Here is a 144179-nt window from a genome sequence, read left to right on the forward strand (position 1 = left end):
TGTCCACTTGGTCAATTCCAAATTATATTCCTCCATGAGGATAATTTCTGGAACCATCCTTTCCACCCCGGTTCCATGGCTGCCAGTCCTTAGCAACATCGCCCCGCCAGATATTCGTCAGGATACGGCATCATCTAAGTTTATTTCCCACGTCTACGCTCGACCGGACCTGCCAATATACGCAGATATCTTCGCCCACCCTGTCCAACGCTTGACGTCTCGTCACCCAAAATGGTCCCCTACATCTACACTGAACTTCTCTGTTCCAGACTCTTGGAAACAGAGTTGGCAGTCAGCTGAGGTAAAGAACAAACACCTCATCACAGACCCTTGCAAGCGTCAACCCGGCTTTGACCTAGCACGTTATGATTGGGCCCTCCTCAATCGCTATCGAACAGGCCATGGCCGGTGTGCCGATATGTTACATCGCTGGGGAGCCAGAGTCAACCCGAACTGCCCCTGCGGCTACAGACAGACTATGACCCACATAGTCAATGACTGCCACCTCTCCAGATTCAAAGGAGGTCTTGAAACTTTACATCAGGCTCAACCTGATGCTGTTGACTGGCTACGGAAGAAGGGCAAACGCTAGAAGAAGAAGTGAGGACTTCTGATGGTATATATATTTTTTCCCTGTTGTTCAGTTACTACTGTATACTCAACTCCCTGACTAATAACTCCTATCTGGATATACATATAATACATTTTACTAACAACAAATTCAGATCAGAATTATTGATTTCTGCATGGACCCATATAACTACTAATTCTTTCCTCAGAGTCACTTATTTCTATAATTACTATCAGTATTCATTAAGTTGCTAATGTACAAAACCATGTAGTCATCATTTATTTCTACTCTGGCCTTAGACTCTGTGTTCAAACCTTTGTCAAATTGATTGAATCTTCACAATATATTTGGAGCTTGGCCACCTATTACAAATTCTACTTTTGACTCCCCTAGTCGAGTTACCTTCAATTTTTGCCTGGAAGATCACAATGATCACAGGGTGGAGCCAGGATGGAGGCTTGGAGACAACACCTAGTGTGAGTTCCACAAACAAACTGCTTTCAACCTGGGAATCCTCAGGTGAGGGAAAGATTTTTGGGCTAGTTGGGGAGGAGGAAAGCATGGGGTAATCAGGGTGGCACCAAAGAAGAGTCTTATAATTCACTCTTGGGCTGGCAAATAGAAGCCTAAAAGGACCAAGGATACAGGTATTTGGCCAGGGGTTTTGGCTTGGCTATTTCTTTCTGTACTCCCTCACCTCTCCCCTAAGACCAACCCCTAAACTAGCCATTCCTGGCAGGCTTACTGTGGAGCTAATTTCTTTATCAAGTTTCCTGGCTCAGCAGGGGTGTCAAAGGAAGGGAGATAGCTCCTCAAACAAAGTCTCTCTCTCTCTCTCTCTCTCTTTCTCCTCTCTCTCTCTCTCTGAAGGGGCCTGAAGCTCTGAGTGAAAGAACACCTGACTAATCAGGGGTCGGCTTTGCCTGGGTTAGATTACCTTTATTTCTTGTACCTCTTGACTTTGTTTGATAGTTGCTCCTTATAATTGTTTCTTTTTGATTGGTTTAGGAAGGGGCTGAGACTGTGTGTTGCCAATCTGGAGTGGTCTAATCTGTAGACTGACTATTAGGGATTTTTATTTTATTTTACTACTACTACTACTACTACTATTATTATTATTATTATTATTATTTGTGTTTGTCTTTTTTCCCTCCTCTTCAGGTTGACCAAAATTAACTGTTGTTGCTTTTTCCATTGATAGGTGACTGGGTATAACAAGGAGGAACTTTCCTTTCTCTTTCTCCTTTCTTCACTTTTCTTTTTCTTTCCTCCTAGCTGATCAAAAAAAAATCTCTTTCCTTTCACTGTTTTCTTTTTTCCCCATTTCTTTCTGTGTTCAGTGGCACTCATTTGTGAATTATCTTGTGGAAGAAGTCTGACTCAGAATGGAATCTCTCACCCTCTCCTCTCTCTCTCTCTCTCTCTCTCTGTCTCTCTCTGTATGTGTGTCTATTACTTTCTCTTTCCACTATCTCTACAACTTATACCTAACAGTTGATTTGTGTAATTTCTTTGTCTTTTTCCTTTATTTTCCTTTCCTTTCATTTCCTTTCCTTTTCCCTTTCCTTTCTTTTCTTTTCTTCTGATGTTTGTTTTTCTTTTGGAGTGGAGGTGTTGCTTGGCTAACTGGTTTTGGTTGAGCAGTATTAATCTTCCGTTACTATTGTTGTACATTCTGAGGTTTGTGACTTAATTTGTAAAAATACTTTAGTTTAATGTGGCATGTACTCACACAATAAAACAACTGAAGAACACGACAAGACAGAAAAATACAAACCGCATTAGTAAGAAAGGTTAAATTGAGAGCAAATAAAACTGCTACCACAGTGAATGAGTACAGGATCCCAGAATAAACTCAAAATAAGTCAGAAGCAACTATAAATTATATATATACAATAATTGACCCAAAGACACTAAGATACATCATAGTTATAATGAAAAGAAGGATAAAGAAAGGAGCCTAAAGGTTTCAAGAGAAAAACAAAAACAAAAAGGCACATAAAAGGGAAAAACCCATAAGACTATCAGCAGACTTCTCCATTCAAATTCTAAAAGCCAGAAGAGAATGAATGACAAGATTATCACTCAATGAAAAAGGGCTTCAACTAAGGATAACATTTTGGGATATTGTACAAATGGGGTTGAGTTAGGCAGGACCCACAAACCACTATATTTCCATGCAAGTATTATTTACAGATCCCCACCACATTATCCCCTCAAGGTATTGCTAATTCAGTTAAAACCATTGCAACAGTTGCTAAGGATGCTTCCACCTTCCCAGCATGCCTTTTGCCTCTCTCCACCCCCTTTCCTAGCCAATTCCTTCCCGACTTGCCACTTCCAGAATTCTCCTATAAAAGTCACTCCTTTTTCTGCTCTCCCTCTCTTTCTCTTCTGTCCCAACCTGGAGAAGACCTGGAGAAGGGCTGGAATACATAGTGGGAGGCAGCCATTTTGCTAGCTCCACATGGTGGCCTAAACCCACCATGCTCACCCCGAACTCTGGAACATCCAAATCAATAAAGAATTGTATTACCATGAAGACAGAAGTTCCTGGTCTCTTCTCACTCCTGTGATACAACCCTGACAATAATATATCTTGCTAGACTTTCATTCAGACCAGACGGAGGGATCAAAACCTTCCCTGACAGGCAACAGTTAAAGGAAGCAACCATCACCAAGCCTGCCCTGAAAGAGGTTCTAAAAGACCTCCTATAAACAAGAACATCACCAAAATACATACCATATATCAGAGAAAATAAAAAAATGTTGAATAATGGCACTGCAATACCTTAAGTCCATAATATAAATAAATGTAAGTGGCTTAAATTCACCATTAAAAGGCACAGAATAGGAGGATGGATCAAAAAACACAACCCAACCATATACTGCTTGCAAGAAAACCACCTGACCCAACAAGACAAACACAGACTTAAAGTGAAAGGATGGAAAACTATCATACAGGCTAATAGACCACAAAAAAGGGCAGGAACAGACTTTCTCATCTCTGACACAATAGACTTTAAATTAAATAAAGTAATAAAAGCTAGGCAAGGTCATTACATATACTCCTTCCACCTTCTATGAAGCCAACATCTCCCTGATACCAAAAGAAGATAGGGACACAACAACAAAAACATAACAATAACGACAACAAAATAAAACTACAGACCAATATCTCTGTTGGACATAAGTGCTAAAATATTGAACAAGATCCTAGCCATCCAGATAGAGCAGTATATCAGTAAGATTTTTCATTACAGTAAAGTGGAATTTATCCCAGGATTTCAAGGCTGGTTTATATATATGTCAATCAATGTCATTCACCATATCAATAAAAGCAAAACAAAAACCACATGATTATCTCAGTAGATGTTTAAAAAGCCTTTGACAAAATCTATCACCCATTCATGTTCAAAACACTACAAATAATGGGAATAGATGGAAAATTCCTCAAGTTGGTAGAGTTTATATACAGCAAACCTACAGACATCATCATACTCTACAGACAAAGATGAAAGTATTACTCCTCAAATCAGGGATTACACAGAGCTGTCCTCTATCACTATTACTCTTCAACATAGTATTGGAAGGTCTCACCATAGCAATCAGACAAGAGAAAAGAATCAAATGAATACATATTAAAAGAAAATAAGTCATTGCTGGATGGTGCACTTCTTAACAAAACCTCAAAACCTAGGTATAGACCAGAGTCATGGGATAGAGCATATGTACATGCATCCACAAGTTAGGGGAAAATGAAGCCAAGTTCCCCACTGCACTGAGGAAAATGTCTCTGCTATGGTGGCTCTCCGTCTCTTCCTGTCTCTATATATATATGAATTGGTAGAATCAGAGCAGTGAATCCATTCAAAGGAAGAAAGAAGGAAGGAGAAAGAAAGAAAGGAAGGGAGGAAGAGAGAAAGAGGGGAAAGAAAGAGGAGGAAGAAGAGAAGGAAAAAGGAAAAGAAATAAAAAAGAAAAGTGTCTTAAGTGTGTGTGTGTGTGGTTTAAAGATGGCAGATTGTTGCTTGTGAGCAAATATGGAGTAGTGGGGTACAACTGACTACATTAAACATACATACAGGCATTGAGCAATAAATAAGCCATATAGCTATAATGCATTGTATAAGTAAATAGGCAATATTACTGTGTCATAATTATATAATATAATAAATGTTGCTATAACAATATATGTATATATGCATACATATATAACACACTGTACAGTTTATATTTGTATGCATTCAATATAAATTATTTTCAAATAAAGATGACTAGTTGAATTGAATGTGACTGGAAATTATAACAAGGCATGCTTACATAAATGATTCATTCTAATTTTTAACCCAATCACAAGTGAGAGTAAAGTACAAAGTATTTTCCAAACTTAACAGATAGTTATAACTCTTGAAGGATTTTCAGGATTGCTGTGTAAAATTTGCTGCCCTTGAAAACAGTCATGATGTAACTGAGGTAGCTATGTTTATAATTATATTCAGTGAGAAATCTTAGTAGTAAAATTTTCAGTTAAAAAATGCTAGCAGTTAATATTGCAGTACCATTAAATGGAATAATTTAAGCTCCACCATATGGTGTAAATGACTTTAACCATCAACACCTGAAACTGAAAGCATAAACAAATTACACAAACTTGCTTTTCCTAAGACAATGATCCAGCATTTCTTTTCCATTTATAGACACTGAAAACACATTCAGTTTTATAATTTTAATAGGATATATTATGTGATTTCTGTCATATGAAGGAAAGATGAAATGCTCATATTACAAGCATTATAAATCATCTCTCATGGGGGAAAATCCTCACCTCATATTATATTAAACAATAATCTGTAAATGACTCTAGAAGAATTACTTTCCGCTGTCAGATAATAGATTTCTTTTTATGAGTATATTTATATTTTAAATTTGTGGTAGTCCATCTTAGTGTAGCAGTAAACAAATAATTCAGAACTATATGCTGATGAAAATCATATATATTATCTTTCTCTTAGGCATTATTACATGCTACCCCTTCTTCTACCTCAGCTCGGTTTACTTGGTTAGCATGAACAGAAATATAAAAAATTTGTTTAATATTCTATTTTTCTAATATTGAAGATAGTTACTGACAGAGTCAGGATTTAACTCATTCTTTTCGGACCTAAATATTAACATTTTTTGTACCAACATAGATCTTTTCAAAAGCATTATATATCATGCAGTGACATTAGTGCTAGTGCTGAGAGAGAGAGCTTACTTTTATAAAATGTTGTGGTGGCTGTAATTTAATGCATAGTTTTTTGGTCTTTTATTTTTTGTATTGATTAAAGAAAAAAATCTAGAAGTTTAATCAAAACATAAAAATATACAGAACACATCAGAAAGGCACACTAACACTAAATTTTCTAAGGCAGATTAAGTCACCATCTTAAACATTCTCAACTAAGACAAAGGAGGTCCCCAGTGAGGCAAGGGAAGTCAATTATAGGAGATTCCAGGGGAGAAACAGTAAGTAACGGTACGACCACTGTACTTATCTAGTTCTGTCTTTGCTATTGAAAAGAGAAGACTAGATTTTCCTAAGAGGATTTTCAGTGAGAAATTTCACTTCATATTTATAAGTAATTTTGAAAGGCTTTCTTCAGTCAGATATTCAGTATCTTTTTCATATATTAAACTTATTATATATATATGTATTAATATTTATTATTTTTGCCAAAGCACTGCTCCCTTCTGGTTTATGATGGCAAAAGATACTGAATTTTGGAACTGGCAGCCTTAGGCATGAAAGTCTATTTGCATAACTATTATGGTATCTTCTCCACTCTAAGATTTTTCTAAATAAGAAACATATGAGTCACTGCAGACTATTGTGCACTTTTACTTTAAGATACACATTTTTTATTTATAAAAAGGAAACATTGACAAAACCATAGGATAAGAGAGGTTCAACTCCACACAGTTCCCACCATTAGACTCCATATCCCATCCCCTCCTGATAGTTTTCCTATTCTTTATTCCTCTGGAAGTATGGACCCAGGGTCATTATGGGAGTGAAAAAGGTGGAAGGTCTGGCTTCTGTAATTGCTTCCCCACTGAACATGGTGTTGACAGGTCATCCATACTCCCAGCCCGTCTCTCTCTTTCCCTAGTGGGGCTAGGCTCTGGGGAAGTGGGGCTCCAGGACACATTGTTGGGGTTGTCTGTCCAGGGAAGTCCAGTCGGCATCCTGCTAGCATCTGGAACCTGGTGGCTGAATAAAGAATTAACATATAAAGCCAAACAAGCTGTTGACTAATCATGAACCTAAAGGCTTGAATAGCGCAGATGAAGAGTTGGGGGCTCTCTGTTTTGTACATTGCTACGAGTCTCTTGCCTTTATTCAGCTTTTGTGGTCCTTGCTTTGATAACCTAATCAACACAGTGAGTACCACCTCATCACGTTTCACTTCAGACTGTGTCCAGAGACATCAGGAGTGGAATGTCAACCCCTCAGCCTCATTACACAGGTGAGACCTTTCCTTTCATAGGATTCTCTAATTCCATTCCAGGTGGTTCACTTCCTATCAGAATCCCAAAACCTAGATATAGACCAGGTCCCATGAGATAGGGAATATGTTCACATGCATCCATAAATTAGGGCAAAATATATACCTGAAAGCAAAAGTACACAATAGTCTGCAGTAAGATATACATTTTCCCCTAACTTATGGATGGATATATGTGCAATGCACATATGCCCTATCTTATGGGCCCTGGTCTGTATCTAGGTTCTGTAACTTTGTTAGGAGGTGTGCCACCTGAAATGGAACTAAGGAATCCTATCAGTTAGAAAAGGGCTCACCTGAGTATTGGAGCTGGAGAGTTGACATCCCAGGCCTGGTGTATCTGGACATAGCCAGAAGTGAAACATGGTGAGGAGGCACTGGTTGCATTGATTTGGTTGAGGTCAGCAGATTCAGTATCATGTGGTAGGGATCAAGAAAAGCAAGAAGAAAAACAAGTGAAGTCCCAGAGTCTCCAAGACTGGGAGAAATACAGATTTCAAAGAGAATAAGGAAGGTTCCTTGCTGTCTAAGAATTTAAGCAGGCAACAGATAATTATTATTATATCAAAGTTATATGGGACCTTGGTTTAATTTGAAAATATGGTTGGAATTTACTGTAGCATACAAGGCTTACCATAAATTATTTCATTTAATGGTATTTACAAACTAGTATATTTTATATATAATGACAAGTCCGGTTGATTCTGAAACCCCTGGTCTAAGATTATATATGTTCTACTTACACATAGTTACCTTACTCACCTACTTCCTATTTCACTTCCCTCAGTCACTCAGTTTAACCCTGTCAGACAAAGTAAGAACTACAAAAGCTGGATAAAGGTAAGAGACCAGCACACTTTAATGATGGCCCTTTCGGTCACTACCAGGCCACCCTATTATCTGGAGCACTGCTCAGGGAATCCTGTGATTCCCACATAAATATGATGGGCCTAGACCTCTAACAGATCCCTTTTTTCTAGTATCACTGGTCATCTTTGACAGGAACAACATTATAAACCCTTTTGCAGGCCCCTATAGGACCTTGTCTTCAATGTAGAACAATGGAAGAAACTGCCCCACTTTCTGAAGGGAGGCTGGATCAACATATTCTGCCACTTGAGGAAGACTAGTCCTGAAATGAATATAGCCTATAATATTCCTAGCTATGACCATGGACTGTGAGCTTATAATGACAGGGATGCAGAGGTTATATGCTAAATATGAATAGACATGGGCCCTAAGTCTGATTGATAGCATTTACAATTAATGGTATTCATATTCTTTCACCATATTTGGGAGCTACTCTCTACCATGAACCAACTTTCTAGTCTTTTTTTTTTTGTTCTACTCTGACATCGTCTCCACAGACAGTACTTTCAACACACCTGCATATTAGTTGTCAGGCTCAGGCAAAAATTAACAGAGTCATGGGCTCCTTGGAGTATACCTAAAATAGACTTGCTAGTTCCTTCTAACATAAAGACCCCATATTTTATCTGCTCTATTCTTACGTTTAGGTTCCTGATTATTAAACACTTTGTTCTGCTTTATATCATAATGCTATTCAGCCACCAAGTTGCATATGCTACCATGACACCAGCATGACCTCCCTGGGCAGATGATCCTATAAATGTGTCCTCAGACCCCACTTGCCCAGAGCCCTACCCCACTAGGGAAAGACAGATTCAAGCTGGGGTTTTCAATTGACCTGTCAATGCCCATGTCCAGCAGAGAAGCAATTACAGAAGTCATACCTTCCACCTTCCATACCCCATAAAGATCTTTGGTTCATACTCCCAAAAGGATAAAACAAATAAGAAACCTTCCAATGGAGGGGATGAAATACAGAACTCTGGTGGTGTGAATTATGTGGAGTTGTACCCCTCTTAACCTACAATCTTGATAATCATTATAAAATAACTAATTTTTTTAAAAAAGAAACATTAGGGGATAGCAGAGTTTTTTTTTAACTCCTTCAGTCATACCTTTCAAATTTCTCAGTGTTTCAAAATTCAAAAGGTGAGTGATAATTAACACATATTTTGTAAAGACAGTTTGACAGTAAAATTTAAATTAATATATACACACCCTTGATTCAATTTAAGTATTTATCTTTTGATTCCCCAGATATATATATATATATATATATATATATATATATATATATATATTCATGATCCTTAAAAGAAATTCTAATTCAACTGTAATTTTAAACTCTAGGTTTTTAATTGAACTTTAAAAAAAAATGGGTGTAAATTTTGCCTGATTTGTCATTTTTTTAATTTTAAAAAATATTTATTTATTTTTCCTTTTGTTGCCATTATTGTTTTTATTGTTGTTGTAGTTATTATTGTTGTTATTGATGTCATCTTTGTTGTCAAATAGGACAGAGAGAAATGGAAAGAGGAGGGGACGCCAGAGAAGGGGAGAAAAAGAGACACCTGCAGACCTGCTTCAGCGCTTGTGAAGAGACTCCCCTGCAGGTGGGGATCCAGGGGCTCAAACCAGGATCCTTACAGTGGTCCCCACACTTCGATTCCCACCATGTGCGCTTAACCATCTACGCTACAACCTGATTCCCTGGTTTGTCATTTTACTTAATAATTAGCAAAATTAAAAAAACTATAGCGATTAAATACTTAAATACAAGTCATATAGCTAATAGATAATAGTAGTAGAAGTACAATTCCAATGATGCAGGTTTCTATCCACAGAAAATGTGTTATTTGCAAAGTTCATCAGACTTTACTTCTGTTAGTCTGTAGACACTATTCATGGCATCTTGCAAATGTTTTGTTACTCATGGAAAATAATCATGCAATTTGGACCCAGTTTAAGAAATTTGTAATTATCTCAGAACTCTAGCTACTCAAAATACACAAAAGCCAAATTATTACATTGTAATGAACAACAACAACAACAAAAATAGGGCAAAGAATTTGTCTCAGGCAGCTAAAGAGTTGAAATGGGAATTTATTTTAGAGTCATTCAAAAAATATAATAAATAAGTAACCTTCATTTAACTTATAAAAACTTAGATAACTACATCATAGATTACCAGAATCAAAATTCATAATTAATGTGTTATGATATTTTTGAAAATTATGGGGGGATTTTTTGCTATAATTTTATTGTAGAAAGGATCCCAAAGTTAAAACTGCCCATAAGCTCCCTCATCAGTACCATGACACAGCTCAGAGAGCACAATTCAAGTTTACATGGCAGCCTCTTAGATAAACCACAAATCTATTTCTTCCCTTTGATTTTACATCAATGAAACTGAAAACTACTTTGATAGTGTTGAACATCTTAGAAAGAAGCCGCTGTCTGTGGGGTGAAGGAGGCTTCCCAGTGTTGAATGTTTCATGGAAAAGCTGAGCTTTATGGCAAGAAGGGAAGAGAGACCTCATGAGAGGTGAGATATGCAGACCTGGAACTTCTCTCCATTCCCCACAATCTAGAAGAAAATAAATAATAAATAAATAAGTAAATAAATAAACTATGCAAGCCAGGAGACAAATAAAGGGTAGAATGATTTTACAGACAAGACAAAAACAGGGGCCAGACAGTTGTGCACCTGGTTAAGTGCACACATTACAATGTGAAAGGTTGCAGGTTCAAGTCCCCAGTCCCCACCTACAGGAGGAAAGCTTCATGAGTAGTAGATCAGGGCTATAAGTGTCTCTCCATTTTCCTCTCTCTCTCTCTCTGTCAACCCTTCTCTCTCAATTTCTCTCTTTCTCTAATCAATAATAAATAAATAAGAACATTAAAAAAAGACAAAACCAAAGAAAAACAGAGTCATAGTGTTCAGTGTTATAAAATAAAGCTTTTTTCAGTTTGCTCTGAAGATGGACCTGCAGAGTTCTGAGGCATAAGGATATGGGTGAAGGAGTTTCTACCTCTATCTAAAAAAAAAAAGTGTTTAGAAAAGTTATCATTATTTGAAAAATATATACCTAACTTTTGTTTTTAAGTGTAGAAGAATATTCTGTAAAATGTTCCACAGTAATGGATATTGCTATCACAAATTTTCTTATGTAAAATTATGCAGGGGAGTGACTTTAAACTAATAAGTTTGTAATCTCATGTTGATATCTAAGATAGACAGAACTTTAATTAGCATGTCAAGTGGTATGTATCCTTGATATTTTTTAGTGAAATCACCCCAAAGAGCTACACCATCTTAAAGACTATGAACGGAATGGATGCCTCTTCATAATCTTTCCAATTATCATTTTGTTTTAAATTTGACATATCTCAACATTATAGAGTAAGAATAATTTAATTTATATTTTTTAATATTTTAAAATATTTTTTATTTATTTTGGACAGAGACAAAGAAAAATTGAGATGGAAGGGGGAAATAGAGAGGGAGAGAGACAGATAACTGTATGTTTCAGCATCTGTGAAGATGTTCTTGCAAATGGAGGACAGGAATTTGAAACTTGATCTTTCATTACACATAGTAACTTGTGTTCTCTAAGAGGTGTGCCACTACTCAGCCCCTTTAATTTTAATGTTAGTTACTATTAGAAATATTGAATAACTATAATGTGCTTATTTAATTTAGGGGGTGTTTCTTTTACCCGATTAGGCCTAGAATTAATAGTAATTCATAACATTTGCTCCTTTTCAAACAGCTTTGAAGATCTTCTCTTCTTAATGCTCTAAATATACACTCTCATACTTTTCTAAACAAACATTGTTTTTGATACTTAAAATATATTTTCATATGGTCAATTTCATATTTTTCTTTTAGATTGATTTATATTTGAGTATATGTATGTTCATATACATATCCTCTATTTCAAAGATCACTCACATGTTTTGTGTGTGTGTGTGTGTGTGTGTGTGTGTAAACATAGATAAGGGGCCAGACATTAGCACACCTGGTTAAAAGCACACATTACAATGCACAAGGACCTGAGTTCAAGCCCCTTATCCCTACCTTTAGGAGGAAAGATTCACAAGTTGTGAAGCAGGGCTGCAAAAGTCTCTGTCTCTTTCCCTATCTCCCCTTCCTTGTCAATTTTCCTCTGTCTCTATGTGATAAATAAAAAAACAAATCACAATATTCATGATTTCAATATTGTTCAAACATAGTCATTTATATATATATGTGTATATATGAAAACATATATACAGACATAAGAAATTTCTATTTATTCTATCTCTAAGCTTATTTCATTATGCAAATGGACACTATAATAAATAGACACACACACACAAGAAAAAGCCTGCCTATATGTATAGCCCTCTTCCTACCAATTTAGATTAGTAATGCTGATAGTGGGCATCCCTGTCTAGTACCTGATCTGAGGGGAAATGCTTCCAGTTTTTCACCATTGAGTATGATGTTGGCTGTAGTTGCTATATAGAGACTCCACTATCTTCAGGAATTATACATCTATTATCATTTTTGTAGTGTTTTGTTCATAAAGGGATGTTGTGAAAAATAGCAGGAAGATGGCGGACTGAGAAACTGCTAGTGGCTTGAGCTCCGACAACATCTACTGGAAACGGTAGGATTTTTTTTTGCCTTTAGCAGGACAGTCAATAAGGGGTCCTAGCGGTAACACCAGGGAGGTGACTATAACTCAATTTGGGTTAGAAAATAGAGTAAAAAGAAAGGAAAAAAAATTTTAATTATTATTCCCGAAGAGCACCCCGACCCCTTGCCCCCCATAACCAGTCCCTAGGGGCCAGAGATCTGCTCCTAGCAGGCTCCCCAGCTGAGTTTCTTTCTTTACCAAGATTCCTGTCCCACCAGGGGATGTCATTCCAACTCCAATTCTATTCCTTTCTGAAACCCTTGGCCTTTCTTCTTTCTAAGTGGCCAATTCCAGCTAAAAATATTCCACCAAGCAGAGTCTTACTCAGGGAAAGACCTCCAGAAGTTTTTTTGTTTGCTTGCTTTATTTTCTCAACAATTAGCTGCCTTTGTTCAGGGGGCCTGAGGCAATCTGGAGCCATCCAAGATGAAGACAGGACAGATTTTTTACTCTGTTCTATTTTATTATAAATACTAGATAATTGTGTATCCCTTTACCCCTCTCCTTCAGGTTGACCAGAATTAATTCTTAGTGTATTTTCCATTGCTAGGGGACTGGGTATCTTATCCACTGCTAAAGTAACATATTTCAATCTTCCTATATCCTCTACCCACCCCCCCACCTAATTAAATAATAATAAATAAGTAAATAACCCTTTTCTTTCACTTCTCTTTTATTACTGTTCTTTTCCTTCTTTTTTCTTTTCTCTCTCTCTCTCTCTCTCTTTTTTTCTTCTTTTTCTCATTCTTGTCATCCTAAGTCCTTCAGCTTTCTGTATTCACTGATACACGTTTGGTAATTATTTTGGGGAAGAAATCTAACTCAGAGTGGACTCTCTCTGAGTGTATCTCTGCTCTACTTCCCTTTCTCCTCTAGCTACCCCTAGAATATACAGTGGATAGTAGATTTGCATAACTATATATTCTTTCTATTCTTGTCTATTCCTGAGGTGTTTTTGTTTGTTTGTTTGTTTTACTTTCTTAATGATCAGCTGCCTCTGCTCAGGAGGCCTGAGGCAATCTGGAACAAGTTTTTTACCCTGCTCTATTTTATTATTAATATTAGATAAAGGTGTATCTCTTTCTCCCCTCCTTTAGGTTGATCAGAATTAGTTCTTAGGGTACCTTTCATTGCTAAGGGACTGGACATCTTATCCATTGTGAGAGGAACTTGCTTCACTACTCCTACCTCCTCTACCCACTCTCCCGTTCTCCCTCCTCCTAGATAATTAAAAAAATAAAATAAAATAAAAAATGAATTAATCAATTAAAAACTTTCCTTTCACTGCTCTTTTATTACAGCTCTTTTTATTATCTTTTTTTCTTTTTCTCTCTCTGGTTCCTCTTTTTTTATCTTGTCTTCCTTTCTTCCTTCCTTCTTTGGCTTTCTGAATTCACTGATATTCATTTTTGAATTATTTTGGGGAAGAAATCTGACTCAAAGTGGATATTATGTGTGTATCTCTGCTCTACTTCCCTTTCTCCTCTTGCTACCCCTAGAATATACAGTGGATAGTAGATTTGCAATATTGTCGATTATTGCAATCCATTTTTTCCTTTCTCTTCCTTCTTCACTTGCACTTGGTTGCTATTTTTTCATGCACTGGAGACATTGTTTGGCTAAATGGTAGTGGTTAAACTGCTTCAATCCTTTCTTCAGTTGCTATTGTAATTTCTGAGGTTGGTGATTGCATTTGTCATAAAGGTATTTAGTACAGTGTCACTTGTACTCAAAACACAAAAACTGAGGAACAACAGAACATAAAAATAAGAAACACATAAATCAAAAAAATGGGTAGATCAAGAGAAAATAAAACATCTGCTACAATGAATGAAGACAAGAGCCCAGAATAAACTACAAATAAGCCAGAAGTAACCATAGATAAGAAAAGTATGCAAGCAATAATAAACTTATTAATCACAGAAATGAAAACAACTTTGGAGGAAAGGAATGGCAGTATTAGGGAAAAAACACTTGAGAACCCCAAGAAAAATACTGATTTTCTTGAGGCAATTAGAGAACTGAAAGCTGAAATAGCTGAACTGAGGAAAGAAGCTAAGGGAAAGAAAATCAGACTAACAGAAGCAGAAAAGAGAATTAGTCAGACAGAAGATGAGTTAGATAAAACTAAGGAAGAGGAGAAGAGCTCAAAAAGAGATTAAGAGACACTGAAAACAACCAGAGAGATATATGGGATGATCTCAAAAGAAGTAACATTCTTATAATTGGCCTGCCTGACAAAGAAAGGGAGGAAGGGGAAGCAAACATTCTAGAGGAAATTATAGAAGAAAACATCTCAGACATGAATAACAGAAAGATCATTAAGATTCAAGAGGCCCAGAGAGTTCCAAGCAGAATCAACCCGGATCTGAAGAAACCAAGACACATCATAGTCACAATGAGAAGAAGTCAGGATAAAGAAAGGATCCTAAAGGCTGCAAGAGAAAAACAAAAAAGTCACATACAGGGGAAAACCCATAAGACTATCAGCAGACTTCTCCACTCAAAAGCTAAAAGCCAGAAGAGAATGGCAAGATATCTATTAAGCCCTGAATGAAAAAGTGTTTCAACCAAGGATTATATATCCTTCTAGACTTTCATTCAAACTAGATGGAGAGATCAAAACCTTCTTAGACAAACAACAGTTAAAGGAGGCAACCATAACCAAACCGGCAATGAAAGAGGTTCTAAAAGACCTCTTATAGACAAGAACATCACTATAATACTTGCAATATATCAGAGAAAATAAAAATTTGTTGAACAATGGCACTACAATACATTAAATCTATAATATCAATAAATGTCAATGGTCATAAAAAGCTACAGAGTGGGAGGATGGATCAGAAAACATAACCCAACCATATGCTGCTTGCAAGAATCCCATCTGACACAACAAGATAAACATGGACTTAATGTGAAAGGATAGAAAACTATCAGAGTCTAACAGACCACAAAAAAGGCAGGAACAGCCATTCTCATCTCAGACACAATAGATTTTAATTTAAATAAAGTAATAAAAGATAGGCAAGGACAATACATAATTATTAGAGGATCAATCAGGCAAGAAGACTTAACAATCATTAACATCTATGCACCCAATGAGAGCATCTCAATAAATCAAGCACCTACTGAAAGAACTTCAAAAATACATCAATAGTAATACAATAATAGTGGGAGACTTTAACACCCCACTCTCACACTTTTGACTGGGGACTAGACAGAGCTGTCCACAGTCACCATTATTCTTCAACATAGTGTTGGAAGTTCTTGCCATAGCAATCAGGCAAGAGAAAGAAATCAAAGGAATACAGATTGGAAAGGAAGAAGTCAAGCTCTCACTATTTGCAGATGATATGATAGTATACATAGAAAAACCTAAAGAATCCATCAGAAAACTACTGGAAGTTATAGGCAATATAGCAAGGTGTCAGGCTACCAAATCAATGTACAAAAATCAGTGACATTTATTTATGCAAACACTAAATCTGAAGAAGAAGACATCCAGAAATCACTTCCATTCACTGTTGGAGCAAAATCAATAAAATACCTAGGAATAAAGTTGACCAAAGTAGTGAAAAACTTGTATACTGAAAACTATGAGTCGCTACTCAAGGAAATAGAAACTGATACCAAGAAATGGAAAGATATCCCATGCTCATGGATTGGAAGAATAAATATCATCAAAATGAATATTCTCCCCAGAGCCATATACAAATTTAATGCAATACCCATCAAAGTTCCACCAATCTTCTTTAAGAGAATAGAACAAACACTAAATTCATTTATCTGGACCCTGAAAACACCTAGAATTGCCAAAACCATCTTGAAGAAAATAAACAGAAATGGAGGCATCACACTCTCAGACCTCAAACTATATTATAAAGCCGTCATCATTAAAAAAGCATGGTACCAGAACAAAAATAGGCACACAGACCAGTGGAACAGAATTGAAAGCCAAGAAATAAATCCCCACACCTATGGACATCTAATCTTTGATAAGGGGCCAAGAGTATTAAATGGAAGAAGGAGGCTTTCTTCAATACCTGGTGATGGGAAAACTGGGTTGTAACATGCAGAAGAATGAAATTGAACCACTTTATCTCGCCAGAAATAAAAATCAACTCCAAATTGATCAAAGACCTGGATGTTAGACCAGAAGCAATCAAATACTTAGAGGTAAACATTGGTAAAACACTTTCCCACCTACACTTCAAGGACATCTTTGATGAAATAAACCCAATTGCCAGGAAGACTAAAGGAAAAACAAACCAATGGGACTACATCAAATTGAAAAGCTTCTGCACATCCAAAGAAACTATTAAACAAACAAAGAGACCCCTCAGAGAATGGGAGTAGATCTTCACATGCCATACATCAGACAAGAAACTAATCACAAATATACAAAGTGCAACACATCAGACAAGAAACTAATCATAAAATATACAAAGAGCTCAGCAAACTTAGCTCCAAAAAAGCAAATGACCCCATCCAAAAATGGGCAGAGGATATGAACAAAACATTCACCTCAGAGAGATCCAAAAGGCTAACACACATTTGAAAAACATCTCCAGGTCACTGATTGTCAGAGAAATGCAAATTAAGACAACATTGGGATACCACCTCACTCCTGTAAGAATGGCATACATCAAAAAGGACAGCAGCAACAAATGCTGGAGAGGCTGTGGGGACAGAGGAACTCTTCTGCATTGATGGTGGGAATGTAAATTGGTCTAGCCTTTGTGGAGTGCAGTCTGGACAATTCTCACAAGGCTAGACATGGACCTTCCATATGATCCAGTAATTCCTCTCCTGGGGTTATACCCCAAGGACTATATAACACACAACCAAAAAGAGGTGTGTTCTCCTATGTTCATAGCAGCACAATTCATAATAGCTAAAACCTGGAAGCAACCCAAGTGCCCAACAACAGATGAGTGGTTGAGAACGCTGTGGTATATATATACACAATGGAATACTATACAGCTATCAAGAACAATGAACCCACCTTCTCTGACCCATCTTGGACAGAGCTAGAAGGAATTGTGTTAAGCGAGCTAAGTCAGAAAGATAAAGATGAGTATGGGATGATCCCACTCATCAACAGAAGTTGAGAAAGAAGATCTGAGAGGGAAACTAAAAGCAGGATCTGACTAAATTGAAAGTAGGGCACCAAAGTAAAAATCCTGTGGTGATGGGTAGACATGTGGCTTCCTGGGCCTGTGGGGGGTGAGGTTGGGGGTGGGTTGGTGGAATGGGACACAGTCTTTTGGTGGTGGGAATGGTGTTTATGTAGACTCCTAGTAAAGTGCAGTCATATAAATCACTAGTTAATTAATATGAGAAGGGGAAAATTAATTGGATGTTTCTAAGTTTTTAAAACACAGACTGTGTCTTTATAATATATAGGCTGTGTATTTGATATGCAAACTCTCTCAAAAGCCTAGACCAAGTAGATCAGAAGCAACCAGTGGCATAGCTATATACAAGATAATGGGTACTATACAGCAAACCCTAATAAAAGGACTTTTCAAACTTAACCCAATTACCAAATAATGTGATGATAACAATAACTATCCATTATCTTTTTGAACCCTAAGACAGCAGGAACCTCACACCTCTACTATGGAGCCTATATTTCCCCCAGTCCTGGAACCTTAGGATAAGGCCCACTTTCCCGCATGCCTCTTCCAATCCATATCAAATAATATTGCATCTGCTGATCGCAAGCCAGTCAACGAAACAATTGCTGTCTCAACATGCTTCAGCTCAGACTGTATCCAGAGACTTCAGGTGTGGAATGACAACCCTTCAGCTTCATTATTCGGGTGAGACCTTTCCTTTCATTGTATTCTCCAATTCCATCCCAGGTGGTTTACTTTCTAACAAAGTCCCAAAACCTAGATATAGACCAGGTTCTGTGAGAGAGAGCATATCTTCACGTGTATCCATAAACACGTGCAAAATATATACCTGAAAGCAGAAGTACACTAGAGTATGCAGTGAGTACTCCCCCAACACTTCATCTCCACTATTCCAAGCTTTGGGTCCATGATTGCTCAACAATTTGTTTGGCTTTGTATGTTAACTCTCTTTTCAGTCACCAGGTTCCAGGTGCCATCAAGATGCCGACCAGACTTCCCTGGACTGAAGACCCCACCAATGTGTCCTGGAGCTCTGCTTCCCTATAGACCCACCCTACTAGGGAAATAGAGAGGCAGACTGGGAGTATGGACTGACCAGTCAATGTCCATGTTCAGTGGGGAAGCAATTCAAAAACCAGACCTTCTACCTTCTGCAACCCACAATGACCCTGGGTCCATGCTCCCAGAGGGATAGAGAATGGGAAAGCTATCAGGGGAGGGGGTGGGATAAGGAGATTGGGTGGTGGGAATTGTGTGGATTTTTACCCCTCCTATCCTATGGTTTTGTTAATTTATCCTTTCTTAAATAAAAAATAAAAAATAAATAAAGGGATGTTGTATTTTATCAAAGGGTATCTCTGCATCTATTGATATGACCATGTGGTTTTTGGTCTTGCTTTTATTGATGTGGTGGATCATGTTGATTTATTTACTTATATTAAACTAACATTGTATACCTTGGACAAACCCCACCTGTTCATATTGAACAATCTTTTTAATATACTGCTTTATCCGGATGGCTAGAATTTTTTTCAATAATTTAGCATCTATGTTCATCAGAGAGATTGGACTATGGACTTCTTTTTTGGTGTGTTCCAGTCTGCTTTTAGTATCAGAGTGATGTTGACTTCATAGAAGCTGGAAGGGAGTATTCCAGTGTCTTCAGTCTTCTATTAGACTTATAAAAGTAGAGGCATTAACTCTTCATTGAAGGTTTTGTAGAATTCATTTGTAAAACCATCTGGTCCAGGACTTTTACTCTTGGGAAGGTTTTTGATAACAGTTTCAATTTTTTTAGCTGTGATGGGCCTGTTCATATTATCTAGTTTCTCTTTATTTAATTTTGGAAGTTCATAGGTATTTAGGAAATAGTTCATTTCTTCCAGGTTCTCTAGCTTGGTAGCATATAGTTGTTCATTGAAGCCATGAATGATATGTTGAATTTCTGCGATGTCTGTGTGATATCTCCTCCTTAATTTATAATTCAAACATAAATAAATAAATTGCTTATGATTTTGAATAGATATTGTACTTCTTATTGGGTATACATATCAATTATTTCAAAACTTTAGAAAATCTTTCACTCTTGCTTTTTGTTTTTTTTATTCCCTTTTATTGCCCTTGTTGTTTTACTGTTGGAGTTACCATTGTTGTTATTGATGAGAGAAATGTAGAGAGGAAGGGAAGACAGAGAGGGGAAGAGAAATATAGATACCTGCAGACCTGCTTCACTGCTTGTGAAGTGACTCCTCTGCAGGTGAGGAGCTGGGGGCTCAAACATTGTTGTGTTTTTTTCTACCACTTTAATATTCTGATTTAATATAGTAAAAATTATTGATGAATAATTCTATTAATCTTTGGGATACTTTATTTATAAGAATAGTATTAAAGTTATCTGTCACATTACTCAAACATTAAAACATCTGCTTTAATAGAGTTGAAAATTTCTGTTTGAGGGATATTAATTAAAACGTCTCTCTGGGGAGGTGGAGGAAGATGGCAGACTGAGAAGTCGCTAACAGCGAGCGCTCTGACCACATCGTCGGCAACGGTAGGATTTTCTGCCTTTAGCAGGCCAGTCAATAAGGGGTGACACCAAAAGTGATTACAATTTAATTTGGGTTAAGAATTAGAGTAAAGGTGACACAGACTAGCGGGACTCCAGAATTCCCAGGGCGCCGGGCAAGGCAAGTGCGCCGGGCATTGTCCTCCGCCCGCCCAGGAAGGCGGCTCCTCCGCCGGTTGCAGAGCGCGGCGGGCAGAGGACCCAGAGAGAGCACTTTAGCTCGGGGGCTTTCACTTGGGAGTCTCCAGGGTCCACCGCGACCCTGAGGGCGGATCCAAAGACTTCTTGAATATAGCTCTCATTGGATCAAAGGACTTGGAGCCAGTTTTCATTTTTGAGAAATCCTTTAAAAAAGTCTGGAGGGGGGGGTTTCCCAGAAGATGGTGGACTGAGAAGAGGCTAGCCTTTGAGCTCCGGACACATCTCGTGTAAACAATAGGATTTTCTGCCTTTAGCAGGCCAGCCAATAAGGGGCCATAGCGGTGACACCAAGGAGGTGTTTATAACTTAATTTGGGTTAAGAATTAGAATAGGGGAAAAAAAAATTCTTTTTTCTTCCTTTTAATTTTCAAGCATACATCCTTCCCGCCGCCCCCCTACCCCCCATAAGCAGTGCCTGGGACCAGCTACTAGCAGGATACCCCATACCACCAAACAGGGTTTTTTTTTTTTTTTTTTTTTTTTTTTAAATTCACTGATACACATTTGGGAAGTTCCTCGCACTGCTCTTTAATTACAACCCTTCTTCTTATCTTCTCCCTTTTCTCTCTCTTATCTCTCTCTATCTCTCTTTTTTTTTTATCTTGTCATACACTTCTTTCTTCTTTGCCCTTCTGAATTTGTGAATTACTTTGGGGAAGAAATCTGACCCAGAGTGGACTCTCTATGTGTGTATCTCTGCTCTAGTTCCCTTTACACTCTTGTTACCCCTAGAATATACACTGGATAGTAGATTTGCATAACTGTCTATTCTTGCTATCCTCTCTTTCTTTTCTCTTTCTTCACTGGGATTTGGTTACTATTTTTTCACGGACTAGAGAAATTGTTTGGCTAACTGGCAACGATTAAACTCCTTCAATACTTACTTCAGTTGCTACTGTAATTCTGGAGGTTGGTGAGTGCAATTGTCATAAAGGTATTTAGTACAGTGTTACTTGTGCTCAAAACACAACAACTGAGGAACAACAGAGCATAAAAAAAGAGAGAAACACATAAATAAAAAAATGGGTAGATTAAAAACAAATAAAACTGCTACCCCAATGAATGAAGACAAGAGCCCAGAAGAAAGCACAAATCAGTCAGAAGTAACCATAGATAAGAAAAGTATGCAAGCAGTAATAAACTTATTAATCACAGAAATGAAAACAACATTGGAGGAAAGGAATGGCAGTATTAGGGAAACAACAGTTGAGACCCCCAAGGAAAATACTGATTATCTTGAGACAATTAGAGAACTGAAAACTGAAATAGCTGTAATGAAGAAAGAAGCTGAGGCAAGGGAAAGCAGACTAACAGAAGCAGAAAAGAGAATTAGTCAGACAGAGGATGAGTTAGAGAAAACGAAGAAAGAGGTGAAAGAGCTTAAAAAGAGATTGAGAGACACTGAAAACAACAACAGAGACATATGGGATGAGCTCAAAAGAAGTAAAATTCTTATAATTGGCCTGCCAGAGGAAGAAAGAGAGGAAGGGGAAGAAAACATTCTAGAGGAAATAATAAAAGAAAACTTCCCAGACCTGAATAACAGAAAGGATATCAAGGTGCAAGAGGCCCAGAGAGTACCAAACAGAATCAACCCAGACCTGAAAACACCAAGACACATCATAGTCACAATGAGAAGAAGTAAGGATAAAGAAAGGATCCTAAAGGCTGCAAGAGAGAAACAAAAAGTCACATACAGGGGAAAACCCATAAGACTTTCTGCAGATTTCTCAACTCAAACTCTAAAAGCCAGAGGGGAGTGGCAAGATATCTATCAAGCCCTGAATGAAAAAGGGTTTCAACCAAGGATAATATATCCTGCTAGACTTTCATTCAAGCTAGATGGAGGGATCAAAACCTTCTTAGACAAACAACAGTTAAAGGAGGCAACCATCACCAAGCCGGCCCTGAAAGAGGTACTAAAAGACCTCTTATAAACAAGAACATCACTATAATACTTATAATATATCAGAGTAAACAAATTGTTTTATAGAACAATGGCACTACAATGCATTAAATCCATAATATCAATAAATGTCAATGGCTTAAACTCACCCATCAAAAGGCACAGGGTGGGGGGATGGATCAGAAAACATAACCCAACCACATGCTGCTTGCAAGAATCCCATCTGTCACAACAAGATAAACACAGACTTAAAGTGAAAGGATGGAAAACTATCATACAGGCTAACGGTCCACAAAAAAGGGCAGGAACAGCCATTCTCATCTCAGACACGATAGATTTTAAATTAAATAAAGTAATAAAAGATAGGCAAGGACATTACATAATGATTAGAGGATCAATAAGCCAAGAAGACTTAACAATTATTAACATCTATGCACCCAACGAGGGACCATCTAAATACATTAAGCATCTACTGAAAGAATTTCAAAAATACATCAGTAGTAATACAATAATAGTGGTAGACTTCAATACCCCACTCTCACACTTAGACAGATCAACAAAGCGAGGAACCAATAAAGATACAAGAGAATTGAATGAAGAGATTGACAGACTAGACCTCTTGGACATTTTCAGACTCCTCCACCCCAAAAAACTGGAATACACCTTCTTTTCAAATCCACATAACACATACTCAAGGATAGACCACATGTTAGGCCACAAAGACAGCATCAATAAATTCAAGAGCATTGAAATCATCCCAAGTATCTTCTCAGACCACAGTGGAGTAAAACTAACTTTTAACAACAAATGGAAAATTATTAAAAGATATAGAATTTGGAAACTAAACAACATGCTCCTTAAGAACCACTGGGTCAGAGACTCACTCAAACAGGAAATTCAAATGTTCCTGGAAACTAATGAAAATGAAGACACAACCTATCAAAATATTTGGGACACAGCGAAAGCAGCACTGAGAGGGAAACTTATAGCCATACAATCACATATTAAACACCAAGAAGAAGCCCAAATGAACGACCTTACTGCACACCTCAAGGACTTAGAGGAAGAGGAACAAAGGAACCCTAAAGCAACCAGAAGGACAGAAATCACTAAAGTTAGGGCAGAAATAAACAACATCGAAAATAAAAGAACCATACAAAAGATCAATGAAGCCAAATGTTGGTTCTTTGAAAGATTAAACAAAATTGACAAACCCCTAGCCAGACTCACCAAACAAAAAAGAGAGAAGACTCAAATTAATAGAATTGTAAACGATGCAGGAGATATCACAACTGACACCACAGAAATCCAGAGAATTCTGCGAAACTTCTATAAAGAACTATATGCCACCAAGCTAGAGAATCTGGAAGAAATGGAACAATTCCTAGAAGCATATGCACTTCCAAAACTGAACCAAGAAGAACTACAAAATCTAAATGCACCAATCACAGACAAAGAATTTGAAACCGTTATTAAGAATCTCCCCAACAACAAAAGTCCTGGACCAGATGGCTTCACAAATGAATTCTACAAAACTTTCAGGAAACAGTTAATACCCATACTTCTTAAGCTATTCCATAAGATTGAAGAAACAGGAATACTCCCTTCCACCTTTTATGAAGCCAACATCACCCTGATACCAAAAGCTGATAGGGACAGAACAAAAAAGGAAAACTACAGACCAATATCTCTGATGAACATAGATGCCAAAAGTTTACCAGTTGAGGCACCACCTCCACTCTGTTTTACCAAAAAGAGTGCTGAAGGGAGGAGAGAACTCTCCTAAGTCTCACCAAATGCAACTGTGAGTCACCATTGCTACTGCCCTCAGAGGCTGGAGCAAACGGGGAGGTCCTGTGTTGACATCTGGGAACAGAAAACTAACCAGGAAACTCAGGAGAAGAGCTACACCTCTGTGGCCTAGTAGTGGGGCCGTATAGTGAAAGCCTTTCCACATTATTATCCTGATGAGAAGATGGTGAATAATTGACTCACAACCAACAGACTATAAATGGGACCTGTATACTAAGCCACAGGGCCCAGCAGTGCTGCCTGGCTTGGCAGAGAAGGTGAGTTGAGCCCGGAGCATTGGATCCTTGGGGTGTGATAGTTTCTTTGCATATCCACTGTGCTATCTCTCCCCCACCCTGCTTTATTTCTTGGTCAGGAGTGAGGGATTAAACTAAGAAGCCTACTTATAGTTTAAAAGTCCTTAGGCTCCCATAGCCTACAGGGAAGAAAAAGAACAAAAGAGGCTTTTAACAGCCTCTATGCTCCAAATCAGGGATTGAAATAATATTGAAACTACTGTTAATTTCCACAACTGTGAACTCTTTGAGTACCTTTCTTAGATACAAGTCAATCTAGGAAAGAGTGATCACTAACTTGAAAAGCACTGAGAGAGGGACCTCAGAACATACTATATAGTATGGTTAAACCAATGAGATGAGATATTGGAGAAATGAACCTGGACAAGAGTCCAGCTAAAAGTCCCCCAAAGGTTGAACCACAAAATAATGAGGTCAACATCCAAACACTTGTTAAGGATATAGTCACAGAAGTGAATACAGTTTGAAAGAATTGTCATCAGAAATGCAGAAACAACAAATGAGACTCTGGAAGAAAGCTCTAATTATCTCAAGGTTATTAAAAAGCTGAAAGCTGAAATAGCTGTTATTAAAACAGCTAAGAACACAACTAGCTGAAGAAGGTAAAACAGTATCAAAACAGGGTAACAAAACAGATAAACTATAGGAAACAGTAGAGGGAGAGAATAGAATAAATGAGGCTGAAGACAAAATTATCAAGATCGAGGAAGAATAGAGACAACTAAAAAAGAAGAGATCTCAAAAAGAGATTAAGAGATACTGAAAACAACAACAGAGACCTATGGGATGACTTTGAAAGAAATAATATATGCTCTATGGGCTTACCAGGTCCCAGATATAAACCTGGTGGGGGAAAAAAGAACCTTAAAATGTGTAAGTGACAGGGAGGTGGCATAACCACAGAGTGCATGACTTTCTGGTATAATGTCATAGTTTAATCAGGCCCCAGCACTGCATATGCTAGAGTGATGGTCTCTCATCTCTCCCTCTCTCTATTTCTTACCTCTCTCTCCAGATAAGTTAAAAACATTTAATATTTAATAAGTAGGGAGAAGAGAGAAAATAAATTTGCACATAAAGTGTGCATGGTATGTGGTATCAAGGCAAGAAAATCTGGGGAAGGAAGGAGGAGAGAGATATGGAAGAGAACTTTGGAGACCAGGTGCTTAATGAAAGTATACTGAGGTGACAATGACTGAATCCTAAAACATTAACCTCCCTTAATCAAAAAAAGTTTAATATATTTTATATGAATTTATTTCTTAATATCACAATAAATATTAGAATTCAAATAAAATACTTATTTATATTAAATCTCACTCTTGCTTTCTTGCTTGTTGGGGTGCCCTATGTGGGGCCTCAGATGCTGGGGATTCCTCAGGGAGAACAAGGCAGGAGCAAGTTTGCTAAAGGGGTCTTCCAGCATATCGTGGTAGCAGACGATACTCAAACCTCTTTAGGGTCCTGTTGCAGGGAACTGAACATCTTTATGTATTATAAAAGGGTAGCTGTAGCTGTGTAGGGGAAGTAACCAGCTGACCAATGGAGCCAATATCTCCTTATAAGGGAAAAGAGAGCAAGGCAATGCTGGAATTCCCCCGTGTACTCTTGCCACATCTCACTCAACCACAAGGCTGGCATGCCAAGGGGAGACTGATAAACAGACTTCCAGGGGTTGGGGTCAGTCAGCCATCCATGCTCAAGCACACCTCAGACCCACACTTGCTTTTTTTTTTTTTTAATCATTTCAAGGATCAGCTCTGGTTTTTGGTAGTACCCGGGATTGAACTTGACACCTCCAACTTTCAGGCATGAAATCGTTTGTATAATCACTATACTTTCTCAACAATAGAAGCATAATTTTTTACTTTGACATGAAATGAACAAGCACATAGCTGAAATTTGCTTTAGCAAAAATGTTGCCATAAGCATCCCCTACCAACAAATTTGTGCTCACGAATGCATTTTCAAGGTATTAAATAATGAACCCAACATTAATATATTTGGCTGACTTCTCTATTCAATGATTTTTTAAGCATTAAAAAACCACAGCTGAAATTGTAATATTTAGATCTGGATGTGTACAATTCAGGAAATATTTATGGCTTTAAAAATCCCAGTGCATCTCTTCAAACACTGCTGGCTCATGGTTCACATGTGAATCAGAGATAAAGAGGGAATTTATAAAGGCACCATTGAGTGCTGCTGGCAGCCACAAACACATGACTAAAAAGAGCATTAGGAACCATTCTGTTTACAGCAATTAACTGGACTCAAAGTCCTGTCAGCAGTTCCAATGGTGTGGTCTCTCTTTGTGTGTGTCCTTTAGTATTCAAAATTTGCCTAAATATTATGAAAAATCAAATACATCCTTGTGCTGCAACTGATATATATAATAAACTCAAAGGGTAAAGCTAGGATGATGCATCTTAATGCATCCAGAAGTTATCATCAAATGGAACTTAAGGCAGAAAGTAGTAGCTTTCTGGAGATCTGGACCTAGCAGATTTATTTGTCTGGGTTGAAACACAGATATTTTAATAAAAATGTTCAAGTCAGCAACTCACTGGCAGTCCAGCTGGCAGCATTTAACAGAGCTGAATTCATTTTCTTACTAACATACAGAACACTGGTTTAAAGCTTTGACATTAAGTAGCCATATGACAATATATTTTAATTTTTAAGAGTAGATGACAATATAAGGGAGCAAGGCAGATATTAAATATGGGCCACATTATTGGCAAAGCTTTCTACTACTGCTTCTGGGTTGTATAAATTAATAGATGTTCTTTATTTAAAAGAAAAATGTTCATAAAGTTATCTACTTTACATGAGTAAATTTTTTTCTGTTCTCTGCATGCTAAAATAACCACCTAAAATTCACAAGAGGTTAAGTGGGTCCCCCTACTCATCTTGTACCATTACTATAGTTTTTCTCTATATTATTTTAGATCTTTATTTAATAGTCTGCCAGATTATTACTAAGTGTTTACTGTTACATCATTACCCAAAATTGTTATTTTTATTAGTTATGAATCACAGCAAAAATATTAACAGTTGTGCTAGCATATCACTAAGAAGAAGAGGAGGAGGAGGAAGAGAAGAGGTAGAGGGCATAGGAGGGAAGGGGAAGTAATAAAGCACTATGTAAAAGTATTATTATTATTATTATTATTATTAGTTTAATGGTTTACAGTATAGCTGTTGGCACTTAGGTACAATTTTCCCTCTTGCCACAAAAGATTTCTGTGAAACACTCTCATCCCCAAATTAGATCATCAGCATCATTTCATCATCATGTACCAAAACCTAAAAGCCCCCTCATCTTCCCATCTCCCTATCCTCCTTCTCCAGAGTCATTATTTGGAGCAATTACATACAACCACTCCAAATTTTTCTATATGTTTTCCCCTGCTATTTTTCTTCCCATGAGTGAGATCATCCCATATTTATTCTTCTCTTTCTGGCTTATCTATTTTAACATGATTCCTTCTAGCTCCATGCATGTTGAGCTGAAAAATGTAACTTTAGAATATTCACAAACAAAAGATTCAAAGGGCCAATTAGGGATATGAAAAAAAATGCTCAAAGACACTGATTAACAGAAATGCAAATAGAGACAATAATAAGATACAACTTCACTCTCATGAGAATGTCATGCATCAGAAAGGACAATAACAACAAATGCTGGAGAAGTTGTGAAGGTAAAAGAACTCTTTTGCATTCCTATTGGGTTTGTAAATTTGTCCAACCTTTTTGGAGATCTGTCTGGAGAACTCTCAGAAGGATAGAAATGGGCCTATCTTAATACTCACCTTTTAGTAATAGATCTAATAACCTTGATCTCTTATCACAGATTATGAAATTGAGTTATTTTTAAACAATATTTTTATTAACTTATTACTGGATAGAGACATAGAAATTGAAGGAAAGGAATAGAGAGGGAAAGAGGAAGAGAAAGATGCCTACAGCCCTGTTCACCACTTGTGAAGTTTTCCCCCTCAGAGGGTTACCAGGGGCTTAAACCTAAATCCTGGTCTACTGTAATGTGTGCACTTAACCAGGTGCACCACTGCATGGCCCCTTGTAGTTGAGTTCTTATACAGCCCTTAACTTCTTTCATTTTTGGAAATGTACAGTTCACTGACATTTACAAAGGTGTGCAGCTTATTTTCTTTTTCAGTGCAGTGCTGGAGCTCTGTGCATTTGTGTTTGCTCTGCTCCAAGGTTAAGTTTATGATAATTACTTTTATTTCAGGTAGAGAAGAAGGAACAGGTGAGACAGAGTAAGAAGGAAAAATAATAGAACATAGGACTTAGCTCCCCTATCCATGGAGCTACCAGCTTTTGATGTCTAAGGTGCTCCCAGGTGTTGGAACTTAAACCTAGGTAGGTCTCTGTGCATGGTGATGCACTCTATTGAGTGAACTATCATCTGGTTCCTGTACACACACACACACACACACACACACACACACACACACACACACACACACACACACACACTCTGTATCTATTGTATCTATTAATAGCCACTTGTTATTACCTCCTCTCGTAGGTCTGGCAGACACTAATATTTCTATCTCTATATAATTATACAAGTGGACATTTTAGCTGAAGGAAATCATGCAGTGTTAACTTTAAAAACAAAACAAAAAAAAAACTAGATTGTGGTCCAGGAGGTGGCACAGTGGTAAAGCCTTGTACTCTCAAGTATGAGGTTCAGAGTTTGATTCCCTGCAGCACATGTGCCAGAGTGATGTCTGGTTCTTTCTCTCTCCTCCTAGCTTTCTCATAAATAAATAAAATCTTAAAAAAAAATAGATTATTTATAGGAGAGTTATTTATATATTAAGACAAACTTATTGGCCCCATAGATAAAGAAATTGAGCTGGAAAAATAAAGATATGCATATTTTTAAAATAATGTTATAATTTTAAGTTCTACATTTTTATTATCTATTATGTTAATTATGTCATATAATGAATAAATTATATACTATCAATGAAAATGATACTATTGATAAAATAGTTTATATTACATCACATTTTATTATGTATTTTATGACTTGGGGTGCAAACATCTACAAAAATGAACACTCACCACCTAGCATAAACGTAATCAAATGGATAAAATAAAAAGAACTAATTTCTTGATGAGCCATTATGGGAGGTTTTTTTTAAGATTTAAAAAAATATATTTTATTTATTTATGTTCCCTTTTGTTGCCCTTATTGTCTTATTGTTGTAGTTATTGTTATTGTTGTCATTATTGATGTCATCATTGTTGGATAGAACAGAGAGAAATGGAAAGAGATGGGGAAAACAGAGAGGGGGAGAACGCTTAACCCGCTGCGTTACTGCCTGGCTCCCTGTGGGAGTTTTAAAACTATATATTCATTCTCTAAAATTTCAGTAAAAGCTTAATTTGCTGGAAAAAAAGAAAAAAATTGCTAATTTTGAAAAAAAAATAGCAATACTAAACCAACTAAACAAAACAGCAAGAATGAAACATCTTGATGAAGATTCTATAGGAGTTGCACTCAAGAACAACCAAGTTGTTGCCATGGTTAGAAAATTATATTTATTGAGATAATTAACATGTAATCATATTAAACACTATGAATCTCTGTGTAAGTGGTATTTATTAGTTGCACTAGCAACAGATGAATTAAGTGGAAAAGAGAAGGAGGTAGTTCATTTTAAGAAGATAGTAGAGCAACTGAAGTAATACATAGATGGTCTAAATATTAATGTGTAAGGAGGTGTTTTCTTTTGAAGTAAAAAATACATGATTTTAGTTTTATACTTTATGAAATGAATTTCAACTTTAAATCTAATAAACATTATTTGCCTATATCTTTAAAATAGTATTTAATTTGAATACTTTGAGTAGTAAGTTATTTGAAAAAAAACATTCAATATCAAATTATTATTGTAACCATGTTATTAGGGAATATGGTTTACTTTGAAAATCCCATGGTTAGGATTTGCTGAACTACATAAGATTTTACCATGATTTATGCTATTTATTGCTATTTACTTATAGCTGTATCTTATATAGTGACATAAGCATTTGCTTCTGGTCTCCCTGGTTTAAGACGATAGATGATTTAATACAGTCCTTATTAGAAATGTATTAAACATTTGAGCCCACTATTATAATTCAATCAGGTTACCTATTTGAAACCTTAAGTGTTTAGAACGAAGGAACATATACTCTATGCTGGCTATGTATAAAAAAGTTTGAGAGTTTCAATCTATTTTTCCCCTCACAAATTGATTGAATAATACTTATGAGATTATAGATTAGTAGGAGTGTATATTAATTAGCACTGCTCCCACCACCAAAGTTCTGTGTCCTCACCGTTTCCCCCCTATAGTGAAGCTAAAACTCCACCCTTTCCCCCCAGTCCAAATTTTTTACTTTCATGGTAATTTTCTTTTGTCATGTACAAACATTTTAGTTTCATGGAAACCCATTCACTTACTCTTGTTTTCACTTCCCATGCCCATGGGTTTGAATCTTCAAATTTGCGTTTGGTGTGATGGCCCTGCAAAATTTCCCTGACACTTTCTTATATAAATTTAGAGTTTTTTGTCTAATTTGTAGATCTTTAATACCTTTTGATTTGGACTTGGTGTAAGATTTTAGGTGGTGTTCTAGTTCCCTTTTTCTATATGTCACTGTCCAATTTTCCTGACACCATTTATTGAAATCTTTTTTTATCCCCGTTGAATGATTTTAGCCTCTTTGTCTTATATTAAATGGCTGTGTATGTGTGGACTCAATCAAAAGCTTTGATTCTGCTTCATTGATTCACAAGTCAATTTTTACCCTACTACCATGCTGTTTTGTTTAACATTGACTTGAAGTATAGACAGAATTTGGGTAACTTGATGCCTCCATATTCATATTTTTTGTCATAAATGTTTTGTCAGCTGTTTTTTTTTTTTTGTGGCTCCACACAAATATTTGGACAAGTTGTTCTATTTATTTAAAAAAAAATGGCATTAGGGTTTTGATAGGAAATTAAACTGAAATTAAATATTACTTTTGGTAGAATGGATATTTTTTATTATTTATTTTTCCTTTTTTTTCCCTTGTTGTTTTATTGCTTTTTTTTTTTAATAACCCCTCCAGGGTTATTGCTGGGCTCAGTACCTGCACCATGAATCCACCGCTCCTGGAGGCCATTTTTCCCCCTTTTGTTGCCCTTGTTGTTGTAGCCTCGTTGTGGTTATTATTATTGCCATTGTTGATGTTGTTTGTTGTTGGATAGGACAGAGAGAAATGGAGAGAGGAGGGGAAGACAGAGAGGGGGAGAGAAAGATAGACACCTGCAGACCTGCTTCACCGCCTGTGAAGCTGCGCTTTGCGCCACATGCGCTTAACCCACTGCGCCACCGCCCGACCCCCGTTTTATTGTTTTTGTAGTTATTATTGTTGTTGATATCATCTTTGTTGGATAGGACAGAGAGAAAAGGAGAGAGAAGGGGAAGACAGAGAGGAGGAGAGGAAGATAGACACCTGCAGACCTGCTTCACCGCCTGTGAAGTGACTCCTCTGCAGGTGGGGAGCCGGGCCAAACCAGGAGCCCGAATTAGGATCCTTACAAAAGTCCTTGCACTTAACCCTCTGCACTATAGCCCGACCCCCTAGAATGACCATTTTAATAATGATTATTCTTCCATTCCAAAAACAAGGACTGTTTTTCTGCTTCAGGGTGTCCTTTATTTCTTTTACAAATGTCTTGCAGTTTTCATTGTAACAGTCCTTACCTCCTTTCTGAGATTCATCCAATGTACTTAATCTTTTTGGGTCCTATTTCTTTTCTTCTGGATCCTTGTTTGTACAAAGAAATGCAACAGATTTATGTGTATTGACTTTGTTTCCAGGTACTTTACAGAATTTACTATTATTTGTGGTTTTTTTGATGAAATCTTAACACTTCTCTAGGCATAATATTATGTCATCAGCTAATAGTGAAAGCTTGATTTCTACCTTTCCAATCTGTATACCTTTGATATTTCTTTCTTTTCTGATCACAGTGGTGAGGACCTTGAGAACTGTCTTGAATAACAGCGGAGATAGTGGACATGATTGTCTAGTTCCTGACATTAGTGGGAAAGCTTTCAGCTTTTCCTCATTGACAATAAGGCTAACTGTAGGTTTGTCACATATGGTCTTTATTATGTTGAAAAATTGTCCTAATATTTTCAGTTTCTTGAGGTTGGATAAAAGCAATCTATAATTTTTATAATATTTATTTATTTTCTCTTTTGTTGCCCTTGTTGTTTTTCATTGTTGTAGTTATTATTGTTGTTGTTATTGATGCCGTCGTTGTTAGGACAGAGAGAAATGGAGAGAGGAGGGGAAGACAGAGAGGGGGAGAGAAAAATAGACACCTCCAGACCTGCTTCACCGCTTGTGAAGCGACTCCCCTGCAGGTGGGGAGCCGGGGGCTCCAACCCGCATGCTTACTCTGATCCTTGCTTTGCACCATGTGTTCTTAACAGGCTGCACTACCACCCGACTCCCATAATCTATAATTTTATCTATGAATTTCAAAGATTAAATAAAATAGGAAATACACTTTCTTTGTTTCTTATATTTTACTTAAGGAGACAGGCTCTTATCTTTCCTCAGCTTCTTATATGAACGATATGGTAACTTGAATTTCATTTGCTTTTTCTTAATCCCTATCCTAAATATTAGCAATTACCTAATGAACTTGGTGTTTCCAGAAAAGTTTTCCTTTCTCTCTCTAACTCTGTCTCTGGCTGCTTCAGTCTTTCTCTAGCACTCTCTTCTGGTTCTACTATTGGGTTGCCAGAAAGGTCATGATGCATTTTTACGTAGAAAAACAGGAAAAACTGCATCATGACTTTTGGTAACCCAATATTTCATATACACAAACATTTATTTTAAATTGACAAAGCCCCTTTACTTACCCCCTAAGGCTAGTTGATTATTTTTAAGCTATATTTTTATTTTTCACTTTTTGGCTTGGTAATGATTAGTTTTTTTGATCCCTTAGCCTCAATATGATAGTGATTATTCAATTATTTATCTTAGATACCAAGAGTACAAATCTAAGTAGCTAGGTTAAGACTTTTCAAGAGCGCAGTGAAAATCACAGCTAGCATGTGCTCATGATGGGAGTGCTGGCTATTTTAGTGTAAAGATACTAAGTCAAGATGTTTCACATCTGTGGGAAAAGGAAACCATGTTTCTTTTCAAAAAAATCTTTTGTTATAAAATAAAACAATCACCCATACAAAACAAGAATCTCCAAAAGATTGCTGAAGGTGTGGGCATGGAGTACTATCAGGCTCATATAGATCCCTTTATCTTCTAGTTAAAACAATGAAAAATCATCTGAAAAGTCCCCATATTACAACTGGAGTTTCTCTTTTTAAATTTCTTAGGAGTTTCTTTTTAAATTTTTATTATTTTTTAATTTTTTATTTATAAAAAGGAAACACTGACAAAAGCATAAGATAAGAGGGGTATAACTCCACACAATTCCTACCACCAGAACTCCATATCTTATACCCTTCCCTGACAGCTTTCCTATTCTTTAACCCTCTGAGAGTATGGACCCAGGGTCATTATGGGGTGCAGAAGGTGGGAGGTTTGGCTTCTGAAATTGCTTCCCTGCTGAACATGGGTGTTGATCAGTGGATCCATACTCCCAACCTGTCTCTCTCTTTCCATAGTGGGGCAGGGTTCTGGGGAAGTGCAATTGGACTTTGTTAAGAAACTCATTTAGGTGCAAAGAGCAAGGACCTGCATAAGGATTTTGGTTTGGGTCCCTTTCTCCCCACCTGCAGGGGAGTTGCTTCACTGGCAGTGAAGCAGATCTGTAGGTGTCTCTCTTTTTCTTGCCCTCTCTGTCTTCTCCTCCTCTCTCTTTCTCTCTGTCCTATCTAACAATGATGACATCATCAACCTCAACAATAAAAAAAAAGGCAGCAAACGGGAATTATGAAGGAATTATGTTAAGTGAGCTAAGTCAGAAAGATAAAGATGAGTATGGGATGATCCCACTCATCAACAGAAGTTGACTAAGAAGATCTGAAAGGGAAACTAAAAGCAGGACCTGACCAAATTGTAAGTAGGGCGCCAAAGTAAAAACCCTGTGGTGAGGGGTAGACATGCAGCTTCCTGGGACAGTGGGAGGTGGGAGTGGGTGGGACGGATGGGTCACAGTCTTTTGGTGGTGGGAATGGTGTTTATGTACACTCCTAGTAAAATGTAGTCATATAAATCACTAGTTAATTAATACGAGAGGGGGAAAATTAATTGTATGTCTCGAAGTTTTTCAAAACACAAAGTGAATCTTTTCAATATATAGGCTGTGTAATTGATATGCAGACTCTCTCAAAAGCCTAGACCAAGTAGATCAGAAGCAACCAATAGCACAGCTATATACAAGATACTGGGTACTGTACAGCAAACCCTAACAAAAGGACTTTTCAAAGTTAACTCAATTACCAAATAATGTGATGATAACATTAACTATCGATTGTCTTTTTGAACCCTAAGACAGCAGGAACCTCACATCTCCACTATAGAGCCTCTACTTCCCCCAGTCCTGGAACCATTAGATAGGGCCCACTTTCCCTTATGCCTCTCCCAATCCATATCAAATAATATTGCATCCACCGATCACAACCTAACCAACACAACGATTGCCACCTCAACATGCTTCACTTCAGACTGTGTCCAGAGACTTCACGTGTGGAATGACAACCCTTCAGCTTCATTACTCAGGTGAGACCTTTCCTTTCATAGTATACTCTAATTCCATCTCAGGTGGTTCACTTTCTAACAAAGTCCCATAACCTAGATATAGACCAGGTTCTGTGAGAGAGAGCATATGTTCACATGTATCCGTAAACTACTGCAAAATATATACCTGAAAGCAGAAGTACACTAAAGTTTGCAGTGAGTACCTCCCAACACTTCATCTCCACTATTCCAAGCTTTGGGTTCATGATTGCTCAACAAATTGTTTGGCTTCGTATGTTAACTCTCTTTTCAGTCACCAGGTTCCAGATGTCATCAGGATGCCGGCCAGGCTTCCCTGGACTGAAGACCCCACCAATGTGTCCTGGAGCTCCGCTTCCCCAGAGACCCATCCTACTAGGGAAAGAGAGAGGCAGACTGGGAGTATGGACTGACCAGTCAATGCCCATGTTCAGCGGGGAAGCATTTACAGAAGCCAGACCTTCTACCTTCTACAACCCACAAAGACCCTGAGTCCATGCTCCCAGAGGGATAGAGAATGGGAAAGCTATCAGGGGAGGGGGTGGGGTATGGAGATTGGGTGGTGGGAATTGTGTGGAATATTACCCCTCCTACCCTATGGTTTTGTTAATTAATCCTTTCTTAAATTAAAAAAAATATTAAAAAAAAGAAAAACAGATACAGGTTGACTATTAAAAAACAGAAACTCATTTAGCTGTAGATATGTACACTTGATTAGTGGATAGAAAATGGGTGAGAAAGAAATTCTTGCAACATAAGTAGTCAAGGTTAGTGGCAGTGCTATTTTGGTAGTTACAGGGGTAGATAGCATAATAGTTATGCAAAGAGACTCTCAAGCCTGAGGCTCCAAAGTCCAGGTTTAATCCCCCACACCACCATAGACCAGAGGTGATCATTGCTCCAGTTAAAAAATAAATAAATAAATAAATAAATAAGTTCAAAATAATTGAATACTACATTGTCAGTGCCAAGAAGGTAGAAATTTACAGGATGATTCACCAGTGAACTCAGATTTAAAAGGATATTGAACTGCCAACTAGGACTTATATGTGCTTAAGGGAAGATCTAACCAAGAAATAAAGCCCTATGGTCTTGGCTTAGATCTTTTTAAAAAATATTTGTTTATTCCCTTTTGTTGCCCTTTGTTGTTTTACTTTTATAATTATTACTGTTGTTGTTGTTGGATAGGACAGGGAGAAATGGAGAAAGAAAGGAAGAGAGAAAGGGATAGAGAAAGATAGAAACCTGCAGACCTACTTCAGCACCTGTGAAGCGACTCCCTTGCAAGTGGGGAGCTAGGGCTCCAACTGGGATTCTTATGCTGGTCCTTGTGTTTTGCACCACATGCCCTTAACCTGCTTTGCTACCTCCTGACTCCGTTGACTTTGATCTTATAAGTTGACTAGGAAAATAAGTAAAGTTAAAATTTTTTCCCAAAAATCAGGAGCCACGCAAGGGTGTTCACTATCACAACTACCATTCAATATAGTGTTTGAGGTCCTAGCCATTGATTTAGTGGTACTGAGGGGTCATTAGGTAATTGTTATTTGTTTAAGGACTTTCTATACAGTCTTCCCAATGTTCTGTACCAGTTTGCATTCCCACCAGCAGTGCAGCAGAACCTCTAGATGTCCATCAGCAGATGACTGGCAAAAGAAGTTATGGGCTGGGTGGCTGAGTACACTTGGTCTTTGTTGAGTACACTATTATGTGCAAGAACCCAGGTTCAAGCTTTGAGTCCCCACCCACAGAAGGAAAGCTTCACAAACAGTGAAGCAATGCTGCAGTTGTCTGTCTCACTCTTTACCTCCCCCACAACCTCAATTTCTCATATTCTCTAATAAATAAATAAAATAATTATTAAAAAGAAGTTTTAGCCTGTTACTCCTAGGAATACTATCACACAATTATAAAAGATGACATTGTATCCTGTGGGACAAAATAGAATGGAACTAGAGGTGATATGCTTGGTCAAACGAGTAGAGATGAAAGACAGCTATAAGATGGTTTCACTCATATGTGAAATCAAAATAACTGATACATAAGAACTTGCAAACAACAAAACTAGCAGAAGCCAACTGTTTCTAAAACTTTGTGAGAAATATTGTAGATATCGTTGGGACAAAGTGGGGTGGCGGGTACAACTTTCATGGTGGGTGTAATGTGGAAAAAGATCAAAGCTGAGGGTATTTTGCAGACATCTGTCACAGTGACATGGGAAATTGTATCCATTTGCCAACAACTGTATTATAAAATATTATTCTCCCACCACAAAAATTATGATAACAAAAATGTTAATGGTATGTTATAATAAAATACAGGCATTCATTATCCTTTTCATGGACATTTGGGCTATTTTCAATGCTCATATTGGTGCTGATAGATATATTAATGAAAATATTTGTGGGGAAAGTTTTGCATGTAGTCAAAAAGATGGAAATTACCTATAAGTATTGATACACCCACCTGACTCCAGGAAATAACTAATCTCTTTTCCTCATCATAAAGAGGGGAAAAAAATTCTCTCTGAGGTCAAAAGTCATGTAGTATGAGTAGTGGGTAAGTCTCCCTTTGGTGTTCTAATTATCTTGCTAACTGCTCCATGGCCTTCTCTCTTTGCTGTTTTAGAAACAGGGCTATTATTTTGAGAAAACTCATTTGATGTGTATTTTGTGTAAGACTACAGTTTTATCAGCTGTTAGCAGAATTTTATTCATTTTATATAAAGAAATTTTATAAATGTCCTTCTGATTGAATAACATTCTTCTAAGAGTTCAGTAATGCCATGGACTTAGTTTGTTTCAGTAACCATTTATTAGGTAGTCAAAGAAGTAAATAACTTGACTCTTATGGTCCCTTTGAAGTTGAATTATGAAATTTAACAAGTGAGTGAAGAAACAATGAAAGGAAACCTACAATATCAGCATTAATACCCGTGATAATGTATATTATTTTGAACTTCTAAGTAATTCATGAATTTAGATCTAAAGTGCTCACTGAATTGAAGTAAACATTAGTGTTAAAATTTACTTACATAGAACATCCAGAATATGGTCTGTGGTTGAATGGCTTAGCATTTATTTCACCTTATCCTAGTGTCCATCTGCACAGAAAACAGAAGCCAGCTAGAAATGGGGTTTTCTTTTTTTTTTTTTTAATTTTTATTCATAAAAAGGAAATGCTGACAAAATCATAGGATAAGGAGTATAATTCTACACAGTTCCCACCATGGGAACTCTGTATCCCATCCCCTCCCATGATAACTTTCCTATTCTTTATCCTTCTGGGAGTATGGAGCCAGGGTCATTATGGGATGCAGAAGGTGGAAGGTCTGGATTCTGTAATTTTGTCCCCACTGAACATGGGTGTTGGTAGGTTGATCCATACTCCCAGCTTGTCTCTCTCTTTCCCTAGTGAGGCAGGGCTCTGGGGAAACAGGAATCCAGAATACATTGGTGGGGTCCTCTGCCCAGGGAAGTCTGTTTGGCATCATAATAGTATCTGGAAACTGGTGGCTGAAAAAAAGAGTTAAGATATAAAGCAGAGCAAATTGTTAACTAATCATCAACCTAAAAAGGCTGGAATATTGCACATGAATATTTGGGGGTCTCTGTTTTGCAGATAGGTATTAGGCCTATTTTAGTTACATTTATCCTAGTGTCCACCTGCACAGAAAACAGAAGTCAGCCAGAAATAGGGTTTTCTAGACTGTCTTAGAAAGCAAAATTTACTTCTTCTGCCTTAAATAAATGGGATTGACATGTTGTACAATGAGGAAGTAGGCTGATGGCACATAACTGTAGGAGACAAAATAATAAAAAGCAATAATAATCCTTCTCTTGTGATACTTTATTGGCATCTATTTATTCTGTTTTCTGGTATTTGTCATATTAGTCACAGTGATCCTGAATTTGATGCCTTCCCAATCTAGCAGAAAGATACACCCAGCATATTAAAAATAAATAAATAAATAAACAGTAGTTAGTAGTAAAGTAAAGGAGCATGAACCTTGCTGTGACTTAATTCATACAAGTCAATAATTTTTGAAATACACTTTACTAAGGTGTTTAACACATTTATCATCTTAATTATCTCCATTAATTTTGAAGAAGTGCTAAGAATGTACTTATATTTAATAGCTAGATGTATTTATTTATTTATTTATTGTCATTGCTAGTTCTCAACTGTTCTTTCTCAGATAGAAATGCAGCAAATATTCATTGAGATTTTTCCTAATCACTCTATAAAAATCTTAGCTAAATTGGTGGACATTGCTTTGTCATCCATCAATTCATAAAATTGAAAATAGATAGTATTTGTGAATTAAAATTATACTTTTTAATTTTTAATATTTATTTATTTATTCCCTTTTGTTGCCTTGTTTTATTTTTTTATTGTGTAGTTATTACTGTTGTCGTAGTCGTTGGTCGTTGGACAGAACAGAGAGAAATTGAGAGAGGAGGGGAAGACAGAGAGGATGAGAGAAAGATAGACATCCGCAGAACTCCTTCACCGCTTGTGAAGGGACTGCCCTGGAGGTGGCAAGCCATCTCAAACTGGGTCCCTTACTCAGGTCCTTGCATTTGCACCATGTGAGCTTAACCCGCTGTGCTACCGCCTGACTCCCAGAATTATACTCTTATTTATCATTTCTCGGTAGCCACCCATTGTTAGGACTTTAGTTTACTGTAGATATGAAGTACTTGAAATCTCCACTGACTCAAATGTGCTTACAACTAACTTTAAATGAAAGTGTCATTTCCAGTCTTGACAATTAACCCAGTTAACCTGCTGTGTGGAAAAAGTTAACTTTAGCCTTAACTTCATGTACTGAACTGTTTTTCATCATGTCAGATCTGCGTTTGATTTCTGATAAAGTCATACTTTTGTTCCTTATGTGAGCTGATTTATAATTAATTGTACAATGTGGAGAAACTGTAAGCAATTCAATTACAAAGTATTTTAACATGTGACCCTGTGAAATCTATAATGCAAAATGTAATAATACATCTATAGCAAATCACAGTGTCCCCTAACTGTAAAAGCTGCAGTAACTCCTGACATTGAAATGCAAAAGTCATTGAATTCTTTATATAACAGTGAGATTTTTTTTGTGTGTGTTTGTATCTTATCTCGTCTTTAAAAAGTCAAAATTAATTTCCTGTTCTAGGAGGCCTTCCTGCACATATAAGAAATGTAACACTATTGGAATTTTTATCCCATCTCTATAAGAGAGGTAAGGAGGCTTTTTTTTTGTTTGCAAATGACCACCTTGCTAACTTCATGTCCTTTTTTGTTATACCAAACTTTAAAAATCTTGGCCATTATAATTGTTGTTAGGTCTTATCTTCCCTGTGAACATTATGTGAAGCTTGACAGCCTTATTTCTGAAAACTTACATACTCAGAAACACATTACTTTGCTTTAGCTTTAGTACTCAGTCCACACCTTTTTTCATTTTTTAAAAAATTATCTTTATTGGATAGATACAGCCAGAAATTGAGAGGGAAGGGGGGATAGAGAGGAAGAGAGACAGAGAGACACCTGCAACATTGCTTCACCACTCGTGAAGTTTTCCCCTGCAGGTGGGGACAGGGGATTTAAACCTGGGTCCTTGTGCATTGAAAAATGTGTGCTCAACCAGATGCACCACCACCCGGCCCCCCTCAGTTCACATCTTTAAAGATAACTGATTCTTACAGTTCCCATACATGTTATATGGGCATCTAGCCCAGATGCAGATTTTGAATCAGTGGGTCTGGCTTAAGGGGTCAAGAAAACTACATTTCTAAAAGATTACAGGTGACTCTGACGTTCCCTAATGGATTATGCTATTAAGAATCAATAGATTATATATGTTTAATTGCCTGCAACTGAAAAAGAGCTCCCATTTTAGGAAGAGTTATCAAATTCAGGCAGAAACATACAAATATTTAAAAAAACATTATTTCAGATAATTTAAATATGCTTTTCAGTATCACTTTCTTAGCTGCCATTGATCAGCTTGGCTAACAGGAGTACATCATTTGTGGCTGCTGTTGTGCCTATATATCTGCTGAAAACACTCAGCTTCTTTCTCTCTCAGCAGGTATGGTCTCATTAGCACCTGTGATTTAAAAAGCCTGAGTTTCTCCCAGCAAGAAGCAATTTTATTAATATGTGTTATATGTATATATCTCTCATTTTATGATGTTATTATGTGCATCCAAATGCATAGTTATTGCTTCTGGACCTGTTTACTTCATAAATATTGACTCCTCAAGGTGTGAATCTTACCAGGACTTTTGCATAACTTTATAAAAGTAAATATTAAATAAAAGCAACTCTGGAATAAATAAAAACGACTTGGCTTAAATGGCAAGTAAGATGACAAGAGTAACAAAATAAGAGATATGGAACGAATACATTTGCAAGCTGCTATTAAATACGAATGTAGATATTTTTGAAGAAATAAGGATATGGACACTAAAATTACTTAGTCTATCTGTGTGTGTGCAGAGAGTGGAGGGGTTAGGTGGTAAGAGGAGGTGAATGACATAAAGTCAAATACAATTTTAATATTATCATATTTTTCTGACTATAAAGATCCACAGTGAACCAGCAACTTAAGCAAATCATAATAATTGTAAAGAAGTGGAATAATAATATTCTAGACCGGTTCTTATTCATTCTCCTATGTAGTAACTTTCTCCAGTTTTCATCCTCTTTCTTCCTTCTTTTCTTTCTTTCTTTCTTTCTTTCTTTCTTTCTTTCTTTCTTTCTTTTTCTTTCCCTTCCTTCCTTCCTTCCTTCCTTCCTTCCTTCCTTCCTTCCTTCCTTCCTTCCTTCCCTCCCTCCCTCCCTCCCTCCCTCCCTCCCTCCCTCCCTCCTTTCTTTCTTTCTTTCTTTCTTTCTTTCTTTCTTTCTTTCTTTCTTTCTTTCTTTCTTTCTTTCATGCCTCCAGGGTTATTGCTAGGGCTCAGTGCCTGCACTATGAATCCACTGCTCCTGACATTTTTTTTTTTCATCTTATTGGATAGGATATAGTTTGAGAGCAGATGAAGAGACAGAGAGGGAGAGAGAAAGAGAGACACTTGCATACCTGCTTTGTCTCTTGTGAAGCATCCCCCCTAAGGTGGGGAACCAGAAGTTCGAACCCAGGTCCTTGTGCTTAGCATTATATATGTTTAATTGGGTTTGCCACTGCCCAGTCCCTCCTTTTCTTTACTAGACCTCTATTTATCATCTGTTTTATTTTGCTATTTTTTACTTTATTGTGGGATTAATGTATTACAGTACAATTTTTGCCACATGGGTACAATTTCTCATCACCCTGTGATAGGTGTCTGTATAACATTTTACTCTTAATTTAGGTTCTAATTCACCATCATGAATCATAACTTTAAAGTCCCACTGCCTCCACTCTCCCCCTCCTTCTGGAATCTTTTGCTTTGATACATTACACCACATCCAGTCCAACTTTTCATTTGTTTTCCTTTTCTGTCCCTGTTTCGGCTGTAAATGAGATCATCTGGTATGTATCTTTTGCTGTGAAGATAATCTCACTTAATCTGATTCCTTCAAGCTCCATCCAAAATGAGGCAGAAAGTATAATTTAGGTAATTTCCTCTTCCCCTCAAATGTGAAATGAATTTATTGGCTTGATTCTAAAGCAGGATTTTACTTCACAATTAGATTTTTTAAGAGTAGTTTTCTAACTTGGGTATACTATTTCATAGATTTTTCCTAGAATAGTTCACTTGGGGGAATTCAGCTTCCATCATACGAAGTAGGGTTGTGGAGCAGTCCACAAGGTAATGGTGTCAAAATTCTAAAAAACAAACAAATAAACAACAACAACAACAACCTCAAAGGTGAACTTGAAGTCCATTCTGTCATCTGCTTGAGCCACTAGCTCCAGATTGTAGTTTGACTTAATTTCAGGAGAAAGATGGCTCAAGTAGTGTACACTTAGATTCCTTACTCATAGACTCTATGAGCTATATGATGTTTATTGTTTAAGTAGGCTATAACTATAATTATAAAACCCCGTTTCCTTTTTTTTTTTTTAATCTCTAGCATTGTTTTTGCTTAGACTTAACCTCTGGTGCATTTCTTTTCTGTATCTCTTCTGAGGCCACTTCTTACATGCACAGCTTCCTGCACTGCTGACATCATTCTACCTTTAGAGGGTATTGCAACTGAACATTTTGTTGTCTAATCTCAAACATGTTTTGCCTTTTCCAAACAAACTGAGTCTCCTTTCTTTATTCAAATCCTCCACATGGTGCAGAGAAGAGATTGCATAATATTTATGCAAGTAAAGTCTTTACTTTAGCTTGAGGCTAACCACCTCTGACTGCACCTCACCCCCATAGGTGGAGTTGAACAGTGCTCTGGTATCTACCTTCCTCTCATTCTCTCTCTCTCTTTCCATCTGTATCTCTCTCATTTAAAAAAATTAAAAAAAAAAAAACAAAACACTTCCACATTTTTTTTTTTTTTGCTTCAGAACACATTACATGATCTCAGTGTGAACTGAGAGTTCACAAAAGACTTCTATATTTCCCCTTTTCATTTTCAAATCTCCTGTAGCAACTTAGGGGGAAGAATTGTAACATATTGCACTGGTTGAAAAAAGATAAACTGCATATACACAAAAATTAATAATTTTATATATTTTTCTTATACTAAACTCACTGAATTATTTTCTTTTTAAGCAAAGTACGATCTCCTTAAAAGAAAATGAAGTGGCATTTCTACTCAAAACTGCCTCTGATTAAGACTGAATTTAACAATCTGTTATTTAAAGGTCTCAGTGTTGTGATTTCCCTTTTAAAGGATTTATGATCTACCTCCAGGTAAGTGAATTTTTTTCATTGTAATTGTTGATATAATTTATTGTAGTTTTGATTCATTATCCAGAATAATACAGATATTCCATTCTTTTCTCTGGTTGTCATGTCTGAGAAAAAATTTAGTACCTTTACACTTGAATCACAATATAACAAAAATCTGATACTTTGATCATATGATCAAATGTATCTTTTTCTTTAAAACTCCATTGTCTTAAAGACTTTGGTATTTTAAAAGTGATGTTTGAGGTGAACTGTTTAAACTTTCTTTTGTACTTGACACTTTCTTTTTTCTACAAAGCTTTCTCCATGCTTTTCCTCATCTATGAAAAATCCATTTGTGTGTAAATATGCAACTGTGTGAGATAATTTTTATTTATTTCAAAATCACTTTTTTTATCTCTCAGACTCACATTAATCCTTTCTCATGCTTATGGCTAGTCAATACAAAGGGAATGTGAATTATAATGGAACTTGTGTTTTTGCTTCAATTCTGGTCCTACAGACTTGTATTTATATTAATTCCATTTTAGGAAAGATGAGGTTATATAATGTTTTTATAATTTCTAGTATTTACATAGAGATTACAAAAAAAGAGTACTACTCAGTTTTTGTGTATGGCATTAGAATCTTTTGCATAATTATTATGCTATCTCCCCCAACCTCAGCATTTTCATAGTCTATTCAGTATTCTATAAAATAATACCATTGACAATGGTATTAGAAGTAATCAAAACTTATTTCTTACAGTTCTGTATACTGGAAAATTAAAGACCAATGTAATATCAGACTCATTTTCTTTTTCTTTTTTTTATTTACTTTCCCTTTTGTTGCCCTTGTCGTTATTGTTGTTATAGTTACTATTGTTGTTGTTATTGATGTCATCTTTGTTAGATAGGACAGAGAGAAATGGAGAGAGGTGGGGAAGACAGAGATGGGGAGAGAAAGATAAGACACCTGCAGACCTGCTTCACCACTTGTGAAGCAACTCCCCTGCAGGATGGGAGCCAAGGGCTCGAACTGGGATCCTTCCGCCAGTCAGTTAAATTTTAGATAGAGATTTTCACTAAGATAATAACAGAAAATTTAAAGTCCCTCAATAATTCAATTCGTCATTTTAATCTTTAAGATCACCAAATGGGGAAAGAATGCTCAAAATGTACCTAGCATCTAAGCTGCTAAAGACTTTCTTGAAGGTTGGGTAGGTAGATGATGGTTGAGATTGTTGTTTGAGATTAACAATGAATAGGTTTACTGAGATTAATCTCACTGTAGTAGGGTTTTACTAATGCAACTACTTGGTAACTTTCATTAACATAGACTAAGAAAAAAGTACTGCTTCATCACTTGAAAACAGAAGATAATTTGATCAAATTAATCACAAGAAAATTAAAAAAACAGTAAAACAAAACATTTAAGATTATAAAAAAATTCTGAGACTGTTGTCATAAAAATCTCATATATAAGTTATTATTAGTCAACCTTCAACATGTGTTTAATGACATATAATTGTATGTATGTATGTATGATGATTAATTATATATAATGACCATCTGTACATAAGTATAGTCACAAGGTGATATATAGAACTCCACAGGGCTTAAAAGCTAAATGATAGGTAGTGTTATGTTTGTTTATGCTATATGACAAAAAAAAAACTTACATCTATAACACTTGAAAGTAATTCAGGACTCAAAATTTATGACTAAATTGAAAACCTTTCAAAGGGTTAGGTGGTGCTGCACCGAGTTTAGTGTGCTTGTTACCATGCATAAAGGAACAGATTCAAGCCACTGGCCCTACCTGCGATAGGGCAGTTTCGTGTGGTGAAGTGGTACTGCAGGTGTTTCTCTTTGTCCCTCTCTATCTCCTCCTTTCATCTTGATTTCTCTCTTTTGCTATCAAATAAATAAATAAATAATGAAGAAAAGATGAAAGAGTTAATACTAATCAACATTATTTCAGTTGTGTAGTCCTGTGTATTTAACAGTGCTCTATTGGTCTTACATTTTATAATTTGTTCATTCATTCAGTCATTCAATGATTTATATACCCACCCATGTGAATTATTTTCTTGGGGACCTCTAAGTGTTCTGCAAATAACACCTACTATCTTGGCATGTATGAACTTTTAGGATTCCGTGTGTGTGTGTGTGTGTGTGTGTGTGTGTGTGTGAGAGAGAGAGAGAGAGAGAGAGAGAGAGAGTTAATGATGCTATAAACAGAATAGGAAAAATAATGCTACTTATAAAATGGATTAGGAAAGATTGTGAATCCCTCTTAGAGATTTTCCTCTTTCTTTTTTTTTTTGCCTCAGTCTCACTCCTCCTCTCTCATGAGCCCTTATTCAGGGGTACGCAGTCTGCTTGCTATGAATAGCCCTATGGAAAGGCTTATGTACTAAGGAGATGATGTTTTTATCCAGATAGCATTGGCAAGCAGCTATCATCAAGAGATAGTGAAATCTATGACTTTAAAGAGGCATAATTTTAATCATGGCCAAGACAGTTAAATATGGAATCATAGTCATTTCTAAATGTTGCCTGGATTCCTGACTCATATAATTTATTCTTTTTGAAATAATACATGCTTGTTAATTTAATTTCCTAAAAATCTGGGGATAATGCCCTATGATTAATTCTTTCTTTATTTCCTTTATTCTTGGATTCTTTACCTTGAGCAGTTTGTACACTCTGTATGTCCTTGTTTTTTGAAATAGAGGTACTAATAACTGCACCTCTCACATAAAACACGTTTGAGTTAAAATTTAAAGTACCTGAGCCGGGCAGTAGCATAGCAGGTTAAGCACAGATGGCGCAAAGCACAAGGACTGGTGGAAGGATTCCAGTTTGAGCTCCCAGCTCCCCACCTGCATCAGAGTCACTTCACAGGCGGTGAAGCAGGTCTACAGGTGTCTATATTTCTCTCCCCCTCTGTCTTCCCTCCTCTCTCCATTTCTCTCTGTCCTATACAAAAACAACAACAATAATAACTACAACATTAAAAAGGGCAACAAAAGAGAATAAAAAATATTTAAAAAAACTTTATAAAAATTTAAAGTACATAGAAAGGTTTGTAACTCTATAATCAGTAGGCAATTTTAGGTTAGCTGTTCATACTTACCCATTTGAACAGTAACAGTTTTGTGAAACTAAGTAGACAATATAATAAAACTGATTTTTCAGCATTCATTAATTCATTCAAAAAGCTTTTTATGAGCACCAGTCTGCATCAGTTGGTTTTCTAGGCTTTGCAGTAAACAAAATAGAAAAAGTAAAAGACCCCTGCATTAAATAATATTACTTTCAGGAAAAAGATATAAAGAATAAAAATAAGCAAAATCAAGTCTATAATATGTTATGTGGTGAGTACTATAGCTAAAAACTATAAATACAAAAAGTGATGGACTTAAAGTGTTTTGTGAAGAAGACTGAAATTTCAGTCATTGGAGGTTTTCCAATGCTTGATGGACAAAGTGACTTTTGAATAAGATTGTGAGATGTGAGGAGTTATTTCTACAGCAGGAATGATATGCCAAGTTGAGCAACCTGTACTGCTTAACACAGGACTGGAGTTCACACAAGTGTCAGAATACAGAGAAAGAAAATCCCCCCACCCGCATATCTCTGGATTCTTCTGAGGCAGGATAATTAAGCAAAGTGGTATCAGATGATTTGGCAAGGAACAATTCATTTAGTAGCATGAATATGAATTATTTACACAGCTATACATTTGAAAGAAATATAGGGCAGACCAGATATATATCCTGTGCCAGACTTGTGTACTAAAATGAGAGAGGGAAGAGATTTCATGTGAAAAGATGTGAAGTTAGCATCTTTGAGGATATAGATGAAATTCCTTTCCAGAAGGCACATGCAAACATGTACCTGCATGATATGACACCAGCAAATCACACTCTCGAAAGATGTAAAAGGAGCACAGCTTGCTCTCTTCTTCTTCAATTTTTTTTTTTTTTTAATTTTCAATGAGAGGAAAAACAAAGGGAAGAGTGATCAGAACACTTCTCAGCTTTGGCATATCCTATGTGGTATGGCAGACTGAGTCAGCAACTTTTGGGGCCTTAGGCATTTAAGTCTGATTATCTTCAGTAGTTGTGAAATTTGCTTTTTTTTGAATTGGGAAAACAACTCAGGATTGAAACTGGACAAAAACTTCTCAGACTTTAGGAACTTCAGTGACAATGTTTTCATTTTTATTAAACCAGAGATTTGTGCATATGTAATTCCACTAGCAAGGTGCTTGGAGCTTCAGGCATGAAAAGTCTCTTTGCATATCTTCCAACCATTCTTAAATAGTTTTAATAAATTTCATATACTACTTGTAAATCAAGTATTGACTTTTCATTTGTGTTGTAGGTTCCAAAGAAAACAGACTGTACTAGTTATATTTATTTCTTTCAGAAGTAAGCCCCTAACAATGTAAAATTTGTCTCCACATGTTTTATATTTTAATGTGACTTCAATTGTTTTCAAGTGACATTTTAGTTATTCGTTCATGTTTGCATGAACAGAGACATATGGGATGATCTCAAAAGAAGTAACATTCGTCTAATTGGCCTGCCAGAGGAAGAAAGAGAGGAAGGGGAAGCAAACATTCTAGAGGAAATAATACAAGAAAACGTCCCAGACCTGAATAACAGAAAGGATATCAAGGTTCAAGAGGCCCAGAGAGTACCAAACAGAATCAACCCAGACCTGAAGACACCAAGACACATCATAGTCACAATGAGAAGAAGTAAGGATAAAGAAAGAATCCTAAAGGCTGCAAGAGAGAAACAAAAAGTCACATACAAGGGAAAACCCATAAGATTATCTGCAGACTTCTCCACTCAAACTCTAAAAGCCAGAAGGGAGTGGCAAGACATCTATCAAGCCCTGAATGAAAAAGGGTTTCAACCAAGGATAATATATCCAGCTAGACTTTCATTCAAACTAGATGGAGGGATCAAAACCTTCTTAGACAAACAACAGTTAAAGGAGGCAACCATCACCAAGCTGGCCCTGAAAGAGGTTCTAAAAGACCTCTTATAAACAAGAACATCACTACAATACTGGCAATATTTCAGAGCAAACAAAAAAAATTTTTTTGAACAATGGCACTACAATACATTAAATCCATAATATCAATAAATGTCAATGGCTTAAACTCACCCATCAAAAGGTACAGGGTGGGGGGATGGATCAGAAAACATAACCCAACCATATGCTGCTTGCAAGAATCCCATCTGTCACAACAAGATAAGCACAGACTTAAAGTGAAAGGATGGAAAACTATCATACAGGCTAATGGACCACAAAAAAGGCATGAACAGCCATTCTCATCTCAGACACAATAGATTTTAAATTAAATAAAGTAATAAAAGATAGGCAAGGACATTACATAATGATTAGAGGATTAATCAGCCAAGAAGACTTAACAATTATTAGCATCTATGCACCCAATGAGGGACCATCTAAGTACATTAAGCACCTACTGAAAGAATTTCAAAAATACATCAATAGTAATACAATAATAGTGGGAGACTTCAATACCCCAGTCTCACACTTAGACAGATCAACAAAGCAGAGAACCAATAAAGATACAAGTGAATTGAATGAAGAGATTGACAGACTGGACCTCTTGGAAATTTTCAGAGTCCTTCACCCCTAAAAACTGGAATGCACCTTCTTTTCAAATCCACATAACACATACTCAAGGATAGACCACTTGTTAGGCCACAAAGACAGCATCAATAAATTCAAGAGCATCGAAATCATCCCAAGTATCTTTTCAGACCACAGTGGAGTAAAACTAACATTTAACAACAAACAGAAAATTGTTAAAAGTCACAGAATTTGGAAACTAAACAACATACTCCTTAAGAACCACTGGGTCAGAGATTCACTCAAGCAGGAATTCAAATGTTCCTGGAAACAAATGAAAATGAAGACACAACCTATCAAAATATTTGGGACACAGCTAAAAGAGTACTGAGAGGGAAACTTATAGCCATACAATCACATATTAAACACCAAGAAGAAGCTCAAATGAACGACCTCACTGCACAACCCAAGGACTTATGGGAAGAGGAACAAAGGAACCCTAAAGCATCCTGAAGGACAGAAATCACTAAAGTTAGAGCAGAAATAAACAACATTGAAAATAAAAGAACCATACAAAAGATCAATGAAGCCAAATGTTGGTTCTTTGAAAGATTAAACAAAATTGGCACACCCCTAGCCAGACTCATGAAACAAAAAAGAGAGAAGACTCAAATTAATAGAATTGTAAACGATGCAGGAACTATCACAACTGACACCACAGAAATCCAGAGAAGCCTGTGAAACTTCTATGAAGAACTATATGCCAGCAAGCTAGAGAATCTGGAAGAAATGGAACAATTCCTAGAAGCATATGCCCTTCCAAAACTGAACCAAGAAGAACTACAAAATCTAAATGCACTAATCACAGACAAAGAAATTGAAACCGTTATTAAGAATCTCCCCAACAACAAAAGTCCTGGACCAGATGGTTTCACAAAAGAATTCTACAAAACTTTCAGGACACAGTTAGTACCCATACTTCTTAAGCTTTTCCATAAGACTGAAGAAACAGGAATACTCCCTTCCACCTTCTATGAAGCCAACATCACCCTGATACCAAAAGCTGATAGGGACAGAACAAAAAAGGAAAACTACAGACCAATATCGCTGATGAACATAGATGCCAAAATATTAAACAAGATCTTGGCCAACCGGATACAGCAACACATCAAAAAGATTGTTCATCAAGACCAAGTGGGATTCATCCCAGGAATGCAAGGCTGGTTCAACATCCGTAAGTCAATCAATGTCATTCACCACATCAATAAAAGCAAAGCCAAAAACCACATGATTATTTCAATAGATGCAGAGAAAGGCTTTGACAAAATCCAACACCCATTCATGCTCAAAACTCTACAAAAAATGGGAATAGATGGGAAATTCCTCAAGATAGTGGAGTCTATATATAGCAAACCTACAGCCAACATCATACTCAATGGACAGAAGCTGAAAGCATTCCCCTTCAGATCAGGGACTAGACAGGGCTGTCCACTGTCACCGTTACTCTTCAACATAGTATTGGAAGTTCTTGCATAGCAATCAGGCAAGAGAAAGAAATCAAAGGAGTACAGTTTGGAAGGGAAGAAGTCAAGCTCTCACTCTTTGCAGATGATATGATAGTATACATAGAAATACCTAAAGAATCCAGCAGAAAATTACTGGAAGTTATTAGGCAATATAGCAAGTTATCAGGCTACAAAATCAATGTACAAAAATCAGTGGCATTTCTTTATGCAAACACTAAATCTGAAGAAGAAGACATCCAGAAATCACTCCCATTCACTTTTTCAGCAAAATTAATCAAATACCTAGGAATAAAGTTGACCAAAGAAGTGAAAGACTTATATACTGAAAACTATGAGTTGGTACTCAAGGAAATAGAAACTGATACCAAGAAATGGAAAGATATCCCATGCTCATGGATTGGAAGAATAAATATCATCAAAATGAATATTCTCCCCAGAGAATGTAATGCAATACCCATCAAAGTTCCACCAAGCTTCTTTAAGAGAATAGAACAAACACTATAATCATTTATCTGGAACCTGAAAACATCTAGAATTGCCAAAACTATCTTGAGGAAAAGAGATTCACTTAATTTTTTTTTACTTAACTTAGAATTAGATTTATGTTAATTATAACCATGAGAAAATATTTCCTTTATTATTATTTTTTGAAAGGTTTTGTTTAAAAATATTATTTCCTCTTGAAATACTTTGAAGAGAACTAATGAATTTTTCTTTGTGGAACTTTTTTTTTAAATTTAATTTTGTTTATTTTATTTTTTATTTTATTTATTCCCTTTTGTTTCCCTTGTTGTTTTATTGTTGTAGTTATTGTTGTTGATATCGTCGTTGCTGGATAGGACAGAGAGAAAATGGAGAGAGGAGGGGAAGACGGGGAGACAGTAAGATAGACACCTGCACACTTGCTTCACTGCCTGTGAAGTGATTCCTCTGCAGATGGGGAGCCAGGGCTGGAACCGGGATCCTTATGCTGGTCCTTGCGCTTTGCGCCACATGTGCTTAACCTGCTGTGCTACCGCCTGACTCCCTGTAGAACAATTTTTAATTACAACTCAAATTCTTTCAATACACTACAGGGTGGAAATAAATTATCCTGTGCAGATTTTGGTTCTGCAAAAGTTTTAACATAATCAAACAAGCACAAGGCACTTTGATAAAAGCAATAAGAAATTTACTCATACTCTTCCGTGTTTGTTTCCTCTACACCTAGGGAAGACCCAGAAATTCTTAGTAATTCACCACTGAGGGACTCATCACATGGCCCAAGGCATCCTTTTTTTAAAAAGCCTAATTAATGCAGAGAACTTTGGTAGAATGAAAAGGAGGTTCAGATAAGGTTACAGGTAACATTGGTAAGAATAGGGGAAAAAATATGCAACACACATTCAGCCCTCTTCACCCAATAGGCCCTTTTTGTTAGGGCAAGCATGAAGGATATGAGGTCAGGAACCTCAATTAACCAGGACAGTCTGATGGCCATTTTGTTTTGTGACCTGCTTTCTGTGAGTGGGAAGAACCAAAATGTAACACTGAAGAAATAGTAGGAAGTATTAATGGGAGTATGGTGGTAGCATCGGATTGTGCAAGGACCAGTTTAAGGATCCCGGTTCTAGTCCCAGCTCCCCACCTGCAGGGGTGTGGCTTCACAGGTGGTGAACCAGGTCTGCAGGTGTCTTTCTCTCCCCCTTTCTGTCTTCCCCTCCTCTCTTGATTTTTCTGTGTCCTACCCATCAGTGAACGACATCATCAACAACAATAACCACAAGAAGGCTACAACAACAAGAGCAACAAAAGGCGGAAAAACAAAAGAGGCCTCTAAGTGCAGTGGATTCGTGGTGCAGGCACTGAGCCCCAGAAATAACCCTGGAGTTAAATAATAATAATAATAATAATAATAATAATAATAATAATAATAAATAAAAAGTAGGAAATGTTAGTGATCTGCTTAGGGAAATTTTCCTGGAGGAAGAACATGAGCAGCCTCTGCCCCTGTACCCTGCAGGTACCAAGGAAGAGAGTACAATCCTGCCAATATATTTGTATCTTGCAACAGCATCTCCCCTTTCTACCTGATTGCAAGGTCCATAAAATGCAGATTAATGCAAATCTGAGCACCTGGAGACAATGGCTGAAGTCAATCCCCTCAGGGCTCCTCTCATCACTGAGGTTCCTTGGAGGCTTTGGAAGTCTGGAACCCTTGTTAGCCAGAATTGTTTGAGATTATGGAGATTTTGTTTCATTTTTGTCACCTGCTTTTCCTATGAGAGGGGAAAAAATTAAAGTATCATTGAGGGAATTGTTTTCAAGGGCACAAAGGGAAAGCACTCTTTACTACGGGAGGACTTTTAGGAAGATAGCCACACCTGGCAGGCAGAAGTCCAATAGAAATGAAAGATAATCTCAAAAAAACATTGGACAGTTGGATCCTGGTGGGACTGAAACTGGGAATATAAGAGAGCCCTTTCTCTTCATGGCTTTTCTGTAATTGCTGCAATAACTATTACTGTGCCTTAATTCTGTTTATGCACATCTTCTACTTCATTTCTTTGAAATAAAAGGCTGTACTTTGCACACATGATGAGAGAGTCATTTCAAATGCTTCTGAAGCAACATCTGAGAGTAGATTCTACATCTATTGGGAGGGAACTGACATTAAGGCCTCTTTGTGGACCCAGGGCCAGCCCTCCTGCAGCACAAGGATGAATCCTCAACAACACCAAGCCAGAGCTCAACAGTGCTCTGGTCTTTCTCTCTGTAAATAAAATATTTTCCTGTTTTTATCTTGTTGTTATATATATATATATATTTCCCCAGGGATTTGGTGCCTACAATACAAATCCACTGCTCCTGGAGACTATTTTTTCCCCTTTTCATTGCCCTTGTTTATTGTTTTGTTGCCCTTGTTATTATTATTGTTGTTGTTATTGCTGTCATTGTTGTTGGATAGGACAGAGATAAATTGAGAGAGGATAGGAAGACAGAGAGGGGAGAGAGAAAGATAGACACCTGCAGACATGTTTCACCACTTGTGAAGCCACCCTTCTGCAAGTGGGGAGCTGGGGGCTCGAACTGGGATCCTTATGCTGGTCCTTGTGCTTTGTACCATGTGTGCTTAACCAGCTGCACTACCACCTGGCCCCTGAAACAAAATATTTTCTGTAGTAGCTAATAACTGTATCAAATTTATTGGATTTTTCACCTATTCCCCAATTTGGTTATTTTAAGATTTTCCACATATATAATTTATTGGTATCTATGATAATGTAGCATAACTTTAGATATAAGGAATTTATAAAAACATATTTTAGCTCCTTATTCTAACTTTAAATATCATTGTCCTAGATTTTATTTCTACATGTTTCTCATAATATTTTAAATAGTTATACTTTCAAGACATTACTAATATACATATATATAATTTATACTGTTCTTAATTCTGATAAGCATGTGCATATTAATATGTTCTTAGTTTAATTTTCTGTTCAATAATTTTAATATATTCTGGATAAGGATAATGTACTGTAATAACCTATCACAGAAAATATATGTATATATATATATACACACATATATATGTACACACACACACACACACACACACACACACACACACACACACATATATGCTTCCAGGGTTATCATTGAGTCTCAGTGCCTGCACTATGAATCCACAGCTCCTGGAGGCGATTTTTGTTGTTGTTGTTGGATAGGACAGACAGAAATTGAGAGAGAAGGAGAATACAGAGAGGGGGGAGGAAAGATAGACCTCTGCAGATTTGCTTCAACACTTGTGAAGCAATCCCACCCACCCCCTGTGGATGGGGAGCCAGCAGCTGGAATCAGGTTCCTTACACTGGTCCTTGAGCTTCACACTATGTGCTCTTAACCTGCTGTGCTACTACCCCGCCTCCGGAACAGAAATTTTATACCCTATATATAATTCAACGTAGTGTGGACATACAAGAATGATTTAGCCTATAAGTAATATCTATGTGGGCTCTTAAAGTCATTTTTTTCCTTATTTTTTCTTTTTTTCCAGCTGTATAAAATATTAGAAAAGACTGGTGTGGTCAACCTGTTCCATGAAATGGAAGTTATAGGTTGAAAATAAAGTCACAAGTTAGAAGAATCCTAGACTCATGTTGAATTTCAATAACAGTATCCCAATTTTTATATGAAAAAGTTGTTAGAAAGATACAAAATTTATTTATATAATTTTAATCTTGAGTCTCTACTGTTGAAATAATTAAAGAAAGGTCAGGCTAAATGTAGAAAAAGGGATTACCACAGGAAGGTGTGCGAAAACATGTGTAGCTGTCTGTGTAACTGTAAGAGCCAGCTGCTAGTAGTCTATTTCTGTACTCCTGGCTTGCTATGCTACGCACCAAGGAAATCACAACAAGTAACTTAGAGATGTGTCCTATAGGTAGGTATAAATACCGTATAGAACAAAGGTGGGCTGCTTGGTGCTCTTTATCAGAGAGATTCCACACTAAGCCCACTGGTGCAAAGTTTCTTCTTTTCTGAATATTTGGTTCTCTAGGTTTCATTTGCTGCTTCACTATGCCAACTGGAGTAATATTGAAGTAATGTATAAAAATAATTGCACATATTTGCATCAGGTCTTCAAGCTATCTATAAATTCCAAGTTTAATCCCCTTCCATCTGCTTGTGTTTGTGTGATCCTAACAGCCTTAACTTTTTTTATTGCCTCTGTCCATCTCTTAGCCAACCTTTCTTTGTGTATAAAAAGGAAATTCTGCTGAGGTTAGGGGCCCAGAACTTGAAGCGTGAGCTAATTCTGGGTCAGCACGAATAAACTCTGTCTTTCTGCATTCCTGGTTTGCATTTGGTGCATTGGCCAAGAATCAGGAGAAAAGATATAGATAGTGTGTTCCTCTTCCCTTGTCACTGGGGGCTGTTAGCAAGAGACACTGAGGAGACAGGCTTTTCCAGGTGCTGCTGGACCTGTTGTCCAGAAGGGAGAGAGACTCCTCCAATGGCTTGTGGAAGCAACCTCAGTGCACAAGGGAACCTGGACGAGGTGACTAAAACCAGAGAGAAAGGGGGTTAAGGAGCACTGCCTGACTTATGTGGTAAAGACCCGGGTCCAAGTGAAAGCCTGTCTCAAAGGGACAGAAGGGGGAAATCTGATCAAGTCTCAAGTATTGTAAATGATGTCCAAATAAAATTATTTATCAAGGCAAAAAATAAGAAGTTGAAACAAGGCATTTATTCTTTTGCAAAAAGTTGTGCTGCCAATAGTGGTTGTCAGGCAGCGGCGTACCCCCTTCTCCCTTCTCCCATCTTATTTATTTATTTTTTATTTATAAAAAAGGAAACATTCACAAAACCATAGAATAAAATGGGTACAACTTCACATAATTCCCAACACCAGACCTCCGTATTCCATCCCCTCCCCTGATAGCTTTCCTATTCTTTACCGCTCTGGGAGTATGGACCCAAGATCATTGTGGGATACAGAAGGTTGAAAGTCTGGCTTCTAAAACTGCTTCCCTGCTGAACATGGACGTTGACAGGTCGATACATACTCCCAGCCTGTCTCTCTCTTTCCCTAGTGAGGAAGGGCTCTGGGGAAGCAGAGCTCCAAGGCACATGGTGGGGTTGTCTGTCCAGGGAAGTCTGGTCACATCCTGCTAGCATCTGAACCTGGTGGCTGAAAAGAGAATTAACATACAAAACCAAACAAATTGTTGAACAATCATGGACTGGAATAGTGCAGATGAAGTTCAAAATGCCTGTAGCTATACTAGGTTTTTTTTTTTTTTTTTTTTTTTTTTTTTTGCCTGAGCCTGAAATCTGATATGCAGGTGGATCCAAGTTATTGTCTGGGGAGATGTGTCATGGCTGGGAAAAGGACCAGAAAACTGGATCAGGAAAGAGAGTAGATCCCTAATGTGGGAAAGGGGTATAAATATTTTTTACTGTAAACCCCAATCCCATCTTTCATACCTGACACAGAACTGTCTCCTCCACCCTGGGCTGGGTTTCAGAGCTCACTATCTCCCCTGTTGCTTAAATAAGGAAAGGAAGAAAAGAGTCTGAGGGTCTCTGCTGGGGCTTAGCAAGCATTGAAAGGAGCTGACCTAAAGAGTACAAACATACTGGAAACAGGTGGTCATAGACAACAATTTATAAAAATAATTTTTGTCCTAAACAGTTGTTCTAGTCATGTTATTTTGAAGAAAAGACCTAACCATCTCTCATACAAGGTTTCCCTAGTAATCTATGGTCAGAGATGAAGCCAGGATATTACTGGTTTAAGGATTTGGGCAGAGGGTGGTAAATGCTTGTCTGAACTGTGTGTGTAGAAAGTTTGAAAGGGACTCTGTCCAGCTGTGAAAGGAGAGTTGAGTCCTAATGCACATTTCTATGGTGACAGTAGATTTCCATTTTTTTTTCCAAAATAGATACAGTTCTACTGATACAAGTGTGAGGATGCATGAGATTCTCTGTGTCTGTGATTACTTATGTGTCTAAATGCTTGTCTTAGATAATGAGTTAAAATTAAAAAAAAAGTTGGGGGTATATGAAGAAGAGACTTTATAAGAAGAACTGTTTAACAACAATAATAGTATTAATTTTTAAACTGATTGACCATGAATACTGTTCAAATAATCTTATTGCTAAAAAAAAAATCTCTCAAATAATGGTAGTAATAATTGGTTTATTATAGTCCTTTAAATTACTTATAAAATTATTATTATATAGATCATGCTAATTTTTTAATATTTATTTATTCCCTTTTGTTGCCTTTGTTGTTTTATTGTTGTAGTTATTAATGTTGTTGTTATTGATGTTGTTGTGTTGGATAGGACAGAGAAATGAATATAGGAAATGTTGGATAGGACAGAGATGAGGAGAGAAAGATAGACACCTGCAGACCTGTTTTACCACTTGTGAAATGACTCCCCTGCAAGAGGGGAGCCGGGGGCTTGAACTGGGATCCTTGCGCTGTCCCCTGTGGTTTGTGCCACCTGCACTTATCCCTTTGTGCTACCACCCAACTTTCCATGCTAAATTTCTCATGAAAAATAAATTAAAATCTCAAGGCTTAAAACATGATTGTTTAAATTTAATAAAGTTCAGACCAAAGTAAGATTAAATCAGAGTATAACATCTTTATGTGACAAAAGATATCTATACATTAATAACTAATCCCAAACACTTAAAAACTGTTTAATGAATTTCTAGCAATAGAGTAAACTATATTTTAATAGAGAACCTGGGATCTGCATAATAGACTATTCCAGAATATGGCTACTTGAGAATTTATACCATAACTAAACAACTTCATCAAAGCTGTTTAGAGTACTAGAGTCAATGTCAAAACAAACAAATAAAATTGATACTACTTGCAGAGAGAGAAAAAGATAATAGATACCAGATAAAGAGACAAAAATAAGAATCCAAAATGGTCAGTACAGACATTTCCAGTACACCAAGAGGTAGTTATGTGATAAAATCGTTTTTAATATAAACTGATACCATGATCTCAAAAGACTAAAATATAATGTCGATCAAGACCATGACTTTAAGCAAAAAAAAAAAAAAAAAAATGAGGCATTCTTTAAAGAATAGGAAAAAAATGACCATGTATGTGATTGTGACACAGAATGTATAAGAAAGACTATATATATATATATATATATATATATATATATATATATATATATATATATATATGGCTATGGAAATATAAGAAAGACTAAGTATGGAGTAAGTGCAAAAGTATAAAATTGTACAGAAAGTCAAGTAAGTTAAGACAAAGCATTGGAATAAAGGTTAGATTGAATTTCACTGAGTAAGTAACATATAAGTTGAACACAAGTAAAGTGAAATGAATAAATATAGAGAATGTGCTTAGTTGTATCTGTAGTGGCTACATGATTTTCAGAAATATTAAGGAGAAAAAGAGACAGAGAGACAGAGAGAGATACTTATCCTGAGCAGGTCAAAAATGGAGGTCATGCCCATACCCATTACCACTTCAAAGTGCATTCCATGTTTCCTGTTCTCCCTCTGGTAAGGGAAACAAGGCCTTCCCAGTCCAATTATATATATATTTAAAAGGCTGCCACTAATCAGAACAGTTCTGAGTTTTGTTTATATTTTAACTAGATACCAAAAGCTTAAGGTTTGCCTTTACCAGACTAAATTACTTAAGGTTATTAGCAAGGTGTAAAGCAAGGAAGATAAGAATATTGTACAAAACTTTCAGATCTAAAAATAAAAGTTGGGCTAAGAGCAGTACAGTTTTGATTGACAAATAACACCTTTTAAATACTTTTTTTGAAAAAAACTTCAGTGCTACTAAAAGCTTACTTCGAGTTAATTTAGACCAAAAATGTAGACTGTTATTTAATTATAATAGGGTTAGAGAGACAACATAATGGTTATGCAAAAAGACTCATATCTGAAGCCCTGACTTCCCACATTCAGTCCCCAGCACCACTTTGGGGCTGAACAGTGCTCTGGTTTCTCTCCTTGTGATTATTACCATCTGCATCTGCTATCAAAAGTAAATGATAGAACAAATTCTAATAGTAATTTCATTATAATCTAAGGCTGTTTAAAATCAATTTGACTAAATTATTATGTTATAAAATCTCTGTTCATGTGCACCTGTTCTCAAGCTTTATATTGGTGATCTCTGGTGTCTAACTCAAAGTGCTTTGTTTTAAAACATGATCTGAATTTATTCTTCACAAATTTAGACTCATTTAAAATTTAGGGGTTATATCTTAAATAGATATGTGTTTTTATTCTGATAAAAATTCAATATTTACCACATCTGCATAGGAAAAAATGACTCTGTCTCAAAAAATGTATTTTAAAGTAGTATGAGATTAAAGGATTCCAGGAGGGCATCCTAATGTTAGTTAGTAATTGCTACCTGTTCTGTTTTGTTTTGTTTTTTGGAACTTCCATAAAAATTGACAATAGTCCCACGCTTTCCTGGGTTCTAAAACTGCTTGTATATCTAAAGGTGCTTTATATAGGCAAAAGAAATATTAGTAACAAACACATTTGCACAAAAGAAGCAAACAAATTGTTAGAACATTTTTATTGAATATGAGAAAAAAATGAAACAAATTAAATGTGTAGACTATTTTTTATGTCACATGATACATTAAAACATTATATGGGTTAATTTTAATATTTTGACAATTATATAAAATTTACTCTATTTTGTAAGTTTAAATGTATACCTCTTAAACTAACAAGAGTAGAATTTAATTTCCTCGTCTCTTTATTAATTCTATGCCTAGATGATCTGGCAAATTAAAGAGTGGAGTGTTGAAGTCTCCTACTACTACTGTGTTGTTATTGAAATATTACTGTGGCTCTTTCAGTAAATGTTTAATGTATTTAAATGGCCTTTCACTGGGTACACAGGTGTTTATAACTATTAAGTCCTCTTGGATGACTGATCCTCTAAGCATTAAGTAATGTCCATCCCTATTTTTATTATTTTATTTATCTTAAGGTCTATTGTGTCAGATATGAATATAGCTGTTCCCACTTTAAAGTTTTTTGAATTTTTAATTTTTTATTTTGATGTATTATTTATAAAATGGAAACACTGACAAGACCATAGGATAAGCCCTTTGTCCAGCCATGACATCATCTCCCCGGACAATAACCTGGGTCCACCTGCATATCAGATGTCAGGCTCAGGGAAAAACTAATAAAGTCATGGGCCCTTTGGAATATACCTAAAATAGACCTGCTAGCTATTTCCAAAATAGAGCCCCCAAATCTTCATCTGCAATATTCCAGCCTTTAGGTTCATGATTAATCAACAATTTGTATGGTTTTATATGTTAACTCTTTTTCAGCCACCATTCTCCAGATGCTACCATGATGCAAAGTGGACTTCCCTGGAAAGATGACCCCACCAATGTGTCCTGGAGCTCCACTTCCTCAGACCCCTACCCCACTAGGGAAAGAGACAGATTAAGTTTTAAATGTATTTTTTAATACAATCCATCCGCTAAAAGATTTACCCAGACTTAGTATAGTGACTTCATGGGTGACTATATATATGTAAATAGATAAATAAAACTGGTAATGAGAAGTTTGTAATGGGTGAGTTGATAAAAAATACTAACAGTAAATTCTTATTTATAGACATTTTTACAGTCAGAATTATGTCATGTCAAATCAACTTCTGGTTCTCTTCAGTAAAATATTGTCACTTTTAATTGATTTGCTATTAAGTATAAACTACTTAGTCTAAATATTTGATATTTCAAATGTATATACTGATTATATTCTAATACTGGGCTTAAAATTGCTTTTTTTCTCTCTCTCTTTCATTGTCTCCAGGGATTATCACTAGGACTCAGTGCTTGCACTATGAATTCACTATTCAGTGTTCCTGGTGGCCATTTTTTCTGTTTTTATTGGATAGGACAGAGAGAAATTGAGAGGGAAGGGAAGGAGAGAGAGAGAGAAAGGGAGAGAGAGGGAGACGCAGACATACTTCACTGCTTGTGAAGTGACCCCCCCTGCAGGGAAGGAACCAGGGGCTTGAACCAGGATCCTTGTGCATGTCCTTGTACTTTGTACTATGTGTGCTTAACCTAGTGTGCCACTGCCTGGCCCCTAAAATTGTTTAAACATGTTAAAATCATAATACTTAAGGGATTGTATTTATTTTATCCTGACAGTGTCTTAAATATTGGCAAACCTGCTTATTAATAAAGATATTCTGAAATTATATAAATCTAACCATTAGGTTATCAAATGTGAGTTCCTAATTTAGTTGAAGTTCCTATTTCTCCTGAGCCTGCTATGACTGATACTTGTATTTCTTGTTGGTCACAAATAAATGACTTATCTGAGCTGCTACAGGATATTGTTGTTGACAATCTCAAGAGCCAATTTTTCACCTTTCACCTATTGAATTTTTAAAATTTTTTATTATCTTTATTTATTAATTTATTGGAGAGAGACAGTCAGAAATCAATAGGGAAGGGGAGTTAGAGAGGGTAAGAGACAGAGAGACACCTGCAGCACTGTTTCATCACTTGTGAAGCTTTCCCCCTGCAGGTGGGGACTGAGGGCTGGAACCTGGATTACTTGTGCCTTGTTCACATGCACTCAACAGGTGCCACCATCTGGCCCCCTGGTGAAATTTATATATATTTTGCCTCTAGGGTTATTGCTGGGGCTTGATGCTTACACCATGAATGCACTGCTGCTGGAGGTTTTCTTTTTTGACTTTTGTTGTCCTTGTTTTTTATCCTTGTTGTTGTTATTATTATTGCTATAATTGTTGTTAGATAAGACAGAGAAATCAAGAGAGGACTGGAAGACAGAGAGGGGGAGAGAAAGAGACACACCTGCAGACCTGCTTCACCACTTGTGAAACAGTTCCCCTACAGATGGGGATCTGGGGTCTAATACCAGGATCTTTACACTGGTCCTAGCCCTTTCTGCCATGTGCGCTTAACCCACTGTGCTACAGCCCAGCCCCTTCCTGGTAAACATTTTAAAAATGAGAGATCCCTATACCAAGTTCAATTTTGTCTTATGTGCTTTCAAGTAATGTTTTCATGAGTGAGTAGTGCCCTCTTCTTTATATGTTATAGATAATTCTATGCTTGGAGAGTGATTAGTGGTCTTCTATAACCAGATTCAGAACTAGTAAGCTTAGCAGCCGAATAAAACAATAAATTCTTCACCTCAGTGTTTATTGTTTAGCTATAGTAGAGTATGTAGTGGTTATTTGGTTACTACATAACTAATAGCCTTCAAGGTGTTAACAGCTGAGAAAAAACTTGAACTTGTTAGAAGAGAGACTACCAAAAATGACTCGAGACAATAGACTGGCTCACCTAATAAAGACCATTTTTGGCCTATGACAAGTGACCTCATAACCTTGGTTCCTAGTCATGAAATTCTAAAGTTTCTCATGATTACTATGAACCTAGAACTAGAAGATATCCCTTTCTGTTGTGATGCCGCTGATGGTAGGAAGTTGGACACAGTGCAAGGCTGACTATCAGACTTTACACAGAGCATACAAAAATCTATGACCTGCATCAAAGCACAGGGATTGTGAATGGATGAACCAATTTAAGCAAAGCCAGCTGGGAGTTCAGTCCTTTTGTCCCCTGCTTTTTCTGCTTGGAGGGATCTCAGCTGAGGGTGCTTGAGGTACCCGCTATGGCTGCCTCTCCCAGGAACTGAACACGTGTGGCTCAGCTAGCCGGTAAATTCTTAAAGACTCCTCTATAATCATATGAGTAATCTACACCTGTGCTGATAATTGTTTATCTCATGAGGTTGAACTTTCGTTAACTAATTCATGGGATTATGAGACTAGCTAATCTACCCCTATGATAGATTATTTGCCATACCTAAAACATACCTCCTGTAATACTGTACCACCTAATAAAGTTTTGATAGTTTAAATCCAGTCACAGCTGTGTCAAGTCCTTTTATTTTATTTTTAATTTTTTATTAACTAATTACTGTCTTTTTGCCTCCAGGGTTATTGTTGGGGCTCGGTGCCTGCTCTAAGAAACCACTGCTCCTGGAGGACATTTTTCCCATTTTGTTGTCCTTGTTGTTATTGTTATTGTTGCCATTGCTGTTGTTGTTGTATAAGACAGAGGGAAATCAAGAGAGGAAGGGAAGACATAGATGGAGAAAGGAAGATAGACACCTGCAGACCTACTTCACTGCTTATGAGGCAACCCTGCCCTGCCCTTGGAGAGCCAGGGCTTGAACTGGGATCCTTGCACTTCAGGCCATGTGCACTTAAGCTGCTACTCTACAGCCCCACCCCACCCCTTTTATTTTAACTACAACACCTCTCTTATTGCCATTGATAGTCACTTCATCAGGTGTTTTTGGCAGACCTTTTGTGGGCCTCTCAGGACTTTGTCCTAACTGACAAGTAACACCAGTAAAGATTGGCCCAATCACTGAAGGGAATCTGGACCACTATGCCAACTTAAAGCCTAGTCTTGCAACATGCGAACATGACCCCAGCTGTGACAATAAAATATGAGCTGAAACTGGCAGGGACCTAGAGGTCATACAAAATCCTTGCTAAATACTAATAGGCATGGACCCCAGGTCAGATTGTTGTGGTATACATCAATAATTAAAATTATTGTTCTGATTTGAAAGCCACTCTTTTTGCTATAGCCCAGTTTTAAAGTTCTAGTCTCCATTTTAATTCCATTGTCACTGATATTCTTTAAGTTTGATTAATATTAGTCTAAAGTTCTTACTTTGTCATATCTAAATAAGACTGTGTCCCAAAGCTGGTCCTAAGAGTAGAAGAGATAGTTGTGTGTCAAAATAAAAGAAAAAATGGTATAAAATTTACACTTCTGCTCAATGTTAGCTGCTTTAAAAATGTTAGACAACTTTAAAAAATGCTGGGCGCCAGGCGGTAGCACAGAGGGTTAAGCGCAAGTGGTGCAAAGTGCAAGGACCAGAGGAAGGATCATGGTTCAAGTGCTGGATCCCCAGCTGTAGGGAAGTCATGTGAAACATGTGAAACATGTCTGTGAAACATGTCTGCAGGTGTTTATCTTTCTCTTCCCCTCTCTGACTTCCCTTCTCTCTCTATTTCTCTCTGTCCTATCCAATAACAACGGCATCAATAAAAACAATAATAAAACAACAAAGGGAACAAATAAATATTAAAAAAAAAAGTTAGACAACTTAAAACAATGCTGGGGGCCGGGTAGAAGCATAGCGGGTTAAGCACATGTGGTGCAAAGCACAAGGACATGCAGAAGGATCCGGGTTCAAGCCCTGGCTCCCCACCTGTAGGGGAGTTGTTTCACAGGTGGTAAAGCAGGTCTGCAGGTGTCTATCTTTCTCTCCCCATCTCTGTCTTCCCCTCCTCTCTCCATTTCTCTGTCCTATCCAACAACAGCGACAACAATAATAGTAACAACACTGATAAACAACAAGGGCAATAAAGGGGGAAAAAAATGACCTTAAGGAGCAATGGATTCGTAGTGCAGGCACCGACCCCCAGCAATAACCCTGGAGGCAAAAAAAAAAAAACTGAGGAAAAAAAAATCCTGTGCTTGGACTCCTTGTCATTTGCCCTAACAACTAATTTTCAAGCTGGCTATTCAAGAGAAGACTTCAAGGACGCCTGTGGACCAGAAAGATGATAAATAGAACAAAAATTTATAGACTAAACCACTGATCTTGTTCTCCATATCAATTATCTTACTGTAAAATAGGCACATTTTGCTATTATTTGTTTTTATAAAGTTACTTAAGATATTTGTTATAAAGTGATGCTGTTTGATCTGAGTCAGATCATAAGCATCAAATAAAATGGGAAAGTGAAGTAATGTATAAAAAAATGCAACTATCAGGGGCCAGGTGGTGGCACACCTGGTTAAGTGCGCCAATTACGGAGCACAAGGTCCCGGGTTCAAGCCCCTGGTCCCCACTTGCAAGCAGAAAGCTTCAGGAGTGGTGAAACAGGGCTGCAGTTGTGTCTATGTCTCTCTCACTATCTCCCCTTCCCTCTCAATTTCTGGCTGTCTCTATCAAATAAATAAATGAATATATTTTAAAAATGCTATTTATTATCTGTACCAGATCGTCAAGCTATCTATAAATTCCAAGCTTAATCCCTTTCCATCTTCTACTGCCTCTGCCTATTCCTTAGTCCTTGTATACATAACTATGAATCATTAGCCAACCTTTCTTTGTGTGTGAAAAAAAAAAATTCTGCTGAAGCTAGGGGCCCAGAATTTGCAGAGTGTACTAATTCTGTGCCAGCACCAATAAACTCTGTTTTCTTGTATCCCAGGGGATGTGGCTTTTGTTCAGAGTCCCCCATTTATAATGTCATAACCAATAAAAAATTTAGTGTTTAGGGATGGGGTGCTGATATGTCAAAATCTGAGTGCTGGACTGGACCTGGCATTGGGACATTGGGATTCAGAAGTATAGTTTTGCCTGTCAGAGAATAAAAACAAGTATGTGCCATATTTTAAGGCAAACTGTATCAATAGGAACTATATTTCTAGTGAATATGATTGGTTAAAAAATATCTTGGTTTTACAAAAGGTATACTCATCATTGTTAAATTTGACTTACATCTGGGTATTAGGAAAAACATTATGTGAACAACTTTGAACTCTGACATGACCAAGGTTTATGAAAACAGAGCAAACTTGGGGGGTCGGGTGGTAGCACAGTGGGTTAAGCGCACATATGGCCTGAAGCGCGGGGGCTGGTGTAAGAATTCCCATTCAAATCCCCGGCTGCCCACCTGCAGGGGGGGCACTTCACAAGCGGTGAAGCAGAAAGGTCTGCAGGTGTCTATCTTTCTCTGCCCCTCCTCTCTACATTTCTCTCTTTCTTATCCAACAATAAGGACAGCAATAACAATAATAACACAACAACAAAAACAAGGGCAACAAAAAGGGGGAAAAATAGCCTTCAGGAGTAATGGATTCGTGGTGCAGGCACCGACCCCCAAAATAACCCTGGAGGCAAAAAGTAATAAATAAATAAATAAATTTTTTAAAAAATAGGGCAAACTCAAGGGAGTCGGGCGGTGGTGCAGCAGGTTAAGCGCAAGTATGGGGGATCCTCCCAGTTTGAGCCCCTGGCTCCCCACCTGCAGGGGAGTCGCTTCACAGGTGGTGAAGCAGGTCCGCAGGTGTCTGTCTTTCTCTCCCCTCTCTGTCTTCCCCTCCTCTCTGCATTTCTCTCTGTCCTATCCAACAACAATGATATAAATAACAATAAAACAACAAGGGCAACAAAAGTGAATAAATAAATATTTTAAAAAAGCTTAAAAAATATATATCTTAGCTTTGGTACTATTTCTCTTTTTTTTTTAACTATTTTTCCTTTTGCTGCCCTTGTTTTTTATTGTTGTTGTAGTTATTACTGTTGTTGTTAGATAGGACAGAGAGAAATGGAGAGAGGAGAGGAAGATAGAGAGGGGGAGACAAAGATAGAAACCGCAGGCCTTCACAGCTTGTGAAGGGACCCCCTGCAGGTGGGAAGCCAGGGGCTCAAACCAGGATCCTTATGCTGGTCCTTGGGCTCAGTGCCTGGTGCACTTAACCGACTGTGCTACTTACTGCCAGACTCCCAGCTTTGGTACTATTTCTAAACATCATTTTCCTGAATGAAGAGACAGAAATCTAGTAAAGTGTTGAAAAATCTATGTTTTCAAAACGACTGTTATGGTTTATGTGAGAAAGCCTATGACTGCTGGATACCTGAAACAACTTCAAAAGTGCTTTCCAAAAAGATTTGTAGAAAATAAATGGGGGCAGGGATTTCAAGTGGTGGCACACCTGATTTGAGTACACTTGTTACAAGGTGGTGCAAGGACCCAGCTTCAAGCCCTGGTCCCCACCTGCAGGGGGAAAGCTTCACAACCGGTCAAACAGTGCTGCAAGTGTCTCTCCCTTTCTATCTCCCCTTTCCTCTCAATTTCTTGGCTATCTCTTTCCAATAAATAAAGATACTATAAACATTAAAAAAGAAAATAAATAGATAAATAAATTGGAATACAATTATTTAGATGCTAATAGGTCATATTCTTCTGTGCCTACTTCAGATGAAGAGAAGATAATGGACAAAAAAAAATCTTTAGACATAAAACTCTTTTTACAAAGTATATGCTGTCTCCCAGGCCCTCAGATAACAGTTCCTCTATCAGTTCTCCTGTGGTTTCTTTCACTCCCTTCTTTCCATTCATTCTTTCCTTGAATCTTCCCGCCCTTCTTTTTTTTTATATTCCCTCTCTCCCTGAGCTCCTTCCTCTTCCCCTCTCTCCCTCTTTCCCTCCATCCTTTCTTCTATTCCTTCCTTCTTTTTGAGAGTCACCCAAAAGGGAGAAATTGAGAGGCCAGGGGCCAGGTGGTGGTGCACCTGATTGCGCACACATGTTACAGTGCTCAAGGGCCCAGGTTTGAGTCCATGGTTTCCATCTGCAGGGGCAAAGCTTCACGAGTGGTGAAACAGGGCTGCAGGTGTCTCTCTGTCCCTCCCTCTGTCTATCTCCCCATTCCTCTCGATTTCTGGCTGTCTCTGTCTAATAAATAAGTAAATATAATAAAAAATTAAAAAAAAGAAATTGAGAGGCCAGACCACCAAAGCTTCCTTCAGTGAAACTGGGACAGGCTCAAACCTGGGTTGCACACGTCAAAACAGTGTACTATCCAAATGTAGTGAGCTATTGGATTAGTTGTAGTTTCTCCTGTGATTTCTAACAAACCACTATTTCATTGCTTTGGTTGCCTCTCAGGTTGCTTAGAAAGCAGCAGTTAGACTAGCCAATACTTACAACAATTGTATTTTCTAGCTATAGATACCCATTTATATGTGCTAACAATATTTATATAATTAGAAAAAATTAAGTAGAACAGTTTTAGTGCCTTTGAAACATCTTAATTTTGATTTTGTGGGTTAAACTCATTAGTAGGGAGTCGGGCGGTAGCACAGAGGGTTAAGCGCAAGTGTCAGGAATCACAAAGACCAGCATAAGGATCCTAGTTCGAGTCCCCAGATCCCCATGTGCAGGGGAGTCGCTTCACAGGCAGTGAAGCAGGTCTGCAAGGTGTCTATCTTTCCCCATCTCTGTCTTCCCCTTCTCTCTCCATTTCTATCTGTCCTACACAACAATGACGACATCAGTAACAACAACAATAATAACTACAACAATAAAACAAGGGCAACAAAAGGGAAAATAAATAAATATTTAAAAAAACCCTCAAAATCAGCAAAGTGGTAACATGAAGGGGTTGGTTAACTTTAAGGATCAATCAATTTGAGGACAAGTATCTTAGCTTAAACTTTTTTTTCAATTGTCACCATTATGTCATTTATATGGAGATTTATTATTAGTTGCTATAGTCAAGTGCCTTTAGGAACCAAGGAGATACTATCAAGAAGCTGTGGAATTAATGAATACTACAGGGATCAAGAAAATAGTGCCTTACCACACATAGTCTCTAAGAATTCTGTTTCACAAATCTAAATCACTATAGTAATTACAGAAAAGTCAAGTTATATGTTAAAATGATAGTGTCAACATGAACTTTTTATTTGATATCAATCTGTTTATCAACCTATCATTTTTCTACCACCTTTGTGCCATCCATCTGCTACATGTCAATACTATTAGTTGATTCTCTTCTAAGTCTCAGTGATGGATGTTCTTAGTGTCTTTTTTAGACATTTTATACTAACAGTATACACATATTTCAGAACCGGTGGGTACTGTGTATGTACTGACTTAGAGTAGCCTCTTATTTGAAAGAAAAAGTGTCCAGATAAACAGGAAATATACTTCACAGCTAGTAATCGAATAACTATATTGATAGTAACAAACAAAAAGATAAAAGTTTGAGCATTTTTGAATCCCAAAGGTCTATAGATATACTACATGTTTTAGAATACCCAGACATGGTCAGAGTGAGATAGATCACCAACTGACACTGTACATTTAATTAGGCTTTTTTTTTTTTCCCATTTACCTTACACTGGTTTTCCATTTGTCTTTCTTCTTTTGTGAGAAACTTGCCACTAACTTGAGCAGAATCTACATCTCATACTTTTACGTCACTTAAAACACCTTTTTTTTTTTTTTCTCCTCACAGTACATACCTTGAATTACTATTATGGATACCAAGAACTTGAAAAGGAAATACATTTAAAATCATAACACATTTTAAGCCTAATGACTTACAAAAACTAGCATTTTGGGTTAAAATGTTTTATTTCATGTAAAATAATGCTAATGTTGGAATAACTCGATTCTCTCTCCTTTGAAAATAATGAGGGAAAGCAATTACAGAAGCCAGACCTTCCACCTTCTGCACCCCATAATGACCATGGGTCCATACTCCCAGAGGGATAAAGAATAGGAAACCTATCAGTGGAGGGAATGGGATAGGAGATTAGGTGGTGGGAATTATGTGGAATATCTGTCCTAAGAAATTATAACAGAATAAACTATTTTTCAGTGCTGTATCCACAAAGAAGTCAGCAGAGAGCTTTACATGCAAAAGTATACCATTCTTATCCTATGACCTCACAGTTTGAAAAAGAAACCTAACTTTCCAATGTAGCTCAATAAAGTATTATTTTTACACCATTTCAGGAGAAACTCCCCCATCAAAATTTTATTTTGATGCAAGAGTTGAACTCTAGCTAGTATAAAAATTAAGGTGTACTGTACTTAATTTGAAGCTGTCAACAAATCCCTCTTTGTTGATTCTTGGTTTTTAAAATTTTATTATACTTTGATGTTTTCATTAAATTTCAGCACTAGGGCAGCTATTGTTTATAGTGAAAGTTTGCAATGAAGAACGGAGGAAGAAAAAGAAAGGCATCTTTATACATCAACAATGATGCAGGGCCAATTTATGGAAATTTCCCTCCCACAGCATGTTGATTTCAATCTCAGATGAAATTATGTAAGAGTAATTTATTCAACTTAACAAAAAAAAAGAGAGATAATTTTGATGGAAGAAAACTTAAGGCTCAGAGGGCATATAGATGATTACATGTAGTAAACAAGTTTTACATTTATTGTAAATCAAAATTGTAAATGTTTACACTAATGTTAACTGTGTCACGAATAATCCATGATGAATTTTATTTGTTAGGTTATCCTTGAGTTATCAAAAATAAATTGTTTCTCAAAAGGGGCTGGTGAGGGTGTGGAGAAAAAGAGTTTCTTATACACTGCTGGTGGGAATGCAAGTCTAGTTTAACAGTATGGAGAGCTCTAATATATGTATATATTCTTATAATTATTTTTACTTCTAGATCTAACCAAAGACCACATACGAAAACACTAACCAGAAAACATATGTGCAGACCAATGTTTATTACAGAACTATTTATATTAGCCTATAATTGAAAAAAAAATCCTACATGTCCAACACCAGATGAGAAGATAAGGAAGCTGATATAAATTTCATAGAATTATTATTCAACTGTAAGAAAAGGTGAAATCTCATCTTTTGCTACAAAGTGACTGGAACTGGGAGGTTAATGCTGAATAAAATAAGCAAGAAGAAAAGAGACAAATGCTTGATGATGTCATTCATATGTAGGATTTATGAGGCAAAGGGCATGGGAAATAGGGAGAAAGGAAGAGATACTACAATGCCAATGCTTCCCCCAGTTTTGTAAGGACTGAGCTTGAACTTTGTGTGTATGAAAGGGCAGGCAGACACATACCATCTTAACTGACCTATCTCACCAGCTTAAAAGTTTTTTTTTTTTTTTAATGTGGCAGTATAAACTAGCTCCATCATACTACTTCATATTGCTATCAGAAAGACTTTCATAAATAGGTGGAAACACTCTGTACAAAAGATTATATAACACACCAAAAATAGGCAGTAGAATGCTATTTAGAATCAGTTTCTTGTTTTCAACTGAAGTTTATATCAAAAGTATAATAACTCTGAGGGAGGAATATGGATCAAAAACAAGTTGTTAAAAGAACTGCCATCATTATATGATTAGGGGAGGATCAAAAATTGAAATAATTTGTCCATTGTTAAATAGATGTAAGTGCCAGTGTTTGAACCCAGTTACAAGCTGTTATAATTGGGGATTTGGGCGGTAGCACAGCGGGCTGGCGCAAAGCCCCAGGACCAGCACAAGGATCCTGGTTCGAGCCCCCAGTTCCCCACCTGCAGTGGAGTCTTCACAGGTGGTGAAACAGGTCTTCAGGTGTCTATCTTTCTCTCCCCCTCTTTGTCTACCCCTCCTCTCTCCATTTCTCTCTGTCCTATCCAATAACAATGACGTCAATAATTACAACAATAAAACAACAAGGGCAACAAAGGGGAATAAATACTAAAAAAAAAAAAAGTAGTTATAATTCATCTACCTACCAACTCCTTTTAGTTAAGTTCTGAATTAAATCTTAATATCAAATGAGAACTGAGCCTAGAAGCCAAACTACACCTGCTTGAAATCTTAAGTCCCTAAACAACCCTCTCATTCAAAGAATATCATCATATCTCAAGCAAAGAAATTGCAGTTACTTTTAAGGGAGAAACACTAAAAGGAAACGTAGCTAACAGTAAATAGAGCAATTCAAATTGATTTATTGGGAAAAAAAGACAGGTTGTCCCTCATTAATATGCATCCTTCTATTTATTATTTAATTAAATAAAAATGTATAAAATACACAGAAGCATAGTCTCAAAGATTTTCCCAACATTTTAGAATATGGTCCATAGAGAAAAACAAGCTTTATAAAAGGACAGGAAACACATAATCATATAGAAAAATTATCCTGGAAGCCAATACTTTCCCTTATATAGTGGAATAACCCTTGTTATAAATATATTTTTTCTGCTTTAAAAAAAAAAAGAATGCTGTTCTGACCCATTAATGTCACTTCATGTATATGAGTAGATTGCAACCTACAGTTTGAAAATTACTTACATAAAGTATAAAGAATTTGCTAAAGCTTCTTACTACATATTTTAATTGATATTAATTAAGTTCTCTATTTCTGTTTACCTCACCAATTTGTAGAAAGTTGCAATTCCACAAATTTATCCAATATTGGTTCTTCATCTGTTGCTTTATTCATGTGCATGTATACTGACAACAGTTTTTATTCTACTTATGCAATCCACCAAATTAATTCTAATTTTGATAGTATTTATCTGTGTATAGTTGTTCATTTAGCAAAAATAAATATTCATTCTTGCTCTAAAGTATGAGTCTTATTGATTTATTTTTGTTGTTTTTTTTTTTATTATACATTGGGGTGGTAGCTCTCCTCTCCCATCTGGGCAAATGGCTCAGAAGTCATGAGACTGTGAATGTGCTGAGGTAAGGGAGAAAAGGAGGGAGAAGGAAAAGGAGGAAGAGAAAGAGGAGGAAGAGGAAGAGGAGGAGGAGAAAGAGAAGGCGGTCCTATTGATTTCTTCTTTTTCTGCTCCTTATACTTGAAGACCTTTTTCTGTGTCAATTATTTCTTACTGCTTATTTCTTAATGGCTTATTGATGAAGTACTAATGGCATAATATTATTTTTATGTCACTTACTGCTGTTTTGAATCATTATATGACTCTCTTCTGAGGTTTCCACTATGCTATTTTTTTTTCTACCAGGTTAATTTTAACCAGACATTACTTAAAGCACAGGTTCTTCTTCTCCTTCTCCTTCCCTTCCTTCTTCTTCTGTCAAAATTAAGTACCATATCTGAGCATCCTAATGCATTAAGTAAATTCATGTTTTCCCCAACTATCAATTGTGTTTGCTAAAAATCCCCAAACAAAACAATTGTGCTTCCTGTATCCAAAAAGTGTAATTAAAGGGACATTGCAGTGGAAATTGGATTATGATCTTCAAGTAAAATACTACCTTTCCCTGATGGACGAGTACACTATGACTTTACAACTATATAGATTCAAGGAAGAAAAATATTGCTGAAAGTACACTGTGAGAGTTATATGCACAGAAAATAAACGTCTTACTTTCTGTATCCTTGCTTAACAAATGGGCAATGTCATTAGCACAGAATACACAGAAGTAAGTACTGCAATGTGCTGAAAATGTATTTTGTGTCTTTTTACTACTACGTAAACAAACAGGTGAAGAAAGCATATGCTAAGACCTGCCCATAGTTGCGGAGAGAGAAAACAAACAATAGATGCTAATTCCTTTTTTTTTCAGTTTCCCTTTGTCTCTTACTTGATATGAGAACATAATTCTTAGATTTTTTTTTTTTTTTTGCTGTTTTTTTTGGTTTGGTTTAGTTTGTTTTTTGCTTATTTGTTTTAATTTAAATTTTGGTGTATAGTCTGGGACCTCAAAACCTCAGGCATAATCATTATGCTACCTCTCTGGCCACAGGATTAAATTGTTTTTACTTCAGATATATGAATTAACACAATTTAAATCTAAAGAATACAAGTTAACTTTTTTTTCCTGTTTCCATAAATTTACAAATGCCCTGGTGCAGAGTACCCTCTTCCTCACTCCCTCTCCCCCTTTCTCTCCCTTTCTTACTCAGTAAAACCTAACATTGGCTCTGAAAAAAAAATTTGTATATATCATGAATCAAAACATGATAAACAACAATATGCCCTTTTTAGTACCTATTGGATCTCACATCCTTTTACATATATTATTTTATATTGTGTATGTAAATTCAATCATCTTATTGTATGCCTTTAAAATCATACAGTAGTATATGTTAAATATTTTTTAATACACTTGGGAAAAGAATCCGTATAGAACAGATCATTTGCAAAAGTAAGAAAGGTTATTAGTATCTGTGATGCTGCTCATACCTGTAATGAAAAATCCCAGGGAGCTGTCTACAGCACTACTAGGAAAACTAAGCATCTGTGCTTCTTGAATAAGAAACCGATATTTGTTTTCCTGTAGTGTGTCAAATCTCTTTTATCCCTCCTGTACTATGGCCTCAATGCCAGAATATTGTTCATGTTGTTGTTCAATGTTGTTCATAAAGCTACTGTTCTAAATAGGACCCAAAAGAACTGCTTTGCAAGTAATTTGGGAAGAATACATATAGTAAACTGTAATTTTGCTGTTACTAATAAGATATTTGATTTATCAGAGATTTAAAACAAAGATAAGAACAACTAAAATAAATAAGGGCATAGAAGTAATAGAAATGCAAACTGCTAGATAATGTAAGATAGTTACTGAAGAAACTTTAAGCACTGGAAATTGACCCAATTGCAAAGTGCAACCTAGATAGTAATAGTAGTAAGAATAGATAGTAACAATTAAAATAATCATCAGAAGTTAGAACTAAGTACTATTGTAATAAACATTGTAGAATAAAGAGTGAAAATAATCCTATGAAGAATCAAAAATCCATGTCCTCAAGACTGATTTTCTGGGAGACAACAAATTAATTTCAGAGACATGCAATAGTATAAAAGGACATGATAAAACATCAAATGGCTCATTGGAGATCATCTTTTACTGTAACCACACAAATCAGCCTGCAGGTCAGGTACTGCTATTTCCAATCTCCACACCTGAAAAAACAGTGAGAACTAATTTACATGACAGGAGCCAGCCTGTGGGCCTGGGAACTGTCACTTCCAGTTCACTAATTAAGGTACCTGGAAAAGTAACAGGTGATTTACATTGAGAAGGCTACCTGGCACACTGGGTTGAATGCACATAGTACAAAGCTTAAGGACCTGAGCAAGGATCTCAGTTTGAGCCCCTGGCTCCCAACCTGCAGTGGGGGGGGGGGGGGGGGGTACCATTTCAATAGAGGTGAAACAGGTCTGCAGGTGTTTTGTATCTTTTCCTCTCTATCCACCACCCTTATCCCCTCTCAATTTCTCTTTGTCCTAGCCACCCCCTGCAAAAAAAAAGAAAAAAACCTAGCTCATCCCCCCCCCCAAAAAAGAAAAGAAAATGGCCACAGGAGCAGTAGATTTGTAGTGCAGGCACTAAGTCCCAATGAAAACCCTGGAGGCAAAAAAGAAAGAGGAAGGATAAAAAAAAAGCCAACTGGCAGTGCCCCAGGATATGAACCCTTAGAAAAACAAATTAAGGGTTAAAGAATTAAGGGTTAAAGAATAGGCTCTCAGGGGAGGGGGTGGGATACAGAGTTCTGGTGGTGGGAATTGTGTGGAGTTGTACCCCTCTTATCCTATAGTTTAGCCAATGTTTCCTTTTTATAAATAAAAAAATTAAAAAAGAAAGAAAAGAGATTTCAGATTTAGAACAATTTCTTCAAAGCAATATTTCTGACTTTATATTTATTTACTAGAAAACCATTGTTAATTCTGTGGCAGAAATTACTACAAATAAATATCTACTTTCTGAAGTGTAATAGTGATGTACCCTAGTTGAGTACACATTACATTGTGCAAGGTCCCAGGTCCAAGACCTCAGCCCTAACTTGCGGTAGGGGAGGTGTGGGGGAAGCTTCAAGAGAGGTGAAGCAGGTCTTTCTCTGTCTCCCTCCTCCTTCTCTCAATATCTTTCTTTGTCTCCATCTAATAAATAAAAGAATAATATTTTTTAAAAATAAAAACAAATTGAAAGGACCTCTACCTCTCCATTGTAGGGAACTGTAGCCTCCAATCACAAACTCCACACTTGAGAATAACGAAGTGATTAACAGGGGGCACAGAATGAATAGAGATGAAAGCATGTAGGAAAGACCCGAAGACCATTAATGATGAGGGAAAAAAGATATTGGGTGGAGGAGTAGATGGGTGAGGTCTCTTCATCTCCAAATTTGATTATCTGTTTTTCATTATCTGTAATGAAACACTTCCTTCCTAGAAGAAAGAAAAATGGGGTTCTTAAGGGCCAAGGATTGCTGAACCTAGAAATGCATCATATAAGTAGTTTGGCTCTACCTCATTACAATAAAGGAAACATTTTAAAAGCAAGATTGATCTAGAAGATAGTAATATTACAAGTCAACTGTGAGGAAAATTATTTATTGAATACAAGAGAATAAAGAAACTATAGTCGAACATTTCTTGAAGTAAAAAATAAGAAATAGAGCAATAACAACAATAATAAGGGTCATGCAGTGGCAGACTTGGTTGATTGCACAAATGCCAGTGCACAAGACCCTGGTCCTCACAAGTAGAGAAGCAAGTCTGTGGTGTCTTTTCTCTCTGTCTCTGTCTCTCTCTCTCCTTTGCTCTCTCTCTCTCTCTCTCCCTCCCCTACCCCTCTTGATTTCTCTGTTTCTACCCAATAAATAGATAAAATAAATATTAAAAATTAAAAAAATTAAAGAGATAATAATGCAGACAATAGGACAAATACATAAAAGAGTAATGTCTACAGCAGGGCAAACTTAGTTTTACAGATGAAAAATTGGGTGTCAGATATACAGACTTAGAAAAATAAAACCTACTTGTGTCTTGGTGGGATTTATGAATTCTTACAATAAAGAGGAAAAATATAATTTATACAGAGAGAAAAGTTTATGTGGGAATCAACTCTCTATAATACTACAAACTAGATGTCAGTTGAATTTACAGACTTTAGAAAAATGACAAACCACATTTTATGAAAACTTTTCCAACTAAAAAAACCTTTGAAAATAGTGGATAAAATACCAGAATCTCTCTCTTTCCTTTCAAATACAAACATAAGAACTTAAGAAAGTAAGGGAAGTAGAAAGACCTAAATAGGACACCATAAAGTACTTAATCAAATATTTTCTAGATTAGACCTAGATATCATTCTCATCTAATACTTATTTCACTTCTTTCACCCACTCTAACTTTGTCAGATAAAGGACTACAAAAGCTGGATCAGAGCAAGAAACCAGCATAGTTTAATGATGGCTCTTTTGGTCACTACCAGGCCACCCTATTATCCTGGGTCTTAGTGATGGAATTCTGGGATTTCCACATGGACATGGTGAGCCTAGACCTCTAAGAGATCCATCTCTCCACCATCACTAGTCATCTCTATCAGGAACAACATCATAAACCCATTTGGGCCTCTATAAGACCTTGCTCTCAATGTGGAACAACAATGGTAGGGACTGCCTCACTTACCAAAGGTTAGACTGGGTCAACATACTCTGGTCAACATACTGGATTGGCATTCCTCATATTCAGGAATGCTGGTCCTGAAATGAATGTAGCCTAGAATGTTCCTAGCTATGACTATGAGACTTGAGCTCAGAATTACAGGGATGCAGAGGTCACATAGGCCCCTGTGCTAAATATGAATAGATGTGTGCCCTAGGTCAGATCAATGGGTTTTAAGTTAATGGTATTTATATACTTTTTCCTATATTTGGGTGCTACTCTCTACCTTGATCCAGATTTCTAGTTCTATTCCCAACTCTGATACCATCTTCCCAAATAATACTTCTAGTTCACCTACATGCTACCTATGGGACTCGAGCAAAAATTAGTAAAGCCATGGGCCCCTTGGAATATAACTAAAATAGACTTCTAGCTTCTTCCAACATGAAGACCCCAAATCTCATCTGCTATCTTCTTACCTTTTGGTTCTTGGATATTAAGCAATTTGTTCTCCTTTGCATCTTAATGCTTTGCAACCACCAAGTTGCTTATACTACCATGAAAACAACCTGACTTCCTTGGGCAGGTGACCTCATCAATGTGTCCTGGAATCCCACCTCTTCAGAGCACTACCCCACTAAGGAAATATAGAAACAGGGTGGGAGTATGGATCAACCTGTCAACAGCCATGTCCAGTGGAGAAGCAATTACAGAAGCCAGACCTTCTACCTTTGACACCCCATAAAGATCTTTGGTCCATACTTCCAGAGGGATAAAGAATAGGGAACCTTCAAATGGAGGGGATAGGATATGATGCTCTGTTGGTGGGAATTATATGTAATTATACCCTTCTTATTTCACAATCTTATCAGTCATTAATAAATCACTAATAAAAAATAAAAAAACATTTTATACTAATAAAATAAAGTGTTGAGAAAACAAGCCAATGTGGATTTAGAGAAAAAATTTACTTATCTAGAAATTATTAACTAGATACAAAATTAAGGAGAACTTGAAGCATAAACAAAGGAAATGGCAAGTTAAATATTAAATAAATAAATTTAAATACATTTTAAAATTAAATAATTGCTAATTAAGGAGTACAATAGAAAAAACAATATAGGGGACGGGTGGTAGCACAGTGGGTTAAGCACACATGGTGTGAAGCACATGGGCCAGTGTAAGAATCCCTGTTCAAGTTCATGCATCCCCACCTGCAGGGGGGCAGAAGGGGTTTTCACAAGCGGTGAAGCAGGTCTGCAGGTGTCTGTCTTTTTCTCCCCTTCTGTGTCTTCCCCTCCTCTCTTGATTTCTCTCTGTCTTATCTAATAACAAGGACATCAGTGGCAACAATAACAACAAGGGCAACAAAATGGGAAAAATGTCCTCCATGAACAGTGAATTGGTAGTGCAGGTACTGAGTCCCAGTGATAACCCTGGAGCTAAAAAAAAAAAAGAAAAGAAAAAGAAATAACAATATAGAATTAGTAAAACGAAATTACTCTTATAAGAGAAGTAAATACCTGTGATTAGGTTGGATTGTGGGCTAGAAAGCATATGTTACTTCTCCGAAAATTGTCTTCTGTATGCTGATCAGCAACAATGTAAGAATTAATTTTAACAGAGGTTTAGGTTTCTTTGGTAAAATACATGCTTGAGAGGAATCGGTGGAATTCAGATATTTGCCTTTCTTTTTTTTGTTTAGTTTGCCAACCAGCTTATTGCTGGGGTACCAGTGTTAAGAATCCACCACTTGGGGGCAGAGCCAAGATAGTGGACTGAGAAGTAGCTTCTGGTCTGAGTTCTGAAAACAACTGCTGGAAACTGTAGGATTTTTTGCCTTCAGCAGGACAGTGAATTCGGGGTCCTAGCTGTGACACCAAGGGGGCGAATATAGCCAAGTTTGGGTTAGAATATAGTGGAAAAAAGAAAGGAAAATTTTTTTTATTATTCCTGGAGCACACCCCTGCCCCCCCAACCCCCCATAACCAGACCCTAGGTGCCAGAAAGCTGTTCCTAGCAGGCTTCCCTGCTGAGCTTCTTTCTTTACCAAGATTCCTGGCTCAGCAGGGGTTACATTCCAAGTCTATTCCTTTCTGAAACCCTTGGCCCTCTTTCTTTCTAAATGGTCAATTGGATCTACAAAAGGGAAAGACTGTCCTGAGGTGGTTTTTTTGGTTTGTTTTACTTTCTTAACAATCAGCTGCCTCTGCTCAGGTGGCTTGAGGCAATCTGGGACAGGGTTTTTTACCTTGCTCTATTTTATTATTAATATTATATAAAGGTGTATCTCTTCCCCCCCCCCCCTTTAGGTTGACTAGAGTTAACTCTTAGTGTATTTTCCATTGCTAGGGGACTTAGTGTCTTATCCATTGCGAGAGGAACTTGTTTCACTACTTCTACCTCCTCTACCCACTCTCCCTTTCTCCCTTCTCTTAGCTAATTAAAAAAAATAATATAAAATTAATTAATTAATTAATTAAAAAGCTTTCCTTTCACTGCTCCTTTATTACAGTTCTTTTTATTTTTTTCTTTTCTCTCTCGTGTTTATCTTCCTTTTTTATCTTTTTTTCTTGTATTCCTTTCTTCCTCCTTCGGCTATCTAAATTCACAGAAACTCGTTTGTGAATTATTTTGGGGAAGAAACCTGACTCAGAGTGGAATCTCTATGTGTGTATCTCTGCTCTACTTCCCTTTATCCTCTTGCTACTCATAGAATATATAGTGGATAGTAGATCTGCATAATTGTCTATTTTTGCTATCCCTTTTTTCCTTTCTCTTTCTTCTTTACTTGGACTTGGTTGCTATTTTTTCATGCACTGGAGACATTGTTTGGCTAACTGGTAGTGGTTAAACTGCTTCAGTTGCTATTGTAATTTCTGAGGTTGGTGATTGCATTTGTCATAAAGGTATTTAGTACAGTGTTGCTTATACTCAAAACACAACAACTGAGGAACAACAGAACATAAAAATAAGAAACACATTAACAAAAAAAGGGTAGACCAAGAGCAAATAAAACTGCTACTACAATAAATGAAGACAAGAGCCCAGAAGAAACTACAAATCAACCAGAAGTAACCATACATAATAAAAGTATGCAAGCAATAATAAACTTATTAATCACAGATTTGAAAACAACTTTGGAGGAAAGGAATGGTAGGATTAGGGAAACAACAGCTGAGACCCTCAAGGAAATACCGATTATCTTGAGGCAATTAGAGAACTGAAAGCTGAAGAGAAACAAAGGAACCCTAAAGCAACCAGAAGGACAGAAACCACTAAAATTAGAGCAGAAATAAACAACATTGAAAATAAGAGAACCATACAGAAGATTAATGAAGCCAAATGTTGGTTCTTTTTAAAATTAATCAAGATAGAAAAACCCCTAGCCAGACTCACTAAACAAAAAAGGGAGAAGACTCAAATTCATAGAATTATAAACGATAGAGAGAACACAACTGACACCACAGAAATCCAGAATAATCACGTGAAACTTCTGTGAAGAACTATATGCCACCAAGCTAGAAAATCAGGAAGAAATGGAAGAATTCTTGGAAGCATAGATAGAAGAAACATAGAAACAGGACGGGAGTATGGATTGACCTACCAATGCCCATGTTCAGTGGAAAAGCAATTATAGAAGCCAGGCCTTCTACTTTCTGCACTCCATAAGTATCCTGGGAGAGGGATAAACAACAGGAAAGGGGATGAGATGCAAAACTCTGGTGGTGGGAATTGTATCCCTCTTATCTTATGGTTGTTGATCATTATTAAATTGATAAAAATAAAAATAATAAAAAATAAATAAACTCAGAATTCTCAATGTTTTCTTTGCTATCAGTTAGGTTTCTTTCCTTAAATTATTTTTTATGTGTGATGAATAGTGTTTTTACAGAATTCTAAGATTACAGTGGATACTTATATACCACATCCACCACTGAACTTTTTTCCTACCCTCTTGCCTCCCAAAGATAGCCACCATAGTTCTCATGAGTCTAAAAAACAAGTTAATTGCTTCTGCTTTTTTTTTTCAGTTCATGTGTATCAGTTCTCTAGACTACACATGTGAGTGAAACCATCTAGTAGTTGTTTTTCATCTATTTCACGGTGAATAATCATCTCTTAGTCCATTCATTTTGTTCCAAAGGACACAATTTCATCTTCTTGATTGCAGAGTAGTATTCCATGAATATACATTTCATAACTTCTTTATCCAGTAATTTTCTGTTGAGCATTTAGACCAATGAGCATTTAGGCTGCTACCAATCATTAGTTACTGTGAATAATGCAGCTGTGGACATAAGGGTGTATATGTCTCTTCAAATTAGTATTTCACTCTCCTTTGGATAATAAAGACATTGTGAAGGTTACAGAAATGGTGAGTAGTCCTTACTTTTAATGGTCATCATTGGAAAGTTTCTCAAGAAGCCTACAGGACCTCAACTAACCTTAGTTTCAGAGCCTAAAGTAAAAGATACTAAAAAAAGAAAGTTAAATTCTGTACAAAAAAAAGGCATATCTAAACCTTTGAGTGGGGAGAGGCTAATATTCTAAAACACATACCCACCTTTCCATCATCCACATGGGATAAGAAATAAAAGAAAAAACATAAATTATTCATTAATAATTTAAATATAATTAGAAGCTATAGATCTATATTCATATACTAGTAGGAGACAGCATATTTTTCTAAGACATAATATCAAAGTGAGAAAGTCAAAGAAATGAGAGACTGATTGTTAATAATAATTGATTGTGAATTATCATTCATTATCAGATACCTTATGAGCTTGAAATAAAAACACGTTAAGAATAGAGAGAGTCACTCAAGCAAGAAATTCAAATGTTCCTGGAAATAAACGAAAATGAAGACACAACCTATCAAAACATTTGGGACACAGCTAAAGCAGTATTGAGAGGGAAACTCATACAATCACATATTAAACAACAAGAAAAAGCTCAAATGAACGACCTTACTGCACACCTCAAGGACTTAGAGGACGAGGAAAAAAGGAACCCTAAAGCAACCAGAAGGACAGAAATCACTAAAATTAGAGCAGAAATAAACAACATTGAAAATAAAAGAACCATACAGAAGATCAATGAAGCCAAATGTTGGTTCTTTGAAAGATTAGACAAAATTGAAAAACCCCTAGCCAGACTCACTAAACAAAAATGGGAGAAGACTCAAATTCATAGAATTGCAAATGATGGATGATATATCACAACTGACACCACAGAAATCCAGAAAATCATGCGAAACTTCTATGAAGAACTATACGCCAAAAAGCTAGAGAATCTGGAAGAAATGGAAGAATTCCCAAGCATATGCCCTTCCAAAACTGGACCAAGAAGAACTAAAAAACCTAAATGCACCAATCACAGACAAAGAAATGGAAACTGTTATTAAGAATCTTCCCAACAACAAAAGTCCTGGACCAGACGGCTTCACAAACAAATTCTACAAAACCTTCAGGAAACAGTACACATACTTCTAAGACTTTTCCATAAGATCGAAGAAACAGGAAAACTCCCTTCCATCTTCTATGAAGTCAACATCACCCTGATACCAAAAGCAGCTAGGGACACAACAAAAAAGGAAAACTACAGACCAATATCTCTGATGAACATAGATGCCATAATATTAAACAAGATCTTGGCCAACCAATACAGCAGCATATCAAAAAGATTGTTCATCACGACCAAGAGGGATTTATCCCAGGAATGCAAGGTTGGTTCAACATACGTAAGTCAATCATTGTCATTCACCAAATCAATAAAAGCAAAGCCAAAAACCACATGATTATCTCAGTAGATGCAGAGAAAGCCTTTGACAAAATCCAACACCCATTCATGCTCAAAACCCTACAAAAAATAGGAATAGATGGGAAGTTCCTCAAGATAGTGGAATCCAATATAGCAAACCTACAGCCAAAATCATAATCAATGGACAGAAGCTGAAAGCATGCCCTCTCAGATTGGGGACTAGACAGTGCTGTCCACTGTCACCATTACTCTTCAACATAGTGTTGGAAGACTTGTATACTGAAAACTATGAGTCACTATCCAAGGAAATAGAAACTGATACCAAGAAATGGAAAGACATCCCATGCTCATGGAGCAGAAGAATAAATATCATCAAAATGAATATTCTCCCCAGAGCAATATACAAATTTAATGCAATACCCATCAAAGTTCCAACAAACTTCTTTAAGAGAATAGAACAAAAACTATAATCATTTATCTGGAACCAGAAAACACATAGAATTACCAAAACCATATTGAGAAAAAGAAACAGAAACAGAGGCATCACACTCCCATACCTCAAACTTTCTTATAAAGCCATCATCATCAAAACAGCATGGTACTGGAACAAAAATAGGCACACAGACCAGTGGAACAGAATTGAAATCCCAGAGCTAAATCCCCACACTTATGGACATCTAATCTTTGATAAGGGGGCCCAAAGTATTAAATGGAAGAATGAGGCTCTCTTCAATAAATGGTGCTGGGAAAACTGGGTTGTAACATATAGAAGAATGAAACTGAAACACTTTATCTCACCAGAAACAAAAATCAACTCCAAATGGATCAAAGAGCTAGATGTCAGACCAGAAACAATCAAATATTTAGAGGAAAACATTGGTAAAACACTTTATCACCTAAACCTCAAGGACATCTTTGATGAAACAAACCCAACTGCAAGGAAGACTAAAGCAGGAACAAACAAATGGGACTATATCAAATTGAAAAACTTCTGCACAGCAAAGAAACTATCACACAAACAGAGAGACCCCTCACAGAATGGGAGAATATCTTTACATGCTATACATCAGACAAGAGACTAATCACCAAAATATACAAAGAGCTCAGCAAACTTAGCACCAAATGCATTGGATCGACCTTCTCATGGTGCATCCCGTGAGTACCCATTTATTGGGGAAACTGACGATCCTTCCTAGCCGACTGAATCCACATGGATCCCAATCACTTTCAAAGCCAGCAACAAGCAGACATCATGCTCAACCTGATGCTGTTGACTGGCTACGGAAGAAGGGCAAACACTAGAAGAAGAAGCACCAAAAAAGTAAATGACCCCATCCATAAACTGGCAGAGGATATGAACAGAACACTCTCTCCAGAGGAGATCCAAAAGGCTAACAAATATATGAAAAACTGCTCCAAATCACTGATTGTCAGAGAAATGCAAATAAAGACAACACTGAGATACCACCTCACCCCTGTGAGAATGGCATACATCAAAAAGGACAGCAGCAACAAATGTTGGAGAGGCTGTGGGGACAGAGGAACCCTTTTGCACTGCTGGTGGGAATGTAAATTGGTCCAGCTTCTGTGGAGAATGTCTGGAGAACTCTCAGAAGGCTAGACATGGACCTTCCATATGACCCAGTAATTCCTCTCCTGGGGATATACCCCAAGGACTCCATAACACCCAAATAAAAAGAGGTGTGTACTCCTATGTTCATAGCAGCACAATTCATAATAGCTAAAACCTGGAAGCAACCCAGGTGCCCAACAACAGATGAGTGGCTGAGAAAGCTGTGGTATATATACACAATGGAATACTATGCAGCTACTAAGAACAATGAACCCACCTTCTCTGACCCATCTTGGATAGAACTAGAAGGAATTATGTTAAGTGAGCTAAGTCAGAAAGATAAAGATGAGTATGGGATGACCCCACTCATCAACAGAAGTTGAGAAGGATCATAAAGGGAAACTAAAGGCAGGACTGACTAAATTGAAAGTAGGGCATCAAAGTAAAAACCCTGTGGTGAGCGGGAGGGTTTACATGAGGTTTGCTGGGCTGGCGTGGGGGGTGGGGTGGGGGTGGGGGTGGGTGGAGCTGGGGACTGGTGGTTGGGATTTGACACAATCTTTTGGTGATGGGAATGGTGTTTATGTACACACCTATTAAATTGTAGTAATATAAATCACTATTTAATTAATATTAGAGGGGAAAATTGATTGTATGTCTAACAAAGGGACTTTTCAAAGCTAACCCAATTACCAAATAATGTGATGATAACAGTAAGTATCCATTGTCTTCTCGAATCCTAAGACAGCAGGAACCTCAAATTTCCACTATAGAGCCTAAATTTCCACCAGTCCTTAGACCCTAGGGTAGGGCCTACTTTCCTGTATGCTTCTCCCAATTCTTATCAAATAATATTGCATCCGCTGATCACAACTTTATCAATGCAATGAGTGCCACCCCAGCATGCTTCACTTCAGACTACTGTCCAGAGACTTTAGGTGTGGAATGACAACCCTTCAGCTTCATCATTCGGGTGAGACCTTTCCTTTCAGTATTCTAATTCCATCCCAGATGTTTCACTTCCTAACAATGTCCCAAAACCTAAATATAGCCAGGTTCCAGGAGATAGAGCATATGTTCATACGTATTCATAAACTAGGGCAAATATATACCTGAAAGCAGTAGTACACTAGGGTTTGTAGTGAGTACCCCCCAACACTTCATCTCTACTATTCCAAACTTTGGGTCCATGATTCTTCAACAATTTGTTTGGCTTTGTATGTTAACTCTCTTTTCAGCCACCAGGTTCCAGATGCCAGCAGGATGCCGGCCAGGCTCCATGGACTAAAGACCCCACCAGTGTGTCCTGGAGCTCAGCTTCCCCAGAGACCCACCCTTCTAGGGAAAGAAGGAGAGAGGCAGACTGGGAGTATGGATTGACCAGTCAATGCTCATGTTCAGTGGGGAAGCAATTACAGAAGCCAGACCTTCCACCTTCTGCAACCCACAACGACCCTGGGTCTATGCTCCCAGAGGGATAGAGAATGGGAAAACTATCAGGGGAGGGGATGGGAAATGGAGATTGGGTGGTGGGAATTGTGTGGAGAAGTACCCCCCATCCTATGATTTTGTTAATGTCTCCTTTCATAAATAAATAATCTAAAAAATGAATAAAAATTAAAAAAAAGAATCCACCACTTGCATTGACCAATTTTCCTTCTTTTTTATTATTATTACTATTTATTTTCTTTTCCTCTATATTATACTTGATAGGACAGAGAGAAATTGTGACGGGAGGGGAAAAAGAGAGGGAGAGTGAAAGACAAACATCTGCAGACCTGCTTCATCACTGAAGAAGCTTCCTCCTTGCAGTTGGGGAGCAGGGGCTGGAACCTAGGTCTTTCTTCTTGTCAATATGTGGCTTAACCCAGAGTGCCATCTCCCAGCCCTCTGGAATTCAGATATTTGAAACAATCGACCCAAGTATATATCCCTAACCTACCGCTCTAGAGTTCTGTTCCTACTTCGAGTCTTGGTTTTGGTATCACAGTGCTGCAAATGCTCAGATTCAAGCTTCTGGAAACTGTGGCTATATTTCTGTATTTATTCCTTGTACCCTATTCTCAGTTTTTGTTTTGTTTTGTTTCCTCCAATTGTAGTTGTAATCCTGGCTTTCTGGCTTTCACACCTGAACTTAAATGGCTGACATGTTTTTTTTTTTTTTTTTTTTTTTATGTACCAGTAGCACCCTACGAGAGTTACTCATATTCCTTTCTAAATTGTATGTATTGCCCCAAATTATTTGATACCTAAGATACTAGAGGTTCCACTGTACTCGGTTGATCAGTATTCCAGTAGTGCCTATCTTTGGATAAGGTTCTGTAGTAATGCCCTGCCTTCAGGTGTTATCAATTCTCTGATAGTTATCCTTAATAGGAGTTTTCACTGCTAATCAAACAATGAATAAATATGACTTTTAGCATATAAATTTTATAAGCTTATTATAATTTAGAGGTCTGTTCTGAGAAAGACACAGAAAATATGAAAAGATAATCATGCAGACTAAACACATCAGCACATTTACCACACACTAGGAGAAAGTATTTTTGAAGTATGTGTCTGATAATTGATGTGTATTCAAAATATGCAAGGTAGAAATATAACCCAATAATGGTAAAAATGTAATGCACCAGTGAATTATCATAGTTACTAATTATTGTGAATTTGGGGAGAAAACATATTCTGCTGTTACTGGATGAAATATTTTATAAAAGACAATTAGATCAGACTGATTTCTTAATTTACTGCTAGTGTCATCTATCATAGTTGAAGGATGTTGGCTTTCTAGCTATAATGAAGTTGAATATCACATGTAATTTATTTGGTAATATATATATATATATATATATATATATATATATATATATATATATGTAATTTTCCCTTTTGTTGCCTTTGTTTTTTTTTTATTACTATTGTAGTTATAATTATTGTAATTGGTGCCTTTGCTGTTAGATAGGACAGAGAGAAATTGAGAGGAGGGGAAGACAGAGAGGGAGAGAAAGATAGACACTTGCAGACCTGCTTCACCACCTGTGAAGTGACTCCCCTGCAGTTAGTTGAGCAGGAGGCTCAAACCAGGATCCTTACCCCAGTACTTGGCTTTGCGCCACATGTGCTCAACCTGCTCCGCTACTGCCAACTCCCATTGGTACTATATTTAAAGTGAAAATAAACAATGATGGGGGCCAGGCGGCACACTGGGTTGAGCGCACATATTACAATGCACAAGGACCTGGGTTCAAGCCCCCATTCCCCCCCCTGCATGGGGAAAACTTTTTGAATGATGAAGTAGTGCTGCAGTTGTCACTGTCTCTCTTCTTCTCCCTTCCCTTTTGATTTCTGACAGTCTCTATCCAATAAATAAACATAATAAAATAACTGTAAAATTATGATGACAATAGGATACAAAATACATAATTAAAAAATGTAGTGGGTGCAAGAATATGGATACAAGGCCGCTATGTGGGCCATCTGCAGTGTGCGTGTGAGGGGACTGCTTATTGAGTTGTAAAGCAGTTCTGCATGTATCTCTTTTTTTTTTCTCTCCTTTATCTTCCCCTGACCTCTCAATATTAATATGTCTTTATACAATAAATACAGTAAAGAATATACCTGTGAAATCAGGTAAATTAGAAAACTATTACCCTGACATTAATAAAAGTAGATTTCTCTATTTAAAAAAGTGGTATGTTCAGAGAAGGGAAATATAATGATCATTATTGTTAGCCTAAATGCATACACAGATAATCTGAATAATAATAATAATAATAATAATAATAATAATAATAACATGTAAGAGGTGGGAGGTGGAACATTAGCTGTCTGTACATGTTACCAGGCAGAAGGACCAGGGTTCAAACCCAAGATGGAAGCTTCATATATGGTGGAGCATGTCTGCAGATGCCATTGATTCATTTTCCCTCTCTCCCTATCCTCTCACAATTTCTATTTTTTCCTATCAAGTAAAAGAAATAAAAGCAAGACAACTTTATAAAACATGAAATAAAACTAAGTTGTTACTCATGTTGCTACTAATGCATGTAATTGAAATAAAAATGATTTATGTTTCTCAACATTTATTTTTCTGTTCCTCTATCTGGGGGGAAAAAGTATTAAAGTTGTGCTTGTTCTAACTAAACGTAGAAAGACAAAGCAGTGTGTTAAAATGTATTATGTCATACCAATTTACTAAATTGCACTTTATTAAATAATGAATTAACCTGAGATCAGACAGTGGCTCAGCTAACTGCGTACATACATTACCATGTGCTATGGCTCAGGGTCAAACCCCTAGGCTCCATCTGCAGGGGAAGGCTTGTTTCCAGATTGGTGAAGCAGTGCTATAGGTGTTTTCTCTCTTCCTCTCTATTTCCCCCCTTCTTTCTTGATTTATCTGTCTCTATCTAATAAAATAAAAAATAAATGATTGACCCAGAAGAAAAAATGATAGAAAGAAACCCATTAAACTCTAAAATTAATATTAAAACTTAGAAAACTTTAAGATGATTGTTTCCTTAATTTTGTCAAATTAACATTTGCTAAGTAGAGTACCAGGTGGAATGTGAATAGTGATTCAGGGTCTGATAAAGGCTCTGGTGAATATATATTCTTAATGTCTAAAAGTAGAATTCTCTAGGATCTCAGGATCAGAATTGAATGAATGAATCAATTTAATCAAAAAGATTGGGATTTTGTTAAGTTTTGTAGAGGATCTTGCCTAATGAATGCTCAACAAGAAGGAGATAAGCAAGTAGAGAAATCGATTGTCTCTGAGCTTATGAAGATGCTACCTAATGAACTTTAGCTAGTAACTCAGGGCTGTTATCTACAGCATTCACTTGTGGGAAGTCCTAAGGTACATTCATGGCACAGCAGGTCACTTAACTACAGAAAATTGGTATCAAAGCAATGATATTATGAAGTAGCACAACCAAAATCTCAACAAAGAAATCTAAGGGGAGGTTTGGGGATGCTTCAAGTAACCTGTTTAAATAATGGTATCACCTGCATATACAGAGATATGTTCCTCCTCATTGCTTCTGGTAGTTAATAGTAAGTAATTTTCCATAATGCTTTGATTTACGTATCACTTCCTTTCTTTTAAAAAAAACTTTTTAAATGTTTAATATTTTCTTTTTTAATGTTTTATATTGTCTTTATTTATTGGATAGAGACAGCCAGAAATTGAGAGGGGAGGGGAGGATAGAGAGGGAGAGAGACACCTGCAGCCCTGCTTCACCACTCATGAAGCTTTTCCCCTGCCGATGGGGACCAGGAGCTCTAACCTGGGTCCTTTTGCAATGTAACATGTGCGCTCAACCAAGTGTGCCACCACTAGGTCCCTTTTGAAAACTTAAAAAAAAAAAAGTTTTTATTTATAAAATGGGAACTCTTAGAAGACCATAGGATAAGAAGGGTACAATTCCACACAATTACCTCTATGGGAACTCCATATCCCATTTCCTCCCCTGATAGTTTTGCTATTCTTTATCACTCTGGGAGCATGGGCCCAGGGTCATTATGGGGTACAGAAGGTGGGAGGTCTAGATTCTGTAACTGCTTCCCTGCTGAACATGGGTGTTGGCAGGTCTATCCATACTCCCAACCTGTCTTTCTTTCCCTAGTGGGGCAGGGCTTTGAGGAAGTGGGGCTCCAGCACACATTAGTGGGTCATCTGTCTAGGGAAGTCTGGTTGGCATTATGGTAGCATCTGGAACCTGGTGGCTGAAAAGAGTTAAGATAGAAAGGAGATCAATAGGGTTTACAGTCAACAATATTTATACACCTTTCCCATATTTGGGCTACACTCTTCCCTGATCCAGCTTTCTGGTCCTTTTTCTAGCCATGACACCATCTCCCCAGAAAATAACTTAGATCCACCTTTATATCAGGTTTCAGGCTCAGGTAAAACAAAGCAAAACAAAACAAACAAAAAAACCTAGTAAAGCCATAGGCCCTTTGGAATAGAACTAAAATGTGCCTACTAACTATCTACAAAACTAAGCCTTCCCCCAAACTCTTCATCTGCACTACTCCAGCCTTTAGGTTCATGATTAGTCAACACCTTGTTGGCTTTATATGTTAACTCTCTTTTCAGCCACCAGGTTCCAGATGCCAGCATGATGTCAACCAGACTTCCCTGGACAGACAACACCACCAATGTGTCCGGTAGCTCTGATTTCTCAGAACCCTGCCCCACTAGGGAAAGAGAGAGGTAGGCTGAGAGTATGGATCTACCTGTCAATGCTTGTGTTCAGCGGGGAAGCAATTACAGAAGCCTGACCTTCCATCTTCTGCATCCCACAATGACTTTGGGTCCATACTCCCAGAGGGATATCTGGGGAGGGATGTGATGCAGAGTTCTGGTGGTGGGAAGTTGTGTGGAGTTATACCCCTCTTATCCTATGGTTTTATCAATGTTTCTTTTTTATAAATAAAAATAAATTTAAAAAGTTAAAAAGCAGAGCAAATTGTTGACTAATCATAAACCTAAAGGCAAGAATATTGCAGATGGAAAGTTGGGGTCTACATTTTGGAAAAATCTAGTGGGTCTGTTCTAGATATATTCCAAGAGACCCATGACCCAACTATTTTTTAAAATTTATCTTTATAATGTGATTTTTGGTTTAATCTTTGATTATTTTAATTTATATGTAGGGTCTTTCCCATATTCTTTCCTCTTAATTCCACTCCCTTTCCTTCAATGGTTTTGCCTATTTCAAATTACAAATACACATTGCAAGGTCATATCTTCTACTTATCATTTTCACTAAAATCCTTCCATAATTTCATTAGTTACACTCACTCATGACCATCAACCCATTTATAAGTTTGTATCTCCTTCTACTACCCAAAATCTTAAATTTGTTACCATGACATATTAATCACCTTTTCACCATTCTGGCTCTTCTCTGCCTACCCAATTTAATTTCATGACCATCAGAACGACTTCCTTGCAAATAGTATCAGTGTCCCCACTTTCAGATTGACACATCATCACACACACTTACTAAGATTACAATTCTGAGTAAATAGAATTCAACCTACTCCACACCCACATCCCTGTAACTAAATATGTCTGAAGAGGGGAAATCTATATTGACTAGGATAAGTCTCAAATTAAGTAAGAACCATGATCATAAAACAGTGTCGAAATGCATCACAAAAATTACACAATATTTCCTAACCCTTGTAATTATCATTTATTTCGCTAGGTAACTTTTTTAAAATTCTGAAACCTATAAATTGTCACCTAAGCTCACTCACAACAGATCAACTTTTCTATTTCAGTGAGAAAAATGAAGCAATCAGTAGCAAAGTTCCACATACTCCCACTTCAGCTCCAGCCCTCTACCATCTGCACCCATATTATATACCTACCCACCTGTTACTATAGTGAGCCATCTGTGCTCTATATGAAGCCAATATCTCCACTTAAATACTACATCACATCCTCTCAGTCATTTAAGGAAGTGAGTCCAAAGAGCTTTCCTTTTCTCTTTTGTTAATAATTTTCACTCTTCACTGTGTTCCTCCAATGTGTAAGTATGCTATCACTATCATATCTTCAGTATTAAACATGTTATCTTCAGAGGAAAGAAGGACCATAGAACCATAGGACTGTAGGACTTTAGTCCAGTTCTGTGAAACTAAGAGAAAAAAAAAAAAAGAAAGAAAACTCATTTGAAAACCCAATAAAATTCAATGAGGATTTCTTCAGAAACTCTCTAATCCACAGGTGGTCATTAGGTAAAAAAAAGGGTGAGGAAAAGATCCTTGGAACTCAAGAGACTATGCTTGGAAATGGCTGTATCCAAACCAGGAGTGGAACAGCTAAGTACATCAATAGTGATGGGAGAAGCCCCTGGAACAGCTAGAAAAATAGCTTCCAGCCAACTCCCCAGCAGCAAAACAAATAATTTCAAACTACCGTACTTCACCTCAGAGATTGAGTCAAAAAAAAAGTAACCATTAAATTTGAGAACAGTGACCTCTTAAGTAACTCATGTATCACAAGTGAATCTAGGTAAGTATAATCAGGGGATTGAAAAGATATGAGGAGTGGACCCTCTAAGACTGAAGAAGCTGTGAGACTTCTGACACTGTGAAGTAAAAGCTCTTGATAAACTAGGAAAAAAAATCACCTGAAAAACCAACAAAATATGACTGAGATCCCTCAATAAACTCATTAAGCAACAGCTACAAAGTTATAGATGGTATTACAATTCCAACCTGAACCCCTTGGGCAGATGACTTCATCAAGGTATTCTGGAACCTCACCTCTTCAGAGCCCCGCCCCACAAGGGAAAGATAGAAACAGGCTAGAGGTATGGGTTGACCTGCCAATGCCCAGGTCTAGTGGAAAAGCAATTACAGAAGCCAGACGTTCCAACTTCTGCACCACATAAATAATTTTGATTTATACTTTCAGAAGGGTAAGTGATAGAGGAAGATGACCAGAGGGTTCTGAATTCTAACTCCATTAGGATCCCCCCCCCCCAGAGGGAGAGAAGAGGAAAAGTTTAAAAAAAAAAAGAAGGAAGGAAGGAAGGACACTCAGAAGTAGTAGGTGTGGCTTAGAAAGGAAGAGAAGGCAAGATTATAGGAAAAAAAAGTGGCATGCATATATATATATATAATATATATATATTATATATATATAATATATATAGTTTTAGAAATAATAATCAACCCATATTTGTGACCTTGGGAGAACTAATACAGTTTCCAATGGGGACACAGAACTTTGGCAGTGGGAAAGGGGTGTAATTATACTCCTGTTATCTTATACTTTTGGAAATCAATGTTAAATCACTAATAAAAGTGTTCTCTCATCCCCCTTCTCTTCCAGATGATGACTCTCTGTTTTCATCAACAGCAAAATTCCTTAAAGGAGACAACTTTACTCATTTTTTGCCTCTAATTTCTCTATACTAATTTTCTCCTATTTAATTCAAATCATACCTTTGTTTCTAGCATTCCATCATTTATGTGGAGGCTAACAATAGCTTGATTTTGCTACATAAATACAGCATGACTAGTTTAAGAACCATTGATTGAAGAGTTAGAAATTTTAGCATTTTTCTCTTCTCTACACTTATATTCTAATCAACTAAGGTCTCTACACATAGAACAAGAGATTCTCCAGGTAGAAATTGATTGTCCCAATTAACTCAACTATGAAATGACTTATCTTGAAATATCAGCAGATTCTACAGGATAAGGTTTTAGTTCTATAAGATTGCTTCTTGCCACCAGAACCCTCACCCATAGTCAAATTGCTAGTTCTAAATCTAGATTATCTTTTCTTCTGACTGATTTACTATAAATCAGGTTCAAAGGCTTTCCTCTCTGAGGTTGCTGAACTTGTCACAGTACTCAAAGAAACATGTTACTCACTACACCACTTACTATAACAGAATTTAATAGTTCTGAAATAAGTCAGGTAGAAGTTACACAGAGAGCGACATATTTTTGAAGGGCTATATAGTTTGATGTCCTCTCCAAGCATGACATTCTCCGGCATTCCAAGTGTGTACTAACCTATAATCTCTGTAAAGCCAGTCTTTTATGGAAGCTTCATTTCAGAGATATAATAAAAAAAACACATTGGTTCCATCAGTTAAACTCAATCTTTAATTTTTCTACCAGAATGAGTTCAGAAAGTGGGATTAAAATTTTTAATATAGGGAGCTGGGCAGTGGTGCAACAGGTTAAGCGTACGTAGCACAAAGCACAAGGACAAGCTGTAAGGATCCAGGTTGGAGCCCCGGCTCCCCAACTGTAGGGGAGTCACTTCACAAGTGGTGAAGCAAGTCTGCAGGTGTCTGTCTTTCTCTCCCCTTCCCTGTCTTCCCCTCCTCTCTCCATATTTCTCTGTCCTATCCAACAACAACAACATCAATAACCACAATGATGTTAAACAACAAGGGCAACAAAAGAGAAAATAAATAAATATTTTAAAAATTTAATATATTAATCACAAAATTGGACCTAATTCTCCTAACCCATAAAATCTTCCCTGAAGTCAATTGAATAACATAGCTAAGGACACCTTTATTACTTTCAACATTTAGGAAAACCTAAGGTTTTTAGCAGTTCTCTGCCAGCAAAAGGGGTGAAGAAAAATAAATATTTATGACCAATTATAATATTTCACACAGAAAATCCAATATTCCAGGAAATCTTGCTTATTTACCTTTATAATTGCTAAATGACAAAACCTAATCAAACTAATTTGAAAGAACTTGTTGGCCTTATTAAACAGTTCATGGTTGAGCAACATCTCACTAAGTAAGGAGAAAGGCTTTGTAAGTATTTGTACAAAATGGAAGGTTTTTCTTGTCAGAAGAAGTGTGGGGAAAGATTGATAGTAAAATAAACTAAAAAAATAAATTATGACAAAGTCTCATTTCCTCAGGGGAAGGCATGGGTCTTATTATGTAGATTAACTCATTTCTGCTAAACAATCAACTCCACATCACTTGACATAAATTCCACATTAGGGAGACAAATAAACATTTTTTTTTCTTTAGCTAGTAGGATTATTAGTGGGGCTTGCTGTCTGCACCATGTTTCCATCACTCCTGGCAGTCATTTTTTTTCATCCCCTTCCTTCCTCTCAATTCATTCCATTTCCTTCCTTCCTTCTTTTTGTCCTCTCTCCTTTCCTCCCTTCCTTACCTACTTCTTTTCACTTCCTTTTTTCCCTTTTATTTCTTATAGAGAGAAAGAGAAGTAGAAAAGAATGAAAGATAGGGAGAGAGAAAGAGATACTACTCCATTGCTTGTGAAGCTTCTTCCATGTAGATGGAGAAACAACTTTTGTGCTACACATACTAAGATAATTCATGCAATTTCTACTTTTGAATCATGCATTCATGGGCTTCTTCTTTTTTTTTTTTCAAATAGAGACAGAGAGGGCCTGTCTCTATAAATTATTAATGATAGCTAGAAGGATAGATGGGAGATGATAGATAGATAGATAGATAGATAGATAGATAGGAAGATATATAGAGAATGAAAAAGAGGGCCACGTGGTGGCACATTTGGGTGAGCTCACATGTCACATTGTGTGAGGACCGGGGACTGGGGCTCAAACCCCAGTCCTCACACAATGTTCCAGCTTTCTAGTCCTTTTTCCAACTATGACACCATTTCCCCATACAGTAACCTATATATTAGGTGTCAGGCACAGGTAAATAATTAGTAAAGTCATGGGACCCTTGACTATACCTAAACTAGACCTATGAACTTTTTCCAAAACAGAGATCCCAAATCTTCATCTGCAATATTCTTGTCAACAGTTTGTTCTGCTTTATATCTTAATTCTTTTTCACTCACCAGGTTCTAGATGCTACCATGATGCCAACATGACTTCCCTGGGCAGAGAACCCCACCATGTGTCTTGAAGCCCTGCCTCCCAGGATCCCTGCCCCACTGGGGAAAAAGAGAGAGAGACAGGTTTGGAGTATGGATCGACCTGCCAATGTCTATGTTTAGCAGAGAAGCAATTGCAGACCTTCCACTTTCTGTACTCCATAATGATCCTGGGTCCATGTCCCAAAGGGATGGGAGTGGGGAAGCTATCAAGAGAGGAGATTATATATGGAGCTCTGGGAATGGGTATTGTGTGAAGGTGTGCCCTTCTTATCCTATGGTCTTGTCAATGTATCCATTATATTAAAAAAATGGAAAAAAAGAAAATATTGGTCAAAATTTGCCCTAAAATGAAGAAGAAGATAGATTCTCAGATCTAGGAAGTTAGTTCCCTGAGCTCCAAAATTAATTAACCTAAGTATAAGCTCACTAGAGCATTTGATAATTAAAATGACAAAGATCAGTGACAAACAGAATATTTTAAAACCAGCTAGAGAAAGCAAAGTCACCTACTAGTGTGCTCCCATAAGACTATCAGCTGAAGTCTATATCCCATCCCCTCCCTTCATAGTTTTCTTATGGAGTTCTAGTGGTGAGAATTGTGTGCAGTTGCACTCCTCTTATCCTATGGTTTTGTAGTGTTTCCTTTTTATAAATAAAATAAAATAAGATAAAATAAAAAGACTCAGCTAATTTCTCAACAGAAATTCTAAAGACAAGAAAGGACTGGAAAGGCATATTAAAGCTTTTGATTGAAAAAAATATATCCAGACATACTCTACACTGCCAAGTTGTGAATCAGATTTGAAAAAAATGAAGAGTTTTTCAGATAACAAGATATAGTAGAATTCATTACATCCAACAATGTCTTTTATACAGAGAAAATAAAGAAATAAAACAAGAACCAAGCAAAGTCCAATGAAGAAGGCTAACATTTGGACTACAACTGCAGAGCAGCTTGTTGAAGTGTTTGAGGAGTGGGTTTCCAGGGTAGAAGGGGACTGGTTGACTTTGCTGGAAGGTTATTTGTGCTTTGGCAGTGGACATGCTATGGTAACACATTTTGGAAAAGTGAGAAATTATATTTCTAAAATTTCTAGTGTTTATAACTATAGTTCTAAAACATAGAGTGTGTTAAAACAAAATGACCTCAAACACAAATAAAATATATTATTTTACTATATTTTTCTGTCCCTATTAAATGAATGGGTAGCAAAGGTTCTTGATCACTCAGGACTCCATTATTATGGGAAAATTTCTGGTTGATTCTGCAGTGTGTAAGAATATTTTTTATTTCTGGGACCTTTCAGCTTCTGAACAAGGACTGCTACAACTGAGTATCCTTTTTGTATAGTTAAGGGGAAGTCTCATTAACTCAGTGAACCATATATAAGTGTTTTTACATGACATGAATAAAATGTTCAAATTTTCCCCTGATTTTATTTCATTTTTCCATACTTGTCATTATGTTCTATCTTTGCTTGTGTTTCTGGGAATTTGATATCTGTCTAAACCACCTGCTGAATAGAAAAGAATGAGTTTACATTGCTCAATCACATATTTTGCTGCTATACAATGGAATTATATGTAAGCAAAACAAATGCTCGACAATATTCATCATAAGGATACAAAAACAAGATGTTACATTTTAAAGATACAATTTTATTTATTTTTAATTTTAAATATATTTCACTGAGGTTATATAAAACAATACTATTAGGGAGTCGGGCGGTGGCGCAGCGGATCAAGCACACATGACGCAAAGCGCAAGGACCGGCTTGAGGATACCGGTTCAAGCCCCCGGCTCCCCACCTGCAGGGGAGTCGCTTCACAGGTGGTGAAGCAGGTCTGCAGGTGTCTGTCTTTCTCTCCCCCTCTGTCTTCCCCATCTCTCTGTCCTATCCAAAGACGACAACAACAGCAGTAATAACTACAACAATAATAAAAAAAAACTATTATATAAGATTCAGGTATAATGCAAAGTTTTCCACTAAATTCTTTTTTGTGTCTTTTTTCTTTTTCTTTTTTTTCCTTCCTTCCTATCTTTCTTTCTTTTCTTTTTTTTAGTAAATTAACTAAAATATGCATACAGTTGCTCTTGTTCTGGGATTCCATCTGTTTTTTATTCAGAAAAAGCTTCAGAAGAAAGGCCAAAACACAAAACTATCATAACAGACAGACACAGAGCTTATTTAAGCTAGGACTGTAATAAAAATATTTCTCACTAAATACAAGTCACTGTTGAAATAACTTACTAAAATATAACAGGAGTCAAAAATTTGCATCTGTTGACTTATTCTCTCACCTGCACATTTCAACTGGTTGTGCAGCAGCTTAATCCTAGGAAACATTCCTGCAAATGTAATTTTGGTTTCAAGCAACTTTGTTATACAATGGCAATTCTGTTTTAAAGAAAAAACTGACCTGTACCTTTTTCTGAGTTTTCTTACTCAGCTTATTTGAAAAAAAGAATTGCTGGTATAAAGCAGAGGCAGACAAATATTTTCTATAAAGGGCAAAGAAATATTTTAAGATTTTAATGAATATCTGGTCCCTTTGACCACTTCTTAAATTTGCCTTTGCAATATAAAAGCAGTTAGCAACAGCAGACAAAGGATACATCTATTTGCTATTACAATTTTATTTTATAAAACTTACATAAATTTCTTCCAGCCATGTTTCACCAATAATCATAGAATATTTGAATGTGAAATACAAAGTTAGCTGTGGTTATCTTACTGCATTCTTGTTATTAATTTTACCTTCATTATTTTCTCAAGAGAACAAAAATATTTTTGTGGATAGGATGAAGAGCTTTCAATCCATCAGTTTAGAGCTAGTTAAATCATGGATGTCTGGAAGGAAATAGCCATTGTGGTGGCCACATGATCAAATAGATTAACAGGAAATAAAGCTATAGCAAAATTGTCATATGGATGGATATTGTAATAACCCTGACTGTTCAAAATATTTTGTTTTTACATTGCGATAATTTGAATTGACAGAAAAGTGGAATCCACTCAGCTAGAGCAGTACTCCAGATGGCAAAATGATGGGAACATTTTCTACACAGCGACAATAGCTCCAGCTGGTGGGGCCACTCATAGGGTAATGCCCACCAATACAATGGAGAGCAGAAAGAGAGAAAGCAGAAAGAGAGAGACAGAGATACAGAGAGACAGAGACAGAGAGACTTTAGTGAGATCCAGACAGAAATTGTCCTAACAATATTTATGTATAATATGTGAAATGCAGTGAAACCAAAGCCAAGATGTCTTCTGGGGTCAATCTTAGCCTAGACTCCACCTTTATGTCTTCCAGAATCTGTGTTAGCCTAGACTCTACCTTTATTGAGGATTTCAAAGAGACCTTGCACAGGAACTGTCTCTCCTTCCTTAAGGGTGGAAGTTTGGGATAAGCTCAACCACTACCTATCTCCACTATTATGCAAATCTCTCAAGTTAGTATATGGTAGCTGATACAAATCTCCCCCTTTTCACTGCTAACTGAATTATAGTCTTGCATTTCTATAACCGTACTTTCTTTGATAAAACCATATTGCCACTATATGCTTTAGGTGTGAGTGATAAAATGAAACCCATCCACATAAAGGTGCCACTTAACAGTTTGATATCAAATCTGATATTAAACAAAAATATCTTGCAACCTCAATTTCATAACAGTCATAGTTTTATAGCAGAAATTACTCTAATAGTATCTAGAGAACACTATAAAATATTTCCACTATCAACCAGAAATTCTGCTCTAGGTCTTATGCAATGAATCTCATGTTGATAATTTAGGCTTAAGAAATTTCTTGGCTGAATTATAAACTTCTTAATAGCTTGTCTAAAAGGTTTATTGTAATAGATTACTCTAAATAATCGTTTTAAATTTTATTCAGTTCAACATGTTAATTGTTTCCACTGCAGGCATGGTAAACTTTATGGAAAACATAAAAATATGTAGTTGTAGACAATCCTGTCCTCAGAGAACCTGCCAGAATAGAATGGAAGGGGAAGATAAATAAAACTCTAGTTCAAATACAAGGCAGAATTTAAGTGCTTAAAGAAAAATCCAAAAATTTATAGATTTGGGACAAAAAAATTAGTACAGTGGATCAGGAATGGATATGGTGGTGGAAATTGTCATGATATTAATATGGTAAAAGCTAAGTTTAGATAAAATGCAGACATAGTTAAGCTTTAGCTTTATTTATAGAATATAAACAATTTAGTTGGCTAGTGTCACTTTGATTCCTTGATGTGTGAAAGAAAGCAGTATTGAAATAACATGGTAGGATAGTCTGATAAAAGTGTAAAGAAGTGAGAGATTACTGCTTATCTAATTTTAAACTTGAGGACTATTTTCATACTCATCCCATCATCAATTTTAGACCCAAGTCAGTTTTTTTTCCTTTATGTCCTAGTGAAACTGGAAACATAGAAAAGCTAAACCAATAGTAGAATGGAACCTAGAATGAAAGAAGAACATTTTTAGAAAACTGTTTTCATAGAAAAATTACATTACTATAAAATGGACACTGTGTTCCATGAATATTAATATAAACTGTTGTCTTTTGTGTTTTAATGAACTCACACAGACTATCATATTCAGATCATACAATACTCTAAAGTAGGAAGAAAAATCACTTTTTTTTTCAAATAAGGAAAGCATGAATCAAATTTTGGAGGAGTAGCAAATGGCATTATACCATGGAAGAAAACTAACTGCTGGGCAGAGGGTAGATAGCATAGTGGTTATGCAGACTCTCATGCCTGAGGCTCCAAAGTCTCAGGTTCAGTACCCCCACCACCATAAGCCAGAGCTGAACAGTGCTTTGGTTAAAAAAAACAAAAAACAACTAACTGTTACAGTTAAGATGAATACTGAAACTACAGTGCTGATAAACTGATAAACTGCTTATGATTGATTGCTCTGTGCTGTTAAATTTACGAGATATTTTAATGAAACAGAGAAAGGTAAAAATTAATAACTATTTGTTACCAAGAGATCTTATTTCAAGTTAGAGCTAGGAAAAGTATTGCATTTGACAGTCATCAGATAGACTTCATAAGTGAGGATTAATATCAAGTGTATTTTGAGCAGGCACAGAAAACAAAAACCAGTAGAAATCAAATCAATGCAAGCTCTGGTAATGAAGGCAGAGCACACTGTGACCACATTCTTAACTTCCCTTGTGTAGCCAGTGAGAGAGCTGTCATGCCAGGTCACCCAAAGCATGCAGCAAGTGCAATGTAATTTAGCCTGACAATGGTAGAAGCCAACTAACAACTTCCTAATGGAATACATTTGTACTAACTGCCACCCCAACCCTTCCTTTGTAGAAGACTAATATGGAGAACTGCTGTCTGATTTTGACATTAGGCATGGAAATAAATATGATGGGATCAGAATATTGTACAGTGACATATATATATACATATACATATACATATACATATACATATACATATACATATACATATACATATACATATACATATACATATACATATACATATACATATACATATACATATACATATACATATACATATACATATACATATACATATATATATATATTGCCTCTAGTTTTATTGCTGTGGCTAGGTGCCTGCACCATGAGTCCGTTGCTGCTAGAGACCATTTTTCCCATTTTGTTGCCCTTATTGTCATTATTATCACTGTTGTCATTGATATTGTTGTTGTTGCTGGATAGGACAGAGAGAAATTGAGAGAGGAGAAGAGACAGAGAGTGGAAGAGAAAGACAGACACCTGCAAACCTGCCTCATCACCTGTGAAGGGACCTCCTTGAAGGTGGGGAGCCAGGGCTCAAACTAGGATTCTTATGCTGGTCCTTGCTCTTTGAGCCATGTGTGCTTAACCCACTGCTCTATTGCCCTATCCCCTATTAAATAAGATTTTTTAAAAAAATATTTTATTTTATTTATTCCCTTTTGTTGCCCTTTTTTTATTGTTGTAGTTATTATTGTTGTTGTCGTCGCTGTTGGATAGGACAGAGAGAAATGGAGAGAGGAGGGGAAGACAGAGAGGAGGAGAGAAAGATAGACACCTGCAGACTTGCTTCACCACTTGTGAAGCAACTCCCCTGCAGGTGGGGAGCCGGGGTTCGAACCGGGATCCTTATGCCGGTCCTTGTGCTTTGCACCACCTGCGCTTAACCCGCTGCGCTACAGCCCGACTCCCTTAAATAAGATTTTTATAAATTTATTTTATTTTTATTTATTTACTTATTGGCCAAAAATTGAGAGGTAAAGAAATGATGATAGAAAGGGAGGGAGATAGAGAGATACCTGCAACACTGCTTCACCACTCACAAAGCTTTTTCCCTGCAGGTGGAGAATGGGGACTTGAACCCAGGTCCTTGCAGTTTGTAACATGTGTGCTCAACTAGGTGCACCAGCACCCAACCCCTTAAAGAAGCTTTTAGAAGAACAACAACAACAAAAAAGGTAGGGATCTTTTAGATAGTCATCACTAAGTTTCATGGTAACCTTCTAACTTATACCTTCCTCTGTTATTTCTTTTCAGACAGCATCCAGTCCTCTTCTACAAAAAACCGTAGCTCGGAAGCCTTCCTCAAAATAATTCTCTTCTTTTATTTTAGATGGCAGGGTGTGTGTGTGTCAATGATTAGGGGAGTGATAATTTAGTACCACTTTACCATCTGTGGAGTTCTTATGTCATCTTTAATGTTCCCATGTGATGTTAGGGTCCAAATTCAGGGCCTCATAGAAGGTAATATACAGGGAGTTGGGTGGTAGCACAGCGGGCTAAGCACAGTTGGCGCAAAGTAAGGATTGGCTTAAGGATCCTGGTTTGAGCTCCCAGCTCCCCATCTGCAGGGGAGTTGCTTCACAAGAGGTGAAGCAGGTCTGCAGGTGTCTTTCTCTCCTCCTCTCTGTCTTCCCCTCCTCTCTCCATTTAACTCTGTCCTATCCAACAACAACATGAATAATAACTACAACAATAAACCAGAAGTTCAACAAAAGGGAATAAATAAATTAATATTAAAAATAATTTTAAAAAGAAGGTAATATAGATACCTGTTAGCAGCTGTTTCAATGATGCAATCTTTGTTTCCTTTATTAAAAAATGTGGTTGCCAACTGTAGAAATAATCACTAAAGTAATCATTACAGGTTTGGAACTAACCACCCCCCCACACTCTATTTCTTAGGAAATTGCTAAAATACTTCTTCTGTGTCTTTTTGAGAAGGTTATTGGGTGCTTAAACCATGATAAATTATTCATAGCATCCTGTTTGATCTTTATTTCCTACTAAATTAAGACACAATTACTGGTTTTTTTACATTTAATTAATTAAGGAAAATGAACATTTGTGCTAGATGAGTCTTGGTTTACAGACCAATTCCTCAACTTGCTGCTGGCATGCTGCTGAACAAAAATTGATTCAATAACATGTAACCATAGTTGTCTTCTGTGATCTAGCTAAAGTCACCTATCTACATTTGGCTACATTAAGGTTATAACTTGCAGTTGTTCACTTTTTCCCAGGCTTTATTTTATTTATACATTTATTATTTTTTTTTACCAGAGTAATGATAGAGACTGGTTTATTCTGGTGCTGAGATTTTAGCTTGGGAATTCAGCTACTTCAGGCTGATGTAGGGCTAGCTAACCAGCCGTCCAGGATCTCCATTTTTTTTTTTTTTATTATACCAATGCATTTAATGTCTTACATTCTTTGAGACAATCAGGATATCACAAATTCCTATTGTTCTTTTTTATAGTATATTGTTATAGACTATTGTTCTGATTTACTATCTTGGTTGATTATGGAGAGGGTATCATCATACCAAAAGATTCCATTTGACCTTCTATGCTATTTAAGTACTAACACAACAAAAGCCCTGTATCATTATTGCTTTGGCTATGGAGTATATCAATTCCAGGTATATAGCTTAAAATTAGAGAAACGGTCCTTGACGGATCTGTGGACTCAATAAATGCAATGCTAGCTCCATCTGAGAACTCAATTTGATAACCTTTCTTATATATTTTTACTTTGTTATGGGACTACAGTAATAAGCCAGGCTATCAAATTTAATTATTAGTAACCATCTATAGCACCCCATTTGACCTGGTATATTTAAAGTGAAAAATATTTCATTTTAATTTATTTTCAAAGTTTCCTTTAAATATCTGTAACTTCGGGAGTCGGGCAGTAGCGCAGTGGGTTAAGCGCACTTGACACAAAGTGCAAGGACCAGCATAAGGATCCCCTTTTGAGCCCCAGCTCCCCACCTGCAGGGGAGTCACTTCACAAGCAGTGAAGCACGTCTGCAGGTGTCTTTCTTTCTTTTTTTTTAAATTTAAAAAAAATTTTTTTGTTTAAGAAAGGATTAATTAACAAAACCATAGGGTAGGAGGGGTACAATTCCATACAATTCCCACCACCCAATCTCCATTTCCCACCCCCTCCCCTGATAGCTTTCCCATTCTCTATCCCTCTGGGAGCATGGACCCAGGGTCATTGTGGGTTGCAGAAGGTAGAAGGTCTGGCTTCTGTAATTGCTTCCCCACTGAACATGGGCGTTGACTGGTCAGTCCATACTCCCAGTCTGCCTCTCTCTTTCCCTAGTAGGGTGGGTCTCTGGGGAAGCGGAGCTCCAGGACACATTGGTGGGGTCTTCAGTCTAGGGAAGCCTGGCCCGCATCCTGATGACATCTGGAACCAGGTGACTGAAAAGAGAGTTAACATAGGAAGCCAAACAAATTGTTGAGCAATCATGGACCCAAAGGTTGGAATAGTGGAGAGGAAATGTTAGGGGGGTACTCACTGCAAACTCTAGTGCACTTCTGCTTTCAGGCAAATATTTTGCAGTAGTTTACGGATTCTCTCGCCCTTTGTCTTCCCCTCCTCTCCCCATTTCTCTCTGTCCTATCTAACAACTGCATAAATAATAACAATAATAATTACAACAATACAAAATAACAAGGCAACACAAGGGAAAATAAATAAATATTTTTAAAATCTGTGATGTCATATTTTCAATGTTTACTACTGAATTTTGGAAAAAAAGGTTTAAAGAAATAATCAAAGTGCATAGCTATTAGGATTTCTTTGCTGAATGTTGTGCTTCAGATGTGAATTTACACATTTTTGTTTATTCTTCCCTGTCATACCCACTCATTCTTACAGTTTATTCTAATTATATCATTGTGAATTTACTTTTTATTTTATACTTATGTCTTACTTTTTGAATGAGAGTCTGTGGATGGCTTGGAAACCAAATCACATTATATTAAAATTAGAGAAAATATATACCTGAAAGCAGAAGTACACTAGAGTTTGCAGTGAGTATCCCCCTCCCCAGCACTTCCTCTCCACTATTCCAACCTTTGGGTCCATGATTGCTCAACAATTTGTTTGGCTTTGTATGTTAACTCTCTTTTCAGACACCACGTTCCAGATGCCATCAGGATGCCAGCCAGGCTTCCCTGGACTGAAGACCCCACCAATGTGTCCTGGAGCTGCGCTTCCCCAGAGACTCACCCTACTAGGGAAAGAGAGGGACAGACTGGGAGTATGGACCGACCAGTCAACGCCCATGTTCAGTGGGGAAGCAATTACAGAAGCCAGACCTTCCACCTTCTGCAACCCACAAAGACCCTGGGTCCATGCTCCCAGAGGGCTAGAGAATGGGAAAACTATCAGGGGAGGGGATGGGATATGGAGATTGGGTGGTGGGAATTGTGTGGAGTTGTACGCCTCCTACCCTATGGTTTTGTTAATTTATCCTTTCTTAAATAAAAAATAAATTAAGAAAAAACATATATATAGACAGCCCCAGGAGCTGGGCAGTAACTCAGTGGGTAAGGAAAACTCAAGGACTGTCTTAAGGATCCCTGTTGGAGTCCCTGCTCCCCACCTGCAGGGGAGTCACTTCAGAAGTGCTGAAGCAGCTCTGCAGGTGTCTATCTTTCTCTCTCCCTCTCTGTCTTCCCCTCTTCTCTCCATTTCTCTCTGTTCTATCCAATGACTATGACATCAGTAACAACAACAATAATAACTACAACAATAAAAAAAAAACAGCCCCTTCTTCCTTAATCATAAAATAAAAAATAAAGCTAGTTGATCACACATTTTACCATGCTGGTTTGAGCCACTGCTCCAAAGTTGCAGGGAGCACATTTCATAAGTGAAAAAACTGGTATGCAGGTGTCTCTCTCCCTCTCTCTATCTTCCTCTCCATTCTCAATTTCTCTGTACGAAAAAAAGAAAGAGAGAAAGAAAGAAAGAGAGAAAGAAAGAAAGAAAGAGTGAAAAAAAAGCAAAGGCCACTGGGAGATGTGGATTATCAGTGCTGATATAGAGCACCAGTGATAACTCTTGTGACAATTAAAAATAAATAAAACAATTAAATGAACACAACTTGACTTTTTTCTTTGAAAAGCAGTGGAGTCAAGTCATTGTGGATTTAGTTGTATATTTACCTACAGAACAGAACCTGGAATTTCTATATATCTTGCACAATTACAAAGTGAAGAATAATTTACATTTCCTCATAATTTCAGAGTTTTGAAATATCCAAGACTATATTAATATATTTTTTACTTGGAAAACCCTTAGTGTACAATCTGTTCTCAGTGATAACTAATGATGAAATATGAGATATATAAGATTTTGTGCAAGTATGTGAGGGTGATGGTAAATATGAAATATAGCTACTCAAACTGGGTAGAGCATAGTGCTCATACAAAAACTTACATGCCCGAGGCCTTAAGATCCCAGGTTCAATCCCCATCATTACCATCAATCAGAGCTGAGCACTGCTCTGGCCTCACTTTCTATAAATTTATCTTCTGTATGTTTCTCACTTAAATAAAGTAATTTTTAAAAGAAATAGTTTTTCATAAAGCATAGTTGTTATTTCTGATTTTAAAAAGTATGAAATCGCAATAATATGGATGTTGATGTGACATCAACATTTCTCTTTGGTGACATTTCTCTTTGGTGACTGAATACCAGCATTCAGAAATCCATATACATTATTTTATGAATGAGATGCAGATTTTTACTGATTTGACTACTGTCTCCTCAAAGCATTTTTTGGTACCATTGATTAAAACGTTGTGTAATTTCCTAGATGTCTGATTTATTCATAGCTTTAGATTACTCTAGAGCTCACAAAACAACTTTTACTGTTGTGATTTGTGTGCTTCTTTCAGTTTACTATACTTGATTGAAGGACACAGTTCACTGATTGAACAGAACACTTTATAGACTAGATTTTAAACCTCTTATCAATGAAAAACATATTTTCATCTATTAAGTATTCTAGATGATGAGACAGAGAATGTAAATGTTCTTGTGAGAAGATAGACTTTCTTGTTAATTTCGAGACTCATAAACATTCTTGGTAGTATAGTTCTTAAACAATAAAAAAAGAGTAGAATTTATATGCTGATGATATTAGACATCCCAATCAAACTTCAGGTGTAGACAGATACAAGGTATTAGAAGGACAGTGGCTTTCTTCTAAAAGTATTATTTATTTGACTTGTTAAGTGAGGGTTTGTTTCTGAAGCATATTGTAAACATAGTTCTTCCAAAGGTTTTTTGTTGTTGTTGTTTTTTAGAATACAAATAAAATGGCAATTATTTTCTTTCTTTCTTGCAAAAGACATCAGTATTTTATGTTACACTCTTGTTACTTAATAAGAGGCCAAGCAGTGACAGTTGAGAGTTCTTCTTTTTAAATTTTTATTTATATAAAAATATAAATATATAAAATTAAATATATACAATATATATAAATAATATATATGTAAATATATAAAAATTAAAACACTGACATAAACCATAGAATAAGAGAGGTACAACTCAATACAATTCCCACCACCAGAACTTCTTATCCCATCCCCCCCATAGCTTTCCTGTTCTTTATCCCTCTGGGAGACTGGACCCAGGGTCATTATGCGGGTGCAGAATGTGCAAGGTCTGGCTTCTGTAATTGCTTCCCAGATGAACATGGAAGTTGACAGGTCTATCCATACTCCCAGCCTGTCTCTCTTTCCCCAGTGGGGCGGGGCTCTGGGGAAGCCAGGCTCCAGGACACATTGGTGGGATCCTCTATACAGGGAAGTCTGAGAGTCATTTTACCATGCTCAAGGACACAGGTTCAACCTCTGTCCCTACCTGCAGTGGGGAAACTACACAAGTAGTTAAGAAATGCTGCAACTGTTTCTTTCTCTCTCTTGTTTTACCTTCCCTTCCCCTCTCAATGTCTATCAAATAAAATAAATGATTTAAAAAATTTTTTGCAAAAACAAAAATGAATGGAGCTTCATCAAACTGAAAAGCTTCTGCACATCAAAGACACAACTATCAGTGTGGGAAAATACCTTTTTATAACATACTTCTGCTAAAAGGCTAGTAACCAAAATACATGAAGAGCTCAGTAAACTTAACATCAAAACACAAACAACCCCATTAGAAAATGGAATGAAAACATAAACATTTTACAGAGGAAGAGATCCACAGGGACACAAGACACTTGAGAAAAATGTTCAAAGTCACTGATTATCATAGGATTTAATTGCAAATGACGACTACAATAAGATATCACATTATACCTGCAAAAATGACATACATCAAAGAAAACAGTAACATCAGGTGTGGGAAAAGAAATGGGGAAAAGATGTTGGAACAGGACCATAATTAGCATACGGCTGATGCAAGGCTGAGGAGCATACTATTGTGTGGATTCATATAAATAAGCCCAGAAGGGATTGTGGGTGGGTTGGAAGTGACTTAAACACCACTATGCCAGAACTCTTTTCTCTTTTCTAGTGTTTTGTTGGTGCCTGCTCTTGTCTGGAAGGACCACCATGCCAAGTCTCTTGGTACCTGAGGACCTGTAACCGAGCTCTGATTACTTTTTACTCAGGGCCCTTGCCATACCGAATAGCCAAATTTGTCCTTTTGCTTGTTTTGCTGTACCTAAACAACCACAATGTAATAAACTCTCCATTTGTATAAACCCTGAACAAACCCATGCCAAAGTTTTTATTTTTTAATTACAATAAAAAGAGACCTTTCTGTACTACTAGTGCAAGTGCCCACCTTTTATGGAAAACATTCTGAAGATTTCTCAGAACCCTAGAAATATACCTATCCTACAACCCAACAATTCCTCTCTTGGAATTTTGCCCAAAGGAAACAAACAAACAAACAAAACCTTTGAGTCTGGCAGTAGAACAACTAGTTAGGCACACATGGCACAAAGTGCCAGGACCAGCATAAGGATCCCGGTTCGAGCCCCTGGCTTCCCACCTACAGGGAGTCGCTTCACAGGTAGTGAAGCAGGTCTGTAGGTGCCTATGTTTCTCTCCCCCTCTCTGTCTTCCCCTCCTCTCTCCATTTCTCTCTGTCCTATCCAACAACATATCTAACAATGATGACATCAATAACAACCACAATAATAACTACAACAACAATAAAAAAAAAACAAGGGCAACAAAAAGGAAAATAAATAAATATATTAAATTTTTAAAAAAATTATCAAAAGAGATCTATATATACCCATGTTCATAGCAACAAAATCTTTAATTGCCAAAATTGGAAGTAACTTGAATCTCCAATGACAGATAAGTGGCTTTAAAAATTATAATATGTTTGCCCAATTGGAATACTAATCCGCTGCTAAAATGATGAAGTCATATCCTTTTCCTCATCTTGAATGGGACCTGATACCATCATTTTAAGTGAGATAAGGCCAACGGAGAAAGACAAATATTGAATAATATCATTTATAATTGGAATCTAATAAATAAGACAAGTAGGAGGAACACAAAGTGAAACATGAACCGGGCATGGTGCTTTACATCAAAACAAAGGTGATGAAGAGGAGAGAAAGGCTGAAAAGAACATTATGCTCCTGGTGCATAATTAAATTATATTCATGTATTCACTGTAAAGTATTAACTCCCTTAATAAAAAGATTGAAAAAAAAATAGAAGTTTTTGGAGCTGCATAAGCAGAACTCCAAAGTGTAACAAAAAAACATAGATACTTGGTATGAATAGCTTAAATTTCTAATTCATGTAACAAAGCATATAGCAATTAAACTAATACTCTAGCAAGATGGAGAACCAAGTAAATATAACATTTAAAAAGCTCTCTCTAACTTTGACAGGTCTTAGATTTTCAGAAAAATCACAAGTTGATGAGAGAAGTTTTCTGTACATTTAGGTTGCACTCAGAATCATCTACTCTTAACAGCTAAAATCACTTATAACACAAAAAGAAACTTCACAGTATGTAAAATATATAAGAATATTCAGTTCAGAAAGAAAGAAAACTGATAGACCTAGTAAAAAAAACTGATTAAGCATACTAGTAATCATGAATAGATGTAATCTCACGTTACACTAGCATCCCTTGCTGAATAAACAAGAACATATGAAGTTAGAAATTTATGTTTTTTAAAGATTTTAAAATTATTTATTTTCCCTTTTGTTGCCCTTGTTGTTTTATTATTGTAGTTATTATTGTTGTCGTCATTGTTGGATAAGACAGACAGAAATGGAGAGAGGAGGGGAAGGCAGAGAGAGGGAGAGAAAGATAGACATTGCAGACCTGCAGACCTGCAGACCTATGAAGCAACTCCCCTGCAGTTGGGGAGCCAGGGGCTCGAACTGGGATCCTTACAGGAGTCCTTGCTCTTTGTGCCACATGCTTTTAACCCGCTGCTCTACCGCCTGACTCCCTAGAAATTTATGTTTTTAAAATAATAAAATTTACAATTGTATGATAAAGTAATCTATAATTATAAAAGCACAAACTGTGCCATCTCTTCTTGCAACTTAACCTCAGGTATTTCCTCTCTCTTAGAAGTTCTGAAAATGACAGTTTCTTTGTAAAAGTTGAATGATATTACTTCTGTCTTTCAGGATTTCTCCACTTATGACTGTGTTCTTTCTCACAGTGACATGATTATTCTCCCAAGAGTGTACAGAACGTCGTTACACTATGCTAGTAATGACTTACTTATTGAATCTGATGGACAGCATTTAATCCAAGTTAATACATGCCATACTTTTCTTTTATTGTTAAAAATGTGTTTTCAATTTTTACTTGAAAACTAAAATAGCATTACAGAGATTTCTTCTGTGTGCCTTGTTGTTCTTCATTCCTTGTAAACAGTCTCATTTCCAAAATCTTTACAAAAAATAAAATTTTCAGACATTGCTCAAGTGCTTTTTTCAATCAAATATAGATTTCTCTTCTAAACTGTATATATTCATTTACCTTAGATATCTCTCTATGCATGTTGCACAGTCTTCTTCAAGCTAGAGAGCTTCAAACTGACTTACATCCTTTCATCACAAAAACTATATCCCCCCAGTCTTACTCCCACAAAGTAAACATTACTCTTTATGCCTAGTAACAATGCTAGAAATGGTGACATATTATTTTCTTGTATCCTTTTGCATCAAAATCTACATTCAAGCATTCAAGATGCAGTCTATACCCCATATCTTTGAACTACCAACACCACTCTCTGTGGTTTCGTGTGGATTCTTGGTGTGGATTCTAATTAAACCAGCAGATCTTGTACTTTCTGAGTTGAATCTCTTCAAATCACTCTCCACCTAACAGCCAGGATAAGTGTGTATGTGTGTGTGTGTGTGTGTGTGTGTGTGTGTGTGTAACAAAGTTTATATTAATGCAGAGCTTCAAACTATGCTCACAGTTCAATCATGCATGGCCAGTAAATACTGGCTGAAGGAGATACCATCACTACTCATTATTTTCAAGTTTCACTTGAAATTAATTTTCCTGATTCCATTTTTTTTTTTAGTTACCATCCACCCCTACTCCAAATTCTGTTTTGGTTCTTTGAGTACACTAAGTTTCTTCACAGAAGATTGCTCAGACAATTTCTCTTATTTTAATGGTTGCCCCGGCCCTATGTAAAAGGAAATCATGTTCATATGTTACTCTGAAAGTCTAGCGGCATTATCCTTTGAATGATAAGCTGGTTTGCTGGCTTCCATTATGTTATATCATAGAAACCTATTCTCTCTTTTATAATACTTATAACTGTTTATAACCATATTTTATTTCCAGTGTATCATCACTTTCATTGCTGTTTTAGTACCACAGAATGGTACCATTGGCATTAATGTTATAAAAACTGAACCGCAGAAGACTTTACAGTTGTTTCTAAATGAGATGAGATAAGATGTCATGATTTTTTTTTTTTTTACTATGGAAAAACCCTCTGGTTATGTTGTGGATAAAACATATCAAACATAAGTTTCTAAACTATTCTTTTTACTTATAAGTTTATTTCATATTTTAATGTTGTTAATATACATATGTTTTATTCATTTATGTATTTATTTAGTTACTGAGGATTCACTGCTGCTCCAGCTAAACTTTTTTCAGATCAAAAAAAGAGACATAGGATATTGGGCAGTAGCACAGCCAGTTAAGTGCTCACAGTGCAAAGTGTGAGGTGTGGTGTAAGGATCCCAGTTCTAACCCCTGGCTCCCCACCTGCAGGGGAGTCACTTCATAAGAGTCCCTTCACAAATGGTGAGGCAGGTCTGCAGGTGTCTATCTTTCTCTCCTCCTGTCTTCCCCTCCTCTCTCCACTTCTCTCTGTCCTATCCAACAATGATTACATCAATAACAACAACGATAATAACTACAACAACAATAAAACGGGCAACAAAAGAGAAATATATAAATATAAAAAAATGTTTTAAAAGACAAAAGAAAATCTGTGAACTCATTAAAAAGAGAGAGAGAGACACAAACCAAAGAGATAGACAGAGACAGGGAAGGATACCACAGCACCTCAAATTACCCCAGGTTGGTAGGTATAACATTGACAAAGCAGTTACCCCTCCTGTTGACCTAACTTGCTGGCTCTGTAAACTTTTCTAACATTTTCAAGAGCTCTGCTGGCTTCAAATCTTTGCTCTGCCATTACTTGCTTGTGTTACATCAATAACATGATAAAGATGATTTAACAGAAAGGTTGATGCTAAAATGTACTAACATGAACTAATGTTAAAAATACAAAACAGATTTGACAATACATTGCATGAGAATTTCCAAGAGCTTCCTGCTGGATTCTATAGGTTACTGTGTGTATACTATCATAGTATCTGCAAATAGTGACAGTTTTAATTTTTCTCTCCATATCTGTATTCCTGCAATTCCTTCCTATTGAGTGATTCAGGTGATAAGAACTTCCAACACTACATTGAATAGTGGTGTGATATTGGAAAGCCCTGTCTAGTAAACAATCAAATGGCGATGTTTTCAGTTCCTCACCATTTAGTATGATGTTGGTTGTAAATTTGCTATATATGGATACCACATGGTTAAGTAAATTTCCCCATTTTTTTGTAGTGTCTTGATCATGAACGAATGTTGGATTTTTGTCACAGGTTTTCTCTGCATGAAATGATCATGCGGATTGTAGGTTTTTTTAAATATATTAGCCATTTAATACTGATTAATAAGATTGTAAGATAACAGGGTATAATTTCATAAAGTTTCCACAAAGACAGCTCCATGCCCTATCTCCTCCATTGGAAATTACCTTATTCTTTATCCCACTGGTAATATGGACCAAAATTCTTTATGGGGTGGAGGAGTTGAAAGGTCTGGCTTCTATAATTGCTTCTTTACTGGACATGAACATTGGTAGGTCCAACCCCTGTAGACAGCAGTATGGAGAACTCTCACAAGGCTAGAAATGGACCTACCTTATGACCCAGAAATTCCATCCAACCCCTGTAGACAGCAGTATGGAGAACTCTCACAAGGCTAGAAATAGACCGACCTTATGACCCAGCAATTCCATTCCTAGGCATATATTCTAAGGAGTCAAACACATTCGTCTAAAAAGATTTTTGTAAACTTATGTTCGTAGCTGCACAATTTGTAATAACCAAAACCTAGAAACAAACCAGGTATCCAACAACAGATGAGTGGCTGAAAAATGTATATATGTTAATTTGTGAAGTAAGTATGCTCCAATTTTACATGTGGAAACTTGTGTATTTTTGATGAATAATCTAATTATTTTTCATTTTGGCTAGTGATTTAATGCTGATTTACAAAATTAGAAAATAACCCCCAGTTCAGAGTCTTCATTCCTTCCATTGGAAATTGTATTACTCCCCCCAAGATCCCAGATATGGGGTAACTATTATATTTATATATCCCCCCTTTTCTCTAAGATCTTTCCTTCTTTTCCACTCTAAGTCACACAACTACTTCTGAGTATCCTTTTTTCTTTTCCCCCCTCTACTCTCTCTCTCTCTCTCTCTCTGTTTTAGATACTTATTTAGTTATTATTGTCTAGAGATACTGTTTGTAAAGCTTTCTCCCTGCAGGTGTTATCTTATAAAGAGTGTAAAAAGGTATCATATTTATTTTCCAAATTAATGTTTTATCAGCATTGTATATAAATTCTGGGTTAAGATATACTGCTTATTTCAAGATGTAATGTGTAACACACTAGGTATCCATTTCTAAAAGATATATCTGTTTATTTTCATGATATGGGGGAGAGGGAGAGGGAGAGGGAGAGGGAGAGGGAGAGGGAGAGGGAGAGGGAGAGGGAGAGGGAGAGGGAGAGGGAGAGGGAGAGGGAGAGGGAGAGGGAGAGGGAGAGGGAGAGGGAGAGGGAGAGAGAGGCACTTAGAGCACTGTTCAGCTCTAGTATATATTGGCTCTAGGGGGTATCTATGACCTCTGGGGCTTGAATAACTATTCAGGCATGGCTATTGTTATTGCTTATCCTTTCCTTGACGCACTATTGTTTTTGTGACTTGGTGACAGTCAATTCTTATTTATTATGGATATTTATTTGAACATCTCAAATGGTTTGTGTCAATACCCATTAACTTTTGTAGCAGAACTACCTAAACTGTAGTGGAATAAGATAACAATATTTGCTTACAGTTTTTGACTGAATAATTAAGGCTAATTTTGGTTTGTTGACTAGGCCACGTATTTTTTAGCATGCAGCAAACTCATTTAATATTATTACCCTAGACAACTGGACAGAACCAAGAGCAAGAGTAGGAGATGAAGTACTACTTAAAGTAATTTCCAAAATAGGCAACATTGTTTCAGTCATGCTTCATTTGAAAAGCAATTTGTGATAATGTTATCCCAGATTCAGTAGATAGAGGATTTCTGTTCCTTTATGGAAATAACTGAAAACATAGAAGGCGATGCAGGGAAACATTGCCAGTTAATCTTGTTTGATCATTTTTAATGGATTTCCTTTAATTATAGAGAAATGTAGAGAGAAAGATACACAGGGAGAGAACAGAACACTTCTCAGATCTGGAGTATGGTGATTCAGGACACTGAATCTGGGGCCTTTGGTACCCAAGCCAGGAAAGTCTTTTTGCGTAACCATTATGTTATCTCTCTCTCCCCCTTGTGATCATATTTTTAAAAAATCTTTTATACACCTTGTTTTATGTTCAGGATATCAATTCCTGACAATTAAAATAATTATTCATTTAAACTGCTCCACACAGAGAAAATCCAGGTCAGTATAGCTCCACTTTTGAACTGATATACTACTCAATAAATGAATTGTAGATTTAATCTCATTCAAAATTTTTGAGGTAAAAATGGCATGAATTAATTAGATCCGTAGTTCAGTATTTTGAGCACAAGTCCTGCACACCTGAAACCGGAGGTTCTATTCCATGTACATCGTATGAGAGAACTAAATAGCACTACGACTTGGGTCTTTCCTTTCTCCCTAAGTAAATAGTAAATAAATATTTTATAAAAAAGACAGACTGTGGCTTGTTCTGTTAACTTTAGAAATATTGGTCTAGGGAGTCGGGCTGTAGTGCAGCCGGCTAAGAGCAGGTGGCGCAAAGCACAAAGACCGGCATAAGGATCCCGGTTCGAACCCCGGCTCCCCACCTGCAGGGGAGTCGCTTCACAGGCGGTGAAGCAGGTCTGCAGGTGTCTATCTTTCTTTCCTCCTCTCTGTCTTCCCCTCCCTCTCTCCATTTCTCTCTGTCCTATCCAACAACGACAGCAACAATAATAACTACAACAATAAAACAACAAGGGCAACATAAGGGAATAAATAAAATTAAAAAATCAAAAAAAAAAGAAATATTGGTCTATAGGGTGTAAGTTTAAGGTGCATATCAAGTTGCTCTGTTACACTTAAATATTAAATATTATTATCTCTCTAGCTTCCCCTAACATTTCTATAATATCACATAATTATCATTTATGTGCACAGTGTGAACATTCATGATAAAGTCTCTTAGCAATGTTCACATGCATAATACAGTATTGTCAACTATAACTAGGATGTGCGTTAGTTTTCCAGAACCAATTCATCTTGTAGTTGTAGGTTTTTACCTTTGAATAACAACTCTCCAGTTTGCAATAATCATTTTCTACTCTGCTTCTACAAGTATTTTATGATCACATATGCTGTATTACACAGTACTTGCTATTGCTGTTATTATTATTTTGTCTATCTTATCTCATGGAACTTATTTCATAAGTACTACAATATTGTCACAAGTGGCAGAATTTCCTACTTATTCATGGTACTATGAAAAATGCAACCAAATGGATGATGAAAATCTTATATTGTACAAAATACTAATTTAATGAGTTCAAAGTCATTGGAACAGAAAGTGTTTTACTATTTTAAATATATATTTATGTATATACTCTCTTATTTATGACAGAAAGAACATGAGAAATTCGGCAAGATTTAGCTCTGAGGCATGTCAGTACAATGGGATTTCTGGTATATAAATCCTATGAGCTACAACAGAGATGTTTCTTGGAACCAATTTTAATATTTTTCAAAGTTATTGGCATTTCTCTTCAATCTAAGTGTAAAAGAGATGTTGCAAAGAGATTTTCTTTCACTTAATGAACTCAGTAAGTTAATTCAGCATTTTGGGGGGGAAATAAACTGAGTTTTTGATTTCATCACGTTAATTGTTTTCCTCTCTAGTGTATTCACTTATTTGTTAACTTATTATTGAGAGGGTTACAGAACAGTTGTAGATGCATGAGTTTTAAAAGACAGAGGCTGAGTTATCAACTATCTCAAGAAGAGGTAGCTTTGTTGGTTGATCTCTTCTGACAAAGGAAAAATAAATTAAAGGAGCCATTACTTGGACAAAACACAAGCCAGATGGTTGTATTTGTCACCTGAAGTGGGGGGTGGGGCCTCAGAAAAATGAGAATGTACACACTCTTTTATGTAAACATAAACTTGGTCTTGACTATAACATTTTCATATAATTTTATTGGTTGCAGAGTCAAGATGGCAACTTGGAAGCAGCTGTTGGTGTAAGCTCTGACAACAACTTCTGGAAAAAGTAGGATACCAGGCCTTCGGCAGGATCTAGGGGTCCTAGGTGTGACACTAAGGAGTGACTATAGCTCAATTGGGGTTAGAAAACAGAAAAAAAGAAAGGAAGTTTTTATTATTATTATTATTATTATTATCATTATTTCCAAAGTCCATCCCTCTCCACCCCACATAACCAGACCCTGGGGGCTGGAGAGCTGCTACTAGCAGGCACCCCACTGACATTTTTCCTTTACCAAGATTCCTGGCTCACCAGTGGTGTCATTTCAACCCTTTTCCTTTCTGAGTCCCTTTGGTCTTTTTTTTTCCTTCTAAGTGGCTCAAGCCCAATTGGAGTGACAAATGTCTGACCAATCAGAGCCTCCCCCACCAGGGAAATACTACCAGGAGGTTTTTTTTTGTTGTTGTTTGTTTGTTTATAACAGTTGATTGTCCTTGCTCAGGGTGCCAGAGCCAATCAGGAGCCTTCCAAGCTGCAGACTGACTGTTAGGGTTTTTTACTCTGTTCTGTTTTATTATTACTAATATATATGTATGGGTCCTGTTACCCCATTCCTTCAGGTTGACCAAAATTAAGTCTCAGTGTATTTTCCATTGCTAGGTGACCGGTGTTCTATCCATTGTGAGAGGAACTTTTTTCACCTACCTAATTCCTCTATCCACTCTCCCCCTTCTCCCTCCTTCCAGCTAATTAAATTTAAAAAAGAAAAACAAACTCTTTCATTTCACTGGTCTTTTTTTTCTTCCTTTTTTCCTTTTTTTTTTCTTCTTCCTTTCTCCCTTTATCCTTCTTCTGCTTTCTGAATTCACTGATACTTCTTTGTGAATTATTTTAGGGAAGAAATATGACTAGAATGGACTCTCCTTGTGTGTGTCTCTTCTCTACTTCCCTTTCTCCTCTTGCTACCACTAGAATTTACAGTGGACAGTAGATTTGCATAATTGTCTAGTCTTGCTATCCCCTTTTTCCTTTCTCTTTCTTTTTCATTTGGATTTGGTTGCTAATTTTTCTTGGACTAGAGGCATTGTTTGACTAACTGGATATTGGTTAAACTGCTTCAATCCTTACTTCAGTTACTATTGTAATTTCTGAGGTTGGTGATTGCATTTGCCATAAAGGTATTTAGTATAGTGTGGGTAGTACTCAAAACACAACAACTAAGGAACAACAGAACATAAAAATAAAATACACATTAATAAAAAATGCTTAGATCAAGAGCAAATAAAACTGCTACTCCAATGAATGAAGACAAGATCCCAGAAGAACTATAAATCAGCCAAAAGTAACCATAGATAAGAAAAGTATGCAAACAATAATAAACTTATTAATCACAGAAATGAAAGCAACTTGGAGGAAAAGGCTATTGGTATTAGGGAAACAACAGATTAGACCCTCAAGGAAAATACTAATTACCTTGAGGCAAATAGAGAACTGAAAGCTGAAATAGCTGAACTGAAGAAAGCAGCTGAGGAAAGGGAAAGGAGACTAACAGAAGCAGAAAACAGAATTCGACAGACAGAGAATGAGCTAGAGAAAACTAAGAAAGAGGTGAAAGAGCTCAAAAAGAGATTGAGAGACACTGAAAACAACAGCAGAGACATATGGGATGACCTTAGAAGAAGTAACATTCGTATAATTGGCCTGCCAGAGGAAGAAAGAGAAGAAGGGGAAGCAAACATTCTAGAGGAAATTATAGAAGAAAACTTCCCAGACCTGAATAACAGAAAGGACATTAAGATTCAAGAGGCTCAGAGAGTACCGAACAGAATCAACCCAGACCTGAAGACACCAGGACACATCATAGTCACAATGAGAGGAAGTAAGGATAAAGAAAGGGTCCTAAAGGCTGCGAGAAAAAATCAAAAAGTCACATACAGGGAAAACCCATATGACTATCAGCAAACTTTTCCACTCAAACTCTAAAAGCCAGAAGAGAATGGCAAGATATCTGTCAAGCCCTGAATGAAAAAGTGTTTCAACCAAGGATAATATATCCTGCTAGACTGTCATTCAAACTAGATGGAGGGATCAAAACCTTCTTAGACAAACAACAGTTAAAGGAGGCAACCATCACCAAACCAGCAATGAAAGAGGTTCTAAAATACCTCTTATAAACAAGAACATCACTATAATACTTGCAATTTATCAGAGCAAACAAAAATTTGTTGAACAATGGCACTACAATACATTAAATCCATAATATCAATAAATGTCAGTGGCTTAAACTCACCCATCAAAAGGCACAGAGTGGGAGGATGGATCAGAAAACATAACCAAACCATATGCTGCTTGCAAGAATCCCATCTGACACAACAAGATAAACACAGACTTAAAATGAAAGGATGGAAAACTATCATACAGGCTAACGGGCCACAAAAAAAAAAAAGGCATGAACAGCCATTCTCATCTCAGACATGATAGATTTTAAAATAAATAAAGTAATAAAAGATAGGCAAGGCCATTACATAATGATTAGAGGATCAATCAGCCAAGAAGACTTAACAATTTTTAACATCTATGCACTCAGTGAGGGACAATCTAAATACATCAAACACCTTCCGAAAGAACTACAAAAATACATCAATAGTAATACAGTAATAGTGGGAGACTTTAACACCCCACTCTCACACTTATAGAGATCAGCAAAGTAGAGAATCAACAAAGAAACAAGAAAATTAAATGGATAGATGTACAGACTAGACCTCCTGGACATTTTCAGACTTCTTTACCCCAAAAAACTTTAATACACATTCTTTTCAAATCCATACAACACATCCTCATGGATAGTCTACATGTTAGGACATAAAGATAGCATCAAAAATTCAAGAGGACTGAAATCATCCCAAGTATCTTCTCAGACCACAGTGGAGTAAAGCTTACATTTAACAAGAAACAGAAAATTACTAAAAGACACAGAATTTGGAAAATAAACAACATACTCCTTAAGAACCACTGGATCAGAGAGACACTCAAATAAGAAATTCAAATGTTCCTGGAAACAAATTAAAATGAAGACACAAGCAATCAAAATATTTGGGACACAGCTAAAGCAGTATTGAAAGGGAAACTCATAGCCATACAATCACATATTAAACAACAAGAAAAAGCCCAAATAAAGGACCTTACTGCATACCTTAAGGACTTAGAGGAAGAGAAACAAAGGAAACCTAAAGCACACAGAAAGACAGAAACTACTAAAATTAGAGCAGAAATAAGAAATATCAAAAATAGGGGAAACATACAAAAGATCAGTGAAGCCAAATATTGGTTCTTTAAAAAATTAAACAAGATTGAGAAACCCCTAGCCAGAGTCACTAAAAAAAAAAAAGAACACTCAAATTAATAGCATTGTAAACAATAAAGGAGATATCACAACTGACACCACCGATATCCAGAAAATCATGTGAAACTTCTATGACGTACTATATGCCACCAAGCTAAAAAATCTGGAAGAAATGGAATACTTCCTAGAAACATATAATTTTATTTTAAAATATTTAATTTATGTATCCATGATAAAGATAAATAGAAATTGAGAGGGAAAGGGAAGATAGAGGAGAGAGAGAGGTAGCACCGCTTCACTGCTCCTAGAGCTTTCTGCCAGCAGGTGGAAACTGCGGATTTGAACCCATTTCCTTGGGCATAATAACATGACTGTTTAAGCAGATGAGCTACCATTCTCCCCCAAGTTTTTTGTACTTAATTACAAATTTATTTTTTGGATAGAGAAATAAAAATTGAGAGGGAAGGGGAGATAGGGAGAGAGAAACTGAGATACCTGTAGACCTGTTTCACTGCTAATGAAGCTTCCTCTTTGCAGGTGGGGACTGGTTCTCGAACCAGGGTTCTTGTACATGGTAACACACCCTCCTCCAGCTGAACCACCATCTGGTCCCCAGGCCCAAGTTTTGTTTTACTAACATAACTGCTAACAGTTATAACTATTATGAATAAATATCTCCACTTGTGTTTATCCTTAGTGTATGCAACACATTATATCAGTATTGAATGTTTTGATATTAACAAATGACTGTAAGTTTCACATTTTAAAAGTCTACATATTTGGTTTTTATCCCAGGGCTTGATATTAGTGCAGGAGTTCAGTAAAATCTAGGTTTCATATTTTTTAAATAGTTTTATTGCAACATAACTGCACTAATGTATTCACTGATTATTTACAGTTAATTTTGGCAATCGAAGTAGAACTGAATGGTTGCAATGAAGACTGTGTTGCCAGGGAAGCTTACAATATTTACGAAATGGAAAGTGTTTGCCAACTTTTGATCTAGAATAAAGTTCTCTTCAACCTTCAGAATCGGATTCAAAAGAAACTTCATCGTGTTAAAAGATTTTTCACTCAACAGCTGATTTTTCAAATTGATAGTAACAGATTGATTTTAAAGTAAAACAAAATATGTTAATGTGTTTATGTATATAGCATGCTTTCATGAATCTCTGAAAATTGCCAAATTACACACGTTGCTTACAAATACTAATGCTAATTTCTTTCATTTGTTTTTTGCAAAGATATGTTTGTGTAGTTCTTCTACACAATTATGCTATTTAGAAGTAAGTATAATTCTCTAACATATAGACATGAAATAAGACTGAGATAACCTTACTAACTATACATTTGATAACTGATATCATATAAATATCATTCAAATAAAATAAAACAGGAATATTATCCTTACAAGCACCAGTAGCATATTTACAAAGATCTAAAAAAAATCAGTTTCAATATCACTTAAAACTTATAATATTATGTAATCAATAACTCTAGAAAAATAAAAATCATGAAAAAATAAAGCCTTATTATATGAGGGCAAACTTAAGTATAGAAATTTGTGTAATTGTGTTTAAATCCATGGAGGGTGTACATACACACAAACATACTGATACATAACTAATGTTATAATTTTAAAAACCAAAATATATACACATTCTAGTAAAAAAAAACTTTGATGGAAGAGAATGGAGGAGAATGAGGATATAGAATTAACATTCTTATTTATGAAGGAGCATACCAGAGTAAAATTGATTTGTAAATTGAATGGGAAGAGCAGGTGCATTAAAAACTAGTCAATCTGGAATTTTGGATCTCTCATTTATATCAATACTTGTGTCTTATTTGTGGATTTATAGCTGGATGAACAAGCATTATTACCAAAAATGAATCAAGTCTCTTATTTTTCTTGGATTCTGAAATATATCCTGCATTTCTTTTCCTTTTTCTTTTTTTTATTAGTGGTTTCATAATGATTATTAATAAGATTGTAATATAAGAGGGGTACAATTCCAAATAGTTCCCACCACCAGAATTCTATATCCCTTCTATTCTTTATCTGAAAGTATGGACCAAAACTAAATATGGAGTGCAAAAGGTGGAAGGTCTAGCTTGTGTAATTCTTTCTCCATTGAGCATAGATGTTGGCAGGTTGATCCATACCCCCAGCCCATTTTTATCTTTCTGTCCCTAGTGGGAAAGAAATCTGGGGAGGTAAGGTTCTAGGACACATTGTCTGCCCAGGGAAGTCATGATGCCATCATGGTAGCATCTGCAACTTAGTGGCCGAAAGATGTTAAGATATACAGCATGACGAACTGTTACATAATCAAGGACCAAAAGGTAAGAATGTAACAGGTAGAATTAAGGGTGTTCCTGTGGTAAGAAGCTAGTAAATTTATTTTAGGTATATTCCAAGGTGCCCATAATTTATTACTTTCTGCCTAAACCCAATAGCTAACATGCAGGTGGGTTAAAAGTATTGACTGGGAAAATGGTGTCATAGTTGGAAATAGGACTATAAAGCTGGATCAGAGCAGAGATTAGCTCCTAAATATGAGGAAATTATATAAGTATCTAACTTTAAAACCCATCAATCTGACCTAGGACATATATATTCATATTTAGCACAAGAGCCTGTGTAACCTCTGCATCCCTGTCAGCCTCAACTTGTAGTCCATGGTCATACCTAGAAACATTCTAGGTTGTGCTCATTGCAGGACCAGTCTAACTTGAATGGCAGAGTTGTTGATCCAGCCTCCCTTCAGAGACTGGGGCAGTCTCTACCATTGTTGTTCTACACTGAGGGCCAGGTGCTGGAGAGGCCCAAAGTGGGGTTTATGATGATGTTCTTGATGGAAGTAAACAGTGATGATTTAGGCCCATCATATCTATGTGGGAACCCAAGGATTCTCTGACTAAGGTCCAGGGTGATGGGGTGGCCTGGTAGTGACCAAAAGGGTCATAATTGAAGTATACTGGTCTCTAGCCCTTATCCAGATATTATAATCCTTACTTTATATGACAGGCTTAGATTAGAGAGATTGAGAGAAGTGAAGTAAAGGGTAGGAGAGAAGGATATCTAGGCATAAGTAGAAAGTATTTTATTAAGTACTTTATGATATCTTTTTTAAATCTTTCCTCTTGCTGTATTTATTGTGCCTAAGTCTACTCACTGAAGACTATTGTGGACCTTTATATCTACTAACTTATGAATACCTGTAGACATGTACCCCCCATCCTTTGGGCCCTAGTCTAAAATCTAAGTTCTGTAGCTCTGTTAGGAAGTGTGCCACCTGAAATGGAACTAGGGAGTCCCATGAGCCAGGAAAATTCTCACTGGAGAATTTGGAGCTGGAGAGTTGACATCCTAAGCTTGGTGTCTCTGGACACAGTCAGAAGTGAAACATGGTAAGAAAACACTGGTTGCATTTATTTGGCTATGGTCAGCAGATGCAGTATCATGCGGTAGGGATAAAGAGAAGCAGGAAGAAAAACAAGCAAAGTCCCAGAGGTTCCAGGACTATGAGAAATACAAATTTTAAAGAAAATAAAGAAGGTTCCTTGCTCTCTTAGAATTTAAGGTAATACATAATAATTATTATACCCAAGTTATTTGGAAGCTTGGTTTACTTTAAAAATTCTTTAAAAAATTTTTTATTTATTTATTTATTTATTTATTTATTTAAGAAAGGAAACATTAACAAAATCATAGGATGGGGGGGTTACAACTCCACACAATTCCTGCCACCCAATCTCCATATCCCATCCCCTCCCCAATAGCTTTCCCATTCTCTATCACTCTGGGAGCATGGACCCAAGGTCATTGTGGGTTGCAGAAGGTGGGAGGTCTGGCTTCTGTAATTGCTTCCCCACTGAACATGGGCGTTGACTGGTAGGTCCATACTCCTAGTCTGCCTCTCTCTTTCCATAGTAGGATAAGTCTCTGGGGAAGCGGAGCTCCAGGACGCATTGGTGGGGTCTTCAGTCCAGGGAAGCCTGGCCGGTATCCTGATGGCATCTGGAACCTGGTGGCTGAAATGAGAGTTAACATAGGAAGCCAAACAAATTGTTGAGCAATCATGGACCCAAAGGTTGGAATAGTGGAAATGAAATGTTAGGGGGTTACTCACTGCAAACTCTAGTGTACTCCTGCTTTCAGGTACATATATTGCCCTAGTTTGTGGATACCTGTGAACATATGCGCTATCTCCTGGAAGCTGATCTTTATCTAGGTTTTGGGACTTTGTTAGGAAGTGAACCACCTGGGATGGAATTAGAGTATACTATGAAAAGGAAGGTCTCACCCAAGTGATGAAGCTGAAGGGTTGTCGTTCCACACCATGAATCATGCTGGGGTGGCACTCTTTGCGTTGATTAGGTTACAATCAGCGGATGCAATATTATTTGATAAGAATTGGGAGAAGACTTTAAAAATTCTATGGTTAAGATTTATCGAACCATACAAGACCACACTAACATTTATGATATTTAATGCGATTTACAAATAACTGTATCTTAGATACTGACAGAGCCCATTGCTTTTGGTATCCCTGGTCTAGGATTATAGGTGATTTAATAGTTCAAAAAAGCTACTATTAAAAATGTATTAATAATTTAAACCCAGTATTAGAGTTCAATCAGTTTACAAATTTGAACCATTAAATGATCCCTATGCAGGAAATATCAATACCACAATACATGAATAAAAAAGCAACACATTTATAAAAAGCATAGCTTAAAGAGAAGGTTAAAAATTTGAAAAGTATTAATAGATACAGAAATTTAAAGCAACCCTAGTTTTATTTAAGGGGAAGAAGAATAGTCTCATAAAAAAATGAAGGTCCCTGGGGGTCAGGCAGTGGTGCAGTGGGTTAAGCGCATGTAGTGCAAAGCGCAAGGACCGGCATAAGGATCCCGAGCCCCCAGTTCCCCACCTGCAGGGGAGTCGCTTCACAGGCAGTGAAGCAGGTCTGCAGGTGTCTGTCTTTCTCTCCCCCTTTCTGTCTTCCCCTCCTCTCTCTATTTCTCTCTGTCCTATCCAAAAATGAACAATGCCAACAATATCAATAATAATAACCTCAACGAGGCTACAACAACAAGGGCAGCAAAAGGGGGAAAATGGCCTCCAGGAGCAGTGGAATCATGGTGCAGGCACCGAACCCAGCAATAACCCTGGAGGAAAAAAAAAATTGAAGGTCCCTGTGATGGAACAAAGAATTGAACTCTGATTTAAATATACTATTTGATGAAAAGATATGTGTTAGCAAAAATAAAAAAGATATACGGAAAATATAATCAAAAGTTAAAGTTAAAACATTTATAAAGTTAAAAAATATTAAAATATATACAGTTAAAAAGTGTGTAATGAAGGGTGTGAAATTAAGTTTATCTATTTTTCCAGATAGAAAATCAAAACCTCTTGATAAAAGTATTTTTTTAAATGTTTTATTTAAGAAAGGATTAATGAACAAAAACAAAAGGTAGGAGGGGTACAACTCCACACAATTCCCACCACCCAATCTCCATAACCCACTCCCTCCCATGATAGCTTTCCCATTCTCTATCCCTCTGGGAGCATGGACCCAGGGTCGTTGAGGGTTGCAGAAGGTAGAAAGTCTGGCTTCTGTATTGCTTCCCCACTGAACATGGGCGTTGACTGGTTGGTCCATACTCCCAGACGGCCTCTCTCCTTCCCTAGTAAGGTGTGTCTCTGGGGAAGCTGAGCTCCAGGACACATTGGTGGGGTCTTCAATCCAGGGAAGCCTGGTGAGCATCCTGGTGGCATCAGAGATATTGGTCTGTAGTTTTCTTTTTTTGTTGTGTCCCTATCAGCTTTTGGTATCAGGGTGATGTTGGCTTCATAAAAGGTGGAAGGGAGTATTCCTATTTCTTCAATCTTATGGAATAGCTTAAGAAGTATGGGTATTAACTGTTTCCTGAAAGTTTTGTAGAATTCTTTTGTGAAGCCATCTGCTCCAGGACTTTTGTTGTTGGGGAGATTCTTAATAACAGTTTCAATTTCTTTGTCTGTGATTGGTGCATTTAGATTTTGTAGTTCTTCTTGGTTCAGTTTTGGAAGTGCATAGGTTTCTAGGAATTGTTCCATTTCTTCCAGATTCTCTAGCTTGGTGGCATATAGTTCTTTATAGAAGTTTCGCAGGATTCTCTGGATTTCTGTGGTGTCAGTTGTGATATCTCCTGCATCGTTTACAATTCTATTAATTTGAGTCTTCTCTCTTTTTTGTTTGGTGAGTCTGGCTAGGGGTTTGTCAATTTTGTTTAATCTTTCAAAGAACCAGCATTTGGCTTCATTGATCTTTTGTATGATTCTTTTATTTTCAAAGTTGTTTATTTCTGCTCGAACTTTAGTGATTTCTGTCCTTCTGATTGCTTTAGGGTACCATTGTTCCTCTTCCTCTAAGTCCTTGAGGTGTGCAGTAAGGTCATTCATTTGAGCTTTTTCTTGGTGTTTAATATGTGATTGTATGGCTATAAGTTTCCCTCTCAGTACTGCTTTAGCTGTGTCCCAAATATTTTGAAAGGTTGTGTCTTCATTTTCATTAGTTTCCAGGAACATTTGAATTTCCTGTTTGAGTGAGTCTCTGACCCAGTAGTTCTTAAGGAGCATGTTGTTTACTTTCCAAATTCTGTGTCTTTTAATAATTTTCCGTTTGTTGTTAAATGTTAGTTTTACTCCACTGTGGTCTGAGAAGATACTTGGGATTATTTCAGTGCTCTTGAATTTATTGATGCTGTCTTTGTTACCTAAAATGTGGTCTATCCTTGAGTATGTGTTATGTGGATTTGAAAAGAAGGTGTGGAGGAGTCTGAAAATGTCCAAGAGGTCTAGTCTGTCGATTTCTTCATTCAATTCTCTTGTATCTTTATTGGTTCTCTGTTTTGTTGATCTGTCTATGTGTGAGAGTGGGGTATTGAAGTCTCCCACTATTATTGTATTACTATTGATCTATTTTTGAAATTCTTTCAGTAGATGCTTAATGTATTTAGATGGTCCCTCGTTGGGTGCATAGATGTTAATAATTGTTAAGTCTTCTTGGCTGATTGATCCTTTAATCATTATGTAATGTCCTTGCCTATCTTTTATTACTTTATTTAATTTAAAATCTATCGTATCTGAGATGAGAATGGCTGTTCCTGCCCTTTTTTGTGGTCCGTTAGCCTGTATGATAGTTTTCCATCCTTTCACTTTAAGTCTGTGTTTATCTTCTTGTGACAGATGGGAGTCTTGCAAGCAGCATATGGTTGGGTTATGTTTTCTGATCCATCCCCCCACCCTGTACCTTTTGATGGGTGAGTTTAAGCCATTGACATTTATTGATATTATGGATTTAATGTATTGTAGTGCCATTGTTCTAAAAAAAAATTTGTTTGCTGTGATATACTGCAAGTATTATAGTGATGTTCTTGTTTATAAGAGGTCTTTTAGTACCTCTTTCAGGGCCGGCTTGGTGATGGTTGCCTCCTTTAACTGTTGTTTATCTAAGAAGGTTTTGATCCCTCCATCTAGTTTGAATGACAGTCTAGCAGGATATATTATCCTTGGTTGAAACCCTTTTTCAATCAGGGCACGATAGATATCTTTCCACTCTCTTCTGGCTTTTAGAGTTTGAGTGGAGAAGTCTGCAGATTATTTTATGGGTTTTCCCTTGTATGTGACTTTTTGTTTCTCTCTTGCAGCCTTTAGGATCCTTTCTTTATCCTTACTTCTTCTCATTGTGACTATGATGTGTCTTGGTGTCTTCAGGTCTGGGTTGATTCTGTTTGGTACTCTCTGGGCCTCTTGAACCTTGATATTCTTTCTGTTATTCAGGTCTGGGAAGTTTTCTTCTATCATTTCCTCTAGAATGTTTGCTTCCCCTTCCTCTCTTTCTTCCTCTGGAAGGCCAATTATATGAATATTACATCTTTTGAGATCATCCCATATGTCTCTGTTGTTGTTTTCAGTGTCTCTCAATCTCTTTTTAAGCTCTTTCACCTCTTTCTTTGTTTTCTCTAACTCATCCTCTGTCTGACTAATTCTGTTTTATGCTTCTATTAGTATGCTTTCCCTTGCTACAGCTTCTTTCTTCATTACAGATATTTCAGCTTTCAGTTCTCTAATTGCCTCAAGATAACCAGTATTTTCCTTGGGGGTCTCAACTGTTGTTTCCCTAATACTGCCATTCCTTTCCTCAAATGTTGTTTTCATTTCTGTGATTAATAAGTTTATTATTGCTTGCATACTTTTCTTATCTATGGTTACTTCTGGCTGATTTGTAGTTTCATCTGGGCTCTTGTCTTCATTCATTGGAGTAGCAGTTTTATTTGTTTTTGATCTACCCATTTTTTTATATATGTGTTTCTTTTTTTTATGCTCTGTTGTTCCTCACTTGTTGTGTCTTGAGTACAAGTAACACTGAACTAAATACCTTTATGACAACTGCACTAACCAACCTCCAGAATTACAGTAGCAACTGAAGTAAGTATTGAAGTAGTTTAATCATTACCAGTTAGCCAAACAATTTCTCCAGTCCGTGAAAAAATAGTAACCAAATCCCAGTGAAGAAAGAGAAAAGAGAGGATAGCAAGAATAGACAGTTATGCAAATCTACTATCCACCATATATTCTAGGGGTAACAAGAGTGGAAAGGGAACTAGAGCAGAGATGCACACATAGAGAGTCCACTCTGAGTCAGATTTCTTCTCCAAAGTAATTCACAAATTCAGAAAGGCAAAGAAGAAGGAAGAAGTGTATGACAAGATTAAAAAAAAAAGAAAGAGAGAGAGACAAGAGAGAGAAAAGGGAGAAGATAAGAAAAAGAGTTGTGATTAAAGAGCACTGCAAGGAACTTCCCAAATGTGTATCAGTGAATTAAAAAAAGCACCCTGTTTGGTGGTGTGGGGTATCTTGCTAGGAGCTGGTCCCCAGGGACTGCTTATGGCGGGGGTGGGGGGGAAGGAGGTATGCTTGAAAATTAAAAGGAAGAAAAAATAATTTTTCCCCCTACTCTAATTCTTAACCCAAATTAAATTATAGTCACCTTCTTGTCACAGCTCTGACCCCTTATTGGCTGGCCTGCTAAAGGCAGAAAATCCTACTGTTTCCAGGGGATGTGTTCAGAGCTCAGCAGCTAGCAGCTTCTCAGTCCACCATCTTCTGGGAAACCCCCCCCTCCAGACATTTTAAAGGATTTCTCGAAAATGAAAACTAGCTCCAAGTCCTTTGATCCAATGAGAGCTATACTTAAGAAGTCTTTGGATCCGCCCTCAGGGTTGCAGTGGTCCCCGGAGACTCCCAAGAGAAAGCCCCCAAGCTATAGTGCTCCCTCCGGGTCCTCTGCTGGCAGCCCAGCAGCGCTCTGCAACCGGCAGAGGAGCTGCCTTCCTGGGCGGAGGACAATGCCCGGCGCACCCGCCTTGCCCGCTGCCGCCTGGGAAGTCTGGAGCAGCCCGCCCGCTAGTCCGTGCCACCTTTACTCTAATTCTTAACCCAAATTAAATTATAGTCACCTCTTTGGTGTCACCACTAGGACCCCTTATTTACTGGCCTGCTAAAGGCAGAAAATCCTACCATTTCCAGAAGATGTGATCAGAGCACATGCTGCTAGCAGCTTCTCAGTCCGCCATCTTCCTGGAACACCCTGATAAAAGTTTTTTTAACAAGTGTTTATTTATTTATTTGTTTTCAGTGTTTTAGATAATAACTAGTACCAATTATATAGGTTTGTACAGGTGATTTTAAATGTTCTCCTTTTTTTTTTAAATTGGGGAAGTAATGGTTTACATTCAACAGTAAAATACAGTAGCGTGTACATGTGTAACATTTCTCAATTTTCCACATGACAATTCAACCCCATTTAGGTCTTCCTTTGCCATCATGTTCAGGACCTGAACCTTCCCCTCCCCCATGCCCCCCACCCCTTCGACCTCAGAGTCTTTTACTTTGGTTTAATACACCAAACCCAGTCCAAGTTCTGCTTTGTGTTTTCTTATTTTTCAGCTTATTTTTTATGTTTTATTATTGCTTATTTAATAATGAGTGACAAGATTGTAGGATAAGGGGTACAGTTCATACAATTCCCACCAACAGCATGCCATACCTCTTCTCTTCTGTTGGAAGCTTCCTTATTCTTTATCCCTCTGTTAACATGGACTAAAGATCTCTATGGGATACAGAAGATCAGAGGTCTAACTATTATAATTGCTTCTCCACAGAACATGGGCATTGACTACTCCTAGTTATTTTTTTTCTTTTCTTTTCTTTTCTTTCTTTTCTTCTCCTTCTTCTTCTTCTTCTTCTTCTTCTTCTTCTTCTTCTTCTTCTTCTTCTTTCTTCTTCTTCTTCTTCTTCTCTCTTCTTCTTCTCTCTTCTTCTTCTTCTTCTTCTTCTTCTTCTTCTTCTTCTCCTTCTCCTCTTCCTCCTCCTTCTCCTCCTTCTCCTCCTCCTCCTTCTTCTTCTTTTCTTCTCCTTCTCCTTCATCTTCTCTTTCTCCTTCTCCTCCTTCTCCTCCTCCTTCTTCTCTGAGTTCTAATTTTCTTTTCTTTCTTATTTATAAAATGAAAATACTGATAATACCATAGAATAAGAGGGGTACAATTTCCACCACCAGAACTCTATATCCCATCTTCTCCCTTGAAATATTTCTATTATTTATTCCTCTAGGAGCATGGACCCAGGATCCTTATGGGGTGTGGAAGGCGTGAATTTTCTTTTTTGAAATATTTACTTATTTATTCCCTTTTGCTGCCCTTGTTTTTTATTGTTGTTGTTATTGATGTCATTTTTGTTATTGATGTTGTTGTTAGTTAGGATAGAGAAAAATGGAGGAGGGGAAGACAGAGAGGCAGGAGAGAAAGATAGACACTTGCATACTGCTTCACTGCTTTGTGACTTCCCTGCAGCTGGGGCAGTCGGAGGCTTCAACTGGATCCTTATGCTGGTCCTTGTGTTTTGTGCCACGTGTGTTTAATCCACTGCCTACCACCTGAATCCCCTGGTGTAAATTTTCTTAGCTATTGATACTATCATTTTTCTCTAATATAAATTTGTGTAAAACTTAACTAGAAACTGCTTTTAGAAGAAATGAGACATTTTACTTCAAAAATCATTAAATAGACCTACATCCCTGATGAACATTTATTGAAAGATTCTGAACAAGACCTTAGCAAATCAAATACAACAATATACCAATAAAATAATTCTCCAAGACCAAATAGGTTTCATTCCTGGGAAACAGGTGTGGTTCAATATCCTCAATTCAATCAATATAACTTGTTACATCAACAAATAGAAAGATAAAAACCATACAGTCAACCCCATCATCTGGGGCCTTAGATAAGGAATCTTTGGATTTCCATGGAGATATGATGGGCTGAGACCTCCAATAGATCCCTATCTCTACCACCACTGCTCTCTTCCATCAGGAACTTCATCACAAGCCCTTTGGGGGCCACTCCCTATAAAGTAGCAATGGTAGGGATTGTCCCACTCTCCAAAAGTAGACCCAAGAAAGACTGGTCCTGAAATGAATGCAGCCTAGAATGTTCCCAGTTCTGACACTAAATTTAGAGGTCAGACTGACAGGGACTTAGAGGTTACACAGTTCAAAATATGAATATATGTGGACCCTAGGTTAGGATGATGGTGGTAAATAGTTCATTGTATTCATAGATTTTCTTCAAGTTTTGTGTTTACTCTCTGCCCTAATACAACTGTCAAAACATATTTTAAACTCTGACACAATCTCCCTAGACAATATTTTGTCTATCTCCATATTACCTATCAAGCTCAAGCAAAAACTACTAGTCATGGGCCCCTAGGAACATACCAAAAGTAGACATCACAGCTTCTTTCCACCTTAAGATACCTATTTTCATCTGCTGTATTTCTACTTTTTGTTTCCAGTTCAATAGTTATTTTGTCCTTCTCTATATCTTATCACCTTTCAGTTACCAAGTTATAGACACTATAATGATTCCATCCTGACTTCCCTGGGCTAATGACCTCAATAATGTATCCCAGAACCTCACTTCTCCAGAGCCCTACCCCACTAGGGAAAGATAATAATAGGCTAGGGGTAAGGATTGACCTGCCATCACCCATATCCAGTGGAGAAGCAATTACAGGAGCCAGAGTTCTACCTGCTGCACCCCGTAATGAATTTTGGTCCATAGTCCCAGTGCAGGAGAATTGATAGAAAATAACTAGAGGGCTCTGAATTTCAGTATATATATATATATATATATATATATATATATATATATTGAGAGAGAGAGAGAGAGAGAGAGAAAGAGTTATAGAAATAATAGTTAAACCATATCTTCAACCTTAGGAGAACTACAGTAGTTTCCAATGGAGGGAATAGGGATTCAGAACTATGGAAGTGGGAATGGTATGGAATTATACCCTTGTTATTTTATAATTTATCTTATCATTTTGTAAATCCCTAATAATTCACTAATACATTTTTTTAAAAATCATATGGTCATAGAAATGATGCTCAAAAGTAAATTGACAAGATCCAGATCCCATTTATGAAAAAGACCCTCCACAAACTGGTAATAGAAAAACCATTCCTCAACATAATAAAGACCGTTTATAACGAACCCACAACTAACATCATTCTTAATGTGGAAAAGCTGAAATCTTTCCCCCTAAAATTGGTAACCAGGCAAGGATGTCCACTATCTCATAGTTCTCAGCAATTAAGACAAGAAAGAGATATCAAAAACATACTGGAGAAGAAGAAATCAAACTATCACTATTTGCTGATGACATTATATTATAGGTAGAGAACCACATAGATTACATTAAAAAAAAAAACTATTGGAAATAATAATTCAGTAGAGTAGCAGGATACAAAATCAGAGTCCAGATTGCTAACCATTCCACAATAGAACCTGTGGCATTTCTGTATACAAATAAGGAGTCAGAGGAAAAGAAACTAAAAGACTGTATCCTACTAATGACTGAATCCTAGATGACAAAATACCTTAGGGTGAATCTCACAAAAGAAGTAAAGGATTTTTACAATGGAAACTATAGGATATTGCTAAGAGAAATAGAGAAGGACACAGAAAAGTGTAAGAGTATTTCTTGTTCCTGGATTGGAAGAAGAAACATTATCAAAATGGTAATTCCTTCAAATGGCAATTTAAATTTCAGTGCAGTCCCTATCAAAATTCTAGTGGCAGTTTTCAAGCAAGTTGAACAATTTGACCATAAATTTATATGAAATTACAAAAGACAAGAAATTGCCAAAGCACTTCTGAGAGAAAAGGAAATAAAAATATGGAGGTATCACACACCCTCCAACTTCAGCTTATCCTACAAAGTAGTAATAATCAAAACAGCATGGTGTTGGAATAAAAATGGGCACTTGGGTCAATGGAGCAGAATCACAATCCCAGAAATGAGTGCACACATATATAACTACCAAACACATGACAAAAGAGGTAAAGGCATGCAATAGGGTAAAGATAATCTCTTCAACAAGTGGCACTGAGATAACTGAACAGACACATGTAGAAAAGCGAAACGAGATACCATATAATGCCATACACTAAAATGAAATCACAGTGGATTATAGATGTAGATATTACACCATAAACTATAAAATTTATAGAAGACAATGTGGTGAAATTTTACAGGACATTCGCATCAAAGATTTAACTGATGACTCAAATCTCTGCTTGTGAGAGAAGTGAAGACAAGAATAAATAAATAGTATTGCATGAAACTAATAACCTTCTATACATCAAAAGCAAACAACACAGGTATAACCAGGCAATCAAGTATACAGAAGAAGATATTTACACATCACACATCTGTAATTGACTGATAGCAAACATTTATACAGAATTGGCACAAGTCTACAAAAGGAGGAGAAATAGCACAATAGAAAAGTGAGGCAATGGACTAAACAAAGAGTTTTCTAAAGAAGAGATGAACATGACCCATAGACACAAAGAGAAATGTCCCACGTCTGCACAGTAGTTGGCAGTAACTCATATGCAGGAAGCAAAAAAAAAAAAAAAAAAAAAAAGACCTAAAAAAAGACACCATAAAGTATTTAGTCAAATAGTTTCTACTTAGACCTAGACACGTTCCTCACCTACTTCCTATTTTATTTACTTCAATCACTCTAAGACTAACCTTGTCAGATAAAGTAAGGGCTAAGAAAGCTGGATAAGGGAAAGAGACCTGCTTACTTTAATGATGGCTCTTTTGGTCAATACCAGGCCATCCCATTTTCTGGGGCCATAGTCTGGGAATCCTGGGGTTCCCACATAGATATGATGGGCCTAGACCTCTAACAGATCCCTCTCTCTACATTCACTGGTTATGTCCATCAGGAACAACATAGTGAATATTCTTGTGGGACTCTATAGGACCCTGACCTCAGTGTGGATCAATATATTTAAATATATTAACTTTCAATTTGTCATATAATTAACTGAAGTGATTCAACTGAAAGAAGGTAAATCATGTTTTACATCATTTATCTATAGAATCTTATCATCACAGAACAAACTTAGAGGGTATTTCAGAATCATAAGTTACAAAAGTCCCCTTTGAAAGATTATATGGATAGTCCTTAAACAAATAAGAGAGGAATTAGCTTCTGATCCAACAATACCATTTTCAGGCATTTATCCAGTAGATACTCAAACTCTAATTACAAGGGACATATACACCCCTGTATTCATATCTGCATTATTCACAATACCCAAAGAGTGGAAGCAGCCTAATTGCCCACCAACAAATGAATAGCTAATGAAGTTACGGGGTATTAATACCATGGGATACTACTCTGTAATAAAAAATTATGGTATTGTGTCCTTTCTGACAAAATGGAGGGAATTAGGGTGATTATGTTTAGAGAAACAGTAAATAGATTAAAGACAACTACCAGATAGTTTCATTCATACATGGAATCTTGGAATCTGATTCACATGAACTTGCCAAAGTTTTTCTAAGACTTGGGAGAATTATCGTGACAATTGTTTGAGTGTGCTGAGGATAGGGTGGAGTGTAACTATACATTGCAAGCCTACAATATTGTAACATACTATTAATAACAAAAATTAATTAAAAACTCCTCTAAAATAATCATCCCTCTAATTTGTCTCAAGAAATATTCATCATACATTTTCTTCAAGAGTGGAATAATAAACTATTTTGTCAAATTTACTTTCCCAGTTTTAGGCATGTCAAATTAAATTACATTTAATATACATGGTTTTGTCTTTTTTAGATTAAATTAAAATGCATGATTACCCTGGAAAGTGTTCTCATGTTTTTCCTTCCATAATTGTTTTATTTTTTAGATATGTATTATTTTTTATAATCTTTATTGATTGGATACAGACAGAGAGAAATCAAGAGGAAGGGAAATATAAAGATGCAGAGACAGAAAGACACCTACAACACTGTTTTACCACTCACAAAGCTTTCCTCCTGCAGGTGGGGACTGGGGGCTTGAACTCAAGTTCTTGCATATTGTAACAGGTGCACTCAAGCAGTGCATCACCACCTGCCCCATAAAGGATTCTATAGGCCTACTAACTATTTACAAAACGGAGACCCCCTCCCAAGTCTTCATCTGAACTATTCTAGCTTTTAGGTTCATGATTAGTCAACAATTTGTTTGACTTTATATGTTAACTCTTTTTCTTTCAGCCACCAAGTTCCAGATGCTAACATGATGTCAACTGGACTTCCTTTCGCAGGAGAATTCACCAATGTGTCCTAGAACCGCAGTTCCCCAGAGCCCTACCCCTCTAGAGAAAGAGAGTATGGATCGACCTGTCAACGCCATGTTCAGTGGGGAAGCAATTAAAGAAGCCAAACCTTCTACCTTTGGCACCATCTAATGACCCTCAGTCTATATTCCCAGAAGGGTAAAGAATAGGAAAGCTATCAGGGGATGGGATGTGATATGGAGTTCTGGTGGTAGGAACTGTGTGTAGTTGAACACCTCTTATTCTATGTTTTTTCGTCAGTGTTTCCTTTTCAAAAATAAAAATTAAAATAAATTTATTTATTTATTATTGTATAGAGACAGAAAATGAGAGAGACAGGGGAGATAGGGAGAGAGATTCAGAGAGACACCTGCAGCCCTGCCTTACTGCTTGTGAAGCTTTCCTCCTACAGGTGGGGACCAGGGACTTGAATCCGGGTCCTTTTGTACTGTGAGTTTAATCAGGGATATCACCACCTGGCCTCCTGCAGTATACTTTCTCTGAATCTATATGCAATGTATGTGGTGCAATGGAAATAACATGAAGCACCAGGCTATATTATTATTTAATAAAAAAGAAGAGAAAGAAAGAAATGAGGAAGGAAAGAGAGGAAGGAAAGAAAGAAGGAAGATTGAGTTACTATAAATGTCATAAAACATTTTCTATATTTTTCTATGCAAAAATACATCATACCTTTTCTGACAGATCAAGATATAATCAAGACTTGTATGTGAATCTCATTTCTGTACTGAGTTAGCCTGTGCTTTGTTATTCTATTTATTGTTTGATAGTCACTGATAATTCACTGTTCTAGCTTGCATTTTTGTTTTATCTCATTTAATTTATTTTATTTTATTTATTTATTGTTGGATAGACAAAGAGAGAAATTGTGAGGGGAGAAGGAGGTAGAGAGTGAGAGAGACAGAGAGATACCTGCAGCACTGCTCCACCACTCCAGCCCCTTGCAAGTGGGAAGCAGGGGCTTGATCCTTGGTCTTTGTGTACTGTAATGTGAACACTTAACCAGGTGCGTCACCAGCTGGCCCCTTTACCTCATTTCTTTAATTTATTTTATTTTATATTTATTTATTAGATAGAGACAGAGAAATCAAGAGGAAAGGGAGGATAGAGAGGAAAAGAGAAAGAAAGACTTCTCCTACACTGCTTCACTACACATGGTGTTTTCTCTTTGTGTGTGGGGACCAGAAGTTTGAGCCTCAGACTTGCACCCTAAAAGTGTGCACTCAACTTGGTGTGCTACTGCCCATCCCCTCTGCCACTAACTTTTTCAGACAGAAAGATAGAGACAGAAATGAAAATATTTCACAGCATTTAAATTTCCTTCACTTTGTGTGTTAACTTGAACTTGGGTCGTGCACATGATGAAACACACATACTACCCATGGGAGCAATCTTAAGGTCCCAGTCTCTGCCTTTTTTCTTTTCTTTTATCTGTGTGCAAAGTGATGCCAAAATCTATTTTTCAAGCTAAAAGATTTAAATAAGATTATGAATGCAGAGCTACAGTTATAAACAGAAAAACATTCTATAAGTAATTTTAAAACATTCCCTCACTACACTGCTACAATAAATAGATAGATGGATGGGATTTTTTTTTTTTAAGTGGTGTAAATGTTCTTCATCACTTGGTGAATCATAAATGAGCTGAATGTTACTTGTCCAGGTCCTGATGGCAAAAAGCCTATGCTGAGTTAGAGTCAATTTCATTATGGGTGTTTAAAGAGAATACACATCATATACACTCATACATCTGGGCCCTACTTTGTAAATTGTATTATGCCAATTGCAGCCTTGGCACCACCACTAAGTAGAGCAGTTATAAAAAGGTCACTTTTATTCATTTCTTTAAAGCTATTAAAGAGTAAGCATCAATTACATATCTTGCCTTGACTATTAGAAAGGTCAAACTTTGTAAAAAGCCATACCTTTAATTTAAAAATGTGATTATGCTTCCTGAAAATTACAACTCTTATGAAAAAAGATAACAATATTTGATCAAAGGACAAGCACTGAAAAACCATACAACAGTTTTTAGGGTTTCAAGCTTTTTGATGAGAATGCAAATTATCTGTATGTGATGTGTGGGAATTGTTGTAGGCAAAGAGAACAAAAGAGTGATTTTACTTTAAAAGGACTGTTATGGAAGTCCTGCGGTAGCGCAGTGGGTTAAGCGCACTTGGCGCGAAGCAAGGAACAGCAGGGTAAGCATCCTGGTTCGTGTCCCAGGCTCCCCACCTGCAGGGGAGGCTCCTCACAAGCGGTGAAGCAGGTCTGCAGGTGTCTGTCTTTCCTCCTCTCTGTCTTCCCCTCCTCTCTCCATTTCTCTCTGTCCTATCCAACAACAATGACATCAATAACAACAACAATAATAGCTACAACAATAAAACAACAAGGGAAACAAAAGGGAACAAACAAATAAATATTAAAAAATAAATGATAAAAGGACTGTTATTTTAATGATAAAAGTGATCATGTTTTTGTAAACACTAGGAAAAAAAAGTCCTTTGTTTTTAAGGGATTCATTTTAAATTCAAACAGTTAAATATATTAACTTTCAATTTTTCATATAATTAACTGATGTTGGTATGTTCCCTTCCCCCCGACCTCTGAGAAGAATTGGTTTGCCCCTTGCTACTTTCTCGCCCCTCTTTATCCCCGCCCCCTATGCTAAGGACAGGCAGAGTCCCAGCAGCAGCAGCGGAGGGAGGATGATGGAGAAAAGCACATGGTGTGGTGATTTGCCCGTTCGTGAATAAAGATATACAGCTTCTCAGCCCAGCTGTGTGTCCTCGAGTCTCTGTTACCCGCCCGTGAAGCCAGCTCTGTTAAAACAACAAATGGCACCTACAACGTGGGACCAGACCTGCACATCTCTCAGATAAGTGAAGACAATTTGGCTACCTATGCACTACAGCCTTCTCTTCTGCTTGTGAAGAGATCTCCAAAGGCCTCTGCCCTTTCTTCACGAGACTGTTTCGTTGTTTCTGGAACATGTATCTCTGGACACTCTGTGGTTTCCACCCAACGCCAGCTCGCAGGAGCCCAATGCCAGCCTGCAGGAGCCCAACACCAGCCCGCATGAGCCGGCTTTCCGCAGCGTGGCGCGGGGCATTGGGCGTGGGCTCCCTCCACGCTGCTCGGCCTCTGGGAGCAGGGCAGCAGACATGGGAGGGCCATGGGGCAGGGTCCAGGCAGACTATCCTGGCCGCCACCCTGGGGCACCTCGGGCAGCGCCTTCTGCACGGCTGGCCCACCCACCCTTGTACTATGAAGTCTGGACAGATCCCGGTCCCCCCCAGAGACCTTGGGCTCCCTGCCAAAACTGGGCCCCCTGGCCGAGATCTCCAGCTTGTGTCTGAAGGCAGACGAGCTAGAATATGCAGAGATTCATGTAGAGATCGCAACCTACAATTCCTAGAAGTGGAGCTGCACAGGAAGCCACCTCCGGATGGTGACCCCCCCCCCAACAACTAAGACAGTACAGATCTAAATTCGTGTTTAAAATGACATGTCTTCGTAACAAAAAAGTTTCTCTCCTTGTGTATTAATGACCATGTTTACGTGTGTGTTTAAAGTTTGGTAACATTAACTTCTAACCTGCTACAAGTTTGTTTCATAGTAAGTAAATTGCAGCTGTCAAGTTCTCTACAGAAAAGCAGAATTCCAGCAGCTGACCTTCCTCATACAACGTTCCACCCCCTGGCATTCTTCCGTGGACATTTGCTTTGGACTGGCATTTCTATCGGACTCAACTGGTACACCTCTTGGACACTTTGCAGCTTCCCCTTATGCTGCTGGGTTTCTCAAAGACTGACTGCAGCCATGCCTTGGGACTCTAGGCCCTTCCCCGCCCCCATGCTTAAAAAATGCTCGTAGAGGCAAGTACACCCCCCAGAGGCAGGAAATGTTATTTTTAAGCTGATAAAGTTTTGCCCAAAGGCAAAAAATGACCCCCTCAGGCCTTCCCTTGGCAGCACACTGGTTCTTGTTACTTGCTTATATGTTTCTCCATGTTTGTGCCAGTTTCTCTTTTGAAAATGTCTGTACGATATAGGTTTCTGTTCACCCCACACCCCTGATACTGTGGTCATTTAGTTAAAAACAAAAGGGGGAATTGTTGGTATGTTCCCTTCCCCCCAACCTCTGAGAAGAATTGGTTTGCCCCTTGCTACTTTCGCGCCCCTCTTTCTCCCTGCCCCCTATGCTAAGGACAGGCAGAGTCCCAGCAGCAGCAGCCGAGGGAGGATGATGGAGAAAAGCACATGGTGTGGTGATTTGCCCATTCGTGAATAAAGCTATACAGCTTCTCAGCCCAGCTGTGTGTCCTCGAGTCTCTGTTACCCGCCCGTGAAGCCAACCTGGATAAAACAACAAACTGAAGTGATTCAACTGAAAGAAGGTAAATGACATTTCATATCATTTATGTAAAGAAGCTTGTCATCATAGAACAAAATTAGATTTCAGAATTACAATTTACCAAAAGTTTGCAGTAGGTAGTTCAGCAGGAGGCAAAAAAGTTTGCATATGAGAAGGAAATGGTTGTAATTATCATTTTAAAACCTATTAATAAAAACATCTCCAGTGCAACTGACTTGTGTTCCTGGAAAAATACCAACACACACAACAACAATCTGAAAATTCCCAGACGTAAACTCAGAAAATACACAGGTCATTTCCAAACTACTAAGTACTGGAAATGTATTTGTTGCTAGTATCGATATCCCATAAAATAAAGTCATTTTTCAGCAACCAATATAACTGATTCAACTTGAATAACTTAAATAACTAGTCAACTCTTACCTAGCCCATTCCTTTATCTTAACAGATTTCATAAGATCATAAGTGAAACAAAGCAAGGAAATACTTGCGGTGGGTTACTTACAGAACTGTAAGTAACATTTTAAGAATAGTCTCAAACAGTAAATAAATAAATAAATAAATAAATAAATAAATAAATAGGGGCTATCTGTGCAGCTAGAATACCTCAACATAAATTCTTCCATAATCACTGAAGTCAGTCAGAAACACAGGTTCATAAAAAATATAAAATTAAAAAATCAGGGGAGTTGGGCGGTAGTTCAGCGGGTTAAGTGCAAGGACCAGCATAAGGATCCCGGTTCAGTGCGTGCCTCCCCACATGCAGGGGAGTCGATTCACAAGAGGTGAAGCAAGTCTGCAGGTGTCTTTCTCTCCCCCTCTCTCTCCCTTCTCTCTCCATTTCTTTCTGTCCTATCTAACAACGACAACATCAACAACAATAAAAATAAAAAGGTCAACAAAAAGGAAATAAATATTTTTTAAAAGTCCTTAAAAAATAATCAGATAAAAGTTTTCTAATCCATACCTCTTTATGACAAAAGTTTTCACAGGACAAAGAGTTGCTGACGGAACTCACTGTAAATCATTCTGGTGGGAATGTACATATATCCTTCTATAAAGATGAATAAAGATAGTCCCTGGATATGTTGAGGCTAGCTGATATATAGTTATACTGATGAATTCTTAAACACACACACACACACACACACACACAAATAAAATAATAAAAAAGGAGCCAAAATTCTAAAAGAAACAAAAGACATGGAAATCATTTGTTACTTAGTATTTTAAATTAGCCTTAAGAGATCACTGTACATAGAATAATAGCTTTATTTAGAGCATACCATTTGTCAGATAACTATTGTCAAATACTATCTTTTTGAATCTTTACAAAATGCTGAGGTTAATTGTACACTTGTGTCTTTCAGAAATCAAAACCTATTACCTCATTTTATTCTTCATATCTAATTTTCATATCTTTCTACTCTATTAGTATGACATTATGTTTTAATTTGAAATATAGTATCTTATCAACATTTATATTTCAGAAAAAATAAGTTAAAACATGTTATTAATGTATTTTTCCAATCATCAATTACATTATTGTTCTATTTTCTTTTGAGGTATCTAATAGCTGTGAGAGTTGTATGAAGGTGGATTTTCTTTTTTTTTAACTTTATTCTTACTTTTTAAAATCATTTTACTTATTTATTTATTCCCTTTTATTGTCCCTTTGTTGTTGTTGTTGTAGTTATTATTGTTGTTGTCATTGTTGGAGAACAGAGTGAAATGGAGAGAGGAGGGGAAGACAGAGAGAGAGGGAGAGAAAGAGAGACATCTGCTTCACCGCCTGTGAAGAGATTCCCTTGTAGGTGGGGAGCCGCTGGCTTAAACTGGGATCTGTATGCAAGTCCTTGTGCTTTGTGCCAAGTGTGCTTAACCCATTGTGCTACCGCCAGACTCCCAGAAGGTGGATTTTCATCTCATATATGAAACTCTACCTCTCCTGTTAGTAGGAAGAAGAAAATATAAGCCCATCTTCTAGCAGAAAAATGCTAGTAATGGGTAGGGTAAGAAGCTGCATAAGTTTAATGCTGTCCAGTGCTATAGGCTTTTCAGTAAGTACAGACTACACCTTCCTTCTATACATCCCCTTAGAATTAATATCAGGGGGGCGGAGCCAAGATGGCCTAAGCTCCAACAACAGCTGCTGGATAGTAGGATATTACACTGTCAGCCGGTTGGTGAAAAAGGGGTCCTACGTGTGACACCAAGGAGGTGACTATACCTCAATCTTCAGTTAGAAAACGAAGGAAAAAGAAAGGAAATCTTTTGATTTTTTCTGGAGCACACCTCTTTCCCCACCCTAAAACCAGACCCCAGGGGCTGGAGAGTTCCTACTAGCAGGCTCTCTGCTGAGCTTTTTTCTTTACCAAGATTCCTGGCTCATCCGGGTGTCATTCCAATTCTTTTCCTATTTGATTACTCTCTCTCTCTCTCTCTCTCTCTCTTTCTCTCTCTCTCTCTTTCTAAGTGGAAGGAGCTCTAGTTGAGTAACAAAATATCTGACCAATCAGAGCCTCACCCCTGCCTGGCAAAGACTACCTGGAGTTTTTTTTGTTTGTTTGTTTTGTTTTTGTTTTTTATAATTGGCAGTCTTTGCTCAGGCTGCTTGAATTATCCTGAGCTTGCCAAGCTGCAGACTGACTTTTAGGGCTTTTTACTCTATTTATTTTATTATTACTATTATATGTACGTGTGTCCCTCTCCCCCCTCCTTCTTCAGGTTGACCAAAATTAACTGTTACT

The sequence above is a fragment of the Erinaceus europaeus genome, chromosome 3 (genome assembly GCF_950295315.1).
Source record: "Erinaceus europaeus chromosome 3, mEriEur2.1, whole genome shotgun sequence".
NCBI classification, from domain to species: domain Eukaryota; kingdom Metazoa; phylum Chordata; class Mammalia; order Eulipotyphla; family Erinaceidae; genus Erinaceus; species Erinaceus europaeus.